The sequence below is a fragment of the Callospermophilus lateralis genome, chromosome 1 (genome assembly GCF_048772815.1).
Source record: "Callospermophilus lateralis isolate mCalLat2 chromosome 1, mCalLat2.hap1, whole genome shotgun sequence".
Taxonomy (NCBI): domain Eukaryota; kingdom Metazoa; phylum Chordata; class Mammalia; order Rodentia; family Sciuridae; genus Callospermophilus; species Callospermophilus lateralis.
The window spans coordinates 1,642,700-1,750,196 of record NC_135305.1 but is presented as its reverse complement, the minus strand read 5'-3'; the positions used below and the strand labels follow the sequence as shown (position 1 = coordinate 1,750,196).

General features: G+C 51.3%; 1 protein-coding gene across 1 annotated transcript; it reads left to right on the top strand.

The window, feature by feature from the left end:
* Window positions 1-11,509: 11,509 nt before the first annotated feature.
* On the top strand, window positions 11,510-71,052 carry Dnajb6 (DnaJ heat shock protein family (Hsp40) member B6). The gene is made up of 10 exons (XM_076873022.2): window positions 11,510-11,641; window positions 31,025-31,117; window positions 34,406-34,515; window positions 36,663-36,722; window positions 37,491-37,601; window positions 47,835-47,966; window positions 49,102-49,243; window positions 51,067-51,137; window positions 66,062-66,271; window positions 69,687-71,052. The coding sequence occupies exons 2-10, from the start codon at window positions 31,053-31,055 to the stop codon at window positions 69,767-69,769; spliced, it is 984 nt and encodes a 327-aa protein (XP_076729137.1). The 5' UTR covers window positions 11,510-11,641; window positions 31,025-31,052; the 3' UTR covers window positions 69,770-71,052.
* The last annotated feature ends 36,445 nt before the right edge of the window (window positions 71,053-107,497 follow it).

Sequence of the window (107,497 nt, the reverse complement as noted above, 5' to 3'; positions counted from 1 at the left end):
AAGTGAGGACAGCAGTGTCACAGTCTTCCTGCCCCAAGTGCTCAGCCATCAGACTCACAGGGTTGAGCAACCTCGCCTGTCCTTCGTCCCTGCTTGACCCTCACACTGAGTTGAGGCTTGGTCTGGGCCCTCTGGATACCAGAGAACTGTGTGGGGGCTTGGGTGACCCAACAGGGTCTCTCAGTCGGAAGGTGACTGTCCCCAGTCCGAGTGATACTGTCACCGCTGTTGACCGGTGACGAGTCCTTGCTTCCCCAGTGTTGAAGAATAACACCAGAGAGCTCGCCGAGGCAAGGTCAGAGTAGAAATTAGAAGTTTATAAAGGACAGCAGAAAAGACGGAGGAAGAAGGGGACCCAAGAGGTGGGATCCGTTGAAGGGCGAATGTGTCCCCCTTTTTAGTTTTCGGTGATGGAAGGTAGGTGGGAAGGCCCCGAGGGTTGGGACACAGGTGGGCCACAGAAGTAATCTGGGCACTTCCGAGTCAAGTTTGCTGTTCATTAACATTTCTTTGGGATGGGCTATCTTCAAATCTGTTGGGGGCTGTTTCCTGGGCTTCATTAACATCCCAAGAGTTGCTCAACTTTTCCGGAAATTCATTCTCAACATGGCCTCCATTTTAGATTTCACTTACCTAACTACACTGAGTACCTAATTTTAAATCTGGCTTCAATACCGCTGGTTACATGCTGCAGTCTGAACATTAGAGAAGCACACCGAGGCAGGCATATAAAGCAGGGTTTATTTAAAAAGCGGGAAGTAACATAGACTGCTCCCAGGAGGGAGGAGGGGCCATAGCTGGTACCCTGATATCCCAAGGAAGGAGGGCGTTCTGCCCTTTTACATAAGTCCTAGGCTTCCTTTGTTCTCCTTCCCCTCTGTCTCCTTCCTGTGACTAGGCCTGGGATGGGCTCCGTGGGATGGCCAGAACGTGGGAAACAGGTGGGCTGGAGGGGCCAGGGAGGCGGGATCCGGGCGGGAAGGGGGCCCAGGGTGAGTGGATTAGCAGTTCCTGGCTGCGTAGAGCTGCTTCATTAACAATTCTTTAGGGTGGGCAGTCCAGGCTGGGCTCTGGGAGCATCCACATTAACATTTCAATCTCCCAGGGGCACAGTTTCCAACCTTTGGTCTGTTTTCTTCAATCTGGCCCAACTGAGCTTTCTGTTTTTTAATTCTGGCTTCAGGAGCATCTCTGGGTCAAAGCAGCAGGTCTCTCCTATCCTCAGGAGACTCCTCAGGGCTCCTGGGAAGGGCCAAGTGCAGGTGTGGGTGCTACCTGAGGAAGGAATTGGGGCTGGGGCTGTGGTTCAGTGGTAAAGCTTCTGTTTAGCTAGCATGCCTGAGGCGCCGGGTTCCCACCCTAGCACCAAGAAAAAGAAAATAAACAAAAAGTAAAGGCCACTTCCCAAATTCCTTATTTCAAAAAAAGTGAAATGTCCAAGAACCTAACAGTTTCCTGAGAAAAGAGAACCTGCATTCGCTGTGGGGGTGCTGCTCGGTGCACACGTGGAGACACCCAGGAGCAGCCAAGTGTCTGTTTGGGGACAGAATTTGTACACTCTTTTGCTCTGCCAGAAGCCCAGGGTTTAGAGACAAAAGCAAGTGACCAGCCTGTTTTGAGACCCACGCTCCTTCCTGCTGGTGCTCTTTGCGACTTTGGTCTTTGTGATTTGGCTGGCCTTTCCCTTTTTTATCGAGGATTGAACGTGGGGGTCCTCTACCACTGAGTCACACACCTAACCCCTTTTAAAAAATTTGTACACAGGGTCTCAGAAGTTTCTGAGGGCAATTGGAATTGCAATTATATAACCAATAACAAGACCAAGACCAAGCACTGAGTGAGCAGTGAGGGAGACTTTGAGGCAGGGGGATCCTGAGTTCAAAGCCAGCCTCAGCAATGGTGAGGTGCTGAGCAACTCAGTGAGACCCTGTCTCTAAATAAAACACAAAATAGGGCTGGGGCGTGGCTCAGTGTTACGCAATCCCTGGTACCAGAAACAACAACAAGAAAAGCACACGCAGGAGCTGAGCTCCCCACCCACTTCCCACCCGGGAGATGGGCCTGGATAATGCCAGGGCAGAGGAGTGCAGAGCGAGGAACGGGGGAGGAACACCCTGCCTGGTCACAATGACATCACAGGTCCTCTGGGGTCACTGGAAGCCCTTAAGATACCTCCAGTTTGGGCCAGTTCCCCCAGAGAGCCACTCCTGGCCTTCCGGTGGCCTGAACTCAGAGACAGCAGGATTTGGGCCTGAACTCAGAGACAGCAGGATTTGGGCGGGTGGAAGTTCTTCTGGGCCACCCAGGCAGGACAGGGGAATGTCACTCTCTGGAGACCCTCCCTGAACCGCTTTCCACTCCCGAAACCCAGGACCCCACATCCCTGTTGCCTCCAAGCCCATTTCCTACCCAGACCTGCTTGCTCATCTCCAAGCTCCCTTCCCTGGAAATCTGCTTGCTCCAGTGCCAGCTGAACGTCCTTACAGAAGCCACTCCATATAAGGAAACAAAAGGCCCTGGGGAGTTTGCATACCCTAAAGCTTTTATTAAAATCCCATTTCCCTAAAGGTGTGTACATTTGTGTACATTTGTTGGTTGAAATTTTCTTTCGGGAGATAATTAACACACCTTTAATCTGTAGAGTCAGAAGAGCACCGAGCTTAGTAAATGTCCCAAAACAGGGTACTGAGCTGGGTTAACTATTTTTTAAATGAGCATTACTAGGCATGGTGGTGAAGCCAGATTTAAAATTAGGTAGTCAGTGTAGTTAGGTAAATTGGGTCTAATATCGAGTAAGATCTGAAATGGAGGCCATGCTGACAATGATTCTGGAAACGCAGGACAACTCATGGAATGTTAATGAGGTCCCAGAAAGGCCCTAGGCCAAAGTCCACCCCAAAGAAATGTTAATGGAACCCAGGAAACAGCCCCCAACAGATTTGGAGATAGCCCATCCCAAGAAGTGATAATGAAGTCCTTCCTGCCCAGATTACTTGTTTGGCCCACCTGTGTCCCACCCCTCGGGCCTTCCAACCTACATTCCATCACCAAAACTATAAAAAGGGGAGACAACCGCACTTCCACGGATTCCACCTCTTGGGTCCCCTTCTTCCTCCGGGAGAAGTCTTTTCTGCTGTCCTTTATAAACTTCTAATTTCTACTCTGACCTTGCCTCGGCGAGCTCTCTGGTGTTATTCTTCAACATTGGGGAAGCAAGGACTCGTCACCGGTCAACAGCGGTAACAGTGGCATACGTCTATAATCTCAGCAACTCTGAAGGCTGAGGCTGAGGACCTCAAGTTCTTTGAGGCCAGTCTCAGCAATTTGGGAGGCCCTAAACAACTTGGCCAAACTCTGTCTCAAAATAAAAAGAACTGGGCATGTAGCTCAGGGGTAAAGCACCCCTGAGTTCAATCCTCAGTACCAAAAAGGGTGGGAGGAGGGAGGAATTTGGAGAAGGCTTGGTTAATATCAATGCCTTAAAAGAGAAAGGGCTGAGAAACAATCCAGGTGTGTCACCTGATAACCACTGCAGGATCTTTAGTCATCTGGGATTAGGTGCAGTGCTTTGTGGGGACCCAGTCTTGGTGAGATAGACCAGACCCCAAATGTGCCACTGAAGTCCTAGCCCAGAGGCCTGACCTGGGATCCCATATATCAGGACTGGCCCCTCCTGCAAAAACCCACTGGAAAAGGTGATGGTGAAAATCAGCAGAGCTACTTCACGCAGCAATGTTACGCAGGGATAGGAAGGACCCCTGTCCTCAGCCCTGTCTTCTAGTGGCTGACAGTGACTTTTAAGAGAGGGGAATGGAAGCCACGTGGGGAGTCTGCTCAGCCAGAGAGAGCAGGTGAGCCTCATCGGGTCTGCTTGGCAGCCCGCCAGGCGGGTCCTGGTCAGGGCACTTCCTCCCATCACAAGGTGTAAAGCAGATCAGCCCTCGTTCCTGGAAGCCAAGGGAGGGGTGTGGAGCGACTGAGACAGACACAAAATGAGACGGAGAAGCCAAGCTCTTGACACCGGAAGCTCTGTCCTTGTCCTCAAGGCCAATCCAATATGAGGCAAAGTCTTGAGAAAAAGCAAAAAGAAGGTTACTGCTTTGCTAGCAGTAACACAGGGGCTTCTGTCCCAAAGACAGTGATTCTGCCCGTCCATAGGAACAGAGGGCTTTGATAGATGTGATTCAGAGAAAATGAGATTAGGGAGGAGAGATCCGAAAGGAGGTCAGGGAAAAGAAGATGAGGGAGGAGGTGGTTAAGGAAAACCAACAGAAGATCAGGGAGGAGATCTGGAAGGTTAGGGAAGAGAAGAGTGGGGGGAAATGTAAGTTTCCAAGCCACAAAGGACATAGTCAAAGCATCAAGTGAACCCCGGCTACATCCTAATCCTGCTCTTACTCACCCACTACGCACATTCCCAAGGGAAGCCAAGTAGCTTTTTTTTTTTTTTTTGCTACTGAGCATTAAACCCAGAGGTACTCTGAAAGTGCAAAATGAGGGTGCAGACTTCAACAGATTCAGGTGTTATGCTCAAATTCGGGACCCCCAAAAGACCACCAGAGACCAAGATCGATGTAAGCAGCAAAGAGGTGTTTATAGCGAGCACACAGCAACTGGCGATGTTGAGAGGCCCCGAGCCCAGGGTTTGCAGCAGTTTTATACACTGTTTGGGGAAGGCAGGGACTTCACATATATCAGAGCAAGGGGGATTCGTTTAAACTGATTGGTTTTAAGCCAAGAGGGGAGTTCTTGCTGAACTACATGGTTTCCCAACATGTTATCAACCACCATAAACTACTGGGGGGTCATCTGGCATCCCAGGTATTTTCCCTGTCTCACGCAGATTGATGGCTGCTAGGGGGTTGCTATGGTCCTCACCTAGCCTGACTCAGTCAGGGACACCTGGTGCTGCAGACCTCTCCTGTTATTTGTAGACAAACAACTCAGCAGGGTGGGAATGTGCCTAGGAGTGCTCTGTGGGTCTTTCCAAGGACAAGGGTCAAGCCCCCTTCCTTGGACAGGCTTTGCTCTGAGGTAGAGGCTGGTTTTTCACAGGAAAGCTGGCTCCGTGAGTACTCATTTTCTAGATGCAAAAATGGCCAGTGGTTACAGAGAGGATTTTGGTTTATAGGGTACATTAAGGTGGTTTCATCGTTGGAACTTATGGGTATGCCCTTCAGACTGTCGGTTAAAACTCAGGAGGCAGCTGTAAAGGTTGCAGCTCTAGGTTACTTGGGGAGATAGGAGTCTGCACTGGGAGGGATGGGTGTTTCTTTTTCGGGAATTTATTGTCTCCCAGGGTTTCAGTATTCCCTCCTTCCTTCAGGGCCCATTGTTCAGTATTTACTGTGTGTCCTTTTAGGACTGATTTGCAATGGGGGAAGGTCAAAGTCCAGAGCCTAACATTCAGTATTGGCCTCCTTCCCAGGACCCATTGTTATGGGGAAGGGTAACACTTGGCTAGTTTCCTCTACCTCCTCCTGAGTTGCTTTGTCTCTCTGCTTTTCTTTGGGGGCTGTTTTGTAGAATTATTATTTTCATAACTCTTAACACTCTACCACTGAGCTACATCCTCAGCCCTTTTTATTTCATTTTGGGACAAGGTCTTGCCGAATTCCTGAGGCTGGCCTTGAACTTGTCACCCTCCCACCTCACCTCTGCAGTTGCTGGGGTCACAGGCATGGCCACAATGCCAGGCATGGTCTTCCTTTTTTATACCCTCCACCTAAAAGTTTTCCCAAAGGGATTCTGTTTTCATCTGAAGAATGTGGAACAGCTTCTCTTAAAAACCATACCCTTCATCTTCTTTTTTCTTCTCTTGGTCACCCTTGGCAATGGTCCTGATGCTGAACTCTCTATCCAGCCAGGGTTTTAGCTCTTAACTCACCCCCACCCTCTGATGCTAATCCCTTCTCTGGGCTGCAGCTGCTGCTCCCCATTCCTCAGCACCAGCACCAAAACAATGGATGGGTCCTTGCTTCAGGCTGAGGCCCTAAGATCCTGTCTCTGGGAGGGAGATTGTGTGGGAAGCCCAAAGTCGTGTCCCTTGGCTACTGACACCTGCTCAATGGATGAATGGTAATACCCTCCTATGTTCTATCTATGGCTTTACTTCAAATTCAAGCACCCCAAAGCCAAAGGAACAGAATTCTGAATGGGCTTTCTGTCATTTGTGGTTTTCATTTTATAAAACTTTACTCTTTTTGAAAAGTGATAATAAATAAGTCAATCTATTTCTTATATTTAAAGTAATCAAAATTAAAACTTGATAAAATCACAAAGAAGAAAGAAAGAAATATCACCATCTAAAGCAATTTTTTTGGGGGAGGGGGAATACCTGGGATTGAACTCTGGGGAACTCGCCACTGAGCCACATCCCAGCCCTATTTTGTATTTTATTTAGAGACAGTCGCTGAGTTGCTTAGGGCCTCACTAAATTGCTGAGGCTGGCTTTGAACTTGCGATGCTCTGGCCTCAGCCTATGGGCCTCTGGGATTACAGGCGTGTGCCACTGCATCTGTCTCTATCTAAAGCTCTCCCTGACCATTCCTCCAGCTTTCTGTGTGTGTGTGTGTGTGTGTGTGTGTGTATAAATATACAAATTTTTTGTGTGGTACTAGGGATTGAACCCAGGGTCTTGTACATGTGAGGCAAACACTCTACCAACTGAGCTATAACCCAGGCCATTAATGTGACTTTTAAAAAAACTATGTTTTGCTACACTTACTATCTCATTAATGTGTCTTGGATATGCCTGATGTCAATAAACATAACCACATTGTCATTATTCATGATTTTCAGTACCAGGAATGGAACTGAAAAACCAGCCTCTATCTCAGAGCAAAGCCTGTCCAAGGAAGGGACATCGAAAAACCTTAGAAAACCCCACAGAGCACTTCTAGGCACATTCCCACCCTGCTAAGTTGTTTATCTACAAATAACAGGAGACATCTGCTGTGCCAGGTGTCCCTGACTCAGTCAGGCTAGGTGGGGATCCATAGCAGCCCCCTAGCAGCCACCAATCAGCATGAGATAGGGAAATACCTGGGATGCCAGATGACCCTCCCAATATTTTATGGTGATTGATAACAAGTTGGGAAACCATGTAGTTCAGCATGTACACCCCTCTTGGCTTAAACCAATCAGTTCAAATGAATACCCCTTTTGTATTGACCAATCACCCCTACCCAACTTGTTCCCATCAGTGAATGTGCTAATCATGTTTTAGAGTTGTTATTTGATTTTCCCGAGGTGTGTGATGATTTGCTATGATGTATGTGGGGGTCCCTGCCCTCTCCAAAGAATGTATAAAACTGCTGCAAACCCTGGACTCGGGGCCTCTCAGCATCACCAGCTGCTGTGTGTGCGCGCGGAGGACCAAGCAAGCTCGCAATAAACACCTCTTTGCTGCTTACATCGATCTTGGGTCTCTGGTGGTCTTTGGGGGTCCCGAATTTGTGCATAACAGAACCAGGACCTCAGCATGGCAGGCAGGTGCTCCACCACTGAGGCCTACCTGAGTCCCCACTCACTGCCATTTTTATGGACTGTGTGGTCTTTCATAGTTAGGTGGTGTTGATTCTCTGCAAACTTGTGATTAATAACTGTCTTTTTTTTTTAATGTTTATTTTAGTAGTCAATAGACTTTATTTTATTTATTAATATGCGGTGCTGAGAATTGAACCCAGTGCTTCACACATGCTAGGAAAGTGTTCCACCACGGAGGCACAACTTCAGCCCAGTTTTGTTTCTTTTCTCCCCACTTTGCGGTTATTGCTTTTGTGAAAATTTGTGCAGTATTATTGTCTATTGTCAGATCCGATACCGTCTGCTGAGACCCTTATCTCATAGATGGAAGATGGTGTGGCAGTGTGTGGTGGGTGTGAGCACCTGTGAACTCAAGAACACTCAGCACTTGCACACTTGCCTGGGAAGAGTGGACTCCCTTCATCAGTCTCCACAGAGGTTGCTGGTACTGAAGAACTACTACTGCTGAGTGCTGAGTGGCACATTTACTACTGCACCAAGCACCTTCTCCCATTGAGAGAGGAAGTCGCAGAGAATGACTGGTCTCCCAGGCTTCTGTCCTTCCTGCAAACCACAGATTTACCACTGTTTGGCTTCCTTTTCCCTAAAACTTCCATAGCATTCCACTGCCTGCAGGGCAGTCCCTTACCTTTCCATTCCATCTCCCTTTTGTCTGTCACCTTGAAACCCGGTGGCAGTCACACTGATGTGCTCACTTGCTTAGTCTCACTGCTCAGCAAGTTCAAGTCCTTGCTGGCCCACTTTAAGGGGCTCTCCTGAGTCAGGTTTCTGGAAGCACCCTCACTGGGCTAACATTAGTTTTGGAATAAACAAAGGAGCTCTGTCATTTCACCAAGAGCCACTGCAATATGGCTGTACCGTCCAATGTTGAAGGTATTCACACCTGTTCTCTTAGCTGCCTGTGGATCCAGGAGGCTGGACTGGGTGTTGCTAGTCTGTATGTCTCATACTACAGCTGTTCATATATACAAAGGTTTTCAAATATAATATATTTGGAGGGTGGGAAAGAGAAGCTATTTGTGGCTCGTCTGACACTTACTACTTAAAATTCACACATCTGGGAGCTGGGGTTCTGGCTCAGAGGAAGAATGCTTGCTTAGTATGCATGAGGCACTGGGTTCTATCCTCAGCACCACATGAAAATAAAATAAAGGTATTGTGTCCACCTACAACTAAAAAATAAATATTAAAAAAAAACCACGTCTGCACTTCAAGCTTAACTCAATGGCTGTGGGGACTTATCTGCATATGAAATGTCACATTAGCAAGTTAACTTGGTGAAAGGTGAACACTAGAAATGAGACCTTGTCTCCTGCTGGCCAGCAGGGTTGCCTATGACAAACTGGGGTGTACCTGAATGAGATTCCAGTTTTTTTTTTTTTTTTAAATGGTGGAGTTGGGAATGAAGGTTGAGTGGAAGTTTATTTTTTATTTTTTTAGAGACAGGGAGAGAGAATTTTTTAATATTTGTTTTTTAGTTTTCGGGGGACACAACATCTTTATTTGTATGTGGTGCCAGGCCGCAAGCATGCCAGGTGAGCGTGCTACTGCTTGAGCCACATCCCCAGCCCAGAGATTCCAGTTCTTGCTGAGATTACTTTAGCCTTTATTTTGAGATGTCCTTACTAAAACCAAAAATTGTGTTATTTCTTCCTTTTGTCCACTCATTTACCTAACCTCCTAAAATATATAGAAAACTGAGTCAGACTTTTAGAATCTTTACTTTTGTTAACTAATATATAAAAACTCTATAAGGTGACACAAAAAGAAACACAAGAAGTAAATAGGCAGTATGAGGCAATCTTTCAGGTGTCCTTGGTATTGCTGAGGCTTGAACTCAGGATGTCCTAAATGGCTGGCAAGAGCTCTCCCACAAAACCTCATTCTGAAGTAGAGAATCTAGAAGTGTAACAAGGACTTAGTGACAGTCTTTGCTGAAAGCACTGATTCTTTACTTGGGCCTTCAAATGATCAGTGAATAACTAAAAGCAGGATAAAATTAACTTGGTACCTCTGGCTCCATTGCACATTATCTCTGCTCTGAGTCATCTTGGATTCCAGGAGCAACAGGTCTGATCTATATACATCATGTGATGACTTGGAACTGACTCCCCAGGCAACAGGGATTTCCTGTCCCTATCAGGCAGCCTGACCAATCATGACCAACCAGACCACAGCCACCTCCCTGTTCCTGCTCCTTTATCACCTGGACACTCACCTCAGTGTCCCCAAGACTGGAAAGCTCGTCCACTTTCTCTTCCCTGTGTAGTTAACTGATACAATGTCTTCTTCGCCTTTCACCACTATTTCCATTTGTACTTTGGGGCGAGTGGTCAGATCTGATTTGTTGGAATTCCCAAACATGGGCCTCTAGCCTAGGGCTTTAGTAATGGAGCCACTAACCCAGTGTGCCAACTGCCTAAGAGAAGAAACTGTATGGGTGAGGACACTTTTCCTTTCTACCTTGTGAGGATTCTGTAACTGGATTTGTCAAAGGACAAAATTCTAACTCAGTGTCACAATCTCAATTAGCTCTATTGGTGATTCTCAAATTTGGCTACAGTAGGTTCCCTAAAATAGATTAAGTGTTCCAATGTACTAAACAGAGGGATTTTTTTCTTTTTGGCACCAGGGATTGAATTCAGGGGCACTGAGTCACATCCCAGCTCTGTTTTGTATCTTATTATTTTTTTTATGGACCCAATACCTTTATTTTGTTTAGTTTTATGTGGTGCCAGAGATCCAACCCAGTGCTTCAAGCATGCTAGGCAAGCGCTCTACCACTGAGCCACACTCCGACCCTATTTTGTATTTTATCTAGAGGTAGGGTCTCAACTGAGTTACTTAGTGTCTCTCTGCTGCGGAGTCTGGCTTTGAACTCATGATCCTCAGGCCTCAGCTTCAGAGTTGCTGGGATCATGGGCATGCGCCACCATGCCTGAAAACCCAGAGAAAGTCTGAAGAACAAACCATTGGCAGACAGGGGGATCCCAAGTTTGAGGTCAGCTTCTGCAATTTAGAGAACTCCTCAGCAATTCAGGGAGACCTGTCTCTTTTTGTAGGTGCTGGGGATGGCACCAAGACCCTTCTGCATTCCAGGCAAGCAGTCCACCACAGAGCTGTATCTCCTTTCTCAAAGGAAAAAAAAAAAAAAAAAAAGCCATTGGGATAGGGCATTTCAATATTAATTTCTTCCTAAATCCAGGCTGGCCCACAGAACAATAGAAAAATACCTACTGGATTTGGTCTGCCTTTTGGTGCAAGGATTAAGGCAGAGGGAACTTCACTGTCAGGGCTGGGAAATTCCGGCCCCAGCACTGGGGGTTGGAACCCGGAGCGCTCTACCCCAGCCACATTCCCAGCCCCCTCCGTGCGCGTGTGTGCGCGTGAGTGTGCCAGAGGGTGCACCCCGGGGAACCGTCACTGAGCCTCACCCCCAGCCCTCTTTCTTTTTGCAGACAGGGTCTCGATAAGTAGCTGAAGCTGGCCTCGCACTTGCACCCCTCTGCCTCCGGGGTCTCCCGCGAGGCCCGTGCTGCGCTGCGCGACAGGCTCCCGGCCAGTCGCCCGCGCGGGCCTGCAGCCCCACGTCCCGGCCCAGCGGGGCTGGGGTCACAGACGCACGCGACCCGGCTTTCCCCCGCATTTCCAGCCGGGGCCCTCGGGTCGGCTTCGTCCGACTCGGGTCTCTCGCAGGTCCAGGCGAACGGGTCTAGGAAGCGAACCAAGGGTGCCGGTAACCAGCTCCGGCGCGGGACACTCGTCACGTGCACGAGGCAGAAAGAGAGCGCCGCGGACAAGGGGCGGGAACGACCCCGCGACGCACGGCGACCGCCCGCAGAGCGCCGCCCCGGCCCGCACGGTTGCGGAACTTTCGCGAAGGCAGGGCGGTGCGAGGCGCGTGCGCGTGCGCGGCGTCAGGGCCGGGCGGAAGTCGACGTCGCCGCGCCGCCGCCGCGTGACGTACTTCCTGTTTGTTGTTGGAGAAAGGAGAGAAAGGAAAGCGCGAGGAGCCGCTGCCGTCGCCACCAGCGCAGCCGTGCCGCACCGTGAGCACCCGTCCGTCCGCCCCGTCCCGTCCGCCGCGTCCTCGGTGAGCCGCGTCCGGCTGGCGGGCCAGCGTCTGGGTCTCGGTTGTGGCCGTGGCTGGGTCTGGGGTCTGGGTCAGGGTTTGGGCCGGGTTCGAGGCCGGGGCCGGGGCCTGGGTTGGGGTCGGAGCCGTTTCGGGCCCCGGGCTGGGGCCGGCGCCTGGGTCTCGGCCTTGCTTGTGGCCGGGGTCTGGGTCTGGGTTTGGTCTGGGTTGGGGCCGGGGCTGGGTCGGGTCGGGTTTGGGGTGCGGCTGGGTTGAGAGCCGCGGTGTGAGCCTCCGGCTCTGCACCGGGGCGTGGGTTTGACCCGGGCGCGGGGCTGGGGCCGGGCTTTGGCCGGGTGAGGGTCCCGTGAGGGTCTAAGCGGAGGTCCGAGTCCGGTCCCGGGGCTTGGGTTGCGCTTGGTTCGGGCCAGTGCCGCACGCTGCCGCGGAGAGTCGGTTGAGCCGGGCCGTCCGCGCGGGGCGCCGGGGTCGGCGGAGCTCGGGGCCCGGAGTCCGCGGCCTGCACCCCGCGCAGGCGGGCTCGGCGGGCGGGCGGCGGCCGGTGGGAGCGCAAGGCGGTTTCCACAGCTCCGGGCGGTGGGGAGCCGGCCCGGCCGCCGGCCGCTCCTGGGACCGCTGGAGTTTATGTAACTAAGTTTATGTAACTAAGTTTACGCTCCTGCGCGCCCGCGTCGGCCGGGAAGCGCGGCCGGCGCCTCCGGTTGTCCGGGGAGCGTGCTGGCGGCGGGCTGCTTGGCACCGGTGTGGCCTGGGACGGGACCGGCTGGGGACGCAGAACCGCGTCTCCCCGGGAGGCCTCGGGCTGCAGCCCAGCGGAGTAGGCCCAGCAGCGCCCTGGGCATTTTCGACGTTTTACTTCAGGGGTTTGCTTTAAATTTTTGTTACTAAAATATTTTTACTTCCGGTCCTGGGCCTGGAACCCAGGGTCTCGCGCCCGCTGGACCAGCGCTCTGCCACTGAGCCACACCCCCAGCCTTACGGCTAAGTATTTTAAAGCAACTGATTTAGTAGAAAAGTTAGACTCAGCGACCGTCTCCTCATAGCCCCCCAAGAAAAAAGGAAAGGCAAACTGTAATCCAAATGTTTCAACTTTCATAGCTACTTGTTCCTTGAGGTTAATTTCGTTTTTCTAATCTATCGAATCACCATGAATTAGTGGTGTTTAAAAGGAATTGTATACTTTTCCCCTAGTCCTGTCTCTTGTACGTTCGGGGACATTTGCTCCAGCTTGTGTTTTTATTTCCACCACTGGGGGAACCAGGAGCTCCAGAGGGGTTAGGGCTGCCTTTTGTGTTTATATACACTGATGAGCTGCGTTTTTTTTTTCCATTATGAATAATAATATAAAATTTGAAGAATGAGTTACCTTTTTTTTGGTGTAGTTTGTAGGTGTGGGTGACATGACATGAAGTGGGACAAAAAAAGCGTTGAGAGGTGGGTTTTTTAATTTTTTTGGGGGGGCAGTGGTGATTGAACTCAGGGGCTACATCCTCAACCCTATTTTGTATTTTATTTAGAGACAGGGTATCACTGAGTATGCTAAGCAAGCTTTGCCTCCCCAGCCGCTGGGGAGAGGTGAGTTTTTGAAGTTGGTATTGTGGTATGGTGGAAGATTTAAAAAAGATTTGGGCGAGTTCAGAACTCGTTGAAACATCAGTTTCCAGACTTATTTTGTAATAGATAACAAAGTGTCCAGATTCAAGAGGTATGCTGGCTGCAGGATGGACTTAACTGGAGTTCTGGGTGCAGAGCATTGTTTCATACAGTGAAGACTATATGAATATGGGATTACTATGTGTTGTAATACCTACAACTAAGAGGCCTGGATTAGTTTTTCCCTTTGAGCAATCCCATTATTTTAAGTGGTAGAACTAAGGGTATAATCATTTTCTCTTGTGCTCTTGTTTTGGGACAGTTTCAAGCACATAGGCAATTGTACCCATAACTACCACCAACAACTTTTTGTGGTTTGGGGGATCAAACCCAGGGCCTCATGAATGCCAGGCAAGTGCTCCACTAACTACTGAGCTGCATTCCCCAGGCCTATTCATTTTTTGAGCCAGGGTTACACTAAGTTGCTTAGGCCTTGATAAGTTGCTGAGGCTGGCCTTAAATTTGGGATTCTCCTGCCTCAGCTTCCCAGGGTTGGTTGCTGAGATTGCAGTTCTAGTAGACTTTTTTTGGCCTCTGCTTTTTTTTTTTCCCCTAGACTTATATGTGGTGCTGAGAAACAAACCCAGTGCCTCACACATGCCAGGCAGGTGCATTGTGACTGAGTCATAGCCCCATTAAGTTCTTTTTATTTGAGACAGGGTCTCACTAAGTTGCACAGGCTGGCTTTGAACTTAGATCCTCCTGTCTCAGCCTCTCAACTCCTTGGATTATAGGCATGAACCACCACTCCTGGTTTATCTTTCACATTAAAAAAAATTTTTTTTTTAGTCGGACACAATACCTTTATTTATTTTTATGTGGTGCTGAGGATCCAACCCAGGACCTCGCATGTGCTAGGCGAGCACTCTACCGCTGAGCTACAACTCCAGCCCGTATCTTTCACAGTTTTAAAGAAGGCACTTTAAAACATTTCTAACTGGAGTCTAACTGGTATGACACATGTATACCACTTTCCACTTTACTGTTAATCTGATAAGGTTACCTTCTATGTTTAGTGTTTACAGATGAAGAAACTTTTAAGCCATTTCTGATGTCTGTCAATAAGGAGTAAGTGAACGTTGTCAACTTTCATACTTGATGTTTTGACATGATTTTAAGAAAGAACTTTTTTAGGGCTGGGGATGTGGCTCAAGTGGTAGCGCGCATGCGTGCGGCCCGGGTTTGATCCTCAGCACCACATACAAACAGAGATGTTGTGCCTGCCGAAAACTAAAAAAATAAATATTAAAATTCCCCCCCCTCTTTAAAAAAAAAGGAAAAGAAAGAAAGAACTTTTTTAGAGAGTTGGGTGTGGTGGCACCTGCATTTAATTCCAGCTGGGAGGCTGAGGCAGGAGGATCACAAGTTCAATGCCAGCCTCAGCAGTTTAAGGCCCTATGCAACTTGGTGAGACCCTGTCTCAAAATAAAGGGCTGAGGATGTGACTCAGTGGTTAAGTGAGTTTGGGTCAATCCCTGGTAATAAAAACAAGCTAAACCAAACTTTTTTTTGGTTTAAGTCTCCCACTTCACTGGAAATGATTCTGTGTTGAAAATTTGGTGTGAATTCTTCCAGGACACCGTCTAGTGGTAAAGGGCTGGTAGCTGCAAGCCCCTTAGTGAGTAGGATGGATCAGTGGCAAAATTGAACCAATGCTATAAGATTTCAGAGGGAACTTGACCCTAAACAAACTGAGATTGAGAAGAAAAGTGAAACTGATCAAACGAAGGTAATAAAATGATGATGTAGGAATGGAAAGACAAGGGTCAAGCTACCTGGAAAGAGTGACACTGGGTAGGTCAGCCATTAAGATTGGACATTTGCTTTTTTTTTGGTACTGGGGATTGAATCCTGGGGTACTTTATTACTGAGCTACAATTCCCAGCCTTTTTTGAAATAAGGTTTCCCTAAATATCTGAGGTTGGCCAGGATCTTGTGATTCTCCCGCTTCAGCTTCCCAGAAATCCTTGGGAGTATAGATGTATGCCACTGCACATACTTTATTGTATAGGACATTGAATCCAGGGGCTCATATCCATTGAGCCTATATCTCCAACTATTTTATTTTAAAACAGGTTCTTGCTAAGTTACTGAGGCTGGCTTCAAACTTGGGATCCACTTGCTCCAGCCTCCCCAGTAGTTGGGATTACAGGTTGGCATCACAGTGCCTGGCATCATGTTTTTATTATGTTACTGATAGGATGTTTGTCAAACTTAATATTTGGCTCCTTTCATGTTAGTATTCTACTTAAGAAATAAATTTCAAAAATAATTTTTTAAGATTTGGAAAATTGAATTTTGGTAAATATTAAAAGGATTTAGGCCAGGTTTGGTGGTGGCATGCCTGTAATCTCAGCAATTACAGGCTGAGGCAGGAGTATCACAAGTTCAAAGGCTGCCTTACCAATTTGGTGAGACCCTGTCTGGGGAAAAAGGGGAGGGTTTGGGTAGGGACTAGGGATGTAGTTCAATGGTAAAGCGCCCCTGGGCTCAATCCCTGGTACCCCAAAAGAAAAGTATTTGGATTCCTAAGGCTCATATATAGTACCTATCAAAGAGGAGACAGGTTCGGTTTATTTATACTGCTCTTGTGTATTGCAGAAGCTGTACTTTATTTGGCTATAGCTTGGTTTTCTCTGAAAATTGTTACCTTATCTAAAATTCATAAGGACTTTTTTGCCATTCTGAATAAACAAGAGTGACTATTATTCTGGCTGCCAGACGCTTGAGCTATCTGCATATTAAAGCACTCGAGGCATTTTAGGAATCTTCAGCTGCAGTTGAAAATTTTTTTTTTGTCTTTTGAGGGGAGGAGTAATTTCCTCACACAGTATGATTTTGACCCCTGTAAAACTGTTTTTACCACCACAAGCATGTGAAAAGTCTGTTAAAATTTATGTTGTCCATACTCACACACATTTTGTCTTGGTATGTGCACCAATAATTCTTTTTTTTTTAAAAGAAATTTTTTTTAGTTGTAGATGAACACAATATCTTTATTTTATTTATTCATTTTTTATGTGGTGCTGAGGATCGAACCCAGTGCCTCACATGTACAAGGCAAGCACTCTACCACTGAGCCACAACCCCAGCCCAGTGCACCAATAATTCTTACTTTCTTGTGTCACTTTGGCTTGATCCTCTGGGCTAGGCCTTGAATCTGAAGGCCTTCATTTGTACCTAGACAGAAATGTCCAGAGTGCTCAGGAGATGACTTGGGAGTTGGTCACACCTGTAAGTGTGTAACAGATGATGACTGCTGTTTAAAAGAACAACCTTTGACCTGGAGTCATGGCAAAAGCTTCCTGTGTGTGCTCAGGAACTTATTGGGGCATTCAGGATACAGGTGAAATGCATTAGTAGATCTGTGATGAGGAGTGATGATGATTTACTACTGTGGCTTCCTCCCCGCCTTTTCTTACCTGTGTGTTATATTCTGGGAATTCAAAAGATGATGAAATGACATTTGGGAAAGGTCTCCAGATTTATGACCTTTTCATTTAAAATTCCCTACTTCTGTTCCATTTAGCAAATTTTCCTGCACTAAATTTGTTTGATGCCACAATATGAATTGAATTCCTCTGAAAATAAATATTTAAATTACCCATTTATAGGCTAGTAGAAGAAATAGGCATATTAATTTGTTATGTCCTATTCTTGTGCTGGGGATTGAACCCAGGGGTGCTTAACCACTGAGTCACATCCTGAGCTTTTTATTATTTTGAAACAGGGTCTTTCCTTGTTTCCCAGGCTGGCCTGAACTAGGAATCCTTCTGCCTCAGGTCCCCCTTTCAAGCTGGGATCACCGGTTCTGCCAACGGAGCCTGGCCCTACTAGAACATTCAGGCAGGAAGATCACATGTTCAAGGCCAGCTTGAGCAACATAGCAAGGCCCTGTATAAAATAAAAAGGGCTGGGGGCATGTGCAAGGCTTGTGTTTCATCCCCAGCATGGCAGAAAACAAACAAAACCCCACAAAAATTAGTAATAAGACTTAAAATTTAACTTTTTTTGGGGGGGGTGCTGGTAGTGGTGTTGAGGATTGACTCAGTGCTTTACCACTGAGTTTCATTACATTCCTAGCCCTTATTTAGAGACAGGATCTTCCTATTGCTGAGGCTAGCTTCGAACTTGGGAGCCTCCTGCCTCAGTCTCTAGAGCTGTTGGGATTATAAGTGTAATCACCCATCTGAGGTAAATGTAATTATAGTGATTTAGCTCACCTGTAGAGTAATTGTGGAGGGTAGTCAATTCAACTTTTGGGAGCTGAATTACTGCTTGGGGATTGAGGAAATAGCGTATAAAACAAAACAACAGTAGGGGAATAGGTATCCTCTAGTCTTCTCTCCTAGAAAGATGATCTTTGTGAGGTATACCTAGTCCTAATATCTACAGGTCTTAGTCCCAATACTTACAAGTTTATTTTTTTTGTATTTGTAAGATACATCTGGAGAATGTTGAACGTGTAAATAATTTGGTGGTAGGGGGGTACAGGGAATTAAGCTCAGGGGCATGCAACCACTGACCCACATCCCCAGCCCTATTTTGTATTTTATTTAGAGACAGGGTCTCACTGACTTGCTTAGTGCCTCACTTTTGCTGAGGCTGGCTTTAAATTCTCCATCCTCCTGCCTCAGCCTCTTGAGCTGAGCTGTGTGCGTGGTAAATAATTAAAAAAATTTTTTTCTTTTGTAGTTGCAGATGGGCAGAATGCCTTTATTTAGTTTATTTTTATGTGGTGCTGAGGATTGAACCCAGTGCCTCACGCATGCTAGGTAAGTGCTCTGTCACTGAGCTACAGCCCTAGTCTGGTAAATAGTTTGTTGTCTGGATTAAAAAAAAAGTTTTTAACATTTAAGAGGCCGGCTGAATTGGAAGGAGAGAATTTCTTTCTTAGCCACAGTTTCTCCTTGGATAACTAAAGGTTTCTTATTCTGGTTATTTTTTCGAACTTTTAAAACAATGTAAATAGGTAAGAATCGCTGGTTTTAATCTTTTTCATCCATGTAGTTGGTTGCATCATCTGGCAGGTATGGTGCATTGAATGCAGACTTCTCTTTGGGCTAGGTCTAGACTCAAATAGAATAACAATATCTAGCATGTATTGGGTATGCAGTGCCATTTTAAAATTTTATTAATTTGGATTGGCTAATATAAATTCATCCAAAGTGGACTTTGGGATTCACACTGAATCAATGTGTGTGTGGGGTGCTTGTTTGTAGGACAGATTGGCAGGTGTATATCCTGCCTGTTGCAATAGTATCATGGATTAGGATTAGCAGTTCTTTCTTAGACAAGTTCCTTTTGCATACTCTAGCAACAGTTTGCTTTCTATTTAATATTTATTGGGTATTGGAAATCGAACCCAAGGACTCTACCACTCAGCTATGTCCCCAGTCCCTTAAAGAAAATTTTCTTTTTTTTTTTTTTTTTTTTTTTGAGACATGATCTCCCTAAGTTAACTGATGCTAGTCTTGAATTTGGGCTCTTCCTTTCTCAGACTCCCTTTTGCAGGGGGATTACAGGTGTGTGATGTGCATCATTATGCCTGGCCGGACTGCTATCCTTATTTCTGTTTCTAGGTTGTCAGGAGCTTATTCTTGCAGTTCATTGTTGATTTAGTTCAGTGTTTTAGCTGCACATAATTATATCTTGTAGAAGCACCATCACTTTAACCCGTTTTGCTGGTATGTAGCTCAGTGGTAGACAGCTTGTGTGAGAAAGGCCCTGTTTTTTTCTTTCTTTTCCTTTTTCCTTTTTTGGTGCTGGGGATTAATTTAGGGTCTTGTGCATGCCTGGCAAGCACTCTACCAGCTGAGCCCAAGGCCCTGGTTTTGATTTCTAACACTTCAAAAAAATAACACAAAATTTGGGTCCCCTGTGGTACCCCCCCCACCCCCCGCCCCAAGCAGTAGTAGCAGGGTCTGGCATCTGGTGGGCATGCATCATCTGTGTGAAGAGTGTGTGTTGGAGTACATGCCTGTAATCTCAGTGGCCGAGGAGGCTGAGACAGGAGTTCAAAGTCAGCTTTAGCAAAAAAACAAAAACAAAAACCCAGGTGCTAAGCCACTCAGTGAGACCCTGTCTCTAAATAAAATTAAATAAAATATAAATTAGGGATGGGGATGTGGCTCAGTGGCCAAGTGCACCTGAGTTCAATTCACGGTACCAAATAAAAGAGTGAATGTTGGGAGGCTAGGCTGTAGTAGCATGGTGTCAAAGCAATTGCTTACCTTGTGTTAGGCACTGGGTTTGATCCTTAGAACCACCTTAAAAAAAAAAAAAAACAAACAAACAAAAAACAAGGCATGTTGTCCATCTGCAACTACAAAAATAAAAAAAAATGAATGCTTGAAGACAGATAAGATTTGGAATATAGTAATCTCAGTAAATCCTTCATATGATTTGGTTAAAAGTAAAAGAAAGGCCAACAATTAGGTGGAAAAATGGGCAAGGATGTTGATAAGCAGGTCTTGGGAAACAAAGCTGTAGATAGTTTTTGAACCTCAGAGGTACTTAACTGTACAGCCTGGTGGTGCAGCCAGCAATTTCTGTGACTCAGGAATTTGAAGCAGGAGGGTCCCAAGTTCAGGTCAGCTTGGGCAACCAAGTGAACCCCTCAGCAAGTCAGCAAGACCCTGACTCACAAAGTGGGGGTCGGGCTGGGATTGTGGCTCAATGGTGGAGCACTTGCCTGGCATATATGAGGCCCTGGGTTCCATCCTCAACACTCCATACAAATAAATGAGTAAATGAATGAATGAACAAATAAGAAAATAAAAGATTAACAACTAAAAAATATTTAAAAATAAAGTGGGGGGTGGCTGGGGCTGGGGGCATATGCGTGTAATCCCAGTGGCTTGGGAGACTGAGGCAGGAGGATCTTGAGTTCAAAGCCAGCCTCAGCAAAAGGGAGGTGCCAAGCAACTCAGTGAGACCCTGTCTCTAATAAAATGTTAAAAAAAAAAAAAAAGGCTGCAGGGGCTGGGTTGCGGATCAGGGGTAAGGTTCTTGCCTAGCATGCGTGAAGCACTGGGTTCGATCCCTGGCACCACCTAAAAATAAGAACAAAATTAAAGGTATTGTGTCCATGTGCAACTTAAAAAAAAAAAAAAGGCTGGGGATGTGGCTCAGTGATTAAGCACCTCTGGGTTCGATTCCCAGTACCAAAACAAAAACAACGAGCAGTTAGGCTTTACTTACTACGATGGAAAAATCAAGCAAGGAAGTATTTCTGAGGACTGCGAAAACCTGAGGCTGATAATAATAATCAGAATGTAAATTGGTGCCAGCCACCTCTGAGGCAGTTGGCTAGCAGGTCTTTCACTTGGGGTTGAACCCATAGGTCCTTTTAACACTGAACTTCATCCCAAGCCCTTTTTGTTTATTTTTAAGAAATTTTGAGACAGGGTATGGGTAAGTTGCCAAGGGTCATGTTCAGTTTCCAAGGCTAGTCTGGGATAACAGGCTTGCATGACCGCCTTCGCTTTTTTTCTTTTCCCTGGGGATAGGAGGCCTTGGATATGTTAGAAAAGTGCTCACCCACGGAGCTACAGCCTCAGCTCAGTATTTTTGGTTTATTTGGTTATTATTATTATTATTATGATTATTTTGGTGGTGCTGGGGATCAAACCCAGGGCTTTGTGCATTTGAGGCAAGCACTCTACCAGCTGAGCTATCTATATCCCTAATCCTTAATTTGAAAGCATTCCGCAGCCTACCTAGAGATCTTGCTTCCCTGAGACAGCAGTGGTGAAGAGGGCAGCTCTAGAACCCTGGGTCTGATCAGGCCCACCTTTGTGCAGTTGTCCTGTTGGGCAGTGATTGTGCTGACCTTTGTAGGGCTGTCCTGTGAGGATGAAAGGAGGGAGAGTAGATGAGACTAGTACTCCCCGTAGTAAGGGCTCAGGTATTATCTGTAAAACTGACTTTCGTGATGTCAAGGTATTTGTTGTGGTGTGGTTTGAGATGGCAAAAAGCTGATGGACCATTGGGTCCTTATATGCAGACTTTAGAGATTGAATTGAGTGAATTGATAGGAATGTCCTGCCCAGGTGTACTGGGAAAAAGGTGGTAGGGTGGGTTGGAAGCTAGGTAGGAGTGTTCTGGAAAGGAGCAGTTCCTGCCCCATGAGGATCTATTTCATCTGGATTAGGTACTGTGTTTTTGCTGTGTAGCTTGTTCTGCTCCATTTAGCTCAAAAAAAAGAACCTGCAGCAGTCGTTTTCATTTTGGGTTATCATTGTGTCTGAAGGGACTTCTGGCAATGTCTGGAGACTTTAGTGGGTTTTTTTTTGGGGGGGGGGGTTTACTACTGAACTCCGTCTCCATCCCTTTTAATTTTTTATTTTGAGAGAGGGCCTTGCTAAGTTGCTGAAGCTGACTTCTTGCCTCAGCCTCTCAAGTTGCTGGGCCTGGAGACTTTTTTGATGGTCCCAACTGGGAAGGTGTTTCACCCATCCAATGGGTAGAGGCCAGGGATCTGCTAAATAATACAATGCATAGGACAGACCCCCTGACCCACGGGACTGAAGTGGGATGCCAGTTTTTCTACCTTATACTGCCTGGCATTGAATGAGATAACTTGGGTAAGTTACCTCTTCCTGGCTCTCCAAGAGACCTTGGGTAAACCTTTGTTTCTCTGAGTTTGTGGGGTAGAGTTAGGTGTGGGGCAGGGGGAAGTTCAGTGAATCTTTGTATTGGAAAAAAAATTTTGGGGGGGGGTACTGGGAATTGCACCAAGGGCCTTGAACATGCTAGGCAAGTATTCTACCACTGAGCTACATCACCAGTCTTGAAGTTCCTTTTTTTTTTTTTTAATATTTAATTTTTTTTTAGTTTTCGGTGGACACAACATCTTTGCATGTGGTGCTGAGGATCGAACCTGGGCTGCACGCATGCCAGGCCAGCGCACTGCCGCTTGAGCCACATCCCCAGCCCCTTGAAGTTCCTTTTTTAATAAAGCAGTTAAAACTCTGTACCAGTGTCCTCTTTCCCATGGATTTTTTTTTTTTCATTTTGAGAAGGGATAGACCCATAAATCATGTATTTCTTAATTTTCTTTCTAATTCTTAAGCCATTTAAGGGCTTCTACAATGTGAATTGGTCGTGTAGGCCTAGAAGTTTACTTGATGACAGAAAAAAATCTGTCCCTATTGTCTCTACCCTCTGTTTTTATTTTGATATTGAGATTTACTTTGGGCACTTTATTATTACTGAGCCACATTCCCAGCTCTCATTTTTTGTTTGAAACAGGCTCTTACTAACTTGCTTGGGACATAACTAAGTTTCTGAGGCTGGTCTTGAAATTGTAATCCTCCTGCCTTAGCTGTCTGAGTGGTTGGGATTACAGGCCACTGAGCCTGGTGCACCTTCTTTTTTTAGATTTTGAGTGCATATGTTGTGATTTGTGTCGGAATTTTTTCGGTCTTTTCTGTACAGGGTTATTATTCCTGATTTTTCCCTTCCTCAGTAAATATCAGCTTTGTCTGCCCCAGCGACTCCATGCTCCTTCCCTAACATTCTATATGGAGTTTGTTTGTTGTTATTTGTGTTTACTTGCCTGTCTTCACTGAACTTTTTTTTTTGTGTGTGCACTCTGGGGGTTGAACCCAGAGTGCTTTACCAAAATTACAACCTTTAAAATCTTTTTTTTTTTTTTGCTTAGCGCATTTTATAGTTTGCTTGAGGCTGGCCTTGAAACTGTCCTACCTTTTTTTTTTTGTGTGTGTGGGTGATTACCAGGGATTGAATTGGGCTTTCAACCACTGAGCTACATCCTAGACCCTACAGGTCTCACTGAGTTGCTGAGCTCCTTGCCATTGTTGAGGCTGGATTTTGAACTGGCAGTCCTGCTGCCTCAGCCTCCCAAGTCACTGGGATTACAGTTACGTGTTACCACGCCCAGCCTGCCCTCCAACCTTAGCCTTCTTGTTTCTGGGATTATAGGCATGTACCACTGCATGCCCAGCATTATCTTTCTCCGGAATTATTGACTTCTGTTGTTCTCAGAGCTAGCATAGATGTTACAAACAGCAAGTTTGGGTTTTTCTTTTCTTTTTTTTTAAATTTTTTTTTTTTATTTGTAGGTGGACACAATACCTTTATTTTTATTATGTGGTGCTGAGGATTGAACCCAGTGCCTCATGTGTGCTAGGCAAACGCTCCTCCACTGAGCCACAACCCCAGCCCCTGTTTTTTTCTTTTTGTGGTTTTGGAGTTCAAACCCAAGGCCTCACACAATGTACCACTGGGCTATATCCCCAGCCCATAAATAGTAAGTTTGTATGGGCAAGGTCAATCAGAATTAAAGCATTGTTATCATAGCAGATTTGGTTGGTTGGACAATGAACCAAGCTGTGAACTCTCTTCATCTGCTCCAAAAGATAATGCAAAGGCAGGATAGTAATCCCAGGTTCAAGTAATCCCAGGTTCAAAAAGACCTGGGGGTGGCTTGGGTTGTGGCTCAGTGTTAGAGTGCTCGCCTGGCATGTGTGAGGCACTGGGTTCGATTCTCAGCACCACATACAAATAAATAAAGGTCCATAACAACTAAAAAAATAAATAAAAAGGGGCTTGGGTGGCTCAGTGGTAGAGCACTCGCCTAGCACATGCAAGGCCTGGGTTCGATCCTCAGCACCACATAAAACAAGTAAATAAAATAAAGGTATTGTGTCTAACTACAATTAAAAAATAAATATTAAAAAAAAAGACCTGGGTGTTTATCAGAGTTTTATTGTTACCAGGAGAGTCACAGTTGCCTTCCCATTGCACTGGTTCAGAAAGAGATAATAGGAGTCTTACTCTCTTCTGTAGATGGCAGTCTACCTAGACTGTCTCTGAGCATTCATGTTGGATTCCTGCTAAGAGCCTGCAACATTGGGACATGCTCAGAGGGGAGGGACCAGGTAGGTTGGGTTTCTTAGAAGGGAATAGAAGTAGTAGAGAGTCACAGTCGCAGCACTCCAGTCAGAATAGCAGCTATTATGAAGATAAGCAACAATAAGTGTTGTCGAGGATGTGAGGGGAAAAAAGGCACACTCATACATTGCTGGTGGGATTGCAAATTGGTGTGGCCAATATGGAAAGCAGTATAGGGATTCCTTGGGAATCTGGGAATGGAACCACCATTTGACCCAGCTATCCCTCTCCCTAACCCAAGACTTAAAACGGCATACTACAGGGACACAGTTACATCAATGTTTATAGCAGCACAATTCACAATAGCTAAACTGTGGAGCCAACACTAGATGCCCTAGAGTGGATGAGTAGATAAAAAAAAATGTGGCATACACATACAATGGAGTTTTACTCAGCAATAAAGGAGAATAAAATCATGGCATTTGCAGGAAAATGGATAGTGTTGGAGAAGATAATGCTAAGTGAAGTTAGCCAATCCCCCCCAAAAATGCCCAGTGTTTTCTCTGATATAAGGAGGCTGACTCATAGTGGGGTAGGGAGGGGGGGAGCATGGGAGGAATAGATGAATTCTAGATAGGGCAGAGGGGTGGGAGGGAAAGGGAGAGGCAGGGGATTAGCAAGGATGGTGGAATGTGATGGACATCATTATCCAGAATACATGTATGAAGACTCAAATTGGGTGTCAACAACATACTTTATATACAAGCAGATATGAAAAATGGTGGTATATATGTGTAATAAGAATTGTAGGGCTGGGGTTGTGGCTTAGCGGTAGAGTGCTTGCCTAGCATGTGTGAGGCCCTGGGTTCGATCCTCAGCACTACATAAAAACAAATAAAAATAAAGTTATTGTATTCATCTACAACTAAACAAAATTAAAAAAAAGAATTGTAATGCAAAAAAAAAATACTAGTCAAGAGAGGGAAGCATCATGATAAAGCCCCCACATAGGCAACTGTGTGGAAGAGAAACCAAGATCTGCTTTCTAAAACTGAACATGTACCAGAAGGTGAACATTCCCTGGAGACCTGTGGAGCAGGATCAGGGAGAAGACAACCCTTGGTTTCAAGTCAGGACCTGCCTTTGGAGATGGCGAGGGTGGTTGTAGGAGGTGATCATAGACAACCCCTTAACTCTGGATCCTGACTAGCAGATTCCAGACAGCAGCCAGCTGCTTGTCCTTTGATCCTGTCTTGGAAGATTAGCTCACTGTTTTTTGTTCTGGGTCTTGGAATGTTAAAGGTCAAATAGCAGTACTTGGATCAAATAAGTTGACAAACCCTGAAATCATGATTTTTACTTCTGCTAAGTAGCTGCTGTCGTTTAAAAAAAAATTTGCTCCAAGTAGGTTGGTATTGCAAAAGGATTTACTTGAATCACGAAGTGTTTTATTATGGGTTATTGGAAGTGAGCCTTAGTGTTCCTTTAGCAGAATGGGTGGACATGGAAGACCTGATGTAGCTCAGTGGTAGAGTATTCCTAGTTTCCATCCCTAGTGAGGACATGACATCCTTGTAGATGGGTTTTCTAACTTGGTGGTTCATGTCCTGCATGTTCACCCCCACACCCTTGGATACTCCCCTCCTGTTGTTATTGGAAGATCATCTTTGCCCTCCCCCACCCCTCCCACTGCCTTACTGGGGATTGAACCCAGGGGCATTCCAGCACGAGCTACATTTCCAAACCTTGTATTTTAAAGACAATATCTCACTAGGTTGCTTAGGCTAGCCTTGAACTTGAAATCCTCCTGATTCAGCATATCAGGTTCCCAGGTTGGGATTATAGGCAGGCACCAGCATACCTGGCTTCTATTATTTGTTTAGGCATGCATTTATTCATGTGTATGTGTTTATTTATTGGGGACCTGGGGATTGAATCCAGGGCCTGGCTTATGCTAGGCAAGCACTCTACTACTGAGCTACACCTCAGTTTGTGAAATAAGTTCAAATTCATAGGAGAATCATGGAGAAGTAAAAGTTTCCTGTGTGTTTTTCACCCAACTTTTATTAATAGAATATCTTACGTAACCATGGTGTGCTTCTCAAAATGAAGAAATTCACTTGGGACAGTATTGTTCCCTCTGCTTCCCACGCTGTAGTTCCTTTTCTGTTCCAAGAGCCAATCTAGAAACCAAGGTTTCATTTGGCTGGCCTTTGTTGGATACCTCTTGCCGGGGTCCTGCCCTAGCGGGGTCCCAGGGAGTCCTGAAAGATGAGTGGCGTCGGCGAAAAGATGAGACAGGAGTCGTTCCGTTCGAGCAATCTTCAGAGAGAGAGCTAATGCAGCTTTCTCTGGGTCATCTTTTATTACATTTTTTCTCATCATTATAGATTCATAATACGTCATTGATTATATAATTTAAAACTTTGCCAAGACATGACATTTCCTTAACCATGATTAGGGGTACAAAAAAATTTAACATTAATTTACATTTTTCCAGGATATGTCCTTCAGTTATATAATTATTAAAAGTACAGAATCATTAGTAAAATACGTCACTAATTTACATTTTTCAGATTTTCCCAAGATTTACTATTTTTCCCAAGATACGTTATTTTCTTATTAACTAATGCCAAACTACGTAACCAGACTCTAAGTCTCCTAACCAATCATTAACCTAAAGTACACTTGTACTTTATTTCTAACCTAAAATTCCCATCTAAAAAAGTCCCTTTAAATCTTATATTTAAAATATCCTAAAGTTTATGAATCATTCTTAAAACATATCAGAAACCTATACAACTAAAAACTTAAGAATCTAAATAAAATAATATTTCTAACATTATTCTAAAACTGTGTCTTATAAAGCTATTTTAATTCCTAAATTTATTCTCATAAAACTGGTTGAGCTGCTTTCTCAAAGAGTTTCTTTGTTTCTCAGTCAAGGTGCACTAGTTCTCATATCTTTATAATCTTTCTCAATAGAAAGTAAGTTCTAAACATCAATCCACTTTCCACCAATATTAACTATGCTCATCATATATCCCTATGTAAAGTAAGAAAGAGTTTATAAAAAGAGAAGAATGTATCTTTATATGTTTTAACTTTCCTAAATGTAAAAATGAGACTACATGTGGTGAACTTTGTAAAATAAGCATACTGATTAGGTTTTCTAAGAGGCCGGAAATATGGGCTTGGGTTCTAGTTGATATATTCAATGTGGTGCCTAAAATTCTCATGACCTTTCAAAGGACGATTGTTGTCCATTATCAGGTTTGTCCACAATGTACTGAGATAGAAGAACAGCCTTCTACTTTGTCCTTGATATGCTGAGGGGTAGTAGAACAGCCTCCAAGGCATGAACTACCTGTTCTGTTCTAGCCATCTGAAATTTAATTTGTTTGGCATTTAACATACTCATGCCTCCTGTCAGAAACATAAGCATGAAAATGAAAAGTCCCAATTACATAAAAAAGGGTCTCATGGTTTCAGTTGCCCACCAACCAGCATGGCTTTGCCAGCATTCATCCTCACTGTGACCCTGTCAAGACAGTGGGAGAGCGGCTTTGCCAACACTTTTTCTCACTGTGACCCTGTCAAGACAGTGAGTGGGGGATCGCCTTCACCAACCTCTAAGCTGACAGAGCTGTCTTTTCTTGACCAGCCTATGACTTTTGATAGTCCTTTACTTTTGCTTGGCTATAAGTCCTGGGCTCATCTTGTACCTCTCCTGCCTCAAACCTGGCATTTATTGTTATAGTGAATGTTCCTCTAATCCCCAGCTGAGGGGACAGTGTCCCTTGTGGCTGATGTTGTCCACTGCATGCCCAGGGGATCCTAGTGACGGATTCTGTAGTTGGCAGTTTACCTCTGCAGCGTGAGGCTCTTGCAGTGGTTAAGGATAAGAAGCAGGGTGCTGGTAGAGGTAGAGGAGGGGATGGAATTGGAACATTTGAGAGCTAGGTGAGGCTAGGATGGATAGGACTGTGATGGTTTGTGTGGGTGTTGGGCTTAGTGATGTTGGAGGGGGTGGAAGTCTCCAGGACCAAGCAGTGTGGGAGTTACGAGGGAGAGGCCAGGTGCTGGAGTAGGGAGAATCAGGGGTTAAACTTTGGTTGTTCTGCTTGGGATGCCTGCTAGGTGCCCAAGTGGCCACGTTGCTTGGTCATCATCTATTTGTGTCTGAAAGGCCAAAGAGAGACCTAGGGTTACGCTTATATTTTCAGCTTAGTTTTGTATAGCGGTGAGTGGAGGGAGCCTTTGGCCATGGAAGACCCATCAGAGATTACAGGAAGGGCATTTGGGAAGACAGAAGGAGAACCTGAAATCTCTGGGTTGGTACCATGGAGGCTTCTCTTATTGGTGGAATCAGAGTTCCTTTCGTGTGTTTGGGTGGAACAGAAGTGGCCAGCTAAGGCAAAAAAGCAGAGGAGTATAAGCAGGTTGCAATGGGACTGCAAAGAGCCGAGATTTTGTTTTGGTTTTCCCTGCTACTGGCATTGCACTAGGGGTATCCTGCAACCAAACCATATTCTTACCCCTTCTTAAATTTTAGTTTGTGACAGGTTCTGACTGAGTTGCCCAGGCAGGTCTTGAGCTGGTCCTCCTGTCTCAGTCTCCAGAGTTTCTCGGGTTACAGGTGTGTGCCACTGTGCCTGGCAGGGCAGGGTTTTGACTCTCCAATTGGTTTTGTCTCATTCATTACCATTGAAATTGTTTTTCACAGAGTCTTCATTTAGTAAGAAAAATGGCTAGTTATGGAGTGTAGCCCACAAGCCAGGCCCTGTCAGCTAATGGTGCACGTGCATGCCCCAGTTATCCTTGTGCCTGTCTTGCAGGGCAGATGTGTGGTAGCTGAGTCTTTGCAGAGGCAGATGTGGCCTCCCAGTGTGAACCTGTTCTTTCCTCCATGCTCAGTGCCTTGCCGCAGCATCTTGTGCCACACTAGCATGTCACTCCTACAGATACTCACATTAGTGCAAGTACAAGACAAACTGGCCTAAGAAGTGACACACTGGCTAGTCTCTTGCTACACATGGCTCAGGCGGTGGGTCTGATTGGAGCTGGAAGGCAGACCTGGGATTTCCAACCTTGTTCTGGTGGGTGCTGCTGTTGGCATTGCTGTTAAAATCTGCCTCAGAGCCTTTGCAGCAACAGCTTTGCATTGCTGTTTTGATGTTTAGCTTTTCCCCCTAGAACTGAAGGGGTTCCGATTCTCTGCTGCTTTTTGGTGGCTTCTGCTATGTTGTGGCTGAAGTTGAGATTTGGATTCCTGGAAGATTGAAGGCTTCTCTGCTCTTGGGTCTTAGGAGAATTTTGTTGTTCTGACTGGTCCAGTCCCCTTAAGGTCTTTAAAATACTCGTGTGCTGTCACTGTAACCCCCAGTAACCTTATATTGCAATTTATTGTATTAAAAAAATTTCCCCAGTACTTTATGTAATGTGAACATTTCAAGTGGAGTTGAAAAAACATGAACAACCATGAACAACCATTTTGCCCATAGGTACATTGCACAATTAATACTTTGCCTTGTCTATATCTGGCAAATGAGATTTAAGGGTTCAGTTGGAATAGTTATAAGAAAACAGTAATCACATAGGGTATTTTGACCTAATTGTTACTGAAAAAATTCTGGTGATCTGTTTAAGAAAAATATTTGGTACTGTAAATGCCAAATTTTATAGTCTTGTTCTTTTCTGAGTTATTTTTTTGGTACTGGGTATCGAACCCAGGGGTTCTTTACCACTGATCTATATCTCCACTACTTTAAATTGTTTTCTTATTTCTGATACAGTCTAGATAAGTTGCCGAGGTTGTTCTCAAACTTGAGACCTTTCTGCCTCAGCTTCCTGAGTTGCTGGGATTGTGTGTGCACTGTACCTCCTAGTTCCCGCTTGCATTTTTGTTTTTGCTTTAAGATGTCCCCTACTTTGCCTTTTTTTTTTGCTTCCCAGCAAACCCTCCGGTGCTTTACCATTGAGCTACACCCACAGAGCCATTTTTAAATTCTGTTTTGATTGGGGGTGGGGTACTGGGGGTTAAAATCCAGGGGTGCTTAACCACTGAGCAACATCCCCAGCCCTTTATATTTTATATTTGAGACTAGGATTTTCTGAGTTGCTTAGGATCTCTGTATGAGGCTGAGGCTGGCTTTGAGCTTTCAATCCTCCTGCCTCAGCTTCCTGAGCTGCTGGGATTACAGGTGTATGCCACTGTGTGTTAGTTGGCAGTGATAACCATCTAGCTAGTGTTGAGGCAGGGCAGTGTTGTGCTGGTTCAATAGATGGGCACTGGGGCATTTGAAGGCAGATGGTAAAGTTACACTAGTAAGTGTAGTCCAGGGCCTTTCCCTTTTTCTGTCTGGGGAATGTGTGGGAGGTCTATTGCTGTTTCCTGCTGTTCCCCTGAGAGCAGCAGAGCCATGGAGGGGTGTTTCTTAGGGCAGGGACAGTGTGTTCCTGTGAGCCCTTCAGCCTTGCCCAATGCCTGGCCTGGGAATGCAGTAAGGGGGGAGGTAGCTGAAGCTTCCCAAGTGCGCCAGTGTCCAGGGAAACAGATACAGCCTTTTAGCTGCTGGTCAAGTGGCCACCAGCCTCTGCTCAGGGCTCAGTCACCTGATTGTTTCATTCAGTCTATAATTAGATGATTTCATAGCTTTTTTCCCTTTATCTAGAAGGGTCTTTGGGCCCAGGTCTTGAACCAGTTCCCAGACTAGGCCCAGACTGACAAGCTAGTAGTGTCTGATGAACAGAAGTTCTCCCTGTGGGTCAGTAGGTACAGAGGTGATCTTCCTGTCCCCCCCACAGGTCTTACCCTCATGAGCCACCCAACTTTGGCAGTCTTGTCAATGACCACATTTTTAATTGCAGGAGTTGTTCCAACAATCTGTTAAAAAACATGGTGGATTACTATGAAGTTCTAGGCGTGCAGAGACATGCCTCACCCGAGGATATCAAAAAGGCGTAAGTAGATTTATTTCTGAAATGATATATAAGATAATGTGTAAGCATACATTGGTAAGTGGATAGTATAACTGTTACCTATTAAAATGGCTTTTTTGTTTTTCTTTTGTGATATTGGGATTGTAACTCAGGACCTTATATGCTAGGCATGCGCTCTGCCACTGCACTATAACCCTAATTCTAAAATGGCTTTTAATGTAATATATCATCAATGAATGCCACAGTTTGTTTAATTAATTTTTTTAATTAAAATTAAAATGTGATGTGATGTTAAACCCCTCCCAGGTGTGATGTTAAACCCCCCCAACTCCTCCCCACCTTTTTTAAAAAAAATATTTTTCAGACGGGGTCTTGTTAAGTTGCTTAGAGCATCATTAAGTTGCTGAGGCTGGCCTTGAACTTGGAGTCTTCCTGCCCCAGTCTTCTGAGTTTCTGGGATTACAAGAATATACCACTGTACCTGGCTGGTTCATGCAATTTTAATACATAAACAATACAGATGAGCATTTGAGTTAGATGGCCTTACAGTTTACTTATCGGTAAGGTTGTCTAGTTATTATTTCTTTGCTTTGGACTGAATTCCTTATATGCCTGAAGTAGGTTAAAATTGAGAGGCCCCAGGACAAATGGTGCATGCCTGTAATCCCAGTGATTTAAGAGATTGAGTTTGAGGCCATCCTCTGCAATTTGGTGAGACCTTGCCTCAAGCAGTAGAAATGACTGGCGATAGAGCTCAGGTTGGGGGACTCTCGGGTTAAGTCTCTAACACTACACCTTGCTCCTTGATTTTTCTCTCTCTTTTTTTTCTTTCCTGTTTTTGGGACTGAGAATGTGAAAATCTCTCAAACCCTTTGCATTGGACTCAGCAGTGGTGTTGACTGTCACTCTTACGCAGCCCTTTCAGGCAGGGTAGGGGCCAGACCTGAAGCCTAACCCATGCCGCTGTTATATCCCTGCTGACCCTCATGAGTGCTGAGAACTCCTTCACTGCCCACTGTGCCTGTGTCTGTGCAAACAGGGTGAGTCCCAGGTTGCATATGGCTCCAAAGGACTCTGGATCCATTCATTTCATTGAGGTGTTAACTGAGAACAAGACTTTCAAACAACTTTAAAAAAACTCTTCAATATATGATGAAGTCTAAACTTCTAAATGGGAAATGGGTCTCCCCCCCTCCCCCTTCATTTGGAGCAGAAATAGTCCTTTCAAAACATTGAGCTTGGCACATACCTGTAATCCCAGTGGCTCGGGAGGCTGAGGCAGGAGGATCACGAGTTCAAAGCCAGCCTCAACAAAAACGAGGCGCTAAGTAACTCTGTGAAACTCTGTCTTTAAATAAAATATAAAGTAGGGCTGGGGATGTAGCTCAGTGGCCAAGTGCCCCTGAGTTCAAGCCCTGATATACAGCACCTCCCTCCCCCACCCCCCCAAAAAATGTTGAATTAGGGATGGAAATGTAACATAGTTGTAGAGAAGATGTTTGGCATGCCCAAGTCCTTTGGTTCCATCCACAGAAGTGCTTCAAACCAGTCAACCAGTTAGGTTAAGATAGCTGTCAGTGTCTCCTGTTTCAGACCCAGCCAAGAGGCTAGCTGGTCAGCACAGCCCACTGAGGAGAGACCAGGCTGGTCTGGGTACTGTCACTTTGGAGTGTGAGTATCTTGCACATCCTGGATGGGAGGCTGTGGGGTTTTACGCTAGGTCTACACTGTTCTTATATTTGTTTTAGTTAATAGCCGCATTTACAGAGAGACAGAACAGTGGAACAGAGAGATAGTTGAATTCCTTCTTCCCTTCCCCTCCCCTGGGGATTGATCTCAGGGGGACTGAACTCAAGGTGACTGAACCATTGACTCACATCCCCACCCTTGTTTTGTATTTTACTTAGAGTCAGGGCCTCACCAAATTCCTCAGTGTCTTGCTGAGGCTGGCTTTGAACTCCATCCTCCTGCCCCTGCCTCCCGAGCCACTGGAATTACAGGCATGCGCCACCGTGCCTTGCAATACTTTTGAATTAATATTTTTGAATAAATGTGTAGTATTTTTATTTACTGATGGAATCACATGCCTGGCGTACTAGCATTGGAGAGCAGATTGATTTTGCTAAGTACATGCAGGTTGATTTAAGCGTAACTTTAGAAACAGGCGGTTACCTTTAAAAGCAACAAATTTTCCCTATTAAGTTGCATAAATATTAGCTTTTCACATGAGCAAAATGATAACCACGGGGTGGCTGTTAGCTTTGCTGTGTGTATTGATAGTTTCTATTTGAGGACTAAGGGGATGTGGCTGCTATCTCCCCAGCCCTCTTTTTTGTACCTGGTTGAGCCCAGGTGTGCTTAACAATTGAGCAACATCCCCAGCCCTTTTTTATTTTGAGACAGGGTCTTCCTAAGTTGCTTAGGACCTCACTAAACAGCTGAGGCTGGGTTTGAACTTTTGATCCTCCTGCTTTCGCCTCCCAAGCTGCTGGGTTTACAGGTTGGCACCATTGGACTCAGCTTACCCTGCATTTGAATCACAGGCCAGGGTGTTCTCCTTTGATACTGACTTGCTGGTATACAGGTTAGACAACTCTGGAGGTTGGTATTACAAATAACTTGTTGCTTTTTTTGGGGGGTGGTGGTGGTGGTTGTTTGTATTTTGTTTTGGGGAAAGAACCCAGAAGCGAATCTCCAGGCCTTTTTTTTCTTAAAGAATTTTTTTTTTCTCATTGTAGATGGACCGAATACATTTATCTTATTTATTTACTAAAAAAACTTTTTAAGTTGTAGTTGAACACAATACCTTTATTTTATTTATTATGTGGTGCTGAGGATTGAACTCAGTGCCTCTCTTGTACTAGGTTAGCGCTCTACCACTGAGCCAGAACCCCAGCCCATATTTTATTTATTTCTGCATGGTGCTGAGGATCGAACCCAGTACTTCACTCATGCTAGGCAGGTGCTCTGCCACTGAACTACAACCCCAGTCCCTCCCAGGACTTTTTATCTTAATATTTATTCATTTTTTTGGTGCTGGGAATTGAACCCAGAGCTGTTTACTCACTGATCCATATCCCCAGCCCTTTTTATTTTTCTAACTTGAGATGAGGTCTGACTAAGTTGCCTAGGGCCTTGCTAACTTGGTGAGGCTGACCTTAATCTCTGGATTGTCCTGCCTCAGCCTCGTGAGTTGGCTAGGGTTCTAGGTATGTGCCACTGTGCTTGGCTAAATTATATTAGTTTTAAAAGCTCACTTGTTTTATGGACTTTGGACATATGTGATAAATATTCTGCTCTTTTCCCAAGATACCGGAAACTTGCACTAAAGTGGCATCCAGATAAAAATCCTGAGAATAAAGAAGAAGCAGAGAGGAAATTCAAACAAGTAGCTGAGGCATATGAGGTGTTATCAGATGGTGAGTAATGCTGAATTTCAGGGGAGGGCTCTGAGTGGGTGAAGTAGAACTGGGAATGGAGAGGTAGTGAAGCCTTCCTCTGGCCTAGCTGTCCACATCCTGTCACCAGGTGGATTTTGAGACCACTGAGAATGTTTCTTTCTGGTGAAGCTTGGAACGTACCCAGTTAGCCAAAAGTGTTGAGGAGCACTCAGGATGACTTTGGTAGAACAGTAGGAATGCCCTGGCTTGGAGGAGCTGAGGAAGGCATTGGGGTTGGGTTGGGGTCGAGTTGCAGGGCTTTGTTTTGTTTTGTATTTTGGCAGTACTCAAGATTGAGCCCAGGAATACTCTACTACTGAGCTCCATCCCCAAACATTTTTATATTCCATTGAGATAAGGTCTCCCTAAGTTGCTGAGGCTGGCCTCAAACTTATGGTCTTCTTGCCTCAGCCTCCCACATAGCTAAGATAACATGCATGTGCCACCTTGCCCAGCTTGCAGGGCCCTGCTTCGGTCACTGCATGTGGTTGTGCTTGCCCCTGCTGTCCTCTCATCCTCATTGCCTTATTTGGAAGTATACCATGTTAATGGAGTAAGTTCTACTGCTCGAATGGACTTTTAGTAAAGAAGGAAGGGAACATACAGCTCAGAATGAAACATCAAAACCTCTGTTTTCTCCACCCTATTTCTAGAGTGTAGGTATTGAATGCCATTGAAAGGCAGAAACATTGGCTTAGTTTTGTGATTAGGTCAAAGGTCAATTATTGGTGAGATGGTTTCAGCGATTCATGGTGAAGGCAAGACTGCAGGGGCCTGGTGGGAATAGTGACAGAGACTGGAAACTACTACCCACACTCTGGGTAAGGCAGAGGCAGAGGAGGTTAGCAGGGTAGGGACTGATTAACTGACCACAGGAAATGGGCCAAAGCCTCACGTGTTCTGTGTGTGGTCAGGTGACAGTTGGCTTTTGAGAAAGGAGCCCAGTGTGACCTTCTCAGCAGTCACCAGCATACTGTCTCCTTGCTGCATCAACACTGCTCATAAGCAATGAGTCTCAGACACCTTGCTTAACAAAAACACAGCGTTGATATGGAAAACTTTGAAATGTGGCATTTTTTTTTAAATACTTATTTTTTAGTTGTAGGTGGACACACACTCTATTTATTTCAATTTGATGTGGTGCTGAGGATCGAACCCAGTGGCTCGTGTATGCTAGGCGAGCACTCTACCACTGAGTCACAACCCCGGCCCCTAAATGTGGCATTTAAGAACATAAATTGCAGATGGGACATGGGGCCTGAAGGGTGTTGAAGACTCTGTCTCGGGTCCTGTCTTGCTGACAGTGTGACCATGCCATGCTCCCACACTGAAGATTTTCAGGCACTTCTGACATTAGCTGTGTTGAGGAGTGCACGGAGGCTTCATATTCAGTGGAAAGAACCTTTAAGTAGTCATGAAAGTCTCTGGGTGGAGTCTGTGTTGATCATGTACCATGGCTGGCCTTCCGCCATAGCTAAAGTTTTCAGAGATAGGGCTTGGTAACCCCAAATGGGTATCTTCTAAGCCTGCTGCCCACTCTATGGAATAAGGTTTTCATTGAACACAGGTGGTGGTGTGCAGTCAGCACTGGTGTGTCCATAGCGCTGTGCTACAGCTCTCTTGGTCCTGGAGATCTGGGGATGAGCAGCCAGGCCTGCAGGCTGAGGGCAGCTCCTCTTCAGCCCACCTAGGGCATAGACCTGATCCCCTGTTAGACTTTGTAGTTAAGGGGGATCACTTCTGTTCTAGGTAGGAATAGTTTTGTGCTTGGTTATATGATATGGTCCCCCCCACCCCCCCAAGATCTATAGCCTCCTGTATGCTAGGACGGGTAATGTATGCATGAACTCTAAGCAGTAAAGTAAAATGATGTAACGGAATAGACATTAATAATTTCTAAAGAACAGTGTTTAAAGAGTTTTCCTCATCTTCTCTCAGAACAGGGTATATAAGGTTCTTCTCCTGCTCCCCTGTCTTTTAAAGCAAGGGCAGACTTAAAATTCATGAAAAACTGAGACCTCATTTACAATTTGGGAAATGCCTTATTACTTGAATTTACCTTATTGATTGAATTTTGAGGATTTGAAAAGAACTTGGCCCTAATAATTCTGTTTTCAAATTTAAAGCTAAAAAACGGGACATCTATGACAAGTATGGCAAAGAAGGCTTAAATGGTGGAGGTGGAGGTATGTAAATGGATTTCCTCTCTGGAGACAAAGGTCTTGACAGTCATCCTCTGACTTGGAGTTCAGTTCAGTATTTGAATTGTAAATTACTGAGTTTCTTGGTCAGCCTGTTTGCTAAATATAGATGCAGCCTGAGAAGTGGACTGAATTGGGTAGGCTAGGAGAAATTGACAGCATTAAAAACAACAACAACAAAAAACAAACCTATTAATCTTTTGTTAGACCAGAAAGTAAATGTTGATATAACTTTATATACATAGAAAATTGTTCATTATTTTGTACTGTCATCCTGGGAGCTTATACTGTTAGACTAGTAATCAGTATTAGTAAGCAAATTTTCCGTCAGGGTTTGAAGAGAAGATTACTGAAAAGCTAAAGAGTGTGTTTGTGGAAAGCCCCTGTGGTGGTCTGACAAGTGGTGCTCTCTGAACTCCTGCGCTGAGCCCATGTGTTCAAGCTGTAACAGTAGGAAAGTTGGGTGAACATGGTCTTGTTTCTCATAGATCTAAGTAATAAAATCAGCAGTGACATGCTGATCCCAGATTGGGAGCTGCTCAGAAGTAGTAATGAAGGAATTGCTGGTGGGACATTCTGAGCACAGAGTTTCAATAACAGTAGGACTCATTTTGAATTTCAAAGAACCCCAGATATATGAAATAGGTTCTTTTTTTTTTTGTTCTAGGTCATGATTCATATAATGTTTTACAAAAATATTTGCTTATAGGCATCAGAATTCTTATATACTAAAGCTATGCTATGTTTATGTAGGTGGAAGTCATTTTGACAGTCCATTTGAGTTTGGCTTCACATTCCGGAACCCAGATGATGTCTTCAGGGACTTTTTTGGTGGAAGGGACCCATTTTCCTTCGACTTCTTTGGTAAGTGAATTTCCTGTGGTGGTCAGTTGTGATATGTGTGGTGTGTCCATGACATGGTGAGGGCTGGTGGTGACCTTGCTATGGGGTGCTGTGCCTGGGTTATTAACTTTTCTGTTTCAGCAGGAGCAGTCAGAACATATCTGCCCTCTTCAGAGATTTTGTTTTATTAACTTCTTGGAGAGTAAAGATTTCTGTGTGGTTTTACTTTGCTTTTGCCCTCTCATGCAATGCAGTGGTGAGATTGGAAACTCTGTTTCCTCTATGGTGTTGGGGATGGAACCCAGGGCCTTGTAAAAACATGTACTCTATGCATGAGCTACATGTCTAGCTCCCCTCTCAAACACCAGTTTCTGTAGGAATTTGTCATGGAATCTTCCTCTTGAAATCCTTAAGTGTCATGGACATTGTTTAGAGGACATTCGATTATGAACTTGCCTTCTTTTTTGTCTGGGAGTGTTATAATGGTTGAAGCCACAGTTTGTGAAGAAAGGACTTTTAGTGGATCAAGGCAGCAGAGTGTCTTGCAGAGTAGTTTTGCTCAAGGAGACGGTTTGTTCACAACTGCTGGGTTGTAGGAAATGTTTTTTTTTTGGTCCTGGTGCCTGATCCCAGGTTTTGTGTTATGCCTAGGATATGAACTGCACATTAGGTATTCTTGTTAGCTGTCTGCTAGTAGAATTTCCATTCTAGTTTCTAAGCTTCCTGTGTTTGATGCTTGCTGGGTAACCTGGGAGGCCAGGGTTAAGTGTGCTGCCGCCGCCATTTCTGTCTTTTGTGCACTGGGCGGGTAAACACATCTTGTGCTTGCCTCCTTCATTGATTGGAGCACAGTTGAAGAGACTGAACACCACTGGCAGACCCCAGGAGGGAAGAAGGAAGAGCAGTTGTGTCTACCAGTAATAACAGGGAGACAAGTGGAGCCCCTGCTTGTCATGGGCATGAAGAGGAGCGGGTTGCCACTGGATCTGGTAGGTTGCCTTGGGCCTCTTGAAGATTACGTGATGCCGTCAAGGTGATCTGCAATGGAGATTCATAGTGTCCTTGTTCTTTAATATGGCATGTCCTGACTCTGAGCATACCTTACTGCAGGAGGGAATAATAGTGAGTACCTTCCAGCATGCCCGTAGGCAAATGCAACTGCTGAATCAAAGCAGAACATTCAGATTAGGGTCAGAGGAGAATACGTTGCCTTTACATTGAGGAAGAGTTGACTTTACTGCTGCCTTATGTATTGTGAGGGCTCCCTGTAAAGAGTACACGTCTGTAATGCTCAGAAAGCTTGGGATCTTTGAGCTTTTCAGGTTTTGAATTTTAGGTTACAAATCCTCAGCTGCTAAGGGTTTGTTAAAATACTCCAAATCTGAAATACCTCTGGTCCCAAGCATTTCAATTAAAGGACACCATATAATAGGAAAGAGAACCATATTTGTATCCATGTCACTTGACCCTAATAGGCAAGAGATATTTCATGAAAGGAGGATTGACCCACTGGTTCTACCTTGAAACACCTTCATATCACACCATAGGCTCCAGCAAGCTCCACTCTGTTGGTTTTGCGGGCCAAGGCAGTGTTAGGGATATAGTATATGTTCCCAAAGCCACGAGTCTCCTGGTGGCTAAGGAGGAAGAGACCTACATTTCTGACCCCTGGGTCTTGATTCAGGAGATGAAGCACCTTCTCAGAACGCCAAGTTCCTTAGGTGATGATTTTATCTTACATGATTAAAAGTTCTTTTAAAGGGGAAAATGTCCTCTAGTGACGAATTGTGCACCCAGTGTTTTCCTTAAGAAAAATATTGATGCATTAGCTGCTTCATTAAAAATGACTTGAGATTTATGTGTGTAAACACAACATATATATTCCCCCCCCCCCCCCCCCCATGCTGGGGTTGAATCCAGGAGCTCTTGACCTGAGCTCCATCCTTAGCCCTTTTGGTTTTTGAGTCAGGGTCTCACTGAGATTCCTCACTTTTGCTGAAGCTGACCTTGAACTTGAGATCCTGAGTCCCTGGGATCACAGGTGTGTGCCACCCTGCCTGGCTCCTTGACTGTTTCTTTCTAAAGAAGATATAGGGCTTATAATTAGAAGTGAATGAGTAATTATTTTTACTAGTCGAAAATGATGCTAAGCTTACTGAAACTACTCTTAGGTGCTCAACTCCCCGGTGGCGGCTCAAGGTTTGACAGTAGGTGCTTCCCGGCAGTGATGCTTCTCCAATCCATTCTTGTAGGTGTTCTAGGGGACTTCCATTTTCAGGCTGTAAGGATTTACACACAGGAAAAGAAGCTGCACCATGGCTACTACGTGTACGAGGTGACTGTGCAGCCTCCTGGCGGTATGTGTGGTATAGAGCGGAGTGGTATACAGGGCTGGGACTTGGTCAACGTTTATCAGAATGAACGTCATTTTCACAACCCATTACAGAGTGCATTTATTGTAGCAAAGTATTTTTTAGTCTTAATTTTTCACATCACCTTTTTCCCTGTTTCTGTTTGGCTTTCAAAAGAAGTACTTTAAACTCTGTTGTCAGATAACCTGGGTGCCTTGGCTCGTTCCTGTAATCCTGGCTGCTTGGGAGGCTAAAGAAAGGATTAGGAGGGTTTGAGGCCAACCCAGGTAACATAGTGGGAAAAATCTGCCCAGTGTGCTCACAGGCAGACAAAGAGAGTTACTAGTGAGGACAGCCTGGATGATTTAGACCCTGTCTCAAAATAAAAATTAATTATTAGGGCCAGAGATTCAGTGATGGAGTGCTTACCTAACTAGTATGCTTGAGACCCTGTTTTCCATTCCCCAGGAACACTCCCCCTACCCCCTGCAAAAATGAATAAATGAAAAATGATTTCAAAATCAAGGCCACCCAGGGCAATTTTTTTTTTTTTTTTTAATTGGGAATTGAACCCGAGGGTGTTTTACTACTTAGTCAGTTGTTTTTTATTTTTATTTTGAGACAGACTCATCACTAAGTTGCTGACTTGGAGTCTTCCTGCCAAGCCTCCTGAGTCATTGGGATTTCAGGCATGCTCCACCTTTCCTGGCTCAGCCTGGGCAAAGGAAAAGTTCTGTTTCAAGATGGTTTTGAGCTATACCGTGCATTTGCACAGGACTCCTTGGGGGAACTTGAGATGGTCCAGGTTTTGGGGTGGGCCTCAGAACCAGAGACTGAGGAGCAGGGCAAAGGGTGGCCTAGGGTCCTGTGGGAACTGAGTTACTTTTGACATCCTAAAATTAGCAGATCTCCCAGGAAAGCTAAGAGAAGTGGATTCTGCCAGCAGCCCTGAAACAGTACTGGCTCGGAATGTTTGAGACTCCCAGTTCTGTTTAAATTTTTCCACAATATGGAGCACATGCATTTGGGCCCTTGACAAAATGTTAATTGGAAGCCAATTTGAATGAGGATGTTCCCTTCATTTGTCTTTCATCATAGGACACCATTGTTGTTCTTGGATGCCAGAGTCCTTGATAGTAGGCCTTTTCTTTTGATACCAGGGATTGAACCCAGGGGTGCTTTACCAATGAGCACATTTCTAGTGCTTTTAATTTTTTATTTTGAGACAGGTTCTCGCTATTTGCTTTAAGACCTTGCTAAGTAGCTGAGGCTGGCTTCTGCCTTATGATCCTACTGCCTTAGCCTCCCAAGTCGTGGGATTACAGGTGTGTGCCTCTGTGCCCATGGACAGTAGGCCTTTTATTGATCAATTAGAATGATTGTTTGGAACATTGGGTATTAATTAACATTTTTATTTATATTCTCACTTCAGAAAGCCAAAGCAAAGTGGGAGGACTTTCCCAGAGAGCCTTGTCATCTGGCACTCCCGGGTATCTTTGTCTATGAGGGCTCTGGTCTTGCCAGCCTTGGTGAAGGAAACCCTTGTAGCAGTGGGCAACTTAACATGGGTAGAGTCAAGGGCAGCCTGCTGTTGGGGAGGAAGGAGCCTTGTGTTGAGGGTGAAAATAGCCTGACTTTACAGAGCCATGATCTGAATTTGGTGTAGTGAGTCAGTCGTTTTACTCCCTAGGGTTCGAGGAAGTGGCCAGTGAGGACTTGGAGCCTAGTGAAGAACTAGAGCAGCCCTGTTTTGAGGAGGCAGTGGAAGACTCTCCAAGTGACGAGAACAGTGAGGTTTTGGATGTGATATCCAGCGAGGAGCTGGACCTCTTTAGTGAAGAAGAGCCAAGCGAAGGCTGTAGCTGGGGCCAGGGCGAACTTCTCAGTGAGGAGTTGGACCTCATATCCAGCGAGGAGGAAGCCAGCCCTGGGGACACAGAGGAGTTCAGCGAGGAGTGCGAGGAGCTGCTGAGCGAGGAGGAGCAGTACAGTGGGCCAGAACTTGAGGCACTACTTGTTCAACAATAAATTGTAAAAGGAACAGCCCTGTCTCTGCTTTATAAGAAAGTTTAGTTTATTTTAAAGTTTATTCAGAATGAGAAAGTTTCTTCTATCACCTTGGTAGTATACTTGGTCAGGTGACCTTTGCTACCTTGGAGATGTGGTTAAAGAAGGGTGGGGTATTGAAGCACTGAGTTTCCAGGTGCTCCTGTAACAAAGTACCTCCAACCGAGTGGTTTAACAAACTTCCCTCTAATAGTGCTGGAGGTCAAGTCCAAGATGAGGCGTTAGCAGAGCTCATTCCTCCTGGAGGGGAGGGAGAAGCTGTCCTAGACTGATTCCAGTCCCCTGTGGCCCCATAGGGATGTTGGCTTGTTGGGTGCTTTTCTCCTGTGTCTGCTCATCCCACTCTGCAGCTACCTGTGTCCACGTTTCCTTTTGACAGTGGCACCAGTTGGACTAGACTCAGACCAATGACTTCTTGTAACTTGTATCTGCCAAGACTTAATTGTGAATAAGATACCATTCGCTGGTTGAATCTTTTTGAAGGGCCATAATTCAACCTGTAATAGACTTTCTAAGCAGAGTCACTTAGGTTTTTGTCCTAGTCTGTACATTTTAGAAACTAGCAGCAGACTTTTTTCACTTTTGTACCAGGGATTGTACTCGATCACGGAGTGACATTCTCAGCCCTGTTTTGTATTTTATTTAGAGATAGGATCTCACTGAGTTGCTTAGCATCTCACTTTCTCTGAGGCTGGCTTTGAACTTGTGATCCTCCTGCCTTGGCCTCTCGGGCCACCGGGATTATAGGTAGACGCCACAGTGCCTGGTTAGCAGCAGACTTTAGAAAAGGCATGTTAAGATGGTTTAGTCTTCATGTGGATTTATGATCATAGCTGAAGGCACTGCTGTGGTTCACGTGGGAGCAAGTGTCCTTGGATATTTACAAATATCATGCATATGACACCTACACAAATGAAGTTTAAGAAAGCTAGAAAGAGAATTTAAAGTTCATTTATAAACAAATGTTTTTAGGGTTTTGGTTTTGCATGTAGCTCAGCGCTTCTCTGCCTGTAACCTCCCAGATGAGTTCATTCCTTGGGGAGATGTTCTGGTGCACACCACATCTGAGTCTGGTTCAGTGTGTGCTGGGGAGCTGGCCTCTGGGAATGGCTTGCCCTCGTGCGATGCAGCACTCTTTACCTGTTTCTGCATGTGTCTCAAGTGATTCAGCACGTTGCTTCCTCTGCCCTTCTTCACAAGCAGTGGCTTTCTTGGGAAGGTCATTTTGAGATTTGTGGTCTCTGCCATGAGAACCTGGCATTGGCCACCCCTGCAGCAAGCTTTAGATGTTCTGTGAGGTTTAAGGTGCTATTTTTGAAATGAAGCCAACAGTCAGCTCTGTGTGGCATTTCCTGTTTATCCTTTTATACCCACCCCACCAAGGAAGGCATTAGTATTATATCTGTTTGTCTGGTTCTTACGCTGCTCCTTTTGACACGCTACTAGAGATAGCACATAGGGTTTCCACCAATGAACGTGCTCTCATTTTTGGTGTCTATCTAAATTGCCCGGGCTGCCTCAAAATTGGGATGCTCCTGCCTCATCCTATGTAGCTGGGGTTCTATAGGCATGCATTACTGTGTGCCTGATTCATAAGCTTTTAATGTTTGTTGTGGACCACCTAAAGGTTCAGAGAGCCATACCCTTACCAGCATACAGAAGTTGTCCCCAGGAAGGAAGAGTGGTTTAGACTCAGGCTTATAGGAACCATGTTGGGGGCAGTGCCTTTTGTAGAGCTCTTAATCCTCCTGGGGGAGAAGTAACATGATGTCATCTTTAAGCAAGAGCAGAAGGGCATGCAAGAATCTGCTGTCCTATCAGGTTCCTACTGGTAGGGCATGGGTCCAGTGGCCATGTCTCTGATACCATCTTGGATCAAATCAGCACCCCAAATGTAGAAGGTTTGAGATGGTCACCTCCTAAACGAGAACAAGAGAACTTCTATCACATAGGAAGGGTGGTTTTTTTTTTTTTTTTTTTTTTTTTTTTTTTTTTTTTTTGGTGTTGTGGGGACCAGGAGTTGAATTCGGGAGCACTCAATCACTGAGCTACCTCCGCACCCTATTTTGTATTTTATTTAGAGACAGGGTCTCACTGAATTGCTTAGTGCCTCGCCATTGCTGAGACTGGCTTAGAGCTCCTGATCTTTTCTGCCTCAGCCTCCTGAGCTGCTGGGATCACAGGTGTGTGCCACTGCATCTGACCCCCAGCCTGTCTTTTATTTTAGTTTGGGAGTCTGGCTCTTAAACTAGGATCCTCTTGCCAAGCTGCTTTGATTATAGGTGTGGACCACTGTGTCCAGCTCACATAGCAGATTTTCACTGTAGCTGTCACATTTCTTGTCCAGGTTGTCAATCTGTTCTGTGGGGACACCCAGGTGGAGTGCAGCTGGCATGCTGGCACTGACAGCTTGTGGCACAAGTAGAATGCACAGATCTTATCTGGATTATATGAAAGTTTTATCCTCTGGCAAAAGCATGACATGTTGCTAGATTTATTTCAGGGTTATGGTTTAAGTTTTCTTTCAAGTATTAGAACAAGCGGGACAGTCAGATCTCTTTACATGGAAGCTCATACCTGAACTTCCTATGGGGTGATGACTGCTGTGGAAGGTGGGAACTACGTCATCAATCAGTGGGTTTAACTTCTTGTTAACTGTAGAATCTCTTCCCACTCTTTGCCTGGTGCAGGGTTTGGTAGCACCACTATCCACTCCCAACCCGTGCCTGGCCTGGTCCATGCCATTGTGGACGTGTTCACATGCCCTGTTGCATATTCTGCCTCCCCTTCTTCTGGCCTCTTTAGCTCTTAGAACCAGCAAACAGTGCCCACTTTTCTGCATGCAGGACTTTAAACTCTGTATTCCTGAGCTTACGTTTAGGTGGAGCTGACTGGGCATTCCTTGTTCAGATGGTTCTGGGTGTTTTTTTTTTCTTTTTGTACCAGAGATTGAACCTGGGATGATTCAGTACCAAGCCATGTCCCCAGCCCTTTTTATTTTTTAAGACAGGGCTTTGCTAAATTGCTGATGTTGCTTTCGAACTGGTGGCTTGTGCCTCAGTCTGCTGTGATCAGCTGGGATTACAGGTTGTGCCACCACACCCAGCCAGAATATTACTTCTTAAGGTTGTGTGTGTGTGTACACCCAGTATTAAACCCAGGGGCCCTTAATCACTGAGTCATATCCCTAGCCCTTTTTTTTATATTTATAGTCTCCCTTAAGTTGCTTAGCACCTTGCTGAGGCTGGCTTTGAACACGCGACTCTCCTGCCTCAGCCTCTCTAACAGCTGGGATTACAGACATGTCCGGTTTAGTGTATCCCTCTGTCACTTGCCTGTTCCCATCTGTCCTTGAGCTTCCTCAGTGTCTGCTTCTCTCCATCTCTAGACCTCCCTAGGGTATTGCTTCTCCCCTTTCCAGTTGCTGCAGCTTTTCTTGGGCCTAGCTGACTTATAAACCTGCGTCGTTCCCGAGTCATTGGCTGGCTGTGTGCAGTGGTGGGCATGCTGTCACATTTTTGACTCTTGGCACATGCGCTTCCTGGTTTGCCCTCTTTTGCCCTCTGACTTGGAAACGTGCCACACTAATTATGTTGTTCTGTGTTCTGGATGGATTCTGTCTGCATGCATTCATGTTTATCAGGAATACTTGTTTTTATTCCTTGTACGTTTTCCATTTTTTCTGGAAGAAAAACACAGTACTTTATCACTGAGAACCCAGCTAAATTACGAAGTAGTATGTATAAATTGTGTTTTCAGTGAAGCTGTCCTTAATTACCACAGCAAAGAAAAACTTTCGGGGCTCACCTTCTAAAGATTGCGTTGTGGATCTGGGGTTGTAGCTGAGTGGAACACTGGGCTAGCACATGTGAGACACTGGGTTTCGATCCTCATCACAAGATAAAAAAAATAACAAAATAAGGATACTGTCAATCTGCAAATAAAAAATGCATCACTGGATTTAGGGTAAATTATTCATTCTTAATTTGTCAATACACGTTTTATTTATTTATTTTTTCACTGTAAACACATTTAATTGTCCTTTTCAACAGAAGTATCTTAGTAAAGCTTACTGCAGCATTTCCTTAATCTTCATGTTTTTCTTTTCTGTAAGTAGAAATACTATGCATGTGTTTAAATGATAAGACAATTTGTCTATACTGTGTAGAAAATCACCTTCTTCATAAAACTGACAGATTAGAATACTGCAATTTTAAATTAATGATCTGTACACTTTTTTCTAACCTGAACTTATGTAGAGATTATTAAAAGTTTTAAAAACATAACTGATTGTAAGCATTTTATTATTGTTTTGATTTTTTTTTTCATTAAAATGCCTATTTCTATTCTAATCCTATTACTAAAGCTGAGCAAGCTGGTTGAATCTTTATTTCCCTAATGGTATTTGTAAGATACAGCTTCATAATGCCCTGTAAACAATGCATAAATGTAGTTTGATACATGTCTTTGCATTTGAAAATATTGTGTATTGCAAGTGGTTTTACACAAAATACTGAGTAGTAAAAATTTTTACAATTACAATAATGTAATTCAAAGTTTTAACCAAAGAAAAAGTAAATGGCACAAGTTGAGCAGTCAGTCTTCTGGGATGTTTGTAATAATATAACCTGATGACTTTGTAATTTTCTGCATAAATAATTTTCATTTTTTTCCCTTCATTAAGACAAATTTTCTGAACTTCCCTCTCTTTCAATTTCTTGTTTAAAACCAAGTATTAAAGCCTTTATCAAGTTTTGCAAAAAATATTTTATTTCTTGCTCTCCTGAAAATTCTTGGTTTTGATTAGAAGTCTAAAAAAAAAAAAAAAACCCTGTAATTCAAGCAGCTTGGGAGTCTTGAGACAGCAGGATTGTAAGTTCAATGCCAGCCTCATCAATAGCAAGGTGCTAAGCAAATCAAGGAGACCATATTTCAATAAAGAGTAGGTTTCTATAGGTCCCTAACATCACATCTCCATATAATGTCTGCAGAGACGGGTCCAGGCATTTCCATTGTCTTCAGAAAAATCAGTGACCACATCCCTTAATGTCAGTGGTTTCATTTCCTGGCTTTTGGTATGCTGACTTTTTTCCCTGATAGTTTTTTTCAGCTCCTGTGTAGCTGTAGAAACCAGGAACTCTTGACCTAAGTTTGGAGGCATAGAAATAAATTCAAAGAATCTACATGTCTTATTTTTGATTTTTGGAGCATTTTGGTATTTGCGCTATCAATGAGATACCCACTTATGTTTATAATTTTCTACTAAAATTGCTTCAATCACAGTGTAATGTTTGACAGTTAACACTGGTTTAGATTGTACTTAAGCTAATAACTTAAAAAATTGTTTTTGAAACATCATCTTACAGAAAAGTGAAAGATGTTCTTGGGCTTCTTGGCTGGATTCGTGGGCTACTTCGACGTTGCCTACTTGGTGCCCCATTCCGAGTTTTTAATGCTCTAGTAGTTCATGTTGTCTTAATTCCCTGAAGAAGGCAGCTTGGGTTCACTGGGTACAGCTGCCTGTGCGTGAAATCGGGTCTCCTTGGCAGGAAGGCTAAAGGCAGCAGGCAGCTCTGGTGAAATGCGGGGCAGCCCTGAATTTGTGTGTGTGCATGCGTGCATTTTTGGTCTGTGTGTTGAATGTTTACCCTGTTATGTGCCTTTATCTGAATTAAGCTAGTGAGAAAGTATCTCATGATATGGCCTGGTTATACTACTTGTTTTATTTCTTCTCCAAATCTAGTGGTAAGTTAAGGCTTTAATCTCTTTTCCTCCTCCCATGAAAAAAAAATCTAAAATAAAGATTTATACAATACACCTTTCTGTTTGTTTCTAGAAGATACATTTGAAGACTTTTTTGGGAACCGAAGAGGTCCCCGAGGAAGCAGAAACCGAGGTGCAGGCTCATTTTTCTCCGCTTTCAGTGGATTTCCAACATTTGGAGGTGGATTTTCTGCATTTGATACAGGTATTAAGTCCCTAGATTTAATTTGTTGTTAGAGGAGAAATTAGTGCTTAGAACACTTAGAGCAGTTTGAATTATGTTTATTCTTTTTAGGAGAAGAGCTTTTTGCATTTGTCAGGATTTTGAGTGTACAAATCAGTGCTTAATGACCTAATTATTCAAGAATGTGAGTCATTCATAAGGGATACCATATAATGAAATTCCTGGCTAAAAGGGTAATGCATGTTTGAGTAGGCATGAAGCAGCTGCAGTGGACAGTCTTGCTAAACTCTGCATGTGTTGTTGCCTCCCTTGCAGTTAAGCAAAAGGGCACAGTCCCATCTAAGCAGTGTGTAGTTGGATGGGATTGGAGGGTTGGTCCATGGCCTGGGGTGTGCGACCTTAGCCAGACTGTTCCCTTGAAGTGTCCAGCCCAATCACATGGTCAACCATGTGCTTGGACCATAGTGGTTGGTGATGTGCCTACAGAGGTGGGTGCTCCTGGGTCTGACTTAAGTTAAACTTTGGTAGTTTGAATTGCCAGTTTTTGCACAGTTGAGTTCATTCCCCCTCACCACGATACCCATGTTACCCAGCACACAGCTGCCTTGGTTGGGCTTCTGTGCATGGTGTGCCCGGCTCTCCCCAGCAGAGCTCTCAGTGGGTGTCTGTAGTTTGCCAGCCCGGGCCTGGTGAGCATACAAAAACAAGGTTGTAAGAAAACATGAGGGAAACGACACTTCATCTAAGCCAGTGTCTGGGGCTTGTGTTAAGCTCTCCTGCCTATAGGAGCCTCCCAAGGTATTATTGTGGGCCGGCTTACTCCCTCTTTTCTTGCCGTTGGTGCCCCATGTGCCATGTGGTGCCACGTAGACACAGTGGGAGGCCCACCACCATGCTAGAGTGTCAGTGAGGTCTCAGCCACTTGGGAGTGGGGAGAGATAGAGATGCCTGCAGGGAATCAGCCAGGCCACCCCCTGGTTGTGGATACTGCCAGTCCTCTCAGTGCCCCTTGTGCTACAGTGGTTTTGGCAAGAGCTGCTCCTGTGTGGCTTTCGACATCAGATGGTCTTCTGCTAAATTTGAACTTAGTCCTATTTTTGAATTAATACTAGTCATTATTAGCCCCTAGTCATCTTTATTCTCTGTTTTCCCATAGGATTTACTTCATTTGGGTCACTAGGTCACGGTGGTCTTACTTCATTCTCTTCTACATCATTTGGTGGCAGCGGGATGGGTAACTTCAAATCAATATCAACTTCTACCAAAATAGTAAATGGGAGAAAAATCACTACAAAAAGGTAGAGTGGTATTATGCATTTTATGTTTATTATGTCAGCTTAAATGTTTCATTGGTGATATGTACTTTGCTTATCAGTCAGCTGAAGTATAAGCTGCATGAAAAATTTCTTAATTAGCTGGAATCTTTCTTTCCAATATTTTCTTCCCTATTTAAAAAAAAAATTTGTTATATGACAGCAATTTTTTTTCAGTGTTTAATGTTAAATTATTAGAAGTGATCTTTATTTAATATGTAATAATGTGTAATAAGTTTTCCCAACATTGTTAGAATGATAAAATGAAAAACCATTAGTTGTGGGCTGGGTCTGGGGCTCAGTGGTAGAGCACTTGCTAGCATGTGTGAGGCACTGGGTTTCGATTCTAACCACAGCATATAAATAAATGAATAAAATAAAGGTCCATCCATCTTAAAAAAATAAAAACCTCTACATTTAATTTATCAGAAAAACTTTTTATTTCTTCATTTATTGCCTCAATGTATTGTGAGTCCACCCCAGGGGCAGATCCCCCCCCCCCCCCCAATGTGGTGTTGGATTTTAAAACCCAGGGCCTGGGTATGCAAGGCAAGCACTCTACCAACTGAGCTTTATCCCCAGCCCTTAATTTATTTTTTGTAGTCCTGGGGATTGAACCACAGGGGTGCTCTACCACTGAACTCTCTTGACTCTCTTAAAAATTTATTTATTTGTTTGTTTGTTCTAATCAGTTACTCATGACACCAGCATGCTCTTCGATTCAATGTACGCAAATGGAGCAGAATTCTTTTTACTTCTGGTTGTACTCAAAGTAGGGACACATCATTCTTGGCAGTCACACATGTACTGATGTAATCATGACCCTCCCATTCCACCATATTTCCTACCTCCATGCCCCCTCCTCCTGCACCCTTTTTATTTATTTTTAGTCAGGTTCATGGGCTGGTCTGAAACTTGTGATCCTCCTGCCTCAACCTCCCACTTTGCTGAGATGACACGTGTGCATCCTTGCCACCTCTCCCGGCTGCCCTGTTGTGAAGAATGGAGGCTAGGATCTCAACCTCATACATTCTAGGAAGTGCTTTACCAGGGCTGCAGCCACCCCTCCAGTGCTGGGGTTTAAACCTGGGGCCTTTGGCATGCAAGGCAAGCCGTTCTGCCATGGAGCCACATCCCCAGTTCTAGCTTTAGCAGGGAGGTACACTTTACACAACAGTGTGAACACCCAGTCATCACGCTTAAAGGATCTGCTTTACTTGCTTATATTGGTACTTGGAATTGAAACTCAAGATTGCTTAAAACCACTGAGCAATATCCTAAATTGCTGGGACTGGCTTTGAACTTGAGATTCTCCTGCCTTATGTCTCCCAGTTACTTGGATTACAGGTGTGCATCAGTGCTCCTGAGTTCCTTACTATGTTTGATTAACAGTATCTGCATATATTTATCAGTCAGCCTTGCAGTATTTGGGATGATTTATTATTGTCAGGATAAATAGTTTTTTGTATTGGGGATTGAACCAGTGACACCTTACTACTGAGCCACATCCTGAGTCCTTTTTATTTTTTATTTTTTGAGACAATGTCTTGCTAAGTTGCTAAGGCTGGCCTCAAATTTGGGATCCTGCTGCTCCACCTCCAGAATTACTGGGATTATAGGCATGTACCACTGTGCCCATCAGAATAAATCTGTTTTAAGAAAGATATACCGATAGGTTGTCTTTGTGTTTTCCAGTTTGCACACCACTTTTGTAGTAATGCCCTTGTGAATTTATATGTATTATGTTCACTCTCATATAAATATTTTGTTCATTTACAAAAGAGGTTTAAATGAATTCTATCCTACAGAATCGTTGAGAATGGTCAAGAAAGAGTAGAAGTTGAAGAAGACGGCCAGTTAAAGTCCTTAACGATAAATGGTAAGGAGCAGCTGCTACGCTTGGATAACAAGTAATTCAACGCACGCATTTAACAGAAATGTTAAACTATAACAAGCACCATTTGAGGATTAACAGGAACATTTTTTTGAAGATTTCAGACGAACTCGACTTTCAGTATAATTGTACCTAATCTAAAGTATTTATAAACAGCTCATCGGAGCCCCTATTTGTCATAGACTTTTGAGTTTATTGTTGGGACCACACAATAGGACCATTTTTTTTTGTCTTTAAAATTGTTGTAATCTCTGTATGCACTTTGCTTTTTTATTAAACGTAATCCAAGGTGAGCCTTGACTTTGAGTAGTGCTAGGACAAGATTGTATTCTAACACCAGCATGGATCTGCTTCCCATTGTGTTTGACATGTGAGCCAAGTAGTGTCAGCCTGCTGTGAGCTAACATTGCCAGGATGAGGCTCCTGTAGAAGTAATTTGGTTTTGTTTTTTTTTCAGTATTTAGTAATGAAAGATATTAATGCATTAATGGTAATACATTTCTGGTTTAATATAAATTTAAGGATGTTTTCTAGTTGTGCATGAATGCTGGCAACTTAGTAAAGTTTTGACAATTGTTTAAATATGTAATGTTAAGTTTAGGTTTAAAAATCTGGTAAACTGGGTCTTTGTCATTTGCTTAAAAAAAAAAAAGAAAATAAATGTGAATGTGTTTGGTGCATTTTTTCCTGAGTGGGGTCTGTAGCCTCCTTGTGTCTGTGTATGATTTTGTGCTTGGGCTTCTAGTGTCACTCCATTAGTGTTCCTTTCATCATTAAGGTGGATACTGACTGAAAGGCACATGTAGACATTTTCTATTTGGAGAGTGCGTAGAGATTATAAAGAATTATCAGCAATCTTAAGAGATTATTAGCAATGTATTGAACATGTCAGTATGACATTTATATGGGGGAGGTGGGTAATGCTTGTTAAAAAAAAAATTCGTGCCGGAGGAATTGAAGCCAGGGACCTTAACCACTGAGCCACATCCCCAGACCTTTTTATTTTTGAGACAAGGCCTCGCTCCCTTGTTGAGGCGTTCCTTGAATTTGAGATCTTCTTCCTCATCTTCCCCAGTGGCTGGGATTATAGTTGTACACCAACAATTTCCGTTCTTTAAAACATATTGTTCTGTAGGATGTATATGATGTAAGATCACTTAAGCACAGTATACATGGTAAAGTAATGGAATCACAAGAAGTGAGCAAAAATAAAGTTGCTGCTTTTCTCAGTCTGTAAAACCTTTTGCAATTACCATTGGTAAGCAGAATCCTAGCTCAAAGTCACAAATATTAAAAAAAAAAAAAAAAAGTGGCCTTCAGTTGCTTTTAAACACTGCCCTGGCTGTTGTGTCTTGTGGTAAGCCCCCCCTCCCCCACATTATTTTGAGAACGAGCAGTATATGGTCCTTCCCTGACTTTTAGCTCACGTGACCAAGCTGTGGGATTTTCTATTAAACATCACAGTGTCTTTAATGAACCTTTTGTTTCGCTACTGCAAGTAAGTAAATGGTATTTTAACAGATGCCATAGGAACCAAGTGCAGCAGTAGGCAACAAGTAGTTAACGAGTGCCATACGAAAGACTGCAGTGAGTGATGGGCCTGTGTATGTTAGGAGATCTTGGCACATGACCTCTGGTTGGAGGTAGGTATGCATCCTGGAACCATGCTGGTACAGCTAGAAGTTTGCATCAGAAAGCCTGCTGTCAGCACAGATGATTTTGTTACAGAATGAGAACTTTCAAGTTGGGTTTATTACGTTATTAGTAAAATTGACAACTTATTTGTTTTTCAAATTTGGTTCCCTGGGTTTTTGAAGAATATCAAGTTCATTGCATGAGAAATGAGTCCAGAGTATAATATGAAAGCACCTTTGAAAAGTTACAAAACTGTTTTGTAGCAGTGAAAATACCATTTCCAAGATTGACATGGCAGAACAGCATTTCATGTAGATAATAAGTCTCAATAAATTTGATATTTCTTTTGTTTTCTGTATTTGAAAAGATGTCTCTGTAGTGTGGATTGCCTTTTAAATTGAAATCTGAAAGCAGCTTGATGCGTAGGTGAACTTGCTTCTGCTCACTTCTACCCATAAGAGTGGATCCCATGGCCACTGTCAGGAGCTGCTTCGTTGGTTTGTGCCCAGGGTCCCTGTGGCGGAGGACCTCTTGTGAGGAACCACTTTGCTGCATTTATCTTACCTTTGTCAAGCTTTCTTTTCTCTGTAGTTAGGTTTCCACAGTTGACTTGATTCAGATTACTGGTGGGTTTTTCCCTGACTTCTAAACAAAATGTAAGCGCAGTGTCCATGTGTTCAGGTTTGGTTTTGGAGTTCTAGTGACTGTTACAATATGAAAGACAATGGCTCCAAGCATTATTTATCTAATTCCTACTGGGCGTTCTTCTGCTGGCAGATTTTCAGAAGATCCCAGAGGTTTAGTCTAACCATTTGATTAAGCTTCTCTTACAGCTTGAGGACATTTCTTCTGAAGCACAGATTCCTTCTAGGATGGTAAGATCTGAAGAGCACTGGGACGAGTATCTTTGGAGCAATTTGAATTTATTAGTTACCTACTAAATTGCTTATTCCTGTAGACACCCTCCCCCCACACACACACTGTGGGTGGAACCCAGGGCCTCCTGCATGCTAGGCACTGGGTTACCTCTCTAGTCCTTTTTATTTCATTTTTAGACAGGGTCTCCCCGAGTTGCCAAGAACTCGCTATCCTCCTGCCTGTCTCCTGAGTTGCTGAGCTTGCAGGCATGTGTCCCCTTGCTCAGTGCAGCTCCGGTTCTGTGTTGTTTGCCTGCTGGGTGGTGGTGTCCTTTCTAAGGAATACTAATGCACTGTGCAATGACAGATGTTCTCCGTGCACCTAGCAGTCGTTGGTACCTGGTTTCTATCTCTCTTCTGTTGTGATCTGAGCCATTTGCATGCTCAGTGACAACATGGTGGTACATGTTTCCTCTCTAGGTTTTCAAGTGCAGTTATATGGAGTCACTTTGAACACTTGGTGTCCTATGGTCTAGAGGTAGGAGGTAGCTAGTTGAATTATGAGACCAGTTTGGGTTGTGGTGGTTAAGTACAGACATGAGATCTTGTGACCTTTTGAGGCCCTTTTAGGGCCGTGCTTGTGCAGTTGGTAGCTGAACATGGCAGGAACCGTCTCAACTAGCATGTCGCCCGTGTGTGTTGAGGTTATCCCTATGTCACCTCTCCTAAGCCCTCGGGAGTCATCCCATGGTGCCACTTTTATTTGGCTTCCCTGCCGCGTGGCGCCCCCCCCCCCCCCAATTGAACCCAGGGTCACTTGGCCACTGAGCCACATCCCCAGCCCTATTTTGTATTTTATTTAGAGACAGGGTTTCCCTGAGCTGCTTAGTGCTTCGCTGTTGCTGAGGCTGGCTTTGAAATCATGATCCTCCTGTCTCAGCCTTCTGAGCCCCTGGGATCACGGGGTACGCCACAAGCCCAGTATGTTTTGACCCTCAAGAGCTGCTTCGTTTGAAAGCAAACTTAATTTTGAGTAGGGTCTGATGGGCAATTTTACCATCCCCCCCAGTGTTGGGGATTGTGAGTCCTTTTTTTGGGGGGGGGTACTGGGGATTGAACCCAGGGGTGCTTAACCACTGAACCACGTCTCCAGTCATTTTTAATTACACACACACACACATATGTGTGTGTGTGTGTGTGTGTGTGTGTGATATAAATAAAAGAGAGAGGTAGAGAGTGTTTTTTTTTTTACTATTTATTTTTTAGTTGTCGTTGGACAGAAACTTGCTGAGTTACTTAGGGCCTTTGTGAATTGCTGAGGCTGGCTTTGAACTTTCCATCCTCTTGCCTCAGCTCTTAAGCCAGCAGGATTACAAGCAGCTAAGATTCTAAGCATGCGCCACCACACCTGGCTAGTGTTGGGCTTCAAGCCCAGGGCTTCTCTATCACTGACCTACATACCTGGCATTTTGTTTTGAGACATGATGTTGATAAATGACTGAATCCTTAGGATTATCGGTGTGCACCAAATGTCCCAGCTGACTCAGGTACATTTGGAATGTACTATTTTTCGCTTTTCTAGGGACCCAGACTTTGGTGCTGGGTTCTGACCCACAGTTGATTTATTAGAGGTAAAATTAGGGACATAACCCCAGTGCCCTCTCTTTTTATGGTGCTGGTGCCGGGGATTGAATCTGGGCCTCAGGTGTATTGCTAAGCCACTCCCCAGCCTCTGCAGCATAATGGAGCCGCTGATTCAAGGGCTACCTCTTATTAGAAAAAGAAGCATAATTGTTGACCACAAGGTATGTCACTGCCTGTTTGCATCCCTGTTTTTGTGGAGGAAAGTTCATCAGACCAACCAATCCAGGAGTTGACTGTGACCTGATGATTTGGGCGTGTCTTGCATTGCTGTACCTCCAGTGAGGTCCCTGGAAGCTGAGTGCTTTCTTTGGTGTTCTCCTTCTGCGTCAGAGCCTGCATGCTCTGTTTAGCTGGTTGAGCCTCCTGTTCAGGGTTATGTTCCTCTGCGGAGCAAGCCCTTCTCTCAGTGACTGTGTTTCATGTTGCCAAGTGGTCCAAAGCCTGCTGCTCAAGTGGCCTTCTGCTTCACCTTTCTCTTGTGCCCTGCCCTGTGGCTGTCTTGGTTATGTGTTTAGATAGTCTCTGGCCTTCAGAGCACTTTCCCACATTTTCATTTTGTACCTTGACCTTTGTGTTAGAATTCCCAGCTTTCTCCCAGACTTCGTGCCATCTTTATCCCATTAATTTGTTAGATATAGCATCTTTCTTCTTGTGTACTTTTGTTCTTGAGGATTATTTCTGTGCCAGATCCCTTACATCAGGTACAGTGATTACCTGAAGGGACAGCTCATGGAAAACTCTTCTAGTCCGTTCTTTCAGATACAATGCAAAGTCAGCTCCAGGTACCCTACAACCCCGAGTTGCATTGAATTGGTAGATTCACTTCACCTCAAGGAACAATATGGCTGACTTGGCCAGCCTTCCTTCCTATTTTGGGTAATGGTGGTGTTGGGATCCAAGCTCAGGCTTTTGCCAGGTGTGTTGTCTCACATGTATAATCCCAGTGGCTTCAGAGGCCGAGGCAGGAGGATGGCCAGTTCAAAGCCAGTCTCAGTAATCGCAAGGTTCTAAGCAACTCAGTGAGACCCTATCGCTAAGTGAAATACACAATAGGGCTGGGGATGTGGCTCACTCCCGGAAACTAGGGTTGCCTAGCTGCACTGTCGCTCACAGCCCTTGGCCTGAGCTCCAGTGAGCGTTTGGTGTTTCCTGCAGGCCCCAGGAGACTGAAACCCAGCTCAGGGAGAGGCGTCTAATATAGGGCCTGCTGTTGGGGGAAGTGACCCTGTGCGGCCTCCGGATCCTCTGGCCCTTGTCTGCCTTGGTGTGGTTTGTGCTTGACTCCCAGTTGAACCCAGGCATCTGCCTGTGTCAGTAGCTGTCATTTTCTTTTTCTAGTAACATTGGTAAGTGGTCTTCACATCTTCCAAAGACCCCTCAGTCAGTAGCCTGTTAGACTTGTAAGGACTGGGGATGTTGTGTAATGGCAGAGCACGTGCCTAGCATGGGCCAAGCCCGGATTCTATTCCCAGCAAGAAAAATAATAAACAAACAAACAAATAAATAAATAAATAAAGTCTTAGAGTCTGCCTGCCTCACTCTGACCTGCCCGTCCTGCACCTCAGTTCAGTTGCCTCGTGGGTGCCGCAAAGTGGCTCTCGTGTGTCCGTATGTGGTAAGTAGAATTTCGAAATAATTTGAAATAGTTCAGGGCCTCTTGAGGTTTTCTTATGAGATACCTTATAATGTAGGCTCTGCCTGTTGGCTGTTTTCCATTCTCCACCTCGCCCCATTTTGGGGGGGGGGGTACCAGGAACTGAACCCAGAGGTGCTCTACCACTGAGCCATATCCCAACCATTCTTCTATTTTGAGATAGGGTCTTTCTTGATAAGTTGCTGAGGCTGGTCTCAAACTTGGGATTCTCCTTCCTCAGCCTCCTGAGTACCTGTGATCACAGGGCTGGCCACTGCTTGACCTAGATTGTTCTGGGACAATGGTCTACAGACCTTTCCTGGCCACATTTTCAGCCCTATTTTGTGTTAAGTTGCTTAGCAACAGGGTCTCATTGAGTTGCTTAGCACCTGTCTTTTTTTTGCTTTCCTTGTCTGTCCTGTTCTCCTCTAGCTTGCCCTTCCCCAGCAAGCCAAGGTCTCTGCCCATTCTGTCAGCTGCACACTCTAGGTTTGGGTCCCATGGCCATTGGTTCCAGACTCTGGGTAGCTCAGGCAGCGAGCACCTGCTTTCCATGTCCTATTTTGTTCTCACCTGTTTGCTGTTGAGTTCAACAGTAGTAGGTTCTCGCTGTCCCCAGTCCTTGCCCACATCCACACCAGGTGTTGGGAGTGAGCCGGTCTTTAATGGGCCAGCAGGCGATTCTGGATGTTTGTGCTCCCTTAGGGAGAGCAGTCTTCATGATTTGAATATGTATGGGATCGAACTTTCTTCCCACCCCACAGAAGATGGACAGGAGCAGGCCGCAGCAGAGGCCCTTGGACACTGTGGGCTTGGGAAAGCGGTGGTGTGTGCTGGTAGCCCTCATTTGCATGCCTTCAGCCTTTGACTGTACCAAGAACCAGAGCTGCTACAGTGACAGCTGGTGCATGTTCCTCACAGCTTCCAGATGACTTCAGTGGCTCTGGGCGACAGCTGCATGCCTTGTATTTGTTTTTAGATTTAACTTTGTAGAAGGCGGGACATCTTTAGGTATATTTTCTTTCCCAAGCAGAAAAGAAACTTGAACTCGTGTAACCAACCTATGTTTCTGCCATTTATAGGGTTTAATAATTCAGGACACAGCTCAATGTTACAGTGTGCACTCAGCATCTGGAAGCCCTGAGCAGAAAAGCAGATATAATTCATGTGCAGAAAGGGTCTATCAGAAGTTATACTAAGTAGTCATTTACCTATGATTTGTAGTTAGCAGTGCCTTTTTTTTTTGTACTGGGGATTGAACTGGGGGAACTCAACCTCTGAGCCACATATCCCCAGCCCTATTTTGTATTTTATTTAGAGACAGGATCTCACTAAGTTGCTTAGCACCTGGCTTTTTTGCTGAGGCTGCCATTGAACTCTCGATTCTCCTGCCTCAGCTTCCTGAGCTGCTGGGATTACAGGTGTGAACCACTGTGTCCAGCTAGCAGTGACTTTTTTTTTTATACAACTAATGTGTATTGCCTTTTTGCACAAATTGCCATTAAAAATTGTTTAAATAATTAGTGGTATATCCAGAAGTGGTGGTGAATGCTTGTAATCCCAGAGACTCAGGAGGCTGAGGTAGGAGTATCACAAGTTAGAGGCTAGTCTATAAGCAATTTAGTCAGACTGTCCCAAAATAAAAATTGTCAAAAGGGCTGGGGGCTCAGTGGTTAAGCACCCCTGGGTTCAATCCCAAGTACTAGGCAGGGAGAGGAAATCTCTGAAAAAGCAGAAGGTATATTTCCAAAGGTAGGAGATAATAGCCAGTGGCTTCACATGGAAAATTTGGAGGATCAGCTTTCAGACTGTGATGGTGGGTGTGGTGGGTGATAGGAGCAGCACGTAACACAAGTTTTAGTTTTAGTTCAGGGAATGTGTCAGAGCGGAACCTGTGTCTTTAAATTTTGCTGAGGCTGGCTTGGAATCCGATACCTTTCAGGCTCAGCTTCCAGCAGGCAGGATTAGAGGCCTGCAGCACTAAGAATCATCTGTCTTGATGGAGAAGCTGATTGCTGGTTTTGTTTGCTTTTTGGTACTAAGGATTGAACCCAGTGACCTGTACCACTAAGTCTCACTCATTTCCAGTGCTTTTTATTTTGAGGCAGGTTCTCTTTTTTTTTTAAAATATTTTTAGTTGTACTTGGACACAATACCTTTATTTTACTTACACATGGTACTGAGGATTGAACCTCGTGCCGTACACATGCTGTAGCCAAGTACTCTACCACTGAGTTGCAACCCCAGCCCTCGAGGCAGGTTCTGATTTGCTTAGTGCTTCATTAAGGTGCTGAGGCTGGCCTTGAAATTGGGATCCTCCTGCCATGTCCTTCCTAGTCGTCAGGATTACAGGCTTATGCCACCAGGCCCAGCCAGCTGATTGCTTTTTAAGGATGTCCCAGTTCTTTGATGGCTTTCTTTATGGAGATCTTGCAGAGGGCATTGGTTCAGGGCTTCTCTGCAGTGTGCGGAAGCCTCCCTGTGGCAGCAGGGTCTGTAGGGTCTGCTGCTGACCTCATTCTTGGCCTGGAGATCTTCCCTCCTGATGAGCATGTACAGAGCGATCCCTGCTCTGTTTGCTTTTCAGATGATTCCCCAGGTTTTAAAGGATTGAGCCAGGAGACAGCATCTGATGCAGACTTTTGAAGTTTGTGTGTGCTACTTGGTGGCGGAGCGCTTGCCTCGCCTGTGCAAGGCCCTGGGTTCAATCCCCAGCACTGCCAAAAATAAACAACAATAAAAACACAGAAGAGCCTCAGTTTTAAAGCTTGAACATTAAATATATTAAATACTGAAAATATTTGTTTATTTTTGATGTGTGTACATGGTACTGGGGATTGAACTCAGGGGTGCTCTACTACTGAACTAATATTCTTTATTTTAAAAAACATCCTTAGTATTTTTTATTTTTTTAAAGGTCACATATGATATATACATAGATGTTGAGTATTTTTTTTTAAAGAGAATTTTTTAATGTTTATTTTTTAGTTATCGGCGGACACAACATCTTTGTTGGTATGTGGTGCTGAGGATCGAACCCAGGCCGCACGCATGCCAGACGAGTGTGCTACCGCTTGAGCCACATCCACAGCCCTAGTATTTTTTATTGTTATTTTGAGACAGGGTCTCATTACTCCTGCCTTGGTCTTCCTAGCCACTGGGATATAGGCGTGGCCACTCACCTGGTAATTACCTGCTGTAATGCAGTCGGCCTTGCCTGTTTCAGGCTCTGGGGGAGTTAGAGGAAGGCAGTCCTGGGGTAGTGTGACTAGGCTCTGGGACACGTGTCTCTTGGGCCTTCTCCTTCTCCTGTTGATGGTTGTAGTCCATTTCCTCTGGGCACTAAAGTGGGCCAGCTGTGTGCTTTTTTTTGTGTGAGTCTCATCCTGTACCTGTGTGACCTTTTTGGGGTCAAGGTCCACTATGTCTTCAAAGGCGCTATCCCTGGAGCCCAGCTGTCAGTGGAGACTGTGAGGATCTCCTCATGAAAAGGTTGCGTTGGCTTGGCACGTGTGTACATTTCCATCCAAACATCTTGTGGCACACTGCGCACCCTGGTCTTGAAGGCCCATCTGACTCCAGCTAATGGTGTGGAATTCCCCTGCTGCAGGAGCTGTGGTGTGCAGGATGCAGTGTAGATGGGAACCCTGGATGTGCAGGTTAGCGAGAACCCTCAGGTTGACTTGCTTGGCTGGACAGGAGCATGGTGAGGCATAGTTTGTGGGCACTGAGGATTTTTCTGGAAGAGGCGTGTTTACTCTGAGCCCTGCAGAGCAACCTAGTACCAACTTGAGGCCACACAGGTGCGGGAGGCAGACTGGCCAGGGCCCCAGCTCATGCATGCAGCCTGTGTGCAGTGGTGACCTCATGACCAGGCTCTGAGGGAGGAGATGGAAGCGATTGGAACCTGTTGATGTGGTTGAGGCTGCCCTGGTTGGTGCATACCCTGGCCCTCCTGGGGCTCTGCAGGTCCATTAGCTCAGGGTGTGCTGGGACTCTTCCTGCAGTGGGCCCGAGTCCCTGCATGGGCTTTGTTACCTGAATATCTTAGTACAGGAAGGATTCTTTACTCTTGTTACAGTCAGAGCTTTAAAATTTGTCTTCTAAGGAGTGGAGCGTTCTGTTGCTGGTGCTCTTACAGGAGTCTCATGGGCGATTGCCAGCTCTTCCTGTCTCTACCGTGCTCCTGTGGTCCTCCTGGCAGCGGGCCCTGGGAAGGGTGCAGTGTAGGGGTGTGTGTGGCTGTGGTCACAGCCTCCTGACTGCTGGGCAGCGAGCACTGGAGACCCCCATCTCCAGTTGCTGTGCCAGCATCACCATACCATACTTTCTTGGCAATATCAAGGCTGAGTCTTAGATGCATTCAGCCTTTTTTCTAGCATTTTATTCTCCTTCCTGAGGGAAGAGAAACCTTGACTCCCTCCTGGGGGTGCCTGCGGCCCATAGTTGCAAGGGGGCGTAGCACTGCCTGCAGATGGGTACTCCTGCCCAGGCAGAGAGCTGCGCACTCTGTGTCGCGGGCCGCCTCCGTCTTTCCTCCTGTCCTGATCAGGGCTTAGCTGAGGGAGAGGCTGAGAGCTGAGGTACACAACTGTAATTCAGCATTTAGGCGCCCAGACAGGAGCTTCATAGTTCTAGACCAGAGTAGGCTGAGGCCCGGTGCAGTGGCGCACACCTGTAGAGGTGTGGGCAGGAGGATCGGGAGTTCAAAGCCAGCCTCAGCAGTTTAGTGAGACCCTGTCTCTAAAAATTAAAAAAATAGGGCTGGGGGTGTGGCTCAGTGGTCCAGTGCCTCTGGGTTCAATCCTTGATTTAAAAAAAAAAACAAAGTGGGCTGGGTGTAGAGTGCTTGTCTAGCAGGACTCAGTCCCATCTCCAGCACTGGGAACAACAAAGGAAGTAAGGCTTCCTTGGTTCCTGGTGTGGCCTCCAGTAGCGCTGCCAGGACATGCGGGCCCTCTGTCCTCTGCCATGGTGTCTGAGCCACACAGGCCCCTCTGCAGGCCGACTGAGGTTCTGAAGGTGCTGGCCACCCTGCTGCTGTGGGAGGTTGCTGGGATTGGCTGCTCTCCAGCAAGCAGCATCTTTGAGTGATGTTTGTGCTCTCTCTGGCCTGCTTTCCTGGCCACTGAGATTTCAAGGCATGCTCTCTCTCCCCCCGCCACTCCCCCCACCGTAGTGCTCACTGCTGGCTCTCTGAGTTTCTGTGCTCAGGGCTGCAGATAGAGGGTAGATTCCCAGCATAACCTGGGTGCTTGGCTGGATTCCAGGGGGCAGGGCCCAGAGGGAAAGAACAAGCAAGGGAGGTCCTGGCTTGGCCCAGCCTCTTGGGTATTCTGGGAACCTCCTGCACTGGAGGGTAGGCATGGTGGTTGGTGTCTTGGGTGTGTGGCGCTGTTGTAAGTTCTATTGTGTTGTGGAAACCCGTCCAGTACCAGCCTGTGCCTGCTGTGGTTAGCAGCCCCACCCAGCACAGGAGGACAGTTGAGTCTCTGGATCACAGGGAGTGGGTTCCTTGAGCTACTGTCAGACCCAGGCAGGTCTGCAGACCACAACGTGGGGATGGCAGGGGGCCGAAGACCAGCCCTGGTGGGTCTGGACATTCCAATGCCAGCCAGGGCAGGTTGAGTGGCATTGTGTGGCAGTGGAAGTCAAGATGCTTAGAGAAGCTGGCGCCCTGGGAGTGTTAGTCCTCTGCCCTGGCTCTTGGCTGTGGGGTACTGCTTTGCGAGCCTGAGAGCAGGTACTCCCAGGGCCACCCTCGCTGGCCTGTGCTGCAGGACTGGGGCTTGAAGTCCTTGGAAGGAGCCCATCTTGTGGCTTTGCGGTCACCCTCTATGCTGCGGGTGGCCATGGCCTGGGCTGTCTGCAGGGTGGTGACGTGGGTGGCCACGGCCCAGGCTGTCTGCAGGGTGGTTACGCGGGTGGCCATGGCCCGGGCTGTCTTCAGGGTGGTGACTGGGTGGCTATGGCCTGAGCTGTCTGCAGGGTGGTGACGGAGGTGGCCATGGCCTGGGCTGTCTGCAGGGTGGTGACATGGGCCCATGTTACTGAAGCCACCGTTTGGGTCCCTCATGTCCTGGTGCAGGTTAACTGAAGGCCTGTGTGTCACGGCAGTGGGCACGGGAGAAGTCCAGGGTGCTGGCGTGGTCAGGCAGTACCAGTGGGAATTCTGGAGGAGAATTGCATGCACCTCCGTTCCCACTTTATTTCCTTCCCAGGCACTTTTCAGATGTGTAGGTTTTGTGGGGACCTTATGACCTCCATGCCTTGGTTGTCATTGGTTAAAAGGTGCTGTGCTTGCCCACCCCAGTCGCAAGGACCCGGGCAGGAAGGCTTCCTGGAGGGGTTTGCTTGGGAGCAGAGGTGCCCGAAGAACTGCACAGGGAAGTGGGAGCCGGGAGCCAGCAGCAGAGGTCCTGCCCAGGTTGGGGCAGGGAGGATTGGAGAACTGTGCTCTCAGGTGGTGGCCTGCTACTGCTGGCCCCCTCCAAGGGCCTGAGCCTTCTCCCTGTGGGAGACACAGAACAAACAACATGGCTCTGAATTCTGAGTGATCCGGGCCCGGCCCAGAAGCACTGGGAGATGTGCGTTACTGCACCTCACGATAGCTTGTTTCAAGGCAGGTTTTTGTCCACCTCTGCTGCGGGTGGCCATGGCCTGGGCTGTCTGTAGGGTGGTGACTGCGGGTGGCCCCCCTAGTCCTTTTATTTTACTTAACTACCTCAATTATCTAGGCTGGCTTTGAACTCGCAATCCTCCAGCCTCAGCCTCTGCAGTCACTGGGATTGCAAGCGTGTGCCACCGAACACACATTTTTTAGTTCAAAGCAGCCCTTTGAGCTCATTAACTATGTCTGTCTGCTCTATCTGTGTGTTGTTTAGCCCTCTTCTCTTCTCTAAGCTGACAGTAAGTACAGAGCTCTAGCAGCTCTAGAAGCAGTGCATTTCTGCAGCCCCACCTTCGGGGAGGCAGGTGCAGGTGGATGAGGTAAGGAGCCACAGCTGTGCAGAGTCTGGCTCCTCTGCAGGCAGTGGCTTTGTAGCCTCAGAGAGACCAGGCTGAAGTGTGGGACCTTGGGGACTTGTGAGCTAGCTCCATGGAAGACCTGTGGCTGCACGAGGGTCTGTTGTGAGCACTTGGTGAGGTGTGCAGGTGTGTGCCTGGGTGGAACCTGGAATGGCAGAGTATGCCAGACACCATTGTTCCGTGTGCTTGGACAGGAGACGGCTCAGGCCCGGCTCAGGACTGCCTGCTGATCAGGACTGCCTGCTGATCGGCCCTTGCAGTCAGAGGTAAGTGGATGAGTTGGCGGTACTGACCCCCCAGAGTCCCGTGCTCAGCAGCAGGCAGCCTGTGGGCAGTCCTTTACCTGGAACTCTTACATTTCCAGCCCTATTTTTTTAATCCACACTTGGATTGACAAAGTGTAGTTTTTAAACAGAAGTACAAGCTGGGATTCTGTTCTGGGGGCGGGGATGGGCTCTGTGCTTGGCTTCCTGTTCTTCCTCGCCCAGGACAAGGGGCCTCCTTGGTGCTGGTGTGGCTGGCTGCAGCTGGCCCAGGGCCAGTGCCGTGGTGTAGCAGGCTGCCTGGGCCCCCTTCGGTGTCTTGTTTCCGAGGCAGAGAGCACGGATCTCTCAACTCCTGCGTGCCCTGGGTGCTCACATGCCAGGCCCTGTGGGGGGCACCAGCTCCTCATTGTCCCAGCCTGTGCCTGGGCTCTCTTGAGGGTGCTGCTGTTCAGTGGCAGCACCCCTCCAGCCTGGCCGCCTGCCACAGACTGTCCTGAGGTGCCATTCTGAGCCCTGGTGCCTGTGGGCATCTGCACACAGCCACTCAGTCTCAGGCCTCAGGGATTGGGCACGCTGCAGAGTCCACATCCTGCCCACTGCCAGGATGCCACCCTCAGCCCAGAGGCTTCATGTGACCCAGAGAAGATCCATGTCTCATGGGGGCCTTCGGCCCTCTGGCAGGACATGCTGGATGCTGTGAGTGATGGGTGGGGTAGTCGGTACCTGATGTGGTAGCTCATGACAGCCTGTGGTGGCCTCTCAGCTTGCCCTTTGGGAACTCAGTCACATGGCCGGAGAGACAGGAGAAATAGGATTGCTGTGGACGGTGCAGGGGCCAAGGCAAGGTGAACTTGAGTGGACTCTGGGAGTCGCTGGCTCCCAGCTGGTGCGAGCTGTAGCTGGGTGAAGCCCCAGCATGGAGCCTGGCGCCAAGTTCCAGGGGTGGTTGCAGGTGAGGACGTTTGAGACCCCTGACTAGCATTTACGTCCTCAGTTTCACTGGCGAACACCCTGGGCTGACTGGGAAACAGGGATGAAGGCGTCACCGCAGGGTGACCCCTGCCTCGGTTTGTTCCTCAGCAGGTGTGTGGCCTTTGCCTCCCCCGTGCTTGGGCTGTGCAGGAGGGCAGCAGGGAGTGGAGTCCAGGGAGATGGGCGTGGTAGTTGGGAGGAGTCTCAGCAGCGCTTTCTCTAACAGATCCATGAAGTACTGCTAGTTGAGAACTTGTGGAGAATCAAAGTCAGTCCTTCAGTCAGTACTATTTTTAGATGTTCTTCCTTGTTTCCAGTCAGTGTGCAGAAACTGTTCTGTGTTTCAGGTTGATAAGGGCCTTCAGAGTGACTCGTGTCGAGTGGTGGGGGCACTGACACCAGGGCCCAGGCTGGGGCTCGGGAAGGGCCAAGGCACACCTCTGCCTGGCAGGATGGCTGGATGGGCACCCTCGCTCCCACAGTTTTCACGGGGTGCTTGCTTCAGCCAGTACAGAAGGACTCTAAGGACTCTTCTCAGCACAAGCCCAAGAGCTGACTGGGTCTGCCGCCTCCTTGCAGGTGGCACGGTTGGGTTGACAGCCATCCTGTCCAGGGTGGTTGTCCGTCCGCGCTTCAATGGGTGTTTGCCTGGATGGTTCTGAATATGCCCTGCAGGGTGGGTTGGAGCCGCTGTTTCCATAGCATGATTTCCGTGGGATTGTAAGTCAAGGCCCCAACAGTGCCAGCCTGGAATGGCCCATTTCTTTTTCCAGAAGTCTGGTGGCTCCTGGGGTAAGCAGCTCCTGAGGGCATGGCACCCTTGTCCTTGAGGGCGGGTCTCCCGCTCATGTGCTCTCCCTGGTGTGTTTTCAGGTGTGGCTGATGAGAATGCCCTTGTGGAAGAGCGCCTGCGGAGAGGCCAGCCTGCCCTGCCTGCCCAGCACGCCAGCACCCGCCCTCAGAAGTCCTGCCGCCCCACACAGACGGCCAGGCCTGCGCCACAGCATAGCATCTGGGAGCAAGAGGAGGAGCAGGACAAACCACGGGTCCCCAGCACCTGGGACACACCCATGAGCTCAGCAGGTGTGCAGAGGGAAACTGGTGTGGAGCAGCCCCAAAGTGATCCTCCCCCAAGTTCAGGACAGAGAGGACAGAAGTCATACCTGTGCTGCTGTGTTCTGACCTGAGCAGGTGTGGGGAGCCAGGGGGCAGGCACCAGGCCCTGGGGGCAGAGGCAGAGGAAGGCCTATGCCCGAGCTCACCTCCAGGAGCTGTGCCGCGGGAGGCCTAGCTGTGGCTGCTTGAAGCTCTCCCTCCATTAAAGCAGGGTCCCACTGTTCTGCGGTGTGTGTGGAGTGCATTGCCCGGCAGGGGTGAGGGCTACTGCGCTTGCCATGTCGCTCCATTACCTGAGTGCTGCTGTTGGAACCTCGTGCCAAGAGGTGGAGATCTGTCACTTGCCCTGATGGTCCCAAGCCACACCTATCTTCTGCATCTGCTTCACCCTTCAAAGAAAAAATCCCAGCCAGCCTGGCGCGGTGGCGCACGCCTATGATCCCAGCAATTTGGGAGGCTGAGCAGGAGGACCGCAAGTTCAAGGCCAGCCTGGGCCATTTATTGAGACTCTGTCTCAAAATAAAAATGAAAAGGGCTGGGGATGTGGCCCAGTGGTAGACTGCCCCTGGGTTCAGTCCTCTGTAGCACCAAACAAGCAAAACAAAAACAAAATAGAAAACCAGCAAAGTCCCCCACAGTTTGGGTGAAGGTGGCTGCCCCCGCCCCGCCCTTCTGGGGGCCTGGCACCCAGGAGCTGGTTCCTGAGCCCCCGCTCTGCCCTTTTTCCTCCTGGCAGCGCCTGGAGGTCTCTGGCTACCTGTGGTGCTGAGCCCGAAGCCCAGTGTCGCTCCCTGTGAGGTGTGTGTGCCCCTGGGTTGCACAGCTGTGTGGAAGTTGGTGGCCACAGCAGGACAGTTGTGGAAGGGTCCCCGCTGGTGAGCCAGGGTGGTGCAGGCTGTCTCAGGTGCTCTGAGCAGGAAACCGAAGGGAGGAGTTCTACTGCTTTGCTTTCACAGAGCCTCCTTCGTTCCCGTCTGGTCCTCCCCAGACAGAGCAGTGTCTGCAGGGTTTAGAGGAAAAAAACTCACCCTTTCATCAACACTCACCTGTGGGCAGGTGTTGCTGGGCCTTGGGGCAGCTGGCACATGGCCCCTGTGGCCAGCTGCCCTGCTCTGCAGCAAGGTGTGCCAGGGAACGTAGCGGGGCGTCAGCTCTCCCAGTGGGGCTGAGGCACAGGCAGTGTGCTTGGCCTTGCCCCATGGAGGGGCCTGCGAAGCCTCCAGGACCTCTGTCCACTCCTAGTACCGAGGGCTGTGAGGGCTGCGGGAGGGGCAGTGTCCTCTCAATGGTCTCTGTGAGGTACAGGACATGCAGGTTGTAGACTGCAGACTGGCTTGCTAGGTCATGCATGGCCTGCAGGTCCTAAGAGCTGGTGTGCAGGTCTGGGCTGGCCAGGGGACCCACCATCCCAGAACTGTGGGCCTTCTGGAAGGTAGTGCTTCAGCAGACCCGACCGGGGTCCCTGGCTCAACACCAGGCTCCTCCTCTCCACGGTGGCACCTGTTGCTGTGGATCCTATTGAGTTTGGGGAAAGTGGGAACTAGCAGTGGAGACAGCCCGCAAAGTCGTTGGTCCACGCGTCATCGGGTTCTGGCCAGATGCCGTTTTTGAATGGGAAAACAGTAGACTTGAGAATTCAGAGATCCTTGCACAGGAGAGGTGGGCCCTGCGTCCTTGCCCATCGGCTCCTGCATGTGGTGAGCTGGGGCATTGCTGGCCTGTGCCCCCGCCGGGGGAGGCTCTGGATGTGCCAGAGCTGTTGGGTTGCCCTTCCCTGTACTCAGGTCCCGGGCCTGAAGAAGAGCGGCAGAGCTGAGGAGCATGGGTCCTTGCAGGTGCAGCCTGCTGAGCCCTCTGCAGGAGGCAGGGAGGCTGGAGCCGAGTAGAGGAAGTGCCCTAGACACCAAGTGTCCCCTCCCCAGCGCAGCAGAGCCATGACCCTGGGGCCTCTCCCCTCCAGCAAGTGGGTTTGCCTCCAGGACTTGCTCATCTGGGTTGCAGGTCTGGGCGCTCCAGGTGTCAGGAGAGGATGGAGCCAGGGTGTGCCTTCCTGCAGTTGTGGCCTGGAGCCAAGCCAGCCCAGAACACTTAGACACTCTGACTGTCTTCTGCATGCTCCCCTGTGGCCTTGAACGTCCTTGCCATTGCCTTTTTGTTGAATTTGCAAGTTTGGGCCTTTTTTCCTTAAAAAGCAGCGTATAATAAGGAACACTGTCACCTTGAAGTGCTAGGGACCCCAGCTTCACACTTCAGCTTCTTGGCTGCACCGCAGAGTGGCCTGGTTTTCCCAGGGTCGGAGTGTACCCTTGCCCTGCTTCTGGGATGTGAGTTTTCTAGACTGAAAACGAGTCTCCCTGGGAGACGCTTCTAAGGGATGGAACGACTGTCATTGTGCCTGCTGAAGCAGACAGCGGGTTCCCTGGGGTTTGGGGAGTGGGACCGTCTCCCGTTGCAGAGGAGGTGGTCCAGGGAGCCCTAGCCGTGCCCCGTGGTGCTGAGGTGGTGTGAGACACACCCGGGCTTGGTGGCCTTTGCCCTGCTGTGGCCATGGATCGCTGACCTCCTTTAAAATCGCTCTGCTTCGTTTTAGAGGTACAGGCACTGAGCTGCAGCCAGCCACCTTGAAGTAACATGTGGAAAGGTGTATTCCTCTTCCATATTGGCTCCAGCACCCTGTGGGCCTGTCAGGAGCATGTGGCCATTAGAAAAGAAACTGAGAAGGACTCGGCATGTGAAAGTCATGAGAGAAGACAGCGTGGACCCTGAGGCTTGGTGTCTGTGGGAGGCGGCCCCTGTCACTGCTGTGCTGACCCTGTTCTTGGCTTCTGGCAGTCTGACCTTTGTCTTTCTGCTGTGCTGACATTCCCAGTTGAAGCCCAGGCACCCACGGGTGTGCAGGGACCTGTGTGGGGGAGGTGGCCCCGATTCAGCTCCGGCCCACTCCCCACCCACAGGGCTGGGGACTGGCTGTTCATGGCCCTTGGGGCAGAATACCCAGGGGTGGGCAGTCTTTCTTCTGATTGGCTGGACAGGTTGGTCATGCACTAGCTTGCTCGAGGGGACATAAGAGGGCTCTGTCCTGGGTGAGAGATGGGTAGGCGCTGCCTTCTCGGCCTGAGCTGGGGCCTGCAGGTGGTGAGGCGCCCTGGGTCTTGGCTGTGCGTCTGCCCAGGGCCCTGTGTGGGTGACTTGTGAGGAACCCGACAGGCTTTCCATGTGCGGTTCAGAACGGCAGTGCGTGTCTTTGTGGAGGTTAGACGTGGACGAGACCGATGGCCTTTTTTGCTTTCTTTTCAACGTGGGGAAGTTTCTAGCCACCTGCCTGTGTCTCATGGGGAAGCAGTTGCTGGTGTGCAGTGTTTTACAAGCCGTGTTTCCTTAGGGTTCAAAGAAGGTGGCAAGAGGAAGAAGCAGAAGCAGAGAGAGGAGTCGAAGAAGAAGAAGTCGACCAAAGGGAACCACTAGGCTGGACTGGCCCTGCAGCCGCGCACAGCCTCGCTCGCATGGCCGGGCACGCGCTAGGTAGCAGCACACGCGGTGCTGTCCCAGGGCCACCTTGCTTAGCAGGATTACGACGTGCGCTCACAGATCGGTAGGATCAGGGGCACTGGAGACGGGGTGACATCACGGGTGGTCTTGACTTTCTGACTCTGCTTTTCCTCAGCACTAAATCTGTGAGCGTTTTTCTCTAGAATTATGAAGGGTCTGTCTCATTCTTTCCAGCTGTTCAGCCACCACACCAGCTACTGAGGTGTTCGTAACTGTAGAAGGCTATGTATGAGGTGCTGCTGGGAACCCGGTGTTCATGACACACACGGCCTCCTTTCCCGGTGGCTTGGGGCTTGGAGTTAGGATGTAGTTAAGTGCAGCAGAACTTGAAGATAATGTGCACTGCACCTGAAACCGTGGCTGGCAGGATACTTTTTGTTCAGAGCAATTTGCCACACATAGCAGACCCTCACAAGTCACTTGAGATGTAAGACCATTTCTAGTATTTATTGTTCCAGTTTAAATCCTTTCCAGGTAGTCCAAATTTGACTCCAAATATTTAGTGTTTGCTACATCTCATTTTTTCTGCTTGGGCCCACAGTTGTTCTTTTAAGCAAGAAGGTTTGCTCAGCAGTGCCACCTCAGCTTCTATGGCTCAGGGTCTTGCTGGGAGAACAGACTGGTTACTTACCTGTCTGCGTGCGTGCACACACAAATGCAATAAGTCAGCTTTGAGCACGAAGCTTGTGCTGAAATTTCAGTTTGCAGACATTGGTCCCTGACACATTTTCTTCTGTCTAGACTCTGCCTAGCCTCCTCTACCTGTTCCGTTTGCTCGATGCTTGGCCGCCTAACCTGGCTTTTATTGAGCACCAAAGAGACCTGGTGTTGCCCAACTTGCCTGGATGTTCCTCCCAGGACATGCCCTTCCCTTTTAACACGAGGATCTGCTTTTCCTTGTCCTCTTGGAAGCGAGCATTGCTATGGCCTCGAGATGCCAGCAGTGTAGTCCAGCCTTGTGGAGACCAGGAGCGTTCTGGTGCGAGCCATGCAGTAGTGTCCAGGTTGGGCCAGGAGTAAGTGTCCCTTGTGGTTTAAAGTGAGGTTGCAGAGGAGTTTGCTGTGTGTGGTTTTGGGGGAGTGGCGTGGGCGGTTGGGTGGAGAAGAGATCGGTATTTAATGCTTAATTGTAGAAATGTGACCCTGAAGGCACACTGTATTTTAATGGTACCTACATAAATAAAACATGGACACACGGACACTGTCGGTCTCTTTTGTGTTCATTCTGTTGGTCTTTTTGTGTCTTCTGCCATCTTTGTGGCCTTTCATGATCAGGAAGTTGCCCTGTTATTACCAATTAAAAAAAGGAGACATTCTTCACTGTTTTGAATCCTGTAGATACGGTGATGTTCCAGGGTCGAGAGATGCAGAAAGGCCTCATTACGGTGACATCCAGTAGACTGGTAGCTGACGAGCGCGTGGGCCTCAGCCAGTGACAGAGAGCAAGAGGGGCTTTGCAGCGCCCACTCTGGGGCAGCCCGACCCAGGTGGCCTCTGGGGTTTGAGGGAAGGCATAGCTCATTGCTTAGGTCCCAGGTGTCCGTGGAGCCTGAGGTGGGCGGCTCTGCCTTGCGCCAGTTCCACTGCTGCCTACAGCCACAGCACCACCTCAGGCTGGCCATAGGCGCACAGAGCAGGGTCATCACAGCCACCAAAGCGGTGGGTCCCCAAGTCTTGAGGAACCAGGCAGTTCCCCCTGTGGTCCCTCCCTGTGGGAGGGAGAGAGGCCATGTGGAGTGCCTGCTGCGTGCCAGGGCCACAGGGTGGGGCCTTGCTCTGGGGAACAGGCATGATTCCTGGTGGGGCTGGCATCCAGCTGCCCCTCAGCTCGAGGCCTGGTCACTGTCTACTCCACGATGCTTGCTGCAAACCTGCCTTTGGGGCCGCGGGCACCAGGCCCAGCCCTGGTGCCCCTGGTGCCCCTGGTGCTTGGCATCCGTACTCTCCACCCAGCAGCTGTGGAGTGGGGCGTGCCTTGTCCTCTGCCATCTTTGTGGCCTTTTATGCTCTAGGTGGAGGATGTGGGTGGAGGGCCGTGAGGAGGGAGGAAGCCTGGCTCCTGCTTCTCCACAGGGGAGTGTTTGGGAAGGGTCTGGGACCAGGACCGGAGGGGAGGCTGCACCCCACCCCACCTTGCACTGCCATAGGCCTTGCGCCCTGGTTAGGTGCTAAGGGCTGCGGATCCCACTTGCCAAACCCGAGTTCACATAAACATTTGGAAATACACCACAGTCAACAGAAAATGGTAGGCAAGGGCGGTGAGGCCCTCGGCCCTCTCCTATCTCCTGCTGCAGTGACTGGACAGATGGGCATGATCCACAGAAAGCCCACCTGTGGCTCCGCATCTCAGGAACGCAGCCACGGCATGAAAAGCCACCTCTGCGATGGCTTTTATTTTTTCTTTTGCTAGCTGTTAGGGAGAGACCTGAGGTTCAGTCTAAATTCAGTCCCTGTCCTCCTTCAAATGTCCTAACCACTCTGAGGTCTTGTGTCTCTCCCAGGAACCCTGAGATCCCTGGTCCTGGTGGGCTTCCACCCTTGGAGAAAGCTTGTTCCTTGTTTGATTCTGCCCCACAGATGCCACCCATTGGACATCTCCTGTGAGTGTCCTTATGGCTGTTCCATCCAGAGATGACCAGTGGTCTATAGTCACCTTCACCCGAGATGCCCCTGCTGCTGGCCTGTGGGCTATGGTGGGCATCAGCTTGGGGCCACCCCACTATGCTGGATCGTGATGGGGCAGGTGGTGACCTAAAGCCTGGAGTGGGTGGCAGCCAGCCCAGGTTGGTCAGTGCAGCTCTGCTGAATGCAGAAAGGCTGGGCTCCAGGTGGACAGGCTGCCAGCTCCCTGTCTACTCCACGATGCTTGCTGCAAACCTGCCTGTGGGGCCGCAGGCACGTGGTCTTGGGGCTGAGTCCTCACAGTGCAGGAAGGTGGGCTGGAGGTGGCTCTCAGGAGGGCGTGAGGACTCAGCCACCTGCCTGCCCCGGTCCCTGATGACCCACGCTGCCTCCTCATGGCCCTGCCTCCCACCCAGGCTGCACGTGGAGGCTTCTAGCAGTGGGATCCATCTCCCATCCCCCCCATGTCTCCTGGGTCCCCTGCTCTCCTGCAGCCCCGGAAGATGTGAGGAAACCAGAGTTCCTTGTTCCCCTGCGTGTCCCCGTGGTAGAGGGCAAAGTGCAGACTGGGTGGACACCAGCTGGCTGCTGCCACGCCCCAGGAGGACACGGGTGGCCAGAGCACTTGGAGCAGGGGCTAGGTGGGGAGGGCTGGGGTGTCTGGGAAGAGAGTGGACAGGTGTAGGAAAAGCAGTGGACATGCAGTTGCCCTTGGGGTCGTGCCCACTGGGTGCACCTCTGTGACGGGGGCTGGGCTGCGTCTCTGGCTCTACTGCTGTCTTGGAGGTGGGAGGGGAACTGTGTGTGGCTGGTCCCCACTGCAGAAGACCCCCACCTGCCCCTTTTCCTCAGTGTGAGGTAACAGGTGCAGTTTCTGGGAATTGTGTTCTTTGCTCCAGATTTTGTTTTCCATGAGTGAGGAGTCAGAGGAGGAGCCCCTGGCAGGTCTGCCGCCTTCGGGGGTCCACCCCTCCTTGGGCTTCACCAGGATCTGCACGCCTTCCTCCAGAGGTGGGCTTGTTGGACCTGCTGGCTAGCTCTGCACAGAGGCCCCCAGGGCAGGCACTACATGAAGGGCAGGAAGGAGTGCGTGGCTGGGGAGCCTGGGCAGCCCAGCGCCTGCTTTAGAACTTGCCGTGAGCCGTCTTGGGCTTTTTGCCCTCTACAGTGCACATGCCGCAAACCCACCACTCCCACCCTGCGGGCGCCCTGTTGACACCACTGAGCACGAGGACTGTGTGGGGCAACTGTCACCACCTGTGTCTCCAGAACCTGTCTTTCTGTCCCCAGCGAACAGACTCCCCTGGCTCCTGCCATTCCTGTTTGCACTTGCCCACTGGGCATGGTGCTATCAAGCAAGCGCGCAGACGCTGCGTAACGACGGAGAGGGACATGAGCACCTCCCCCTCCTGCGCCTCCCATCCTACTGTGTTTGAGTGACCCACTGGCCCCCGTGTTGGTGGCATCCTGCAGTATCTGGCCTTTGTGCCCTTTTCATGGATATCCAGCAGGTGTCCTCTTTGGGAAGTGTCTGCTTCTCTTCCTTGGAGGCACCTGTGTTTCTCCCTGTCCCCTGTTGGTGGCTGTTGGCTGCCTGGGGTCAGAGATGAGTGCAGGAGGGTGTCAAGATGTTCCTTGAGGCCTGTGGGACCCGGCATCCCGCGAGTGGCCCTCCTGCTGCCCAACTGGGCTGGCCTGGGACCAGGACCTTTCCTAGCTTCTTGCTCCTGCCTGGCACTGCCTCCTTTGGCACCCAGCCCTGGGGACCAGCACCTGGGAAGAAAGGCCCCTCTGTTCCAGCGCCTGCCGTCTGCTGCTCTCCAGGCCCGGAGCACAGTGGGGCAGCTGTGTGGTGGTGAAGACGGCTGATGGGGCAACTCTGCCGTTGCCCCAGTCCTCCCTCCCCCTGGAGCTGCCAGAGGAGCCAGGGTGGCTGGAAGAGGGCATCCCGTGCCCCCCAGGCTGGCTTTGCTTTGGCTAGCACCCTGACCTTCCAAGCCTCCCAAGCCTGCTGTCCACCATTGCCTCTTGCTTGTCTACATCTGGGGTCCCTGGTGCACCCTGGTCCCATCCTCTGGCCGACCTCACATGTGTGGTTCAGATGTTATGGGGGAGGGTATCCCCGGGCCAACCCGGTACCACATGTGCCCAGGAGAGGCTCTGGTGGGGGGCGTCCGGGGCCTGTCCAGGAGGTGTGCCCAGGAAAGGCTCTGCTGATGGGGCCTGAAGGTGAAGCTGAGGCCTGGGGACAAAGGTCGGGGGTGGAGCCAGCCTTGCCTTTGCCTGGTGACCACACACCCCAGGGTCCCCCAGGCTAGGCCCAGAGAGAAAGGGCTTTGGCTAAGGGTTGTGGCCTCTTCTCTGAGGTTGGCTGGGCAGTGTGCTGCTAGTTTCCCAGACCTGTGTGCGGGCCATCAGCATTTGCCCTGAGGTTGCTCAGGGGTCCTGCCAGGGTGGCCTCCACTTCCCAGAGGAGCTTGTAAGGTCACACGCAGGATTCTCTCCAGGCCAGTCATGGACAGGTCTTTGGCATGGCCACACCAGGAAGCAGCAGTGGACCTCAGTACGGAGGCTTCACCAAGGCTCACGGGAGGTCTCTGTTCTGGGGATGGAATATGTGTGCTGGGCACCCCTCTACCACTGAGCTGCATCCCAGCCATCAAGTCTTCGATGTGAGTGATGGGCCCTGGCCCTCAGGCAGGGCCCTCCAGGCGGGCTGTGAGGAGTGGCCCTGGCCACCTTTGCAGGCAGCCCTGCTGGAGACAAACTCTAGATGTGCAGAAAGAGAATTTCTGTTTTGTGTCCATCCTGAGAGTCTGGACACTGAGAGGCAAAGAGGAAAAGCATGTCACAGATGGGGGACTAGCCTTGTCCTGCGTTCTGGAACCCCTGAGAGCAGTCCCCAGCAGGGGGAACGCGGCCAGCTTCATGTGGCTCTAGGTGTTGGAAGATGGGCTGCAGAACAGAAGGGTGGGCTCGACGGCGCCCCGACTGTGTGTGGTGGACACTGGATCCTTCAGGTCGCGCCAGGACGCCTGCTTCAGTGGGTGCTGTGAGCCGCAGGTCAGCCACCTCAGCTCCGTGTGGACAGTCAGGTCATCTTTAAGTACCACTGTCTCCGAACAGCCACATCCCAGGTCCTGGGGCTGCGGCTTCAGCAGATGACCCTGGTGCTCAGCATTGCTCAGTGCTGCCCGAGACACCCTCTTGACACACCCTCTTGACACCGGCTCCCTCTTGTCAAGAGCCCTGCCTGGGCCTGGCCACCTCACCTGCAGCCGCGGCCTGCTCTGAGACTGGCTGCAGCTCCTGGGCAGCGGTGCCTCCCGGCCTTGGAGCAGCCCGCCACAGCGCGACCCTCCCCCTATGTCGCAGGCCCTTGTGGTTTTGCTTGATCAACAGCTTCCATTCTTAGTGGACAAATGGAATTTGGTTTTTATGGCATAAAAATTACTGTTTCTCTGACTGATTAGCCATTTGCTGTGACACAGGGTGGCACCAGTGACGCGGAGACAATGAATCCTCCCATTGCTGAGAAAGTGACTTTGATTGATGGGCTGGTGCTCCGCTGTCTGTTGGGGCTGGTGCTCAGCTGGCTCTTGCTGCTGGGGCTGGTTCTGACCACTTTCCTGCACACAGAGGCCAGGAGGGCAGAGCTGCAGAAGCAGAGACCCCCCCAAGGCCATCTTCGGGAGGGGTGGGGATCGTCACAGGACCCTTTGCTGTGCCTGGATGTTTTCTCTCTTTTTTTAGTTGTAGGTGGACACAATACCTGTGTTTCAATCAATCATGTGATTTTCTGTGGTGCTGAGGATGGAGCCGAGTGCTCTGCCCCTGGATGTTTCCTTATTCCCTTCAACAAACCCCGTTAGCAGCTGTTGGCGGTTGGATGTGAGGAGTCCCCCAGAAGCTACGTGTGAGACAGTGCAAGAAGGTTCAGTCTTGAGTCAGTCTGTGAACCAATCCCCTGATGGGATTAACGGGTCCCTGGAGTGCTGGGTGGGCACTGGGCTTGGCTTTGGGGTACATATTTGTGTCTGGAGAGTGGAGACCTCTCTCTGCTTTCTGATCACCCTGTGAGCTGCTTCCCTCCACCACACTCCTCTGCCATGACGTCCTGCCTCTCCTCGAGCCCTGAGGAATGGAGCCGGCCTTCTGTGGACTGAGACCTCCTTCAAAGGTGTTCTGGTCGGGTCTTTTAGTCCCAGCAGCGAACAGGCAGACTGAAATAGCAGCCTTGCTGGAGGGAGCCCTGCTGGAGGGAGCCCTGGGGCTCGGGCTGCGCTGCTTCCGGTTCTCCCAGGCTCATGATGTGGGGACCCTGGGAGGGGTAGGAGGAGGTGCCTGGGGGGTCCTCACAGCCGCAAGCCTCACTTTGCCACATCCTGAGGGTGCCGTGAGCTTCTGTGGTCCAGGGCGGCACACCTCAGCATCACTGTCAGCCAGAGACCTCTACAAGGTTGACGGGCAGTGGCTTCTTCAGGCCCAGGGTACAGCTGGTCACTTTGCCCACTCCTCTGACCTGTCCTGTGTCAGTAGGCCTCACCCTGGGTCCAACCCAGCTGTGTCCTTCCTCAGCATCTGCTGCATGCCAGTGCTCAGCTGGGGCCCAGGGGCCCAGGGCTGACCCCTCCTTGGGAACAGCACAGGGAGGGAGCCCCTGAACTGGTCACTCTGGGTAGGTCCTCCCCCCCTTAGGACCAAATGCCCCCTCCACTTACGGGCCAGGGCGGTGCAGCTGCCCCTTGGGTTTCCTGTGCTCTTCTATTTGCAAGATTCTGGAGCCTGTGAGCAAGAAGCCTCCCCAGGAGGCCTCTGGGGAGATCCCATGTCCAGATTCCTGGGGAGCATCTGCCTGGGTGGTCGTGGGAGGGCAGTGAGCCGCATGGCCAGGGCCACCAGAAGAGCACAATGTGCCCCCCCCCAATGCTGATGAGCAGTGAACCCCCGGAGGAAAGGTCAGGAGGCAACCCATCTACCACCCAAACCCCATGGCACCTGGGCAGTTCTGCCAGGAGGGCGGGCCTTGTGGGATGGTGGCCCTGCACCTGGGGACGGCACCTGTGGGGTTTTCAGGGACTGAACATCTCATGTCAGAATCTCCACTGGTTTGTGCTGCTCTCTGAGCGTGGCCTCTGCTGCCTTGGACTCACCTTTCCTTGACCAGGGTGTGGGGACGTGGGCGATGGGTGGGGTGGATGCTCTCTGCAGCTGAGGCACATCCCAGCTCTTCTCCAGAGTCTGCTGTGTCCATGGGGGCAGTCCTGGGGACTGCCAGCAGTCCAAGTGCTGTCCCAGGTCCTGTGGAGGGTGCTGCGAGTGCTGGAGCGAGGAGAGCAGGGGACACAGGTGACGGTGCAGAGGTCAGCACGCAGCCCAGGGAGGGCAGGAGCACACTCGGGGGAGGCGGGCCTTGCTTCAGGGCCCAGAGACCTTCAGCCCTTTGGGAGGAGCGCAGTGTCCCAGGCCACCGCAGGCCAGGGATGGCAGAGGCTGCCCTCTATCTTCCTGCACTGGCTTCTGCCTGGGCTTTGTCTGGATTCAAAGAAAGAGGGGACACTGTGCGAAGTGAACTGGGGGACCCTGCCATGCAGAGTGACTTGCTCACAGAAGCTGGAGCCTGGCTGTGGCCTGTTCTCAGCTTAGACCTTCATGAGCTGTGACTGGACCGCATCGTGTCACCCACAGGACTGGATGTGGCCATGTGAGGACCACCCGACAGAGACTGCTGGCCGCAGGGAGAATATGGCTCCTGATTTGCTGGGGTGCAGCTGGCACAGAGGTGCCGGGCGCAGTGAGCTGCTCCTCCGGCTCCTGGGACTTTCCCTTGGTCCTGTGTGACCTGTGGAGGTGGAGGAGGGCTTGTGGTCAGGCCAAGAAGCCCACTGGAAAGAGCCAGGGGGCAGGAAGCGGAGGCGTCCTGGGTCAGAACCGCCTCAGGAGTTCATGGGGCAGCCTGGAGGCTCATTTCTTCAGTGGTCGGAACATCTGGAAGTGGACAGTGGCAATGGCTGCACTCTACACCGAAACCTGCCCAGGCCTCCTGCACCCCAGGGGCTGTGGCTCGGTGTCAGCTGGAACCCTTCACCAGTGCCCTGCAGGGGGTGCCTCAAGACAGTGACCTTCTGCTTGGCCTGTGGCACCCAGCAGGCTGCTATAGCACCTCAAGTACACACCTGAGGTTTGTTCATCTGTCCATCTGCTCACCCCTCTCTCCGTCCATCCACTCACCCACACCCTCATCCACCCCTCCTACTATCCATCATCCATCCATCTGTCCATCCGCCTGTCCAGTACACACCAAGTACTGTTGGGGACACGCAAATGCACGTGTTGCCATTCTGCCCTGCAGAAGGGACAAGAGCATTGTCCGTGGGGCAGGATCAATCACTCCAGCCAGTCTCACAGGCCCATGTGGCCATGTCCCAAGAGGGACACAGGCTCAGATGGTTATACTGGGATCCAGAGCAGGGCTGCCTGGGGGTGGTGGGATCAGGGTGTCCTGAGTGGCTGGGTGGTCGGGCTGTCTGTCCAGGCGAGAAGAGCCTGACCTGGGCTTGCCTGCTGGGTGGGGGGTGAAGGAGAGGGAGGATTCTGGGTGGCAGGGACCCCGTGAGGCTGGCAGTGAGAGGCCACGACTGGCTGGGGCTGAGCGCAGCGCAGGGCGGCCCGAGTCCCACCCTCTGGCTCTGCGCCTGTCACACTGCCCGTGAGTGCACGGCAGTCCACTGGCCAGCAGGGCCCTGTCCAAGCCAGGTGGGGGCAGGTGGGCTGTGGGAAAGACTAGAACTGCTGGTCCCTGGTCATCTGCTCTAGCACCCTGCTCGCTACTGGTCTGCTTCCCATCCCCCACAGGCCCTCAGCCACAGCAGCCGTGGAGAGACACCAGACCCCACTGGCACCAGCTCCGGGCACACCAGTGTGCTGCTGCCCCGTGGGCGCCTCGGGCCCCGGCTCTCAGGCACAGGCAGCAGGTCCTTGGGCAGAGGATGTGTGTCTTGGCCTGCTTAGGAGCCCTGCAGCCGCTGCCCACACTTCAGGAGTGTTCTGGAGCACAGTTCCACCACAGCGACCACTCTGTCCACCTCAGCCCTGTCTGAGGGGGTCTCTCCTCTGCAGAGGACTGGTGGTGACTGAAGGAGACTGCCATGTCCTGACCCTGGAATCTCTGGACATGACCTGATGGGGCAGGGTCTTGGAGAGGGGATTGTCCTGGATTCAGGGCACACTCCAAGTCCCATGCCAGGTGATCTGAGAGAAGAGAATTGAGGCCCAGGTAGAGGCCACAGGGGATGGAGGCCCCAGGAGCTCTGTGAGGCAGGAAGGCCCCTTCCTGGGCCCTGCCCACACCTGGAGCTGAACCCCTTCTCAGCCTCTTTGTCCATGGTCATTGACTGCTGCAGCCCTGAACAGGGGCCACCGAGCTGCCTGCTGGGACTGCGGCTTGGCCGTGCTTCTGTCTTGGCTGGAAGTTCGATCAACCCCATCTTTGATGTTGCTCTCTGGCCATTAGTTTGGACAGGGTCCTGGTATGTTTCCCAGGGTGGAACTCCTGGGCGTGAGTGGGCCTCCCCAGCAGCTGGGACTACAGGTGCCCGCAGCTGCACCCAGCCCCAGTGAAGTACTTCGTCAACATTGCCATGTACCCATGGAGCTGAGTGGGACTTGAATCTATCCACCAGGAATTCAGGTGCTTCTGCAGAAAGGCAGCATAGATTCTGAACATGCCCTGGGCAAAGATGGCATTTCACAATGCAATATTTGCATTGGACACATGAGGGCGCCTCCATAAAAGGAAACGGGATGTGCCCAGTGCCCCCGTCCCTGCACTGTCCTCACTCAGGCACGCGCATGTGCACACCCTCCCCCTGCATGCACACACACAATGCGCTTAGACACCCTGCAGTACTCGCCGCATGCACACACAGGTATGAACTCGCATGCCCTCACCCCACACCCCCTACGCACACTCACACTCACACACACACTGCCCACATGTGCACAAGTGCACACACAGTGAATCAGTCTTCCTTTAGTTATGTCCGAGTTCATCAAGGCTGGAATTCCTGAAGGGGGAAGGCTGCTAGAGCAGGCGCCGTCCCTGGCTGAAGAGGATGGTTGGCCTTGCTGTGGAGTGGGAGGCTTCTCCTTCAGCCGCTGCCATCCCAGGAGGCGCCGCAGAGGGCTCTCGAGGGTGCAGCTGTAGGGGAGGGGTCAGTGCCCCCCAGAAGTTCAGGTCACTCTTTTTTCCTGCAGACACATGCCCCAAAGTTTCCCAGATATTTTACCCAACTATCTGACAAATGGTGATGTGTGTTTTCCTGGGCTAAGAGACAAGTCAGCCTCTGAGGTCCATCACCTTCTAGCTACGCGGTCCTGCGCGGCCCCAGGTTGTACGGGGGAAAGTCGAGCCTGGGCTGGGGGCAGGGAGGCCGCCCTGCGCCCGGCCGTCTTGGCAGTGGGTTCTGAGGCCCCTGGTGGACTGCCCGGCTGGGTCACTAATCCAGACATGAGATGGCACCGATGACTGGCCTTCTCCCCCGTCCTGGCAGACGCGGTGCCCACCAAGGCACATGCCTCTTCGTAGCCCATCCTCCAACAAATTGTTAGGAAAGCAGGGAGAACTCGAGCCCGCAGAAGGAATGAAGGAAGAAGAGAAGCAGAGGTGCACCAGCCCGTGACCCTCCCGAGGGAGGCACTGCCCCCTGCCGTGGCTCTGTGCCCTGGCTCTCCTCCTGCAGAGCGGGTCTCCAGAACCAGAGAGCAACGACTCAACCCAAGAGAGCCTGGGCACCCCACCTGGGGCGGAGAGGCCTAGAGCAGGTTACTCCATCTACGGGACCTCCGTCGGGTCAGCTGGGGCTCACGCTTGGATCTCAGAGTAGCAGCACACGACAGTGACCACAGGCCGTGGGCATGGCCGTGGGCGCCTTCTGCACACTTGTGGACTGGGAGCAGGGGAGCACCGGGTGTGCCCCGGGCTGGGACAGCACACCATGGCCTGGAGGCCCCGGGCCCTTGGCCCTGCCTCGAGATGGAGGGTCTAGGGAAGGGGCACAGCCCAGCTAGGGTTTTGACATGAGCTCCCATGTGAGGCCTCCCAAGAAGGCTCGGAGGCGAGGGCCTTGGCCTGGGCTGACTGGGTGGCGGCTGGGGGTGGGTGTGGCTGGAGGTCTGCCTGGGGTCTCTGTTCTGGTGAGGACTCTGCTTCCTGGTGCCTGTCCTAGCTCCGCCCTTCTCCACACGTCCTCTACCACTGCCCCCCACCTCAGGCCCAGGGCAATGGAGCCGGCCACCTGTGGGCTGGGACCTCTGGAACCATGGCACCCCCAAACTTTCCCTGCTCTAAAATTGTCCTGGTCAGACAATTGGCCACAGCTGTGGAACAGCCAAGCCCAGCCCAGGGACGGACACTGCGGGAGCCCTGGGCGTCTCGGGTGTGGCCCGAGAGCGGCGGTGCCAGCTCAGTCCTCTACAGGGCTGGCCTGGGGTTTCACGTGTGGTTTCCCTCTTGTGTGATGCTGGGAGTCGGGTTGGGCTCAGCCTGACGAGGACCACGTGTGCCCACCGTTGGCAGCTCACAGGCTTTGCCTGAGCTGTTCTGAACCCCACAGCGGTGGTGTCTGTCAGGGCCAGTACTGGTGGAGCTGGACAGGCCAGGGGTCCTTGGACGTCAGATGGTTGGTGGAGCTGTAGAAGGTGAAGTGTCGGCGTGCAAGCAGGCATCTCATGAGGTGGGATCTCTTTCTCTGAAATACATTCCTTATGCACACTTTTAGGGACACAGATTAGCAATCTCAGTTTTAAATTTGATTTGAATAGCAGTGTATTTGTAGCTGCCCCGAGAGAGCGTGGAATCTGGTGTTTACACTATTACCAAAAGCTGACTGAGTAGTCAAAACACAGTATTGCTTTGGATGCCCAGCTCTGTGCACACGTGCACACGCACACAAACACACAGTAGTATAGAGTATCGCTGAAGTCGTGTGTGTGCTCTTTGATTCAGAAGCCCTCAGAGAGTCCACGTGATGGGGGATGTGAGACTGGAGTTAGAAGCACAGGGGTCTTCTTTGAAAGAGAAAACTCAGGCTGGCATGAAGACACCTGGGTGGTCGACACCAAGCGACTCCTGGACACTGTCTGCTTCCTCCCTCACACGCCATTGATGGTGACTGCTGAGGAGAATGGGCACCAACAATTTCAGAAGCTTCCACGAGCCAGGAGTCCGGCCTCTGGTCTGTAGGTCTGGTGGCCAGAGCCTGTGTTGAGAGCCACAACCAGGTCAAGATGGCGCCTGGCATTTTGCCAGAAGGAGTGGTTGAGAAGTAGCGCCAGCGAGCCATTAAGATGATGATAATTGAGTTAAGCTGTGTATAATTATAAAGATAATGACTGATTATTATTATTTATAATTATATTATATAATTATATTATTATTATTCATAATTATACTGATTATTACTGTAACTGGATGATGCAAAATTGAAATAAGCTGTGTATTCAGTTGTGTATGTAAACCTCTGCTGTCCGCAATAAGGCGGCTCCTGCTACCTCGGGTGCCCGCTACTTTTGAGTTCTCGCGGAGTTCCTGGTGAGTTCCCGTTGAGTTCTTGCGTAGTTCCCATTGGGTTCTGGCAATAAAGTAGTTCCTGTTTGAACCTACAAGTGGCTCGTGACCTCCCGGTTATTTGTGCCCAGCCAGACTGTGGCAAGCCTGGACGGCCTGGGGTGGCTTGGGGTGGCCCGGGGCATCCTGGGGTGGCCTGGGACAGCCTGGGGTGGCCTGTGGTGGCCTGGGACAGCCTGGGGTGGCCTGTGGTGTCCTAGGGTGTCCTGGGGCGTCCTGGGGTGGCCTGGAGTGTCCTGGGGCAGCCTGGGATAGGCTGGGGCAATGTGGGGTGGCCTGGGGCGTCCTGGGGTGTCCTGGGGTATCCTGTGACGACCTGGGGTGTCCTGAGGCCTCCTGGGGCCTCCTGGGGTGGCCTGGAGCATCCTGGGGCTGCCTGGGGCGTCTTGGGGCATCCTGGGGTGGACTGGGGCACCCTGGAGCATTCTGGGGTGGCCTGGGGCTGCCTGGGATAGCCTGGGGAAATGTGGGGTGGCCTGGGGCGTCCTGGGGTGTCCTGAGGTGTCCTGGGGTGGCCTGGAGCATCCTGGGGCAGCCTGGGGCCTCCTGGGGCCCCTGCGGTGGCTTGTGTTTTCTTGCACTCTCCATGGGGAGCTTCCGTGGAGGCCAGGAGACGGGCACGCAGCAGCACACCTGGGCTGGCAACGTGGTGCGCCTGGCACCGGCGTCTGACCACGTGGCAGGCAGAATCGCCAGGAGCAAGTCTCCTTTCTAAGGTCTGGAGGTCAATCTGCACTGCCACCCACCTCGGGGTGCAGGACACCCGTACAGGGACACAAGGTGATGCTGGTGTCGGGAGCCATCCTGGTGACCATGGGGACAGGCGGTGTGCCAGGCAGGGGCTTGCAGGAGGGCTGTGTGATCAGAGCCCTTGGCTGGCCCAAACTGGTGGCCGCCTGAGCGGGGAGAGCAGCAGTCTCGCCAGGCGGGGCCTGTGACCAGGCTTTCTGTGAAGCCTGCAGGTAGCCAGTGCCACGGCAGGTCAGCTCAGCGGGACCACACTGCCTGGGGAACGGCCGCTGGGGCCAGGAGAAGCGGGCGAGCCGAGCGGGGCTTCCTGGTTCTCTGCCCGACACTGGGCCCATCCTGCACCAAGCCACCATGCCCGAGGACACACTGGGTGCTGGACAGGTCATGGCCTGTCTGAGGCTGAGATCGCACGCCCGACAAGCAGCACTAAGTGCTGCCTTGGGAGGAGAGACGCTCCTGGACAAGCAGCCATCAAGATCTTCCTGACCCCCGGGGCAGGGACACGTGCAGGAGGGGCCACGTGGAGATGGGGGCAGAGGTAGGACCGATGTGTGCACCATCTGGGGACGCTGGTAACTGGGGACACGAATCGCTGGGGACACCAGAAGCTAGCAGAGGCCAGGAGGGACCTTGCAGGAAGGTGGCCCCACCAACACCTGGGCTTCAGCCTCCGCCTCCCGGCCCTGAGGCCCCGTTGTCAAGCCGCCATTTTGTCGCTCACCCAATGCCCCCGAGGGCCCGAGCTCTGAAGAGCGGGCCGTCCCCCTGTGGCCTCCCCCAGGATGGGTTCCCACCTCAGGGCCCTCTGTCAGAGCCGGGCCACTGTCCCTGCCTTTCCCTGGAGGCTCTGTGACCCCAACCACACCCTGGAGGAAGTATGAGTGGCAGGGCCCACGGCGGCACCGTGCTCACTGCTGGACCAGCGGTGAGGCGTCCACATCCATCACGCTCCCTGACAGCCCTGCCCTGTTATCTTGCCTTGTGGGCCTGGGCACCATCTGTCAGTGTGAAAGTGACAAAGGGCGTCCCTTCAAGGCCACCACCTGAGCCAGGCTCTGAATCAGGGTCCTTCCTCCGCGGCCGCAGGGACACCTCTCCATCTCTTTCCAGTGTCACTTCTCTCACTCGCTGTTGGGAAATGGCGTGAGGAGATGGACTGTGGAAATGGCCACAGGGTCAGGAATGGGGTGAGGCCACGTCTCCTGCCAGCCTGGGGCTGGGGCACTCCCGCTGTCCTCCGAGCGCAGACTCAGACTCGGAGATGGAGGACGCAACTCTGCACCGGCCCCCGGGAAGTGGAGGCTCCTGGGCTGGGTGCAGCTTGCCCTGACAGTGGCCAGTGTCCCTGATCTTCATGGCCAGCATGAGGCTGCTCCATGGGACGTCCAGGCAGGGGTTGTTTCCCATGTAGAAGGGTCGGGGACACGCCGTGTGACTCCTTGAGGTGTCTCCGCACGCAGGTCTCCCTCCTGGGGTGGAAATGAACTCAGGGCTGTGCTCCTGTCAGTACCCCCCTCTGCTTTCCTGGGACGTGGGGTGGGGCGACACCAAGTGTCCTTGCAGGGGCAGGATGCGCCGTCCCTGGTCCTGTTGGTTCCAGGTGTGGGCAACCCCTCTGAGGCCCTGGGAGTTGCTTGTGCTCCGGTGCTGGAGTGTGGGCTTGGGCCTGGGCAGCCAGAACCAGCCGCCAAAGATGGAGGGGGCAGGGCGTGCAGGGAGGGCTTGCCTGTGGCCCATGGCAGGGCGAGGCCCCTCCCGTGGAGGGCAGTGGTGCTGAGGGTGTGTGGTGGCCACATGGCGGCCACCGTGGTGAGGAAATCCAGCCTGGGAGAAGGCTCCCCAGGCTCACGTAGGTCGCAGCCCTGGAGAACCTGGGCCTCCAGGGACGTCCACCTTCCCTGCAGCCCTGTGCTTGGCAGGGCCAGGGACACGGGGACCCAGGGCTGCCCTCCGGATGCCTGGACTTGAGCAGATGGTCCTGGCTGGGGGCCTGCGAGGAGAGGCCCTGAGGGCAGGGCAGAGGGAGGCCTTGGGACGTGGGACCACCTGGGCTCAGGTGGAGGAAGGAAGGGGGACTCAGCCCGCACACCCCCTGGTGCTCACAGCAAGGCCTGTGCCGGGGGCTGGGCCCGGGCTGGGGCAGGAGCCGCGGGTCTGCCCGGCAGTGCATGCGCTCCGCCCCCGCTGTCCCCGGGCCCTACAGTGAGTAGCACAGAAGCGCCAGGCTACGGAGCTGGCATCTTGTGGAGGTGGCGCACGCTGTGCGTCTCCTCTCTTCACCAGGGCCTGAAGCTCACTCTGCGCCTGTCCCCGTCCCTGTTTCTGTCTGCCTCGCCTGGCCCTTCTGTCCCCAGGAGAGCAGGGCCCAGCCTTCCAGCCGCCCTCCCTGTCTCCAGGCCCCGGGCTGCCCGCTCTATCCTAGCCGGGCTCCCTCCGCGTCCCCCTTGCCCGCTCTCAGGGCAGACGATCGGAGCCAGGGAGCATGTGCTTGAGGACCACCTAGATGGCCCTGGCTTCGTCTTGGCCTCCGGCTAATGGTCAGAAGTCGCCAGACGCAACTGTGGAGAGGTGAGGTAAAGACAACCTGAATGTACGGAGAGCGCGGTCTCCGGCGGTGGTCCCAGCGGCCGTGGGAGGTCAGTCAGGCACCTGCTAGGCAAGGGCCCTGCGGCCGAGCTGCACCCAGCTCCTTGGCCTACACTAGGGAGTAGGAGGGAACCAGCCCGGGCGGATGGCAGGGCTGGGCAGGGACGGTCGGGTCAGCAAAGCCCGGCAGAGAGCTGCAGAGGGAGGGTGGCCTCCCCGGGCACCGTGAGTCTAGTGTCCACTTTGAGGGGGCCAAGCAGGAAGAGCGTCCGGAGGACCTGGTACCAGCCTCAGGGCAGAGGCTCAGTGGGCCGTGGGGGGCGGTGCAGATGCAGGTGGGTTGGCTCCCCACCTCCCTGCCTGCGGAGTCAGCGGGCCGCGACGGCTCTGCACGGAGCCCCCTCAGCACAGCCAGGTTCAGGTGCCCAGCTCAGATGACCGCTGGCCGGGCCTACCCTTGGCTGCCATGAGTGTTTACTGACTCTGCCCTGAAGGCCGGTTTGCACACCCTTAGGGCGGGCCCTCTAAGGCGGGCCGTGTGGGTTGCGTCCCCCTCCAGGCTGGGCAGCGTTGGCTTCGAGAGGATCCTTTGCCCGCGACGCACATGTGGGCCCGGGTCTGGCCCAGCTCGCTCCTTTGCCCTCTTGCCCTTTGTGAGTGGAATAACTGGTGGCCAGTGTCTCATCAGGCTCACTGGACACTGCCTTGAGGTCTGTCCCTGTCCCTTGCCTTACTGTCTTCTGCTCAATCTGATCGTCAGGTTCAGAGTCGGTAGGGGACTGGGTAGCCTCCCGCCACCGTGGCCCTGCCCCACTGCCCCAAGAGACCCCTGGGGACTGTTTCCTGAAGCTGCCACCACCAGCCTGTGCTGGCGCAGCTGGTGGTGGACGATGGGAAGTGGAAGTGAGGCCACCGCTGACCGTCAGCACTCAACCCTCCTCCCTCAGGCTTAGGACTCCGCAGGCGGAGAGTGGGAGCCCTGGGTCAGGCCTGCCCTGAGGGACTGGGGCATTGGGTCCCTGAGCTTGGCCACTGTGGCCTGCAGTCAGTTACATCAGGGAGCCTGCGCCGTGTGGAGGGCTTGGTGGAGTCGGGTGTGTCCCACCCGCTGGGGGCCGGGCCTGTGGCAGGCAGAGGCCACAGGAGGGGGGCTGGGCTGGGACCCACTGGTGCCAGCTTGAATTATCAGGGAAGTGCTGGCTAGCTCCTTGCCTTACTAAGGAGTCAGTACTGACCGCTGGCCACAGAACTGACTTCCAGAACCTTCCGTGGTCCTGTGGCATGTAAAGTCCCAGGGCCGCCTTCCTTTTCAGAGCTGTGATTGTGGCCGGGTGGGGGCCACCTGGGCATGGGCCACCTGGGCAGGGGCCGATGGACCTGCAGTCAGAATCCTGGACCAGCCACCGGAAGGACGAGTGGGACGTGGATGGCAGAGGGCATGGCAGAAAGAGCGTCAGGGAAGTCACGGGCCAGGTGTCCCTGGTTCCCTGGAGGTGACAGGACCAGTGACAGGGAGCGTGCTGTGGGAGGAGGGCCCCAGGCAGTGGGGAGGAAAGGGACGGCCTGGAGCAGGAGGCCTGGCCGAGGCCTGAGATGGAAGGCCAGAGGCAGTGGACGTGGAGGGGAAAGGGTTGTGCAGCTCGTGGTTGGGAGGGTCACAGTGCAGGTCCAGGAGCCTTGGCACGGCCACCCTGGCTGCTCCACTCATGGCTTGGGTGGCAGTGGCCAGGAGCATGTGTTGGGGACAAGCCATCAATTTCACATCCGGTAGGAGCAGGGAGAGAGGAGGGCACCAGGTCCCGGGGGACCCTCTGAGAGGATGCCCCAGTGACCCCAGGACCTGCTCTAGGCCCACTCCAGAGCCCACCGTGCCTCCCAGTGGTGCCCTGGGAACGCAGCTGAGGCATAAGGCTGCGCTCCAGCTGCTGGCAGGCGGCCAGGAGGCATGGAGGCCAGGAGGCATGGAGGCCGGGAGGCATGGCAGGCCGGGAGGCATGGAGGGCCGGGAGGTATGGAGTGGCCACACTGTGGAGCTACTTCAAGATTCCCCTGTCTGGGTTTTTCTTGCTTTTTGAACCCTAAGACCTGAGGGTGAATGGAAGGGGATGTTTGAGCGTTTTTAATTATTAAAAAATTCTTTTTAAGTCCTGATATTGTTCAATAATTAACTTTCTTTAGATCTTGCTGTTTCTCAGGTGGAAACTTAAAGGCAAATGGCAGAGTCAAAAAGAAAGAAAATCAACAACCATCAGCCCTCCCCAGAAGCCCCAACCAGGCGTGCTCTGCCCTGCCGTGTCCAGGGCACCGGGTGGGCCATGCAGGGTGGGGGTGGGTCTCTGTTGGCCACCCTTGCCGCTGTCAGGCCAGACCGCGGTGCATAGCCTGGCCCAGTCTGACAGGCCCTCTGCCCCCAGCAGGGTCAGCCAGCTGCTGCTGTGCCGCAGTCTGGCTGGGCACAAAATCACTGAGCCACCACAAAGCCTTGTAGATTCAAACAGCAGCTCTTTACGCCCGAGCTCCCACCGGCACTCTACCCACACTTCCCGTGAACACCCTGCCTCCACTCGGCTCCGCGCACCGATTCTCTCAGAACCCTGCGAGAACTCAAGGGGAACTCCAAAGGAGCAAGCGCATGAGGCAGCAGGATCCGCCCTAATCCCCCGCAGGATCCACCCTAAACCTGGAGCCACCCTAATCCCTGAGCAGGGTCACCTTTCAACCCAAAATGCCATGCGCCATTCCTACTTGGCTATGGCTCTCAGCACTACTGCAGCAGCAGCCTCAGCCAAGGGTGGCCTGTGCTGGGGGTCACAGAGGGGAGCAGGAGGGGACAGCATGCAGGGTGTCCGTCTCCCTTCAGCGTGGCAGAGGCCAGGGTCAGTGTGCTGGTTCTGGCCCCCCAGCTGCAGCACATGTGGAGGTGGGGGCCAGGGCTGGGCCCCTGTGCCCTGGGGTCCCTGCTCAGCCCCTTCCGAGCCTGTGGATGTCACTGGGTGTGGCTTTAGGAACCTCACACCCTGTTCCCTGTTGTGACTGAGTCCCTCAGACTCTGGGGTTGAAACCCAAGCCTCAGGGGTGGCAGTGGGGGTGGGGACTTTAGGAGATTCCAAGGTTTAGAGGACGTCTCGTCTCAGGGCGGGGATTGTTGGGATTGGTGCCCAGAACTCTGCCACTTGAGGACATGGAGTGGTGGCTGTCTGCAGGCTGGGAAGAGGCCTTGACAGGGTCCAGTCCCCACACCTTGACCTTGGGCTTCCCTTCTCCAGGCTCAGGCAGGACCTTCGGTGGGCTGAGCCGTGGCCTGTGCATCCTGTCACTTATGGCCGGGAGCAGACAGAGCCCTGGTCCTGGGCACTGGCCAGGTCTGCAGGCGGCTTCCCTCCACGCTGGGCACACCTGACAAACTTGGTGAGGTCATCAGGGAAGCGCAGACCAAAACGCAGTGAGCACCTCGGCCATTAGGACGGCCACTCGAGAGCAATCCGCACACCACAAGGTGGGCAAGGACGAGAAGAATCAGCGCCCTCACAACTGCTGGGGAGCGGGGATGTGGCACTGCGTGGCACCACAAGCCAGCTCCTCAAAAGTGAGCAGAACTGCCCCGTGGCCGGCTCCTCCGGGTGAGGCTGGGATGTGGCACAGAGGGGCCTTCACAGGGTTTCCCTCGAGGGTTCTGGGCTGAGCTGTGGGTCATTTCTCTTGATTTTGCTTTTTTTCTAGAAGGTTTTCTTTATTTGGTTTTGTTTAGGTTTTTTGTGGTGTTGGGGAAGGAACCCAGGGCCCGGGCTGACAGGCCAGCACTCTGCCCTGAGCCACATGCCCCACCCTAGGGAGGTCTGAGAGGTCTGCTTCCCTCTGCTCTGCGTGCGAGGGAGTGGTGATCCACTCCTTAATCACAAGGTCAGCCGAAACCGTGATCACTAGCCAACCAAGCCTCCGTCAGGAGCCGGATCTGACACCAGGTGCCTCCCTCGGTGGTGACTTGGGTGTTTCTGCTCCAGCCTGGGGACTGGGGTGTGGCCCTGAGGTCTGGCAGAGCTTGGCCTGTCCTGCAGGGGCGTGGTCAGGCTTGGGGCTGTGTGGTCTCTACCAGCCCATGTCCTTTTATTAAAAACAGCATTCCTGGCCTGCAATTCACATACCGGAGGATCCACCACTTAAAACCGTTCAAGACAGTGAATTTTGGCATATTCAGATCCGCAGTGATTGCCATGCTGATGCATGCCCCTCGGGGCCTGGAGGAGCTGACTACGGGGCCTGGAGGAGCTGACCACGGGGCCTGGAGGTGGTGACCACGGGGCCTGGAGGAGCTGACCACGGGGCCTGGAGGAGCTGACCACGGGGCCTGGAGGTGCTGACCACGGGGCCTGGAGGAGCTGACCACGGGGCCTGGAGGAGCTGACCACGGGGCCTGGAGGAGCTGACCACGGGGCCTGGAGGTGCTGACCACGGGGCCTGGAGGAGCTGACCACGGGGCCTGGAGGTGGTGACCACGGGGCCTGGAGGTGCTGACCACGGGGCCTGGAGGAGCTGACCACGGGGCCTGGAGGTGGTGACCACGGGGCCTGGAGGAGCTGACCACGGGGCCTGGAGGAGCTGACCACGGGGCCTGGAGGTGCTGACCACGGGGCCTGGAGGAGCTGACCACGGGCCTGGAGGAGCTGACCACGGGGCCTGGAGGTGCTGACCACGGGGCCTGGAGGAGCTGACCACGGGGCCTGGAGGAGCTGACCACGGGGCCTGGAGGAGCCAGGAGGTGTGGAGGAGCCGGCCACGGGGCAGTTCTGCTCACTTTTGAGGAGCTGGCTTGTGGTGCCACGCAGTGCCACATCCCCGGTCCCCAGCAGTTGTGAGGGCGCTGATTCTTCTCGTCCTTGCCCACCTTGTGGTGTGCGGATTGCTCTCGAGTGGCCGTCCTAATGGCCGAGGCGCTCACTGCGTTTTGGTCTGCGCTTCCCTGATGACAAGGTGTGTCGAGTGTCTTCTCAGGAGCTCATGGTCACTTGTAGGTCTCCCTCCGGGACAGGTCTGCTCTCCGTAGCCCCCCAGCCCCTCCACCCCATCCTAATTTCCTCAGTACTAGGAATTGGACCCACTTTGCTAACTGGGTTGTATCTCCAGCCCTTTATTTTATTTTATTTTTTATAATTTCCAGACAGGGTCTTGCCAAGTTGCTCAAACTGGCCTCAAACCTGTGATGGTCCTGCTTCAGTGTCCCCAGTGGCCAGCTTACAGAGGGCCACCACGCTTGGCTGCCGGCTCCTTCCTCTCCCATGTGAACACCCAGTCTCAGCACCTTAGTTGAGACGTGTTCACTCCCACTTAGGTCCTGGCACCCTGGGGGACGTCAGCTCTCACAGATGCCCAGGAGTGCTCTGGACTCTGGTTCCACTCTGCACCGAGGCCAGGACCACACCGTCTGGACCTCATTGCTCTTGGTAAGTTTGAGTCAGGAAATGTCAGCCTTCCACCTTGTTCTCTTTCTAAGAATGTTGGGTAGCTCTGGATCCCTTGCTGTTGCCTATGAATTCCAGAACCGACTTCTCAGCTTCTGCAGAGACGGAAGGGATTCTCATAAGGGTCCTGTTGAATGTGGGAGAGGAGCACAGCCGTTAGAATAGCCAAGCCTTGGGCTGGGGATGTGGCTCAAGCGGTAGCACGCTCGCCTGGCATGTGTGCGGCCCGGGTTCAATCCTCAGCACCACATACAAACAAAGATGTTGTGTCCGCCGAAAACTAAAAAATAAATATTAAAATTCTCTCTCTCTCTCTCTCTCTTTAAAAAAAAAAAAAAAAAGAATAGTCAAGCCTTTCAATCCATGAACATGGAGGCTTCCCACTCATTAAGGTCTTCTTCAATTCGTTTCAGCAATGATTTGTAATATTTATATTTGTTCTATTAAATTTATTCCTAAGTATTTTATCCTTTTTGATGCTATTATGAACAGAATTGTTTTAATTTAATTTTTATATAATGTTTGGAAAAACCATTGAGGGACCAGAGGGCAGATCTCAGTGGTAGGAGCTCTTATCTAGTATGTGCAAGGTCCTGGGTTCAATTCCCAGCACCCAAAGGAAAAAAAAAGAAAGAAATACAGTGGTTCTGCACATTGATCTTATATTGCTCTATCTTCCCAAGCGCATTTATGAGTGCCGACAGGCGTCAGTGGATCCCTTGGGTCGTCTGTAGACAGGTCATGTCATCAGCAGGTCGAGTCCCACACATCCCGCTCCGACCCATTGCCTTCTGTCTCTTTTCCCACAGAGTTTGCCCTGTTAGCACCAGTGCCATGTCCCACAGCAGTGGGAGGACAGACATCCACAGCTGCTGCTGGCCTTCGGGAAGCCCCAGGCCCTTCACCACTCAGCATGGTGCTGGTGTGGGCCTGTGGACTTGTGCTGCCCCATGGAGATCTTCACTTCCATCCCACTTTTTTTTTTTTTTTTTTTTTTTGCAGTCCTGGGGCATGGAACCCAGGACCTCTCCCATGCTAGGAAAGCCCTCACACTGAGCCATGCCCAGCCCGGCACCACCATCACCATCACCATCACCATCATATTAGGTAATGGGGTTGAACCCGGGGCTGTTCTACCACTGAGCCACACCTGCAGGTCATTTTATCTTCATTCTGAGACAGGGTCCTGCTAAGTTGTCTAGGCTGGCCTTGAACTTACAAGCCTTCGGCCTCAGTCTCCCAGGTGGCTGGACGGCAGATGTGGGCACCAGTTTTGGCGCCTCCCTCTACCTTTCCCTCAAGTGCCTTAGGATTTTGTTGAACGAACGCTAGGCCTCCAAAGCCCCTTCAGAACAAATTCTTACAGCCCTGGCATCGTAGGCTCTGCATTTCTCCATTCACCGCGGCTTCAGGGAACGAGGCCCTCTCTGCCCAGGCCCTCGGCCCCTGGCAGATCCCACGCTGTGCAGGACTGTGGCCTCCCCAGCGGATGGAGCCTCCTTCCAACACGTCACTGCAGCACTTCGGCGGGGCTTCTGAAGTGGCCCTTAGTAGCCAGCCGCCCCGCTGGGCCTCGTGGCTTTGCACATCGGGCACTTGCAAGGTCCCCTGGCCTTCAGGAAGTCCTCTGCCACAGCCACTCGCTCTGCCTCCTTTCACAGAGAGGGCAGCTGAGCCTGGAGGGCAGCGGGTTGCCCAGAGTCCCACTGCTGCTGGCTGGCAGGGCCTGGGGCCGGCTGTGGCCAGTGCGCACCTGCCTGGTCTGGGGGCCATGGGCAGAGGTTCATACGCTCAAGGGGGTGGCAGTGGAGAGAGCTCCGGTCTCGCTCATCACTGTCACTGCTCAGTCTGCCCCTGTCGGGTCATGAGCTGCCGGGAGGAAGATCCCACTGTGAGCCCAGGAAGCGGCCGGAAACCAGCAAAGCATCCTTCGGCAATTTGTCCCTTAATCAAGGCCAGCACTGTCTGTGGCTCGCAGCCCTGATTACACCCCTCTGGAAGGTGCCCCGGCTTGTTCCCTCCCCGATCCTCTGGACTTTCCCCACTCTTCTCATTTCTAGGTCTGCGTTGGAGACCTGCAGCTCTTTGGGCTCGGAGCTTTTGCTAGGATGTTCCCTGGGGCGCAGGTGCCACACCCCTGTACCAGAGGACCTCAGGCCCCACCTTCTGCCAGTCCCCCACTTCCTGGCCCAGGGCAGGGGAGCTGGGCTTCAGGGCCATTGTTCCTGAAGAGCCGAAGGTTCCTTCTGCAGTCCTGGAAGCTGCACAGGAGGCCAGGGCACAAGGTGCTGTGGTGGGTGTGCAGACTCACGGTGTCTGTCTGTGGCAGAGACCCATGGGGCCACCTGCCCTCAAGTCACAAGGACGGGAGAGAAAGGAGTGAGAAGAGAGAGGAAGGAAGAAGGGCCAGGAATGGCTTGGGGGCTGGTGCCCTCCTGTGCCTTGGTCCGGAGGAGCCCAGGCACGGGGGGATCTGGAGCGTCCCCTGAGGGCTCCTGTGCTGAAGGCTGTCCCCAAGCATTCGTGTCTGGACACAGGGCTTCTGGGAGGTGACAGCACCACAAGGGCTCTGATCTCACCAGTGGATCGATCCACTGAGGAGTCACATTGGAATGGACACCAGGAAGGAGGGGGTCGCCAGGAGGTGGGGCCTGTGTGGGAGGAAGAGGGTCACTGGGGTGTGCCTGGGGGGACTCTGTCTGTCCCTAGGTGTTCCTCGCTCACTCTCTCTCTCTGCTTCCTGGCTGGCAGGAGCTGGGCACCCCCTCTGCGCGCCCCCTGGCCATGACGCTCTGTCTTGGAGCCAGCCATCCACAGAAACCTCTGAGCCCTGAGCCACCTGCGTCCTCCAAGTTGCTCCAGCCAGGTGTTCTGTCACGGTCAGGGAAAGCTGGCTAACACAGCTCCTGCCCGGCCTGGGGGTGGCGGGCAGCTGGGAGGGGCACGGCGACAGCTCCACATCCTTGGAAGGAGACGCAGCTCGAGCTGCCTGCCTGCAGGCCCCCCCGGGTGGTCAGCTGTGGCCGCAGTGCCTCCCGTCCCCACCCTCATGGCCGAAGCTGAGGCACCCAAGCCTGCGTGTGCTCACGAAGAGCCTCCGAGGCAGGTGGCCAGGCGCTTAGAATTTTGCTGGCCTGTGCCCAGGTTCCAGTTCTTTTTTGGAAGTCCTGCCAAATGTCTAGAACCTGACGGGTCAGCACCGGCCAACAGGGGATGGTCTCTGAACTTCCTGATGGAAACGGGTTTCCCCAGTCCCGGCTGCTCCTCCAGGAGCCTCTTATTCAAGAAGAGCTGAAGGCGCAGGGGCCGCTGAGGAGCCCCTCGCCCAGGGTGACCATGGAAATGCTCCCATGTCCTGCCACCCTTGGCTGGACGGCACGCTCTGTGCTCTGCGTGTGGACACAGCTCATGCAAGACCAGGCTGGACTCCCTGTGGGGCTTCGGCTCCTGCCTCAGCCAATGTCAAATGTCATGGGCACTGTTCGTGTCACCAGCCCTTTTTATAACACAGTGGTGACAGCGCCCCGCCCCCACCCGGAGCCCTGTGCACTGTCATCAGCCCCACCCTTGTTCAGCCTGGAGCTGGCTCCCCAGCAGCCGAGTCTCACCTCAGCACTTTCCTGAGACACAAAGCTGTTCCATGATCTGCTGACAAAGGTTCATATGTGAAACCCGTTGGTCGTCCCTGGCTTTGTGGCATGGTCATCTTTGGGCACTAGAAACCTGGTAAGCAGAGAAATGAACCCGGCCAAGGGCACTAACTCCCAGCGACTCTGGAGGCTGAGGCAGGAGGATCGTAAGTCCGAGGACAGTCTCAGCAACTTAGACCCTGTCTCAAAATAAGCCCTAAGAAGGACTGGGGGTGTGGCCCAGTGGTGAGCCTGGGTTCCATCCCTGGTCCTGCAAATAAATGACTATAAAACATAAAAAGTAAGTAAAACAGAGGTACAACTTGTGTGTGGGTGTGCGTGGGTGTGCGTGGCGTGTGCATGCCTGGGGTGTGGTGAGATCAGCCCAAACGCAGGACTGGACGGAGGGAGTCTGGCCTTCTCTGAAGCCTCACGGTCGGCGGTCTTGGCTCTGAGGACCCTGGGGCTCGGCAGGGTTCGGGCCGTGAGTCCCTGCCCTGGTCATGAAGAGCCCAGGAAGTGCCGCAGCGGGACCTCCGAGGTTCCTGCAGGGCCCTGGCTGGGGAGCAGAGGCCGGATGGAGCCCCTGGAGCCCGCGTCCTCTGCCCAGCACTGTCTCAGGGCCAGGGCCCCTCTGAGCCTGCCTCTGGGCGGAGGTGTCCTCTGTATCTTGCCATGGGCACCGCGCGTGGGACCTGCTCTTCACAGGGTGGGCCTGGCAGGTGGCTGGGAGGAGGGACGTCCTCTTGCTCTGTGGGGTTGCTTTTTTAGGGGGACACACATTTTGATAAGAAACAAATGTGCAAAGTTATCTGAAATAGCAGACGTCTTCTGAGTCCTTCGAGGACATTCATCAAGGGGGAGGAGGAAAGCTCATTGACGTGGATCTTGAGGCCCCATTGGCCCCCGAGAGCCTGGGTGTGGCCCCTGTGCCCCTAGGACAAGGCCCTGCATCCTGCGGCTCCCTGGGCTCTGGGCTCCCTGTGGAGCTTGTGTGTCTGGGCTGAGGTGAGCTCGGGGTGTCCACTGGAGTGTGCAGAAACCCAGAGTGGTTCTGACGTCCAGAGGCCGTTGAAGATGACGTTTTCACTTGGTTTTAGGAACCATCAATTTCAGACAGAAAAAATGCCACCAATTTTCAGAGATGGGTTAGTTTTCCCAGTAACATCAGGAGAGACCTCGGATGGCCCTGGGAGAGGCCGGGCTGCGTGGGGACCCCTCCTGGCCGGCAGCAGGCACTCTGTTTTCCTCTAGCAGTGTGCACAGGCCCTTGGCTTGAGGCTGCAGGAAGAGGACGGTGTCCCCTGCTTTGGTCTCCAGAGCTGCGGGCAGGCAGGCAGCCAGGGAGGCCGGCGCCCATTCAGTGCTCAGCTGTCCAGCTGCGGGGCTGGGCGCTGTCTGTCTGTGTGTTTGTAGGAGGAACCCGTCAGCAGGCCTCTGCCGCGGAGCCTCGCTCACCTGCAGCTCTACAACCCCATCCCTCTCATGTGGCCCAGGTTTCCAGTGGCTCCAATTCACCTCCTGAAGCCTGAGCCCAGGTTCTTCCTCCTGCCCACCCACCCTGCCTGCCCCCAGCCCAGCCCTGTCCTGGGAGGTTTGTCCTGGAGCTGAGCAGAGAAGCCCCCTGCAGTGTGTCAGGAGGGCAAGGGGGACGATGCCACCCCTTCCTCCCCTCCTTCTTAGGTGGTGTCCAAGCACAGCCACCTCAGCTGGGTGCTCACAGAACAGCTGCAGAAGCCCATCTGCCACTGGGCATGTTGCCCCACCCACCTCCACCCCAGCTCTGCCCCACCCAGCTCCACCTGGGCTCTGCCACACCCAGCTCCACCTGGGCTCTGCCACACCCAGCTCCACCCCACCCACCTCCACCTCTACCACACCTATCTCCACCCCACCCACCTCCACCCCAGCTCTGCCACACCCACCTCCACCTGGGCTCTGCCACACCTAGCCCCACCTGGGCTCTGCCACACCCACCTCCACCCCAGCTCTGCCACACCCACCTCCACCTGGGCTCTGCCACACCTAGCCCCACCTGGGCTCTGCCACACCCAGCTCCACCCCACCCACCTCCACCCCACCTACCTCCACCTCTACCACACCCAGCCCTGCCCCACCCACCTCCACCTCTACCTCACCTATCTCCACCCCACCTAACTCCACCCCACCCACTTCTACACCCAGCTCGGCCACACCCAGCCCTGCCCCACCCACCTCCACCCTACCCACCTCCACCTCTACCACACCCAGCCCTGCCCCACCCACCTCCACCTCTACCTCACCTATCTCCACCCCACCTAACTCCACCCCACCCACCTCTACACCCAGCTCTGCCACACCCAGCCCTGCCCCACCCACCTCCACTCCACCTCACCTATCTCCACCCCACCCACCTCTACACCCAGCTCTGCCACACCTAGCCCCACCCCACCTACCTCCACTCCACCCACCTCTACCCCACACATCCCACCTCCAATCTACCCACCTCCACCCCACCCACCTCCTCTCTACCCACCTCTACCCCACCCACCTCCATTCTACCCACCTCCACCCCACCCACCTCCATCCCATCTCTAACACACTTACCTCTACTCCACACACCCCACCTCTACCCCATCCCACTTCCACCCCACCCACCCCACCCACCTCCACCTCACACACACCTCTACCCCAAACACCCCACCCACTTCTACCCCACATATCCCACCTCTACCCCACCTACCTCCACCCCACCTCTACCCCACCCACCTCTACCCTATGCACCCCAACCCACCTCCATCCCACCCACCCCACCTCCACCCCACCCACCTCACCTCACCTCCACCCCACCCACTTCTACCCCATACATCCCACCCACCTCCATACCACCCACCTCCATACCACCCACCCCATTCCACCTCTACGCCACCCATCTCCACCCACCCTTCTCTACTCCACACACCCCACCTCTACCTCATCCCACCTCCACCCACCTACCCCACCCACCTCCACCCCACACCCCACCCACCTCCACCTCACTCATCTCCACCCCACCCTCCTCTACCCCACACACCCCACCTCTACCCCACCCACCTCCACCCACCTACCCCACCCACCTCCACCCCACACCCCACCCACCTCCACCTCACTCATCTCCACCCCACCCTCCTCTACCCCACACACCCCACCTCTACCCCACCCACCTCCACCCACCTACCCCACCCACCTCCACCCCACACCCCACCCACCTCCACCTCACTCATCTCCACCCCACCCTCCTCTACCCCACACACCCCACCTCTACCCCACCCACCTCCACCCACCTACCCCACCCACCTCCACCCCACACCCCACCCACCTCCACCTCACTCATCTCCACCCCACCCTCCTCTACCCCACACACCCCACCTCTACCCCACCCACCTCCACCCACCTACCCCACCCACCTCCACCCCACACCCCACCCACCTCCACACCACACACCCCATCCCACCTCCACCCACCTACCCCACCCACCTCCACCCACCTACCCCACCCACCTCCACCCCACACCCCACCCACCTCCACACCACGCACCCCACCCACCTCCACACCACGCACCCCATCCCACCTCCACCCCACACCCCACACACCTCCACCTCACTCATCTCCACCCCACCCTCCTCTACCCCACACACCCCACCTCTACCCCACCCACCTCCACCCACCTACCCCACCCACCTCCACCCCACACCCCACCCACCTCCACACCACGCACCCCACCCACCTCCACACCACGCACCCCATCCCACCTCCACCCACCTACCCCACACACCTCCACCTCACTCATCTCCACCCCACCCCTCCCACTGCAGCCCCCACCCCTGCTCCTGTAACACCCATGTGAGGGGCAGGGAGTCCCAGCCTCGTCCCTCCTCCCCGCGGTGCAGGCTGGGCTGGCTCCTGGTTGCTAGGACTCGTTGCTAGGATCAGGCTGTTGCCAGCCCCGGCAGGAAGCATGTAATGAATTATGGATGGCTGATTTTCTCTGAGAGGGCTGATCTGTAATGCAGATGAGCTCCAAGTCCCCTCTTTTCTTCTGGTTTCTTAAGGAAAAAATCAGTTTTAAATCCAAAGCTGGATTGTGGTAGTCCCAGTGGCCGTTGGCGATGGCTCCTGCCACAGAGGATGTTGATTCTTATGCAAGGAACAGCCAGGCCGGGGCTGCTGTTTGTTCTAGGGAGCGTGTAGGATTTTCTCTGAGCGCTGCAACCTGTGGGGGCACGCTCCCCCTGAGTGACCAGAACGGATGGGGCGTGCACACGAGACCTGGCGTTCTCTAAGTACTGGCCTTCCTCGGGCGGGCAGGGGCGGGAGGCCAGGGCTCCAGCCTCCCTCCTCTCTTCCAACCTCCACCCGAGGCAGAAGTGTTTCCTGAGAGTGGCCCGTGACAGGCTGGGGTGGGAGAGGGCCAGGTTGACACAGTGTCCCTGCCACGAGCATGCCTCGAAGCCAGCCACCGATGGCCAAGGGGACGAAGGGCAGGCTGGGCTCCCGTCTAGCACCACTGGTATCCAGCCGTCCACGCAGGGTCCGCTGGGTGCAGGGAGGGCGTCCTGCTTCTCCTGGCCGGGTCCCAGCAGCCTCCCAACCCCACTGCCCAGCTGCTCTGCAGAGAGGAAATGTCGCCAGGTGGAGTCAGCAGAGGCCTGGCCAGAGCCCAGGAGACCCACAGGCAGGAGGGGTGGAGCAGGACTCCCAGGGCAAGATGCTTTCTGGAAAGGGTGGCCAGTACCTGTCGCTGCCTGCCCCGGCAGCAGGCCACTGCCACCCCAAGGCGCGGGGCCCTAAGAGGGAGACACAGAGGAGGGACCTCAGTTCAGAGCAGTGTTTATGCTGGAGCCAGGACGAAGCCGCCAGGTGAAAATCGCCCTGTGCCCCACGCCAGCCGGCTCTCAGAGGCAGGCTGGGGAGGGGGCCCCCCGGAAGCACCTCCAGACGCTGCCACAGGCCGGGAGTGAGATGCAGTGTTGGGCCCCTTAAGGGAAGAGCTACGGAAACTGGGAGTGATGTCTTCAAACTGAAAAGATAGCGAGATGGGGAGGGAAGGCCCAGGGGCTTGGCACTTGCCTCCCCAGTGCTCACCTAGAGAGTGACAGAGGACAGACAGCCGGACCCCGGGCCCACAGCCGTGCCTCAGGGTGATTCTTCTCCTGTGTGAGCTTGGAGCCAGTGTGACGCGCTGAGGTACCTTGGCCTCCCGATGTGCAGTGGAGACATGCAGTGAGACAGCAGGCAGGCAGGCGGCGGCACCCGCCAGGGAGTTCTGCGGCTCACACGGTGCTGGTGTGACCGCTGGCCAGGCGAGGTGTTAGATTAATGTGAAAGTGGGCTATTTTGAAACATCCAGCACAGGCAGGGCTTGTAGGAAGAGGATGTTTTAAAACAATGTGCTTTGTGCCGTGTGGTTCCTTTGAGTGAAATCAGACAGACACGCATACGCCAAGCCGAGGGCCGTGAGGGCGCAGCAGCCCTCTGTGAGGGAAGCGCCCGTGAATGCAGGGCACCCGGTGGCCATCTCCCTTCTCGCCCAGTGCAATAAACAGGCTCCGACTCCAGCAGCTGCTCACACGGCCCGTTGGGTTGACCGACACTCACAGTTGTTAATGTGTCATTAATCGCATATCAGCTGTGCGTCAGGCACGGCGAACAGTGACTACTTGCTGACCAGGACAGCAGAGCGTGGCCACGTCGCACCTCCTTCTGGAGGACGGGGGGATCCGCCCAGCCCTGGTGAGCGGGTTGTGCCAGGGAGCGCTCTTATGCCTGTGCCCAAGGGGCCCTGTGTATTTCAGGCAGAGATCAGGCTGTATTTTGGACCATTTTGGGTTGAATTTATAAAACAAACCACCAAGTGGAGGCTGCACATTTCTCAGGTACCAACTGCAGTAAGGGATCACTTGGCCGCCTGGTGTCCAGCACGGTCAGCATGGCTGGTGGTCCGTTTCAATGTCAGGGGAGTGTGCCAAGGAGCCCCACCTGCTGAGGACGCTCAGCACCACCTGGGGATCCCATAAGCTGGCGCTGTGCCAGCAACGCGCTGGCCCCTTGGGCTGAGGGGGAAGAGTGGCCCCGTGCTCACAGGCTGCACTGGCAGGCCCTGGCACGAATGCAGCCGAACAGCAATGGTGCCAACCGGAGGGTGGGCCAAGTGCATTGAGTCCAGTGCTGGGGACAGGTGGGCAGTACCCAGTGCTACCCCTGTGTTCACTCTTGTTAGGGCTCCATTCTTCCTGCTTGGTGGGACTGTCTAGCAATGGCTGTCTCTGCAGCCTCTGGTGTTCCTGCCTGTGACTCAGTGTTGGGCCTAGGGCCACGTGGACAGAGGTGCTCCGGGTTTTGCATAAGGGACCCCACTTTCCACTGGACACAAACCTGAGCAGAATGTGGGGGAGCCTTCCCGGCAGCTGTCCTGCAACCTGTGAGGTCTGTCGCCAAGCCTAGAGCCCCACGGTGGCACCGAGCCACTGTGCCCAGCTCCTTCCCTGCCAGCTTCCCCTGGGTCCCCCCATTTGTTCCTGCCATGGCAAGCCAGCTCTGGATCCCACTCAGGGACATTAGGTTTGTGATGTTGTGACCATGCAGATTTGTGGGCATGCAGAGTGGTGTCCCTGAGGGCACTGCAGGCTGGGGCACTGGGGACAGGGACGTCCAGGCCCATGCTGGTGGCATTCCACTTCTCTCTCCGAGTCAAAGCGAATTTCATTCAATCCAACTCAACGTGATCTTGTGAATAATTGGAAAACCTTTAGTTGCAAAAATTCAAGAGTCTCATAAAATCACATCTAGAAGCCCCACAAAATATGCAAGCATTGTATCCAGACTCTTCTCAGCATCAAGAGGTGTCCCCAGATCAGCCCCTGCAGCTGCTCAAGGGGCATGAGCCTGGAGGTGAGGGCAGAGACCCCAGGGCGGTACCCAGAGCCTCCCTAGAATTTGGCTCAGCCAAGGCGTTCAAGGGAGGGGTTGCTTAAGAACACGTTCCTCCGCATTTACAAAAGCGTCGATCTGTGATTGGAATTAAGAGTCCGAGAAGCAGGTTGCAAAGTGCCTTCTTGTTTCAGGGGGCTGGTGTCAAGGAGAACCTCGGCCTGATCTCTGATTCCCATCTAGGTCCGTCCTTCCTGCAGTGAAAACCATATCGCGCCCTCTGCGGCTCCTCCCCGGTGTTATCACCGAGGCTTGGTGACCTGGACGAGGCCTTGGATGACGCACAGGCCCTGGACTTCTGATCTTGGTGCAGATGGCGCCTGCCTCCCCGTCTCTTCTGCCTACCCTGCAGGCAGCAAGCGTGCACCTGGATCTCACCAAGGAGGCAGAATGGCTCCTCCTAGGAGAAACCGTCCAGGGGGTTCTGGGGGGAAGGGGGACACCCAGGTCCTGGTGGCTTCTTATGGATGCGGGACCATTTCCAATGCTAACGTTTTGAGAAGTCACATTAGATGCTGTGTGGCTATCTAGAACTGGACTTCCCAGTGTGCACGCGGCAATCTGCTTGTTGGGACAATCAGGAGGCCGGGTCAGGGCGCCATGTTGGGCTCCACACGAGAGATTTCTTGGACTCCTGGAGGGGCAGCCAGACTCGGAGACTGAAGGACTTGGACCATGCTGGGTGCCACAGCTAAGCCAGTTAACCAAGGGGTAGGCGGGCACAAGATGGCGATGGCCAGCTCCCTTACCAAGGCTTCCGTGGGCTTTTTGAGTGTATAGCCAAGGTCACGAACACCCTGATTCCGAGTGTGTTCTCAAGGCCACGAAAGTCGGCTTCTGAGCATGCGCCCATGGTGTGACCTGTCGGCAGCCGCCTTCGATGTCTGACCTGCACATGAAATAGGGCTGTGGAAGGGCTGGTGGGAGTGGAGACTGGGGCTGGCCAGGGGCTGCTGCCCTCTCTGAATAGGGCACGTCCACTCTCCCAACTGCATCTTGCATCCTCCTCCACCTGCTGGGATCCTCAGTTGGTTTCTTGGGTCTGAGCCTCCATCCCGACAATTAGTGAGGTCTGCAGATCTTGTGGAGGTAAGAGATGCGTGGACCCTGATGGACAGGAGGGGCCTATGTCCACTGAGCAGCATGTGGCACCTGGTTGCTGCAGTCCTGTTAGCAGGGACTCCTGGGGAGAGCTGGGATGCTGTGGTCTCCGTGGGCACAGGGCAGACGTCCGATTGTCCTACAAGGAGATGTGGACCCTGGGGGAGATGGAACTGCACCAGTGTGCGGCAGGAGGAAGGTGGCAGCCTCAGGACAGACGAGACAGGGACACAGCCTGAGGGCCAACTGGGCCGCGGGGTGCGTGTCTCTTACATCTCAGAGAGAAAACACTGAGGCGGCTTTACCAGAGACGGCCAAGGTGAGGGGGCCGCAGGACAGCGAAGGGGCCTTGGAAACCAGCGCACAGGTACGGGAGGAGGATCTTCAAGCCTGGAAAACCCCCGTGTCCTCCCTCCATGGTGCTGATGGAGTCCCAGGAGGAGAGGGACCAACTCCTGCACCCCCTGGTGGTGGTGCGGAAAGTGAGAGGGAGCCGCTGATGACTCCAGAGGTCGGCAGTCAGGGCCGGTCCAGGTAGCCACGTCCAGCATGCCTGACAACAGCACATGGACTTGGGAAAATAATTTAGACAGAGGCCACGGGAGCCCCTGGCCACTTCGTTGTCTTGCCTGAGAGACTTAGAAGTCCTGGAAGCGGACAGGGGAACACACTCCGTGTGCTACATGTTCCTGATCCTGAACAACCTTGTGACTTAGGTGTGCCAAAAGGGGCTGAGAGAGCCCAGGTGTGCCAGGAGATGGTGGGGGGTGGGCGGCAAGAGAGCCCAGGTGTGCCAGGAGGTAGTAATGGGGCCAAGAGAGACCAGGTGTGCCAGGAGGAGGCAGGGGGCAAAGAGAGCCCAGGTGTGCCAGGAGGTGGTGAGGGACCAAGAGAGCCCAGGTGTGCCAGGGGGTGGTGAGGGACCAAGAGATTGCAGGTGCGCAAGGAGGTGGTGGAAACCAAGCCCTCATACCAACCCAGCCCTTATACCAACCCAGACCTCATAACAACCCACCCCTCACACCAACCCAGCCTAGTACCAACCCAGCCCTCACACCAACGCAGCCCTCACACCAACCCACCCCTCACACCAACCCAGCCCTAATACCAACCCAGCCCTCATACCAACCCAGCCCTCAAAACAAACCACCCCTCACACCAACCCACCCCTCACAACAACCCACCACTCACACCAACCCACCCCTCACACCAACCCACCCCTCACACCAACCCAACCCTCACAACACCCCAGCCCTCACACCAACCCAGCTCTCACACCACGCGACCCCTCACACCAACACAGCCCTCACACCAACCCAGCCCTCACACCAACCCACCCCTCACACCAACCCAGCCTTCATACCAACCCAGCCCTCACACCAACCCAGCCCTCACACCAACCGACCTCTCACACCAACCCACCCCTCACACCATCCCAGCCTTCATACCAACCCAGCCCTCACACCAGCCCAGCCCTCACACCAACCCACCCCTCACACCAACCCACCCCTCACACCAACGCAGACCTCACACCAACCCACCCCTCACACCAACCCAGCCTTCATACCAACCCAGCCCTCACACCAACCCAGCCCTGACACCAACCCACCCCTCACACCTACCCAGCCCTCACACCAACCCACCCCTCACACCAACCCAGCCTTCATACCAACCCAGCCCTCACACCAACCCAGCCCTCACACCAACCGACATCTCACACCAACCCACCCCTCACACCAACCCAGCCTTTATTCCAACCCAGCCCTCACACCAACCCAGCCCTCACACCAACCCACCCCTCACACCAACCCAGCCCTCACACCAACCCAGCCCTCACACCAACTCAGCCTCACACTAACCCAGCCCTCACACCAACCACCCCTCACACCAACGCAGCCTTCACACCAACTCAGCCCTCACACCAACCCAGCCTTCATACCAACGCAGCCCTCACACCAACCCAGCCCTCACACCAACCGACCCCTCACACCAACCCAGCCCTCACACCAACCCAGCCCTCACACCAACCCAGCCCTCACACCAACCCAGCCTTCATACCAACCCAGCCCTCACACCAACCCAGGCCTTACAACAACCGACCCCTCACACCAACCCACCCCTCACACCAACCCACCCCTCACACCAACCCAACCCTCACACCATCCCAGACCTAACCCCAACCCACCCCTCACGCCAACCCAGCCCTCACACCAACCCACCACTCACACCAACCAACCCCTCACACCAACCCAGCCCTCACACCAACGCAGACCTCACACCAACCCAGCCCTCACACCAACCCAGCCCTCACACCAACCCAGCCCTCACACCAACCCAGCCCTCACACCAACGCCCCCTCACACCAACCCAGACCTCACACCAACACAGACCTCTCACCAACCCAGCCTTCATACCAACCCAGCCCTAACACCAACCCAGCCCTCACACCAACCCAGTCCTCACACCAACCGACGCCTCACACCAACCCAGACCTCACCCCAACCCAGCCCTCACACCAACCCAGCCCTCACACCAACCGACCCCTCACACCAACCCACCCCTCACGCCAACCCAGCCCTCACGCCAACCCACCCCTCACACCAACCCAGCCCTCACGCCAAGCCAGACCTCACGCCAACCCACCCCTCATACCAACCCAGCCCTCACACCAACCCACACCTCACACCAACCCAGCCCTCACACCAACCCACCCCTCACACCAACCCACCCCTCACACCCACACAGCCCTCACACCAACCCAGCCCTCACACCAACCCACCCCTCACACCAACCGACCCCTCACACCAACCCAGCCCTCACACCAACCCACCACTCACACCAACCCACACCTCACACCAACGCACCCCTCACACCAACCCAGCCCTCACACCAACCCAGCCCTCACAACAACCCAGACCTCACACCAACCCAGCCCTCACGCCAACCCCCCTGCTGGGAGCCAAGTAGGTATGACAAATTCCTTGCCAGCTTACTCCCATGCTGTCTAGTGGAAGGACTTCTGAAAGGTGACCTTGCTCAAGGACCAGGGCAGGATCCGTGTTTAGGGTGTTCCCCCTTTAGAATAGGGCAGTTTAGCATAATAGGAGAGTAGGGTGTTTCCCCTTTAGAATAGGGCGGTTTAGTAATAGGAGATTAGGGTGTTCCTCTTTTGGAATAGGGCGTATCATGCTGCTGAGTTCCTCTTGAGTGCTTAGGGTCAGACAGTATATTTTGGGAGACAGAAGCCCATGCGGAGGGGATTTGGGAGAGAGTGGATTTGGGAAGAGAACGTGGATTCCCCCAGAACGTGTTTGTAGACGGCCGGTGTGAGTTCGGGAATAAAGAATTGCTGTTTGAATCTACAAGCTGTGTGGAGACTCGTGATTTGTGCCCAGCCGAGAGACTGCGGCACCCCCCCTCACACCAACCCAGACCTCACACCAACCCAGCCCTCAAACCAACCCAGCCTTCATACCAACCCAGCCCTCACACCAACCCAGCCTTCACACCAACCCAGCCTTCATACCAACCCAGCCCTCACACCAACCCACCCCTCACACCAACCGACCCATCACACCAACCCAGCCATCAACCAACCCAGCCCTCACACCAACCCACCCCTCACACCAACCCAGCCCTCACACCAACCCAGCCCTCACACCAACCCAGCCCTCACGCCAACCCCCCCTCACACCAACCCAGACCTCACACCAACCCAGCCCTCACACCAACCCAGCCTTCATTCCAACCCAGCCCTCACACCAACCCAGACCTCACACGAACCCCCAACCCCACACCAACACAGCCCTCACACCAACCCAGCCCTCACACCAACCCACCCCTCACAGCAACCCAGACCTCACACCAACCCACCCCTCACACAAACCCACCCCTCACACCAACCCAGCCCTCACACCAACCCATC

Coding starts and splice junctions, on each gene's coding strand:
- Dnajb6 (XM_076873022.2), top strand. CDS start 31,053: ATGGTGGATTACTATGAAGTTCTAGGCGTGCAGAGACATGCCTCACCC. Junction 36,723..37,490: donor CTTAAATGGTGGAGGTGGAG/GTATGTAAATGG, acceptor ATGTTTATGTAG/GTGGAAGTCATTTTGACAGT. Junction 66,272..69,686: donor CACACCCATGAGCTCAGCAG/GTGTGCAGAGGG, acceptor GTGTTTCCTTAG/GGTTCAAAGAAGGTGGCAAG.